Source organism: Vulpes lagopus, chromosome 21 (assembly GCF_018345385.1).
Source record: "Vulpes lagopus strain Blue_001 chromosome 21, ASM1834538v1, whole genome shotgun sequence".
Taxonomy (NCBI): domain Eukaryota; kingdom Metazoa; phylum Chordata; class Mammalia; order Carnivora; family Canidae; genus Vulpes; species Vulpes lagopus.
In genome coordinates this window covers 12,502,335-12,646,513 of record NC_054844.1, presented here as the reverse complement: position 1 = coordinate 12,646,513, position 144,179 = coordinate 12,502,335, and the positions used below count along the sequence as shown (strand labels likewise).

General features: G+C 41.2%; 1 protein-coding gene and 1 long non-coding RNA gene across 3 annotated transcripts; one reads left to right on the top strand and one right to left on the bottom strand.

Annotated features, from left to right (window-relative positions):
• Window positions 1-39,104: 39,104 nt before the first annotated feature.
• EMP1 (epithelial membrane protein 1) lies at window positions 39,105-59,807 on the bottom strand. The gene is made up of 5 exons (XM_041736777.1): window positions 59,620-59,807; window positions 45,332-45,445; window positions 43,064-43,160; window positions 42,812-42,952; window positions 39,105-42,052 (listed from the first exon to the last, which is right to left on the bottom strand). The coding sequence occupies exons 2-5, from the start codon at window positions 45,407-45,409 to the stop codon at window positions 41,886-41,888; spliced, it is 483 nt and encodes a 160-aa protein (XP_041592711.1). The 5' UTR covers window positions 45,410-45,445; window positions 59,620-59,807; the 3' UTR covers window positions 39,105-41,885.
• A 1,158-nt stretch (window positions 59,808-60,965) lies between these two features.
• On the top strand, window positions 60,966-104,801 carry LOC121480164. Of its 2 annotated transcripts, XR_005984898.1 has the most exons (5): window positions 60,966-61,028; window positions 64,028-64,211; window positions 102,081-102,147; window positions 102,409-102,509; window positions 104,656-104,801. It is a non-coding gene; the product is annotated as an uncharacterized LOC121480164 (long non-coding RNA). The 2 variants fall into 2 exon arrangements; XR_005984897.1 differs by lacking the exon at window positions 60,966-61,028 and having other exon boundaries at window positions 63,866-64,211.
• The last annotated feature ends 39,378 nt before the right edge of the window (window positions 104,802-144,179 follow it).

Genomic DNA, 144,179 nt, shown 5'->3' with positions numbered 1-144,179 from the left:
AGTAAGAAAATACCAATTTAACTGACTTAAACAATATGGAAATGTATTTCATAAGAAGTCTTGAAGTAGGCCAGCTTCAGAGTTAGTCAATTCATCCTCAAAAACCCAGCTTCTTTCCATCTCTCCCCTCTGCCATCCTCTGGGGATAGCTTTATTCTCAGAAATAGGTTTTCCACAAGGTTACAATGGTGGCTGCTGTATTTCCAGGTGTCATTGTCAGACACATTGTCTCTCTTCTGTAGAAGAAAGAGTCAGAAAAAAAAAAGTCAGTCTTTTCCCACACATCACTTTTTTAAGAGGAAGAAAAAACAATTTCCAGAAGTCATTTCATATCTAATTGTCCAGAACTAGTTCATATGCCTAATCACAATCAATCACAGGCAAAGGGACTGGTACCACCATGATGGACTCTGACTATTCAGCATTAACAGAGAGATTTGGGGAGAGGCAGAAACCTGAACAAAATCTGAGCCCCAAAAGCAGAAAAGAGCTGGAGGTAACTATGCAGTTGGTAATTGTGGTAAAGACAACTATTTGATATCCAGTACTCATTTCCCCTTCTTCTGTAACAGCATAAACCCTACTTTTTGACTGGGCAGTTTGCTACCCAGAATAAAGACTACATTTGTCAGCTTTCCATTTTCACCGCTGTGCATGGTCATGTCATTAAACTCTGGTCACTGAGGGATAAGCAGAAGGGCTGTATGGAACTTTTGAATCGTTGCTTAAATGGAGCTAACTCAGCTTGGAGACCTGCCAGCTATATTCTGCTTTCCTCCTTCTTCCAGCCTGCAGCCCAAATATGATGGCTGGAGCTCCATCAGCCATCTTGGCTCCTAAGTCCACCTAAAGGATGGAAACCACATCCTAGAATATAGTAAAGCAGAAAGACAAAAGGAGCAAAGGTGACTGGTGACTCCAGAGCCATCGTATCTGCCTTCAACAATCTATCTCCATACGTATGTGAGAGAATAAATTTGTGTATGCTTAAGCCTTTATTTGTCTGGTCTGTTGCTTACCACCAGTACAATTCTTAACTGATACAGAAACCAGCAATGAATGCTACACTACAGGAGTTAAATTATGTAGGTTAACTGAATTTACTTTCTCAGTCTGGGAATGCATGAAAAAAACATAAGCAGAGAGAAATTTTGGAATCAGACTGATCTGAGTGCAAATTCTGGCTTTATCACTTACACCTGTGTGACCACTGGTGCGTGATTTCACTTCTTTGAGCTTAATTCCATCATCTGTTAAAATGAAGCTTCTTATTCTTACTGATCATGAGAGTTAAATAAGAAAATGTTTCCAAAACACTTTGTGTTGTAATTGCATATAACAGATGCCCAGTAAGTGGTCCTCAATGTTTTAGAAGACAATCATACACTTATAAGGACTTAGAAATCACAAAACCCAAACTCTCATCTTTATAGAAGAAACTGAGCACCATAGAGGTGAAATCAGATTCCCAAAGGATCTTGTTGGAAGGCACAGTTATCATGTTATTCACAAAGGATACTTTCATCATTCTGTGCCCTGCATGGCATCTACATTGCCCACAGCTCTGGCGCTCCAGGACTTCTCTTCTGGACATACTGCCCAGCCCCTGATGAAGGACAGATGCTCAGCCCTGAGCATCAGCCACCGAGATGGTGTTCTTTTCCTGCACTGATATCATCAGTCACATCATGTGGTACTACTTTAATTGCTGTCCTATTTTTGGAAAAATAGATGGCTAAACATAAGCCATTTTTTTCTTAGCATTTTTTTGGTTACTGAAGCAAAGTACTCAGTAAATAAGGACTGATTTGCATGACATTTTGCATGAATAGCGATGTTGAATGAACAAGGTAACAGACTTTGAACTTTTGTAGGCATTCTATTCAATTTTAAAATGATTTTTTTTGTTAATTCCCAGTAGATTTCCACTGACATTAAAATCAACCACAATTTTGGGAGGCCTCTGGTGGCTACAATGGGAAAATACAAAAGCAATTATTAGCCTGTATGCGTTTGTTTAGCTAGGTGAGGTATGCCTTTATTTATGCACATTTGGCGATGCAGATTTTCCAGGCATGGGGACCCTGGTTCTACTCTGAACCCCAGGTAGCATCAGAATTTTAGGCATTATCAGGGTCTTGCTGGGAGCCAAAGAGGACTCATGCTGTGCTTTCCCAGGTCAGAACAGGTCAAAATAATGCCCACAGAAATTCAAAGGCAAGAAAACACTGGAAAGGAGAAATAACCACCAATCTTACATTCTAGAGGTAGCACTGTATTCCAATTTTGGCTTGTATACTAAATAGATAGCAAGTTTCCCCACTAAAATAACTAAATAAAAGACTTTTGGTGTCTTTTCCACCAAACACAATGAGAATGGCCCATCACACAAGAAACTTGCCCAGTGTGACTATTTGTTCACATAACTCACCCCAGTGTATAATTGTAGAGCATGGCAGTGATGAATGACTAGGAGAGAACAAATAAAATATAATAATAATTCTACTCTAGATTTAAATAGTGCTTTTTCTTCCCAGAGGTTTGAGGGTTTTCCTATATATTAGAAGGTAAGAGTGGGTATTATTATCCTCATTTGTGGATAAGGAAATGGAAATGTAAGCTGTTTGTCCAGAGACTTAGAATAAAGCCTATTCAAGATGAATAATAACCTTTGACATTATCTCTGCCATCTCTTCATTTTTCAGATGAAGAAACTGAAGTCAGGCTGGCAATGTGATTTTTCCAAGACTGTGTCATTAATGGCCAAATAACACACCTAACCCTTCATGGGGCCAGAAGCAACCATTAAGTCTCCTGACAAAGGAAATAAATACCAGTAAATACTTGTTCCACTTTCAAGTCCAGCTTTTCCAGGAACATAGCACCAAAACAGACTTCCCATCTAGCAGACCAAGGGCTGAGTCTCCCTGGAGGGGGTGGTGGGTGAGGGTGAGGGGAGGATTACTTCACAACAAGACGAAGTGTCACAATAATAACTAGAAAGATCTCACAGGAGTAAACTTTCCCAACATTTACATACAGCAACTCCCTCTCCATATTGTGACAACATGCAAATTTCCTACCTAACTCTGTCTTTCCACCATTAGCATGGTCACTCACATCCCACAATAAGAAGATGAGATGCTGCCGAGTATGGAAAGAACCTCAGTGGGTTATCTGCCTTCAAGGATTCTCTTCTCTGCAGGTGTCACCCCTTTCCCAGGCTTTGATGCACCATGATATGTAGTCCAGACCCCCAGCCCATGGAAAGTCCCATCAGGTTCTGCATTCCCCTGTGGATGATGTTCTGGGCATGCCTGTGCAGCACAAAGCTGCTATGGTTGGGCTTTACCCTGGGGCTCTTGGGCTACAAGAGGCCAGGGTAGCCACTGTCAAGGATGAGAGGTCCGAGACCACAGAAGAATGTGCAGTCTGCTACAAGAGAAAAAGGAGCTGTCACGGTGCCTTCTCTCTGGGGAGCTGTGTCAGAACCGTAGACAAAGGTTTGAGCAGAGGCTGCAGCCACACAGAGCCTGTGCTATCCTTGCCTCTCCTCCTCCTGTCAGATGACCTCACCATCTTCCTCCACATCCCCTGGCTGCTGAAGATTCTGGCTGCCCCGGGCCTCTGCCTGTGGTCTGTGGTAAGTTCTGTACACTCCTACTGTTAAGACAGGTGGAAAACACTTGACCTTCTCCCCAGGCCCATCATCCCTGCCCTACCACCCCCACCTCACAACCTCCTTATGTGGCCAAAGCCCATTTCCCTTGCTTACAAGAGAAAGGAGGGTTGCTCTTAAGATTACACACCAGGCCCTTTTCTCTCAGATATAAATGTTCCTCCCAAGGTCCTGCATTTCACATCAGGAATAGATCCTACTTAGCAGAAATGGAGATGATAGTTTCAATTCTAAATCACAGGATGTTCTAAGATACAAGGGCATGTATGACATCACCACTAATTCAGATATTACATAAATATTTACCACACAAAGCCACTATCCAGAGGAACAGAAGAGGGAGGATGAGGTACACCGAGTTACCTGAACTCCTTTCCCATGTGAGCTGATACTCCGATTTTGTGCCTGTGCTCCCCATGTAAGCTTTCCCAAAAGGGTATTTTGTCACACTTCTTAGGACATGTAGCTCTTATGGGGTGTCCTTGACCTCTGAACTTCAGTGACATGTGCAACCATTGTGCATATTTCTGCCCCACCCCTGTCCCACCTACTGGTTCCCACCCGGCAGCCAGCCACAGCAGCATTGGCATAAACATCCCAATGCTCAGTTTTGCATTTCTTAGCAGCTTTGCATGTAAGCGGACAGCTATCCAGACCTCTGCTTTTCCTTCCTCTCCCTCCTGCTGTCCACATTTGGGCCATTTCGCTGCTTATTAGCACTTCAGATGGAGGACATGAAGGAGTAAATGTGAAAATCTGATTACTCTATTTTGCTGTTTTCTGGAAGCAGTGGCGAAACATGGGTTGCAAAAGAAGGCAAAGCCATTAGCTACTGAAATCTGTAGATCTCAATTAACCTTATTTCCTCACAGATCACTGAGAATTGACAATAAAGTTATTTTCTCTTCAACTTTCTTCAGGAAAAAAATATTTTATTTCTGATGCCAGCTTTATGGGCATGGATCAGGACCCATCAATAATCCATAGCTTCGGGTGAACTCCAGGAACCCAAAGCTTGGTGAGTGAGACCACAGACAGAAGACAACATGAAGGCTCCTGGGGTCATAGGGAAGTGGGGCCCAACTCACCCTCCCTTCACTCTGTACGCCCACATGTGCAGCCTTGATGGCATCGGCCTACTGGCTCCAGCCCACTCTTCCTACACAGACTTCACCCCTACCCCTGCACCCACTTAGACTGGCATCTCACTGCCCTGAACCTCATCTCGCCCTCTCCTGCTTTCATCCTTGTCTGAAAGTCCTTTCCCAAATCCAAGTCTTTAAGGTCTGGCTCAAGTCCAAGAGCACCACAAAGACTTCAAGACAATGCCAGTCATCACTGCTTTGAACCCCTACCACAACCCCATCTTGTCATCCGGGCACGTACTGTGGGCAGATGCCATCGCCTGTACAAAGCTCAGATGGGTACCAAGGGTAAGGGTGGCCCAGCCAGCTGCAAACCCAGGCCCTGTCATTTCCTCAAGTTAAGTCTGCCTCTGTGTCCTTTTCTGCAAAATGAGCCTGGAAATAGAATCTACCTCCTAGATTTATTTTGAAACCTAAATGAGAGAAGACTTTAAAGCAGTTGGCACAGGGCCAGGCAGGAAGTAGGTTCTGGGTGCGTGGCACGTATGAGCATTGTTAGCAATGTCCCCACCACCCCAGTCACAGCATGATGCATGGTGGGCCACTATGTGGGACCTGCTCTGGGCCACCACAGATGTTATGGTCTGCCAGGAGAGTCTGAAGGTGGTGTGGCTTGTACCTCGGTGCCTAGGACTTCTAATCAACCCTCTCTTGGATGTTTGCTCTTCTTTCTCCCCACAAGATGCAGACTCGTGTTCATGACTCAGGAGCCGCTTCCAGGCGGATTGCACAATTAGCACTCCGAGATCCACCACCACACTGTTACTGGTGAAGCTCAGAACCTGCTCCCTCTTCCCTCAGACTGACTTCCTCTCAGGAGGAGCCTCAATTCTCATGCAAGCAGGTTACCCAGAGACCTCGGAATTTTAGATATCCCCAGACCTGTCAATGTCTTTAGACTTGAGGTGGGCATCTCCTCCCACTTCAGTTACAATTAGAAATAAATTACACACCCTTCCAAACTGACAGTTCACAGCTCTGGAACCAGTAGAAAAACGACCACCTGCCACAGCTCAGACCTTCCTCCACACCTGCCCCCTCTACCTCTTGTTCGTCCAGCAGGGGCTCCCTGCTGCTGCCCAGATTGCCCTGGGGGGCTACCACCCTTCCTTCCCTCCCAGGCCAGCTTCAGTAACAGCTCCACCTTCTGGAAGCAGACTCATCTGCATCTTCTCCTTGGGGTGGGGGGCAGGAGGCGGCCCAGGGTGACTGGCCCTTACCTCCCGCTAACACTGCATTAACAGGACAGCTCCGCTGCAGTTCTGCAGTAAATATTTTCCTTTCAAAAAGTGAGGAGACACACACTGTAAGAGAAGAATGAAGGGCCAAATGTAAACAAGACCTATAAATTAGGGAAAATAAATTCAGTTTTAGACAGTCTTTTACCTTAAAAATGTGAAGTGTTAAAGTGATGACTGCACATTTACATTTCTTTTTTCTTTTCTTTTTTTTTTTCTTTTAAGCAACCTTTCATGGGAAAGTGTCAGCTTTAAAATTTGGTATAATGGCCTATCTCTTTGGCTTGGTATAAACATAATTATTGGTCTAGAGACCCTTTCTGAGTAAGAGACAAAAAGACATAAACCCCTCTAGTGAAGTCTAGAGGTAGGTTTGGGCTGCTTCTTTCCTAATAGAGGACCTTGTGGTAGAAAAAATAACCTATGGGGTGCCTAGGTGGCACAGTTAAGCATCTGACTCTTGGTTTAGACTCAGGTCATGATCTTGGGGCTCATGGTATAGAGCCCCAGCTCAGACTCCATGCTCAGCTTGGAGTCTGCTTCAGATTGTCTTTCCCTCTGCCCCCCGCCCCTTCTCTCTCTCTCTCTCTCTCTCTCTCTCTCTCTCTCTCTCTCTCCCTCTCTCTCTCTAGAGTAGATAAATAAAACTGGAAGGAAGGAAGGAAGGAAGGAAGGAAGGAAAGAAGGAAGGAAGGAAGGAAAAGAAAGAAGAGGAAAGAAAGAAAGAAAGAGAAGAAAGAAAGAAGAAAGAAAGAAAGAAGAAAGAAAGAAAGAAAGAAAGAAAGAAAGAAAGAAAGAAAGAAAGAAGAGAAAGAAAGAGAAAAAAAAGAAGAAAGAGAAAAGGAAAGAATGAACATCTTATGGACAATGGATCTCAATTCTCACTAGATCTCAGGGGAAAACGGCAGAATGATATCCTAGCTAACCTAATTGTAAGCCTACTATTCCTATATAAGAGTAAATCACCTTAAAGGAAGGGAAGTTCTGTCTTTTGGAAAGGGAGGTTTCTTTTTTTGTTTTTTTTTTTTAACATTAAATTCAGTTAGCCAACATATAGTACATCATTTGTTTCAGATGTAGAGTTCAGTAATTCATCAGTTGCATATTACAGTGTTCATCACATCATACGCCCTCCTTAATGCGCATCATCCAATTACCCCATCCCCCCCACCCACCTCCCCTCCAGCAGCCCTCAGTTTGTTCCCTATAGTTAAGAGTCTCTCATTGTTTGTCTCCCTCTCTGGATGTCTTCCCATTCAGTTTTCCCTCCCTTCAGAGGGAAGGATCCTTTGCACTGTTTCTTATATTCCACATATGAGTGAAACCATATAATTGTCTTTCTCTGATTAACTTATTTCACTCAGCATAATACACTCTAGTTCCATCCACATAAATGTAAATGGTAAATATTCATCCTTTCTGATGGCTGAGTAGTATTCCTCTCTCTCTCTCACACACACACACATATGTGTGTGTGTATACATATACACACACATATAGATACATACACCTTCTTTAGCCATTCATCTGTCGATGGATATCTCAGCTCTTTCCATAGTTTGGCTATTGTGGGCACTGCTGCTGTAAACATTGGGGTGCACGTGCCCTTTTGGATCATTACATTTGTATCTTTTGAGTATATACTTAGTAGTGCAATTGCTGGGTGGTAGGGTAGCTCTATTTCTACTTTGTGAGGAACCTCACAAAGTAGATATACCAGCTTGAATTCCCATCAACAGTGTAAGAGACTTCCCCTTTCTCCACATCCTCACCTACATTTGTTGTTTCCTGACTTGTCAATTTTAGCCATTCTACAGGTGTGAGGTGGTTATCTCATTATGGTTTTGATTTGCATTTCCCTGATGCCAAGAGATATGGAGCATTTTTTCATATGTCTGTTGGCCATGTGTACGTCTTCTTTGGAGAAATGTTTGTTCATGTCTTCTGCCCATTTCTTGACTGGATTATTTATTTTTTGGGTGTTGAGATTGCTAAGTTCTTTATAGATCTTGGATAGTAGCCCTTTATCTCATATGTCATTTGCAAATATCTTGTCCCATTAACGCAGGTTGTCTTTTAGTTTTGTTGACTGTTTCCTTTGCTGTGCAGAAGCTTTTCATATTGATGAAGTCCCAACAGTTCATTTTTGGTTTTGTTTCCCTTGTCTTTGGAAATGTGTTTAGCAAGAAGTTGCTGCAGCCAACTTGGCTGAAGAGATTGTTGCCTGTGTTCTCCTCTAGGATTTTGATGGAGTCCTGTCTCACATTTAGGTTGTTCATCCATTTTGAGTTTATCTTTGTGTGTGGTGTAAGAGAATGGTCCAGTTTCATTTTTCTGCATGTGGCTGTCCAATTTTCCCAATACCATTTGTTGGAGAAACTGTCCTTTTTCCATTGGACAGTCTTACCTTCCTTGTGGAAGATTAGTTGCCCATAAAGTTGAGGGTCCATTTCTGAGTTCTCTATTCTGTTCCATTGATCTATGTGCCTGTTTTTGTACCATGCTGTTTTGATGATTACAGCTTTGTAATATAGCTTGAAGTCCAAAATTGTGATGCCACCAGCTTTGGTTTTCTTTTTCAACATTACTTTAGCTATTCAGGGTCTAGAATAGCTAGAGGAATTTTAGGATTATTTATTCCAGCTCTGTGAAAAATGTCAGTGATATTTGGGTAGGGATTGCATTGAATGTGTAGATTGCTCTAGGTAGCATAGACATTTTCACAATATTTATTCTTCCAATCCATGAGCATGGAATGTTTTTCCATTTCTTTGTGTCTTCCTCAATTTCTTTCATAAGTGTTCTGTAGTTTTTAGAGTCTCTTTGGTTATGTTTACTCCTAAGTATCTCATAGTTTTGGTGCAATTGTAAATGGGATCATTTCCTTAATTTCCTTATTTTCTCTTTCTTCTGTCTCATTATTAGTGTATACAAATGAAACTGATTTTTGTACATTGATTTTTGTATCCTGCCACTTTGCTGAATTCCTGTATGAGTTCTAGCAATTTTGGGGTAGAGTCTTTCAGGTTCTCCATATATGGTATCATGCTGTCTGTGAAGAGTGAGAGTTTGACTTCTTTGCCAACTTGAATGTTTTTTATTTCTTTTTGTTGTCTGCTGAGGCTAGGACTTCTAGTACTATGTTGAACAGCAGTGGTAAGAGTGAGCATCCCTGTCATGCTGAACTTCGGAGAAAAGCTCTAAGTTTTTCCCTATTGAGATGATATTCACTGCGGGGTTTTCATAAATGGCTTTTATGATATTGAGGTATGTCCCTCTATCCCCTACACTGTGGAGAGTTTTAATTTTAAAAAATGTTGTATTTTGTCAATTGCTTTTTCTGCATCAATTGACAGAATCATATGGTTCTTGTCCTTTCTTTTATTAATGTGATCTATCACATTGATTGATTTGTGAATGTTGAACCTCTCTTGCAACCCAGAAATAAATTCCACTTGATCATGGTGAATAATCCTTTTAATGTACTGTTGGATCCTATTGGCTAGTGTCTTGGTGGGAATTTTTGCATCCATGTTCATCAGGGATATTGGTCTGTAATTCTCCTTTTTGGTGGGATCTTTATCTGGTTTTGGGATCAAGGTAATGCTGGCCTCATAGAATGGGTTTGGAAGTTTTCCTTCTATTCTATTTTTCTGAAACAGCTTCAGAAGAATAGGTGTTACTTCTTTAAATGTTCAGTGGAATTCCCCTGTGAAGCCATCCGGCCTTGGACTCTTGTTTGTTGGGAGATTTTTGATTACTGCTTCAATTTTGGAAAGGAGGATTTCTAATTGCAGTTTTCTTGTTAGTGATGTTGAATTTATTATTTGTGAGTCCTACTTTGTATTTAAGCAATTATATTATTGGTGATTTTAAGTCATCAAAATAAATAATAGCAACTAACAGATTACTGAACACTTACTAAAACATATTATTATAAAATCCATATATAAGTTAGCTTGTTTAATTCTTACAACAATTCAACATGGTAGTACTATCATTAGCCCCATTTTGGAAACTGGGAGACAAACAGAATTAATTACCCAAAGTCATACACACCCAGGATTTGAACCCAGCAGTTCAGCTCCAGAGCTATGAGTTTAAGCATTACTACATTCTGCCTTTTAGTAGATCAGCAGCTCCAAAGTCACCACCAGGGAACTTTCCAGAAAAAAATTTTAAAAAGCAGTCATTTTAACTCCATAGCTCTTCCTCAACCTCTACTTTTTTATTCACTCATCCATGTATCCATCTGGAATCTTTATCCTAATCCTAAACATATTAGTTAAGAAATAAAAATATAGAGAAACAGAGACAGAGTGCTAGAGATGAGAGAAAGAGACAGAAAGACAGAGAGAGGGAATGTGAGGCAAGAAGCAGAAGACAGACAGCAGATGAGGAGATGTTGACCCAAGGGTTTTTTTTTTAAGATTTATTTATTTATTTTAGTAAGGAGGGGCAGGGGGAAGAGAGAGAGAACAAAGAACAAAATGGTACACACAGCCATCATCTCTGTTTTTTCATATGGAACAATCTCTTACACAATCTACATTCTCCCTTTTGGTCAAAAAATGAAAGAAGACAGAAAGGAAGCCTAGAACATCAAGAGACAGCAAAACTATCTTTAGAACTCATTAACATGGGGATGCCTGGGTGGCTCAGTGGTTGAGTGGGACACCTTTGGCTCAGGGTGTGATCCCAGGCTCCTGGGATCAAGTCCTGCATCGGGCTCCCTGCTTCTCCCTCTGCCTATGTCTCTGCCTCTGTGTGTGTGTGTGTGTGTGTGTGTGTGTGTGTCTCATGGATAAATGAACAAAATCTTTTTAAAAAGTCATTAACATGTTCTTAGTTACTTTCACCAGTTAATGCACCATATATTAGATATTACTTCAAACCTAGATAAGGAAGAGAGAAGGAGGATCAATTTTTACTAAGTACATACTATATGCCAGGCACTTAATTTTTCTAACATTGTGTTGTAGGCATTATTATTGTTGTTCTTATATGATTGATTTAAAAAAATACAACTTTTTGGAACTATACAAATCATGGCCAAGTTTTGACAATTAGCAAAGGACTGTCCACATGAGTTAGAGGCAAATTATCTGAAGCTCTAAACCTGGTTCTTCCCTCTGCTTCATCCTGCCCTGAGAAAAGCAGGAAGGGCTTATCATTGTATGCATCTCTAATGACCTCGGCAAATCTTCCCAGGGTCTGTCAAAATGTAGATGGGTATGTGTGTACATGTGTTCTTGGGACAAGGTGGCCAAGTTATATTGCATCTCTGATGCAACAAATATTCAGAAAATAAGCCCATCATTTGGAGACTAAATAACTTAATGCTGCTATTATTTCTGGCTTCTGAATCCTTCCACTAATTCATCACCTTATGCCACAAATTTCACTGAACAACTCTATGCTAGGCATTGAATAGGGCTTAGCATATCATCTTGTAATATCATCTCCAAAAGACCCCACCATCCCTGCCCTCAGAAAGCTCAATATCTAACAGAGACCACAGACATGTGATCAAATTATTATAATACTGTGGAATGTAGTTTGGAATATAAGAATGTGCTGAAGTTCAGTGGCAGAACAGAGAAAGAGAAGATATTTAGGCTGAACCTTAAAAAGTTAGGGGAAGATCCCAGGCAAACTGTGTGATGGTTAATTTTATGAGTTACTTGTCTGGGCCTTGGTGCCTAGATATGGGGTCAAACGTTATTCTGGATGTTTCTGTGAGGATATATTAAATGAGATGAACATTTAAATCAGTGGATTTTTTTAATTAATTAATTTATTTATGATAGTCACAGAGAGAGAGAGAGGCAGAGAGAGAAGCAGGCTCCATGCACCGGGAGCCCGATGTGGGATTCGATCCCAGGTCTCCAGGATCCTGCCCTGGGCCAAAGGCAGGTGCTAAACCGCTGCGCCACCCAGGGATCCCCTAAATCAGTGGATTTTGAGTAAAGCAGATTGCCCTCTATAATGTGGGTAGGCCTCATCTAATGAAGTGAAGGCCTCAGTAGAACAAAAGATTGATCTTTCCCAAGCAAGAGAAAATTCAGCAAGCAGATGGCCTTCAGACTTACACTGCAGGAGTCACTCTTCACCCTGCACATCTTGGACTTGTCCACCTTCTCCCACCATCATGTGAGCCAATTCCTTAATATAAATTATTCTCTTTCTCTCTCTCTCTGAGATATATATATATATATATATATATATATATATATATATTTATTTATATATATTTATTTATATACACACACGTATATACATGCACACGTATATTTAAAATATATATTTATATTCAATATATAAACATGTATTTCTATTTAACTACATGTTTATATTTCTATCTTTTTTTTTTTTTTAATTTTTTATTTATTTATGATAGTCACAGAGAGAGAGAGAGGCAGAGATACAGGCGGAGGGAGAAGCAGGCTCCATGCACCGGGAGCCTGATGTGGGATTCGATCCTGGGTCTCCAGGATCGCGCCCTGGGCCAAAGGCAGGCGCCAAACCGCTGCGCCACCCAGGGATCCCATATTTCTATCTTTATATATGTATTTGTTTTTTTGAGTCCTGTTTTCTCTGGAGAACCCTGACTAATGCACACTATGAGTGAGGACAATCAAGGCAGAGAAAACAGGTGCAAAGCCACAAACACAAATATGCATAGCAACTCTGAACAACTACAAGTAGTTCAGTCAGTTTATTCAATCCTGATCTGGAGCCCAGTCCTATTGACTCGCCTGATTACCCTATCCTTTCTCTCATAAGCCAAATTCCAGGAATCTGTTCTTTTTAGTCTGTTGGACCACCCCAGCACCTCTGAAAATGTATAAATTGCTTACACTTCCCTAAAATAATGAGTCTTGAGGATCAGTTGTAAGATTTATCAGTTGGGACAAGCCCAAGTTTTATCTACCACCTTGACAGAAGTACGTACAACTGCTACTGTCAGGAAACAAGGTATGCTCTGGACATCATATTCCTTTTACCACAATTTTAACATCAGTACCCTTTGGGAAAATCTACATCAGTAAAGATTTTCCAGAAAATAAAACCAACGGGATATGTGCAGTTTGAGTCCAAAGGCAAGATTCCTTTTTACCTACAACCAAGAGACTCCTAGAGACAGCTGAGATGAGTCATGATCTTATCTTGTCAACTTCTCTGAGCCATACTGTCTCTTTAAAGCTATCTGAATGCTGTACTTGTGCCATGAGTGAGATTCAAGAATTTCATGAAACCCTTGAAAACACAATTTGTAAAATTGTGGATGCATGTACAAATATCTGGGGGAAAGATTTACAGCTTTCTTCACTTCTTCAAGACCACAACTTACCCCATCCAAAAAAATTAATAATATGTGCTTTCACAAGTAAAAGATTATTTTAATATAAAAGGATAGACCAGGCCTACAACTTTATGACCCAGGTAACTTGACATATATGGTTCAATGAATGACCTTCCAGAAATAGTAACTGTGAAAATTGATTCCTAAGTTCTTATGGTTTCCTTCATCTTTGTTAGATTGTGTCTCTTCTCAACATATTTGGTCAAATGAACATAGTCTTTTCTCCATGCTAAGGCAGCATCAAAGACTGGGCATTAGGAGACTTGGACTCAATCTGGTCTTGGCTCTGATACTCACCTGCTGTGTGATTTGATGACACATTCCTCTGCCCTGAGCCTCGTTATATCTTGAGGGTTGGATTGAATGATATCTAAGGTCCTGTCTGACTCTCATGGTATTGTCATCAGTGACTCTGAATTACTGTCATCTGCCTGTTGGTGACATTGCTTCAGGCTCCTCTTCAATGCTCTGGACAGGTGACACCAGCTTAGGCCTTCCTTCTACCTGCCCCTCTAATAGAGTTAAACAGCCATGCAGATTAGCAAAGGCTATGCAAATTAGTTTGGCTGGGAAAGAAATGCAACTCTGCGAAAGGAAGAATTTTAATATAATTTAAAATTATGAGCCACAAAACTTATACCATGATTCTTCAGGCTGTGAAAACCGACTGCTATTGAGAAGGCATCACTGAGTGATTAGGAGTAGAGAAAGACCAGTGGCAATTTTGCAGGAGACTTTGAAAAGTGTTCTGATTATTATTTTTATCTCATATGATTCATTAAGGCTGTTCAAAATAGTCTTCCACAAGAGGTGAACTGTAATCATTTTTATTAGCTGTGCCACTTCTCATACACTAGCTATATTTCACACATCAGGAAATCAGTTCTTGCAATGAAAGACAGTTTGATGCAATGAAAAAAATATTAGATTGGGAGTTCTAAGACCTGAGTCATGATCCCAGTTCATCCATTAACTTGCTACATATACAACTCTGGGTACAATTATCAGAATGAAATCATTAGCTTTCTGCCCTACTTAACTAGGAATTCCTTGGGGTCAGAGACCTTATCTTACTCCATGTCTGGTTGTTTCTCAACATCCATTCCCACCCCTCCCCCATGCCTACTGTGCAACACCTAGGGTTTGAGGTCGAATAGACCCCACTCCTAGAAGTCAGGGCAGGTCTTGATTGATTGGAACCATTGGCATGAAGTCAATCAGCACATATTAATCTCTTGGCCATGAGGGTGGGCACAGGATCCAAAGTGGATAAAAAAATTTTTTAAGTAAAAAATTAAAACAAAAAAGAGCTTGTGGGTGCCTCCTTCTCTTTAGCCCTAGAGAAGGAATTAGGTCCTGTTGCCACTGGGAGTCATGTCTTAATTCATTCTTCCCTCCAGCCTGGTTTTACTGGTGGTCTATGCTCTAAGCACAGTTAAGGATACCAACTCTTCACTCTCACAATTTAGTGAGAGATAGCAAATTTTATCTTATTTTTTTGGTTTTTTTTTTTGAGATAGCAAATTTTAAAAGCATAGAAATGTAATGTACATTGTCAAGTGACAAGGTCTAAGAAGAAAAAAATAAGAAAACAGAAAGTTATGGTGTGTGATACTTTAGATGGCAAAATAACTTAAGGGAGATGCAACCAAAGAGAGTTGTTTAGAGGAAGGTGAGATTGACCCCAGGTAAGGAAATCTAGGAAGGCTTCCCAATGGAAGTGGCATTTGGAAGAGTTCAGAGAGCAAAGAGAAAAAAGAGATTGAATATGCAAACCACTTTGGAAATAAGCCCATTTCTTTCTCTTTTTTTTAAGATTTTATTTATCTTAAAGCATGAGTTGGGGGAGGAGCAGAGGAAGAAGCAGGCTCCCTGTTGAGCAGGGAGCCCAACTCAGGGCTCCATCCCAGGACACCGGGATCATGACCTGAGCTGAAGACAGCTCAGCCACCCAGGCACCCCAAAATAAGGTCATTTCTTAATGACTGATTAGGTTTGGGAGTTAAAAGAGAAATATGAATCAAAGAGCATTTAAAAGCAGTATTATTTTTTTTAAGTAGGCTCCATGCCCAGTGTGGAGCCCATCATAGGGGCTTGATCTCACCACCCTGAGATCAAGACCTGAGCCAAGGCCAAGAGTTGAACACTTAACTGACTGAGCCACCTAGGTGCCCCTAAAAGCAGTATTTTTAAAAATGCAATTTATATCTCCTTAGTGGGTCATGACTCCAATTTAATGGGTCACAGCCAGATTTTTTTTTAATGGCATGGGGTATATCAGAATAAAACAGAGTGCATCACACATGGTAAGGTAAGTTCCATTTTGTTAAACTTTCAGTTACATGTGTATATGTATGTCTGCATGTGTACATTTAGCAGTTGAGATGTAAATGCAGCTCTTACAGTGGATCATGGTAAAAAAAAAAAAAAACTGAATACATTGAGAAGTTTTAAATCTACATCAATATAAGACTATAGAATCATTAAAGAAAGAGAGATTAACAAATACCACTAGTTCTAACTATGAAGATTTTGAGTTTGAGTTTAAGATTTCAGCTGAGTATCTAACATGAAGGCAGTTTAAAAAGTATAGACAGGGAAATGTCAATGCTAAGGACAGGAATTTGGGATTCATCTGCAGAGAAATTACACTTGAAACTACAGCAATGAATAAGGTCACTAGAAGAGAACGTGTAAAAAACAGGGAAAAACTGTCAAGGAGAAAGAGAAAGCCTTAGGCTCTAACCTTTGGGGAAAGAGTTGGGAAGAAAAGAATGTGAGATACAGAATGTGAGAGAAAGAATCAGGCTCAGGGAAAATCAGGAGATGAAGGACCAGAAGGTCCAACAGAGAACAGAATTTCAATCATGTCAAATGTTCTAAAGAGTTGAGGAAGACCCAGATTAAGAAAAGCCACTGGATGTAGCAACTTGGAGCACACTAACAGTTTTCAAGAAAACTATTCTGCAGAGGGATGAAAATACCAGCCAGGGTGATTAGAGCATAAAGGCGGTGTGTTTTGCAGTGAGGAAAAGTGTATGGAATGAATATGTGATCTTTGGTTTCCATTTCCAACTTCATCACGTTATTTCCAAGGGACACTTCTCAGAGTCATTGCTGCCAACTTTATCTCTTCACTTATCCAGTTTCTGCATCATTTCTTGAAATATCTCAGATTTTTCCTCCAGGTGATGATCATTGATAACATCAAACATGCTTCATGGGCTCTAAACAAGCCCATCTTAGTCAAAGGATACGTATTTAATATTTTCAATGCCAATGAATGAATCCTGAGCCTCAGGATGGGCTCCCACTTCCCACAGCCCTTTCCTCATTCTGGCAATGCCAGCAGGATTCATCGTTAGGAAGACACTGTTGTTTTGTTGGAGGGAATTCTTGAATGGGATTTGTGGTTACACAGATGCAAGGCTCAGTGTTCAATCCTGGAGAAGGGATTCAGCTCTTGAAGACCTAAGGCTTATATATACTATAAGGGAAAGTATTGTCCTGCATGAGAGCAGAGACTGTTGTGCTGTTTACTGATCTGGGGCTCCTCAGGACTCAGAAATTAGACTGTGATCCAGGATGTGGGGGACCTAGGAGATGAGAGATGAATGTGAGTTAAGGAAGAGTGTGCCTCCAGCAGGAGGGCAGCACAGGCTGAGGACAGAGCAGGAAACCCCATCAGAGGCTCTGTGACAGCATCTACAGCAGCAGCAATATCTCCCAGCCAGTTCACACTGTTCTTCCCCAAGCTGTAATTTTCTTATAACCTAGAGTCTTTGGTAAAATTTCTAAACTCTTACAACCTCTTACTGGAAATAACTAACATCAAGGGCTTACTTACCATGTGCCTGGTGCACTTCTGGGCACCCCACCTTTCTTTCATTAACTCATTGATTCTCACAGCTACTGTGTGAAGGAATTACTATTGTCACCACCACTTCACAGATGAAGAAACTGAGATACAGATGGGTTAAGTAACTTGTTTAAGGCCATAAGAGTCAGCTCGTAAGAGTCAGGGCCTGAATTGGGACTCCTGAAGTCTGACCACAGAGCTCATAATCTTAACCACCACTACTAGTCTCTATATCTTTATGTGTGTTGATGTCAGCTCAGGAAATGAAGGAAGGCTCTGTGATGACCTTTTGGTGTAGACCGGAGGTGTTATAGTACCACAGAGAGGTGAATGAGCCCAGCAGAGTTAATCTAGGATAAGTTTGGCACCAAGAGTTTGGCAAACACATTTGGAGAATATAAGCAATTCTTGGGAATGCCAACAGCCCTCCGGAAGGACCCTGGAGTTCCTGCAGAACCATGCAGCAGGAACAGTCACTAGAGAAATGTGCACATGGAAAGGATGAGTTCCACCTCCATGAAATGTGACGATGCACGGACAGAGCCTTTCATAATGCTTGGACACTCAGTAACTGAGTGATACATATGTTAAGTCTTGCTGCCAGTTCCTAGTGCTCTAATATCCCTTGAAAGTCAATCCAGATGTTCATTCTATTACCGCGATTCAGCTCATAGTCATTGTCTGTTATTTGCAGGTCAGCAAGTCAACTCTGTGGCATGACTTCCCCCTTTTCCGTCTATGTTACTTCTAAGGCATATTTCCAGCCTCCCAAGGTGCTTTCCATACTGAAAAATAATTGTACTTATCCACAGATAAATAGACTAGAATGAAATCAATTTTCCCCATTAATAAAAAAGATTTATGTGAGTATTATTTTTGATCAAAGTAACTGAAACCCGGTGGAGGAATACGAAGTTTATATGAGCAGTTTGTAGTCAATTCACCAGAGAGGAAAGTGTATTAGACTAAAATAAATATTTGTTAGAACAATATGTGGTGATTTCGTGTCTTTGGAGGAGGAATGCCAATGAGAAACTTAGGTGTGGAAAGACAAGATAACTGCCTTCCCCCCAACCCAAAAACAAAATAAGCTGCTTATCAGGCATGGTGAGTCTATGGTATGTGGTCAGCCTTATTAGCATATCTTAATTGAGAATTAGACTGTCATTGGCAGAACACACTGTTAGGGAAAAACTGGGAGACAATAATTTGTTTAAATTCCAAAGGCACATCTTGTTTCCTACCTGTTTCTTGAAGTGGTTTACCTTTGCCTTTTCCTTTTGTTTTCCTTTTTTTTATATATAATAACTTTATTTTTTATTGGTGTTCAATTTACCAACATACAGAATAACACCCAGTGCTCATTCCGGCAAGTGCCCCCCTCAGTGCCTGTCACCCATTCACCCCCAGCCCCCGCCCTCCTCCCCTTCCACCACTCCTAGTTCGTTTCCCAGAGTGAGGAGTCTTTATGTTCTGTTTCCTGTTCTTCGTTTCATCTTTCTTCTATCCACAGCCACGCTCTCAACTTCCCCACAAACTCTCCTAATCCCTTCTTTTCCCCAGTTCTATTTGTAATGTATCTCTGCAATCACCCAACGTTAGTACTTGGTTTATACCCCCCTCTTTGTTTTATATTGCTTTTCTTTTATCTCTTCCTACCATTCCTGGTTCTTGTTCACATTTCTCTTTGTCTTTCCCACTTTTCCCTCTGTTCTGTCTCCCTCTTTTCCTCTCCACTTCTCTATAACTCATTCACACAAGCTCCATCTCACATAGAAATTAACTTATAATAAAAAATTTCTTTGCTGGTTACAAATTCTGTTCATGTGGCTTTCGCCCAGGGATTTAGGATTGCATTAAGATTGGATGCATCTCACAGTCTGTGCTCTAAGCTGCAAACGCTTTCTTGACCCTCTCCCACTTCACACAACTGGTGGAATAGCATTATCCGTTATCTCCTTCGAACAGGGTTGAGAGGAATATACTGCTGAATATACATTTGGCCAAGACTGCATCTATATTATGGAAGACATTGTTTGCTTTCAGGACGGAGGACACTTGTGCCTGCATTCCCAGCTTCATCTGTAAATTTGTTTGCATCGTTCTGCAGTTGCTTACCTCATGGCAGCAAGTACCCTGGTAGGCAGCCTCTCCCCTAAACCTGAATTTGGCTCATATATAGCTTAGATGTGTGTACGGCCCAGTTATTCCAGGACCTGTAGTAGTATTGGTCGGTGGTGTGTTTGAAAAACACCTTCAAATAAACCAAAGAACCATACATCATGCAACTGGCTGTTTATCTCATGGACTTGATCTGGTTGTGAGAGGGCTATAGTAAGATATGAACTATTTTCCAGGGAACATACACAATGCTGTGGATGCAGACTTTGGCTTTATTCTTATGGGTGGTTGTCTAAACTGCAGAGCCATACAGAGGGGCATATGCTTGCAAGAACCTGGGACTGTTGGATTAATTGTTCTACAAACTGGCATAGGCATGAAAGTTTTGACCCATGATGGGCCTTCAGGAGCACTTTCTTCTCATGGTGGGTCTAAGAATGTCAAGTTCTAGCTAGTGTCCTTAAGAAATCTCTGAACCCCTCAGTGCCCGTCACCCATTCCCCCCACCCCCACTGGGTGTTATTCTGTATGTTGGTAAATTGAACACCAATAAAAATTAATTTATTTAAAAAAAATAAAATAAAATAAACTTAAAAAAAAAAAGAAATCTCTGAACTTTGGCCCCAGGATGTCTTTGAAGATCTCTGACAAATCACTGCCAAATGATTGTTCTGAATAGTCAAGGACAAGCTCCATTTAATTGGTCTTTAGAGTACTTAAGATCCAAGACTGGCCTAGGATTATTCAAAAAGCTCCAGAGAATGTGGAAACCTGCTCCAGACCCACCAGACTCCAATTACCCTAAAAATCATACTCAGCCATCTAGTTTACTTGCTATAAGCCATAGAGCTAAATATTTGTAGCATGTCTTGTCTATTAAACCACATGATACAAGTGGTTGTATGAGGTATAGTTGGTGCCTTTAAAAAAAAAAGTGTATTATTTCATCCAGAAATAGACAGAAACCCAGAGGTAGCAAAAGACAATGCATTCTAGAATGCTGGTCTCAGGGTTAGTTCTCTGAACAGGAAGACAGGTCCCAAGTATGTAACTTCAAATTTAACTTTTTCTAAGACACTTTATTGTGTCTATTAATGATCTTTTGTCTCAGTTTTCTCATCTGAAATTTGGAAATAACTGATTTCTAATATTACCAACAAGTTAGATGTCTTGCAAACACTGAGTCACACCCATGAAATTGAACATTTTCCAGAAAAATATCAAGTGACTCAAAAAAAAAAGACAAATTTATGTATCTAGTTTCTGGATCTCTAAAACTGTGTTGTGTCCATTAGATATTACTAAGTCCTTTGTCTCAAAATTAGTTAAGAGATTATATCATAGCATCACCCCTGTTCATCTCAACTACAGATAACATATAGTTACCTTGGGATACAAACCAAAGAAATATAAAACTCAGTTAAATTTTGGGAAAGGCACAGTGTTGCAGGAATATAATTTCCCATACATTTGTGATGAATATTCATTAATATCAGCTTTTACACTTTGCCTTTTATGTTGACATATCAAAGTAAAAGAGACATTATCCCAAGATCCTCAGCTTCATCTTCTCAATATAAAGAAAGATTCAGGAATGATTGTGTACATCATTCACCTAGGGAAGCTCAGTTCACAGAACTGCAGTGGAGACACCACTTCCAGTTTTAGAGTAACTATGCATCTGAGATTTCCCAAGGCAGTTACAATTTCAAAAATTCTGTCCCAACATCACCATATGTGGTCTTTTACTTCTCAGACCAGTCTAAATAGGTTCCAGGAAACATAGACTCCAGCCTGAGCCTTGATATTCATTTACTCATTCAGCAACTATTATTGACCTACCATGTATATGACACTGTTAAAGTAGATCAAACACCATCCCTACATAAAGAAACTTACAAACCTGACAAAGGCAAGTCTTTAAAAAATCAAACCAATGATAACACCTGCATAAATGTCATGGCAGAAACATGAACAATGGTTTGTAGGAGTGATGGATCTCAAGAGGGTTATGAGAGCAGGAGGCAGTTCATGGAAGTCAGATCCTTGAGCTGGCTTTGAGAAGCATGGAATTAAATTGGCAGGGAAAAGTGAGGGGACAGCATTTCAGCTGGGGATAACAGCATGAAGGTCAACATGGCATTGGTGAAGCGGAAGGATATTTATGAGAAGGAGTCAAGATGCATAAACAAAAGCAGGTGAAGGTGAAGGAGGCAGGGGAATAGTAGAGAGACTGACCCTTCAGAGTCAAGTTGAATGCAGACTTTGAAGTGTCGAGGATGCCAGGCTGAGGAGATGGGACTTTATTCTTCATATAATATAGAGCCATTCAATGTTTATGAGCAGAGAAAGATGGTCTGAGAAAATCTGAACTTTAGGAAAATGATGGTCTACTTGAAAAAGGAGAATATGTGGAAGGGAAGTCAATTAGAGCTGGTTTCTCAGATGAAAGGATGCAATGATCCAGACAAGATGCTAGATCCTGAACTGAGGCAGGCAGTGAGATCAAAGAGGTGGATGTGTTTTTTACAGTGAGTATATATGGAGACCATAGTTTCTGTGGCTCTGACTTTCATCTGAACTAGGGGTTCTTGAAACTGCTTGAGAATGACTCATAAATAGGTCTCTCCTTCATGAGCATCCTCCTGATTGCCACAATGTGTCATATCTGATATAGCCACCAGGGGACACACTTACACTAACAACTATGGAAGACATCAGAAAAGAACCAGGCCAGGTAGGGCCTGCACCAGAAATTAGAGCAGAACAGGAATGGGAAGAGGTGGGGGATAGTAAAGTAGTCCAGAGGGATTAGGGCCTGGAGTTCTTACCGTTTTAGCAAATTTGAGATGAATTTGCAATATGAGCAAGAGAAAATGGAAAGTAATATTTATTAGGATACCTAATACATACCAGGAATGTGGGGTTGGGTCATTGTCTCTTGTTTCAAATCTATACATGATTTGTACACGATGACTATGCATAGGCTCATTTATAGCCAACAAAACGAAGTCTAAGAAGTTCATTCACTGAGATATTTCTTGAGCAATTATTATATGCCAAGTACTCTTCAAAGCAGTTTGGGATACAATGAGTGAACATGACAACTCTACTTTTGTGAAGCACATGTTAACATGAGAGATGGGGGAAGGATTAAAAAACAAGTGAACAAAGAAATGTATGAGACAATTCAGGTTGTGATAAATGCTATTAAGATAAGAGCATGCAGGTATCATAAAGTATAACAGGGAAGATGAGGTGGGAAGACTTGTTTAAACTGGTTGATCAATGAAAGCCTCTCCAAATAGCTGCCACTGAGTTGAAATCTGAGTGATGAGAATGAACCAATCAAGTGAAAGGCTGTGGAAAGAAGATTCCAGGTAGACAGAACAGCAGTAGCAAGAGCCTCAAGAGGGGACTAGTTCTGACATTCTCTTAGGATAGAAAGGCCTGATTTGGCTGGTTGCAGTGAACAAGGAAGGATTGGTAAAAATGAATTGGAGAGGTAGGTGGAGCCAGATCCCAAAGGCTACTACCAAGAATTTCTATTTTATTTTAACTTTTAAGGAATTACTCAAACCTGGGTCCAGACCTATACCTCACATTTGCAGAGCCCAGGATAAGAGTTTAAAGGGAAGCCTCAATACATATTTCTCTTCCCATTCTGCTCCATCCTGCACCACAAAGAAGTTCACACTCATATGTATGGACACCGTAGCCCTTAGGTCCAAGCTCTGTCCTCCCTCCTACCCTAAACAACCATTCCTTGCTCACCCTTCAAGCCAAGGAAGCCAAGTAGTGCACCCTTGGGAAGAACCTCAAAAGGGTGCTTGTATATCTTTAGGCAGGAAATCCTAGTACCCAAAGTGTGGTCTAGGAGGGGCCTGAGCTCCAGGAAAGAATGTTTCCTTGGTCCCTTGGACTCTCTCCAGAGCAGAAGCCTCTTGAGTTTCAGGGCCCAGGATAGACACCTTGGTTATTCAGGTCTAAAAGGATACTGTCCACGTCCATCTGATTTCAGGTTCCTGCCTCTTTCCACAAAGCATGTTTGTTCCAGTTAGTGGGATCTCCTCAGGGACTTGGGTTCACCAAATCTAAGATGTCTGGATATCCCACAAGCACAGGGAGTTAAATGGTTATAGGTTGGATATTCTGGGCCAACACCTAGGTCATTATAAGCTCCAGGCTTAAACTGAAAGCGGGCCAAAGGGATCCCTGGGTGGCGCAGCGGTTTGGCACCTGCCTTTGGCCCAGGGCGCGATCCTGGAGACCTGGGATCGAATCCCACCTCGGACTCCCGGTGCGTGGAGCCTGCTTCTCCCTCTGCCTGTGTCTCTGCCTCTCTCTCTCTCTGTGTGACTATCATAAATAAATAAAAAATTAAAAAAAAAAAAGAAAGCGGGCCAAAGAAAATTCACATAGGAACACAGAACATATCCACCCCAAAAGTGCTGAAAGCTTTCAGTTTTACAGGCTTTTCAAACTCCCAGGCATGTCCCTTTTATATCCCACACTGTGCACCTACAGGCATCCATACAACTTAATACTTTCAGGAATCATTTTCCTAAAAGGGACCTACCTAATAGGGGTTTCCTCCAAATTATCAGTTCCACCACTTCTACCTGTAGAACCTCACCCTAAGACAGATATTCACCATGCTGTTAAGGATTTTTATCATCCATATCCACTATTACAATCCTAATATCTCCATAAAAAGACATATGAAAGTTCACATCCACTAATGCCTTGTGGGCAACTGATTGACCACATGAGGATGTCAAGAACCTTCCAGTTATCAGCAGGGAGGGGACATTGGTCATTGATAGGAAAAAAAAAAGGTGGGCTCTCAGGACAAACCCTATTCACTAAATTTGTCTGGAGCAGAATATTCTCTGAGAAATGGAGACAAGAGTCTAGCTTGACATAGTGGAGAAAGAATAGGTGAGGGAAAGTATATTAGTTGCCTATGGCTACATAACAAACCATCCCAAACCTAGTGGCCTAGATAGCAATAAACACTATCTCACATATTTTCTGTGGGTCAGGGATCTGGAAGGAGCTAGGCTGAGTGGTTCTGGCTGTGGTCTTAGAGGTTGTAAGCAAGATCTTGTCCAGGGCTGCTATCACCTGAAGGCTCAACCAGGGCTGAGAGTCTGCTTCTCCCTCACACAGCTGGCAAGATGATGCTGGTTGTCAGTGGGAGGTTTCTGGCACCTTATAGAGTTTTCCACTGGGGTTGTTTGAGGGGCCTTGGACATGACAGCTGGCTCTTCCCAGACTGGCTGATCAAGGAGGGAGCCAGACAGAAGCTGCTATGTCCTTTAGCACCTGGCTTCAGAAGTCACTCTGACATTTCTGTAATATCCTACTGCTTACATAGGTCAGCCCAGTGTGGAGTGGGAGGAAACAAACTGGGTGTGATCATCAGGAGGCAAGAATCAGAGGGGGTGATTGGAGCTGGTTTTCCCATAGGAAGTAAGAGCATGTATCAAATCTGTGTAATCTTACTATGTTATTTCCTTTTATTCTCCCAAAAACTGTAGGAAATGGTTATCGTTATTCCCTATAAGAAAGGCTAAACTCAAAGAGCTTAAAAATTGTCCCAAACTCCTGGCTACCAAGTAGCAAAGCTAAGAGTCACACACAGGTGTGACTAACTCCAAAATCATAATCTGTTTAACTCTACTGTGCTTTCTTTCTGGGTAGAAGATCAGGGGGCACAGCTTATTAGGTAGGAGTTCAGGTTCAGTAGAAAAAAGTTAAGTGAGACAGGCCCCCCCCCGCCCCAGGATTCTGGCGCTAGTTGTCAATACTTGGGCAAGCTAATTAACCTTTTTGTACCTCAGTTTTCTTTTCTGTAACATGGGACTAATCCAGTACCTATTTAGTAGGGTTATTTTAAGGATGAAATGGATTGATAGTCACAACACTTTTAGAATGATGTCTGGCACATAGTATGTGCCATATGAGTGATCCTTTTAAATAATAAAATCAATAAATCAATAATTAATGGTACTCACAGCCCTCCATATTTTAATCCTGCCTGAGTTATCCTCTAATTTGAGTTATGCAGGGAAATTGTTTTTATTATTTGTCCACATCAACTTTTATTTGAAAGTTCCAAGAAGCTGGAGCTGTCGAGGTTGCTGACCATGACAACCAGCAATCACTGTAAATATTGTCGTGGATGCTAGAATGATTGGATGGCATGTTTCTCTCCTGTCTCCATCATGAGCCTTCAGAGAAGTGCTGTCTCTTCATTTCTGTTCCCTGTGCCTTGCACAGCACCCAGCTCACAAATAAAAAAAAGACACACTTATGCGATATTAATAATGCTATTTTTGATGATGACATAATGGCTTCTAGAATCACCAAGAGGAAACTTGGTGGGGCTGCTACACCACATCTGAGTGAACCCTCCTTTCACTGTAGGAGTGCTATTTTAAACTTTGGGCGGGTAGATGACTAGTTATTTCCAAAGGATGGTTGAGAACACAGTGGCCATGACCCTTCAGAATTGGGGGAGGAGGGGAGGAATGTGCATGATGAGGAAAACCGTGTATCATTTTCTGGCTTTGTCCTTAACCATTGTCCTTCCTGATTCCAGTTTATTCGCATTGCCTTCTTTCAGGTCAAAAACAAAACAAAACAAAGAAAAAATTTTTTGAACGTGCCATCCAAAGCACACTATTTTTTTATGACATCAGAAAGCCTGCTAAGGCACTGAAAGCCTTGGGAATCTGGCAATATACCTAAAATAATAACTCTAATAAAACCACATTTTTACTTAATATCATTTGAAACAAAATGCCATTTTTACAAAATGAAAGGAACTACCACAGGATATTGGAATGATCTTCTGAGACTTTCATGCGATTTTTAATTGGTTTGGCTATTTCCTAATTCACTAATAAAAAGGATTATAAGAACATGGCTGTGTTATATCTGTCTTTTATTTCCAAGTAAACTAAGTATGTTTTATCATAAAATTGGAAGAGAAAATTAGTGGTTATCATTTCCCCACCTCTCAAAAAAAAACTCTATTTCTAAGAAGTGACCTGAATCTAACCCATTCTGTACATGGGATTTAATAGCATCAAAAGTATGTCTAACAGGGCATGAGTAGGGTTAGTGATGTTTTGGCATAAGAACCTTGGTGTCCCCAGTGACTCACAGTGGGAAATCTGCCAATTTTCAATACCTGATTTCTCTCACAAGGCAGCCTTCCTTTCTGCTGAAGCTGTGGGAGACCTACAAATTAGAAGGCTAAGTCTTTCTCTGACATCTAGTGTCAAAGAGTGAAATAACAGATTGGAAACCAGCCATTCATTAGGGTAAGGACATCAATCTTATTTGTTAACTAGATTGACAAGCAGCACTGATCAAGGGTTGATTTTTTTTTTTATCTCAAAGCCCTAAAAGGCCCATCAGTAAGCACCTGGCAGGCTTTGCCAACTCACGGTAGCCCCAAGATAGAAGGAGCAAAGAGGTACCCAGAAGATAGAAATACATTATTTTTCTTATTGCAAAATGTGCCTTATTGATCCAAGACTGATATATAACATCCTCTGGGCTTTATTTATTTTCAGGTTGAAAAAATCAGAAATCATTGCTTATATCTTGATAAACTGTCTTCTTACTCCAGATCCTTTTATTCTGGGTCCTCTCCAAACCACACTCTACCTTCACATGACCTTTTTACTCTTGAATTTCTCTGGCATATGGGATTTACACAGAATGCACAATATAGGTCAACAGATGCCAATGCAAAAAAAAAAAAAGGGTGGGAGTAGCTTCTGACTTCTGTTTTTTAACACTTGCTAGCTAACACCAAGACATAATGATACACTATATTTTTCAGCAGAGAGGTCATTGGGCTCTCACATTTAGGCATTCATGAGCAATAATTATTTGTTTGAGAAGGTATCATCTTTGCTCTGAAAAAGTATTTGCCAGTACCATATTCTCAAAAATGCTTCAGGATGAGTGCTTCTGTACTTCAGTGACTGTAAAGAAATTTGAATCAGCTGGGAAAGTAGACACACAGCCAGTTGAGGGAGCAGAGAAAGGGGTACCTTCCTAAGAACCAGAACCATCAAAGTCAAGTGAAGGATAAGAGCCTGTGAATAGTTAATCCATGCCCTCCTCCAAGTAGCCCACTGAACTCCTCCCAGAATTGTAGAAATTCTATTGTACATTTCCTTAGATTATATGAAACTTCTACAATAACCAATAACAGACTTCAATAATATTCCCTGCCAAGAAATTTCCCTGAAGGTATACCCCATATCCCTGGTGTTTTAATGTAAGTCCATTTCTCCTTCACTTTAAGCTAAGATCGTTTATTTATTCTCTTATTTAACTTATTCACTGCATGTTTACTCAGTGTCCACTATAAGCCAGGCAATGTGTCAGATCTGGGAAAATAATGGAGGAAAAAGTTATGGAACACGCCTTCAAGCCTTGACTTACAGTCAAGGTACTTATAGTCAAAGGTAGTACTCTTGGTGTTAATTGATCATGTCTCAGTAATATTTATGATCTGGCCTTAAGTCAGAGCTCCTCTGACATCATTTCATTTCTCTGCCTTACAACACTGAGGTCTGTAAGGCTCTCCTGGTTGCTTGCTCTCTCACTCTCTCTCTCACACACACACACACACACATACACACACACTCTTTCTCAAAATAATCATCATCAAGTCTGGCAGGAAGCTTCCCTTCCTTCTGAGCTCTGCTCAAAGGTTGGTCAGGTAAGCCTGCAGTCCACAGACTCACAGGATATGGGGGCAAAAAGAGCTACCGCCTCCCTCTGCAGTTGCAGCGCCTCTGGGGCACAGTGGTAGCTATATTCCATCTGTGATCTTGACTCTAGAGACCCCATCTGAGCTTGTCCAAGAAAGCACCTGATAGCTACCCCAGGTAAACAGCAATAAAAACCCCAAATACCCGTGTGACAGGCTGCAAGACATCTCTTCCAATGGGTCGCATACATTTCTTTGGCCTATCAGGCTCATGGGCAACTATAAAATAATGAATTTCCTGACAGCAGCTTTATAAGCTCAGATTTCAAGAAGCTACTCTACTCTTCTTTTTAAAGGGAGAGAGGGATTATAAATAAGGAAAAGATAGGAAAATCAATAAGCACTAAAACTCAACAACTGTCACAAAAAAAAAAAACAGCAAAAACATCTTTGGAGACTGATTTTTTTTTTATTATGTTTCAGGGATGAAATTTCAAGTTGGTATATGTAAATGTGTGACTTGGCGGAACATGGTAAATTTGTATAAAATACAGTGAAAATTGTTGCTGACCTCATTGGAAGAGATGGCTTTTTAAAAATCCGCCTTATTTTTGTATTTAAAATTTAGTGACTCCAGAATGGAGTCTTAAGCCTGAGCCAAGTGGCACCAAGAAAGATGCTGCCCTTGAAACTTAGTATTCGGAAATTTTTAAGGGTTTTTTTTAATAGCACAATTAATTATTTTAATTTTATTTTAATCCATTTTTGTGATCCAAAAGCTTTACTTTAACAAAGCAGCTCTGCTAGTCATCACTAGAAAAGCTGGAGAAATTAGACAGTAGAGAATAAAAGTCAAATATTAATAGGTCGAATTACCTACCACCTTTTTAATTGACCTCATATATATCACCATATGTTTAGGGTATATAAGGCAAAGATAGAAATTTAGACCTGCAAGGAAAGAATTTATAAACAACTGAAGTTCAAACAGTGTGATTTGAAAAACATCTGTCCCTCTCATCCATCCTCTCATCCTCTCATAATTTACTACCAAGTAACAGCAAGTATTGATTTCTGCCCTTCAACTTTCTGATCTGCCATTTATCACTGTTTACCTCCCAAAGACTCGCTGTCAGAATTCCACTGTTCATTAGGTTTTTCTCACAACAACACATAAACAACTACAGAAAAAAACAAAGATTTGAATTAGCTTCATTAGTGCATCATAATGCCTTCTTCAGCCAATTAACATTGAGGGTCAACCTAGAGCCCAATTTTTTTTTTTCTCCTGGGTCAAATAGTTTATTTTAAAGAGAAACTCCTACTTGGTTATGGTGAATAATCTTCTTAATGTACTGTTGTACCCTATTGGCTAGTAGTATCTTGTTGAGAATTTTTGTATCCATGTTCATCAGGGATATTGGTCTATAATTCTCCTTTTTGGTGGGGTTTTTGTCTGGTTTTGGAATTAAGGTGATGCTGGCCTCATAGAACGAGTTTGGAAGTACTCCATCTCTTTCTATCTTTCCAAACAGCTTTAGTAGAATAGGTATGGTTTCTTCTTTAAACATTTGATAGAATTCCCCTGGGAAGCCATCTGGCCCTGGACTCTTGTGTCTTGGGAGGTTTTTGATGACTGCTTCAATTTCCAATTTCCTCCCTGGTTATTGGCCTGTTCAGGTTTTCTATTTCCTCCAGTTCCAGTTTGGGTAGTTTGTGGTTTTCCAGAAATGCGTCCGTTTCTTCTAGATTGCCTAATTTATTGGCGTACAGCTGTTCATAATATGTTTTTAAAATTGTTTGTATTTCCTTGGTGTTGGTAGTGATCTCTCCTTTCTCATTCATTTATGTATACAATGGAATATTACTCGGCCATTAGAAATGACAAATACCCACCATTTGCTTTGACGTGGATGGAACTGGAGGGTATTATGCTGAGTGAAGTAAGTCAATCGAAGAAGGACAAAAATTATATGGTCTCATTCATTTGGGGAATATAAAAAATAGTGAAAGGGAATAAAGGGGAAAGGAGAAAAAATAAGTGGGAAATATCAGAAAGGGAGACAGAACATGAAAGACTCTTAACTCTGGGAAAAGAACTAGGGGTGGTGGAAGGAGAGGAGGGCGGGGGGTGGGGGTGAATGGGTGACGGGCACTGAGGGGGGCACTTGATGGGATGAGCACTGGGTGTTATTCTGTATGTTGACAAATTGAACACCAATAAAAAATAAATTTATTAAAAATAAATAAATAAATAAATAAAAATAAAGAGAAGCTCCTAGGGATCCCTGGGTGGCTCAGCGGTTTGGCGCCTGCCTTCCGCCCAGGGCGTGGTCCCGGAGTCCTGGGATCGAGATGTGGGCTCCTAGCATGGAGCCTGCTTCTCCCTCTGCCTGTGTCTCTGCCTCTCTCTGCCTCTCTCTCTGTCTCTGTCTCTGTCTCTCTCTCTGTCTCTGTGTGTGTTTGTCATAAATAAATAAATAAATAAAATCTTTAAAGAAAAATTAAATAAAGAAAACCTCCTAGTAGAAACTGTTCCCTTATAACTAGTTCCATCTGTATATATTTATTTTTGTTCAAGTTTACCAGTATTATAAGATCTTCAAGGCTGTCTGTGAAGAGCTTGTTTGAGAAGACAACTAAATTGTATCTATTAAATTAGTAGCAAAATTCCCCCCATTCCTTCACTAGAAGCATTCCAAAGATGTCCCAGTGTGCTCAAGGGGTCAAGATCTATTATTGTTTATAAGTTAAGTCTATTCCTCATGAAACTCATGAAGCAAACTATTTAGTAGAGCCATGGTTCTGCAAAAAATCTTTGAGAAATCATCTGGTAAAACCTCAAGCCCTCAGAAAGTGAAATGTCTAAAGTGAGACTAGCAGATGGATTTTTTTTTTGGATTTTTTTTATGTAAATGTTTCAAAGGACTGGTAGAGGCTTCTTGGAATTGTGAGTTGAGGATTTTTGAGGGTTGACCCAAACTGCAGAAAAGACTGTTGTGATTAGTTATTAATGTCTGTCAAGGGTACAGGAAAGGGTAAAATTTGACTCTGACCTAAATTATCTAAAAGAGGGAATTTTTTTCTTAGGTTTGTTCACAATCTTCCTTTATCATACATTCTAGTGTCCTATCTCTCCATTAGCCATCCCCTTAAAACACCTTTCATAATCATGTCCTACCTTTGTCTTCCATTCATGAGACATCAAAAACCTTTACATCTTTCATCCTGGAACATATTTTTCCAACCCTTTAATCATCTTTGTTGCTTGTTTCTACAGTTACTCCAATTTCTTCACATCCCTTTGAACAGTGGTGACCAGCCCTGAGTCGTTCTCTAATTCAGACTATAATCTGACTAATTCAGAACATGAAGAAATTATTGCCCTTCATTTTCGTATTTCTTCATCCTTCCTAGAATCACAAGGGCTTTGTCATAATCATCTGACTATGTCCATGCCAGGTTGCTGTTACCTGTGTCCAGACATCATTGCAGATCTCTCATTTATGAGAGTGAAGTTCAGAGGTTTACTATCAAAATAGCTTGCCCAAAAGAAGTCGCTATTTGGGGGGGGGGGGGGTAAGAAAGTTTGGTAAAAGTAAAAGATGTCTTTAAAAAATAACCATTTTTAAAACAAAAGCAGATGTTAAAAATATTCAAAAGGAAAATTTTGTAAAAGACAACATTTTTGAAAATCAAATTTAAGCAAATCACATTTTAACAAGAAGTTTCATGGGATACCAAATTAAAACTCCAGGTGTGACCCAACCCCATGTCCTGTCCTCTTGTCATCCTCCCATGCCCATCCCACGCCATGCCTTGTTCTCCACAGGGCTACAGGATCTGCATCAGAACTAATATAAAAAGAAAATATGATGCTAATTTGAGGAAGCTAAACTTGGCAATAAAACAATTTAAAAGTAAAATTTTAAATGAGAAAACAGCTGAATTAAAACAAATGTAAGGGTCAATTCCAAGTGAGTTGACACAGGAGATGAATGTGTCCAGAAAAGTTTAACTCTCTAGAGTTCAAACATGAGAAATATGCAGCCTCTTAAGGATTTCTATTTGGAGTGCTTCAAGGACCTCCAGGACCACTCTGGAACAGGACCCTTCAAGATTATCCTAGAACATTTTAGACTTGGAGAGGAGAGCTACCTTGGTGTCCAGCTGGCTCCTTACACTTAGCATGTCTGGATCTGAGTTCATCCTCTTCCCCCTCAAATTAATTCTTCCTCCAGCTTCCCTATTTCATTAACAACATGGCCAGTTTCCCACCATCCAGTCTTATAAATCAGAATACTCTCTGATACCTTCTCTTCAAATTCTTGCTGAATCATGTGGCATATGTTAGGTCTTTTGTATTCATCCCTTCCAGTCCCATTCCAACCACTTTGTCCAGTTACTTCCATTTTACTTCTTTCCTCAAGAACCGCAACAGCCTCCCAGCCCTCTACCTGCCTTCCTTTTCTTCCCCTAGAATCCACTCTATAATCTGCCAAATTATATCATGTCCTCCTCAAAAACATTAAATGACTCCCCCATCATCCCACCAAGTCAGTTTAAAACTCCTAATTCAGAGAGTCAGGGCATACTGTAGACCCTAATCTACTTCTCCAAACGTATCACTGGACCAGGCTAGCTTTTCCATCCCTGTACTTTTTTTTTCTGGCTCATCCTTCTAAACTAGCTTCCCTTTTCCTCCCATATGTATCCAAAATCAAAATTGTATCCACCCCTCGAGTTCATCTCAGATGTTCCTGAAATACATATGACCATGGAGCACAGCTGGATAAGGACCAGATCAGGTTGCTATAAGGCAGAGGCCACTCTTGCCCAGATCTAAGGGGTGTCCCACTTAGGAAATCCATGGATGGCTCCAGGGGAATTCGTGAGTATACTAAATTTTATGAAAGAAATTATATATACATATGTAATGTATATATTTACATTTTTGCAGAGATAGCTTTATCAAATTTAATGACCCTAAGAGACAGAAACACCTACTTAGAGTTGTCTTACCTTCTTCCTTCTCAGTATCAGCAACACTCTGCCTACATTGGAGCCCCTTGTCTAATCGCCTTCTAGTCAGTGAGCACCACAGAGATGGACTCTGTCACCCATCGTGATATCCCCAGCACCTTCCCTGGCACTTCTCACACAATTATATTGAACTTCTGTTAATTGCCAGGCATAATTCTAAATGCTGAAAGAAAGAATATGAAAGATGAGTTCCCTGACCCAGTGGAGCTCATTCAAGTGATGGTGATAGAACATGCACATGGGTATTTTGTAAGCATTGACGAAAGGCATCCAATAGGGTTTGGGATAGTCGGAGTACCTTTGCAGAAATTAGGAATGTGCTAAATCTTGAGGAATCAGAAGAGGGTAGCCAAATACCAGAGGAAGGAAAGATCTTCAGAGAAAAGAAGTAGTATGTGAGTAACACTTCCAAAAGCATGGTGTGAGTAGTATTTCTCTATTCAAGGATAGCATGGCATGGGGAGAAAAGATTGCAATAGACAGGTTAGGACTCTGAATTTTATCATGAACTTTTTTTTATCATTTTATTTTATCATATTATTTTATCATGAATTTTATCATGAAAGGCCCAATGAAGGATTAAAAACAGAGGAAGGGCATGATCATATTTGCATTTTAGGACAATAATTTTTGCAACAGATTAGAAAAGGAATTATAGCAATGGATTTTTAAGAGACTATTCAGCTATTTTTTTTAATGCTATTAAAAGTCAAAACTGGTATACTGCAAAGGGGATGGAAAGGTAGAGGAAAGTCTAGAAATATTTAGGAGTTAGAATCAACAAGATACAGTTACTAATTAGATGTGAAGAATGAGGTAGGAGGAATCGTGAATGATACTTGGGTTTCTGGCCTGTGCATCCAAGTGATAGGCGGTTATTTTCTGAGACTGGGAATACAAAAGGAAGGGGCAGGGCCAAATGGGTTCAGTTGAATTTGTAGTTTTTATGGGCCTGGATCCAGAAAATTGGTCTGAGTCAAGATGCAAATTTTAGATTCATTACAAGATAAGTGGTGATTAATTATATGAGTTTTAATTAAGTCATCGTGCAGAATACAGAGATAAATGACTAGAGGGTCAAGAAAAGAAGAAGGAGCAGGATGAGGAGAGGAAGAAGATACAGATTAAGAGTATTTACTGTGCTATGAAATCTAAAGATACTGTAGGAGAGCAGCAAATGGTGAGAGTAGAAGTAGCTTGGCTTGAATGGGGCCATGAAATAATGAGTAAGAGGTGAAATGATAGGCCACTGCCCTTAGAGACCAGGTGAGGGGGCCTTCACTAGGCCTGTGCCTTCAAGGCTCAGCTCTGACTCTCCTCCTACCACACCTGTCCATTGACTAAAAGTCCTTGGGCTTGGGGCCAAGGAGCAGACCTACTGTAGCCCACACTGTCCTTCAAGATTCTATTCTGATTATCTAGGACCCCAAATTCCCTGCCAAGGTCCTCATGCTCACTTTTAGGCCTCCTTCCCCTGGGCCTAGTCCAGTTTATTCAGAGGTCAAAACATGTCACAGGTGTGCACACTCCCAGAGTGAAATGGCTAAGGAGCAATCATTTGCAGGATGGGGAAGGAATGAGGACTAGTCATAGGTATGTGGGCTGGGGTTCTCATATTTATGCACTGTTGGTCTCTCATGATGAGGGATGGAGCCAGAAGTGAACAGCCAGGAAAGCAAGCTATGAGGTGGAGGCCTAGGACCAACTCTCCCCTACAAAACCATGCCCTAGCCCAGAACTCCAAGGACCCTGAGAATACTAAATTTGTTTTGTTTTTTTTTGTTTTTTTTTTTTTTTTTTTCTGAGAATACTAAATTTGATCCTGACTTTCTGCATATGCTTATCAAGGTGGAACAATAGGACACATTTATTTAGCAGTTCTCTAACTTGATATATAACTTTTAAATATTTAGACATGTAGTGCACAGCCCTCCATTTGTACTCTTGCCTAAGACCCCATAAATGCCAAGTTGGGGTCCAGTAGAGACATAGACAATAAGCCACACTTCCAATGAGCATGCCTGTGAGGAGACAGCGAGACATAAATTATTAGGATAGAAAAAAGTTGTTTTGTTTTGTTTTACTTACGGTGGGATAAACTCACATTTATTTAACCCACAAAAGAAAATTTCCAGTAAAGAGAGAAGTTGGAGATACAGGGAGAAAGGAAGCATCTATAAAGCATTCCCAAGGAAATAAAAGAGTATGAAATTCACAAAATGGTGGTGATGGGCATTCACCACAGAAAGAAGGAGGAGAATTCCTTCCTTCAAGTCAGGAAGAGCAACTCTTGGAATGGGTATGTTCGGGGAAAGGTCATGGGAATGGGTAGGTGAAATGAACTTAAGTTGAACCTTTAAGAGTTGTCTGCATTTACCTTTTATCTGTCCTTCCAGACAAGTATTAAATACAATGAGAAGTAAGGAATGTAAATTACTCCAAAGAAAGAAATTAGCAGTCAGTGCAAGTATGCCATATTGAAGTGAATGAGTTGGTAATTTGGCTTATGGAAAGAAATCTGGATTTAAATATTACTGCCAGAAAGATTTTAACTTTTTAAAAACAAGATGACTAAATGTCAGATTAATTAGTATAATCTACTTCCCTCATAAATCCAGTACTATAATTCTCAAACTTGATTTTGCAATGTCTAGTTACCTCAAGAGCAATTGCAAAATTGTACCTAAATACTCAAAACAGGTTGGATCTTGATTCACCTTAAAACTTATAAATATATCTTCCCTATGTCAGCATTTTGTAAGAGGGAGGAGAAGTTGTTAAATCAAACTAAAATAGTAAGATTTCATAATGCCCAAAGGCATGTTGACTACTATACTAAGGAGTTAGAATCATTCCAAAGGTCTGGATAGACTGGATTGAAGCCATTGATATGATAACACAAGTGTGAAAATTAAGATTGATTTTGAGCCATGAGACCAAGACAGTGGAGCAAGCCGTTCCAGCTTAACACCCAATTTTAAAAACTATATGCTGTGTATGTTTTATAGCCAGACAGAGTCATACTAAACTCCATGTTCTCCTACTCTCAGTGGCAAACTCTGAACATGGCTAAGGTAAAGGGAACAGGCTGCCTTGTCTTCTGAATATGGACCCATATCTATTCTCCATTCCACTCTCCATCAGATATACTCCTGGGTTTAGAAGGATAACAGAGGATTCTAGGTTTCAGAATATAAACTAACTCAGTCCCATTGAAAATAATAATAGTTCAAAAATTATTAAACTTATTTCCAGCCTAGGTTTCAAAAGTCTTTTAGCTCGTATCATAAGCAAACTAATTCTGAATTGTCTCTATGGAAAAATACGCTCTGAGTTTAACCAACAACCGACTTAGGAAAACAGCTTTTGGAACCTGACCCATTCCTATATTGGGAAGGGCTTAACACTTTGGTCTTGCTTCCCCACCCCCCACTGCTTGTTCAGTTTATCTCTTAATATAATAAAGTCCCTCATTTGTCATATGAAGACAGTCATTCTTGATTTGAGACTCACTCTATAGCCCTTGTTGATCATCATGAGTTAACCAGAAGATTATGAACCTCCCATAAACATTGGCCGTCCTACATGGGAATTCTGGCCCTCCCAGCCCTGGACTGGCTCCCTGGCAGTGATAGAGAAGCATCCATTAACAGCCATCCGGAGAAGTTGGAGAGAGTAGGTGGAGACTAGAGGCCACTGGAATGTTTCCCACCTGCAGTTATTCAGATGGAAGACAATGAGAGCCTAGACCAAAAGAATGGCCTTTGGGGCAGGGAGATTTGGGTAGGTAAGAGATGCAGCAGAGGTAAAATCCATAAGGGTTGTCAGCTAATTTCTCATGGGGTGGGATAAGGGCCATGAGGAAGAGATGAAGACCTGAAAATCTTCCATCCTCCCCTAAGTGGCAGTGTCTCCATCTCCTCTGTGCTCCCAGAGGATCTCCTTCCATTTTCTTTAGGTATGAGTCTTATCCCCAGGCTAGACTGTAAATGAGATGAAGACAGAAAACATGTCTGCTTGATTTTTCATTCCCTGGCCTCTAGGTACAGCACCTAGCACCCAGTGGTTTATCAATACAAGTGTTTTTTTTTTTTTAAGATTTTATTCATTTATTCATGAGAGACAAAGAGAAAGAGAGAGAGGCAGAGACACAGGCAGAGAGAGAAGCAGGCTCCATGTAGGGAGCCCGATGTGGGACTCGATCTCAGGTCTCCAAGATCATACCCTCAGCGAAAGGCAGGGGCTAAATCGCTGAGCCACCCAGGGTTCCCCTATCAATACAAGTTCTAATGTTCGCCCTCCTGCCCCATGAGGAGGCCCCACATGTTTCTCTTTCAGAAACAGGACTAGGTGAACTCCCAAACACTCCTTTCCTTGGACTCCACATGATCAGCGTACATCCTTCCCTACCTGCTCTATATTCAAGAACTGCATGCGCTCTTGGACTGCAAATACCTCTTTAAAATGAATCAATCCTCTTCAGAATCTACTCCAAAATTTCCAATAAGCTTTTCTCTTTTCATCCTGCTTCCCACACCACTCTACCTCATTCCTCTCTATTCCCCAAAATCTAGCCTTCTTTTAAGCTCAGGTATATATTTTTTTTTGCTAGGGAATTTTATCTGTATTTTGGTATATCCTGACTATATCTTGGTAAACATAGGAGAGAGAGCTTCTCTTTTTGTTTAAGTGTGGAGTCCTGCACAATATCCCCTTAGTTTTCATATGCCTTCCTTCAGGGCCCTACTGAAATATTCTTGTGTGCTTTAAAGCCAGTAGGGTTTTGCACTGGGACTGTAATGGCTGAGTCCAATGCAGAATGTAGCTTCCTATTAACCATTTGGCACCTCATATTTATCACTTATATAAATAAACAAGTTGTCATTTGCCTGCACATCTCATTCTTACATAGTAATGGAGAGCTCTGTAGCTCATCTTCCCTATATTCATGATTTTGAGCCAGTTTCACTTAAGAATATTTTCTTAACCACCTTAATTCAATTTGACCCTAAGACATTGAATCTAACAAGTATTTATTAAGCTGCTCTATAAAAGGGACTATGACAACTTCCTGTCTTTTTATAGGATATCCAAGATCATCTTTGAGCCAAGTATCACCTGTAAACATAAAGATTTCCACTGTTTAAGCTTCCTTTAAATTCTTTCTGAAAATGTTTGGTAAGCTGGTGCCTTATTCTTAATTAGAATGTTTCCTCCACGATGATTAATTTTATGTGTCATATTGGCTGGGCCATGGTGCCCAGACATGTGGCCAAACATTCTGCTGGATGTTTCTGTAAGGGTGTTTTGGATGAGATTAACATTTAAATCAGTGGACTTTGAGTAAAGCAGATTGCCCTCTATAATGTGTGTGGGTTCAATCAGTTGAATAGAACAAAAGACTGACCACCCCTTCCCTCCAAACAAGGGAGAATTCCATCAGTAGACAGTCTTTGGACCTCTTACCTGGGTCTCCAGCCCGCCAGCCCTATCCTACCTGCAGATTTTGAAACTGCTTGCCTCCATAACCATGTGAGCCAATTTTTAAAAATAAATTTCCTTCTATGTATAATTTATACATCCTATTGGTCCTATTTCCACAGAGAATCCTGGAGTAAGACACTGCCATTCACCATTTAGATCTTCGAGATGGAAGATTTCATCTTGGCAGAAGAGAAACTTTGAGTAGTTTTGAGAGCTTATTGGAGATTCTGATTAAAGATCTACAGAAGGAAAGGAAGAAAGGATGCTCTGGAGGTTTGATCCATGACTCGGCAAATGACAAGGAGAAATGAATCCCAGGGAGAACTAAGGGAGAGAAGTAGCCTCTTATGATAGTATCCCAGAAGAGGGCTAAGAAATTACATAGGTCTCTGAGAGGGTATCAATAATCAATGCAATTTGATTAACTGACTTTAAAATATGTTAGAGTTTTATTTTCAGGTCCCATTGTGTATTTTTTGTGTAATTACTCTGTGCAGTTATATTGTCCGAAACCACAGGGGACTGACAAAGCACCAAATCCACATTAAAACCATTTGTATGATCGTGGTGTTTACATGATGCTAGGGTACACAGTATCCACTCTGCTTTTCCACCGTTAATTCCAGTCCTATTGCTCGCAGAAAGTAGTAAAGCTTTCCTTTTCTCATTGCCCCATACAGATATGCCCAATTTATGCAATGAATTGGTTTCTGCAAAGCTAATGTGATGTATACCTTTGTGAATTGCTTTGTATTTTGAAGACACATTAGAGGTGTTGACTATTTCAAAGAAATTTTACAAGTATCTCATTTCTTAATGTCATAAGTCATTCTGATTCAAGACCATAACATCTTCCTGGTGTATTAGCTTATGAAGTTCTATTTTTTGCTTTAGAGGTTTAATTAAAGTAAGCTAAAACTATACCTAATAACATTCATTCGCTTGAAAGAGTTATTGTAGAAATGCCTAATGTATTACCAGAAAGTAGTTTAATGTCTCAAATAAATGCCAAGTTGTTCAAATCACACTGATTTGACAACTTCATTAGGTATAAATGTCATTATTATCCCTACTGTCCTGCATTTTTTAGGAAGAAAACATTCACACAGGGAAGGGAATCAGAATCTATTTTTATATCCCTAGAGTTATAAACATTTGTATCAAAATATTTACAATTATAGTATATGAAATATCAATCTATTAAAGAAAAAGCCAAATACAGTACTAGAACAACCCACCAATGTAATGCAAATTACATGAGACATAAATGTCACAGAAATAAAGTAAAAGACAAGGGAATACATGGTTCATTCCAGTCATAGCTTGACTTTTCAACACAATGTGAGTATCTCTTTTGGGTATATCTGATATGTAAGTATACTTCTGAACATAAAACAGCCTTCTATAATCATGTGATAATTAAATCATAATTAAAAAGTTCATCATCCTACAGTTTTTGCTTGCCATCTCTCTACCCCCAGCCCAGGTAATCTGGTGGCCTACCCTCAATATTCCCTTAACCAGAATGAACATAGAGCAATATACTTAGTCATAGTCCTGTTACATAAATACCAGAAATCATGGCATAACAACTCCCCAAAAAGGAAAGGTATGCAAGAAATGGGATAAGGAGAGCTAGGAGGAAAGTAGGCAAGATGTCTCAGATTCTCCCTGGGGTAGATCTTCTCAGGTAATAAAGGAAATGTCTTCCCAAACCAACCCCTTTAGACAGAATCTGAGATGGCTTGAAATAGCTGCTCCAGGCCAGAGCAATGCCTGCTCAACCAGGAATAGCATACTGCTACTAAATCCTATATAGAAATGCTCCTATGGAAACAGCCCAATTACCAACTGACTGGACACCATAAGAGTTTTTGCTTTTTACTTTTTCTCTTAAAGAAGATATCTGCCCGTCACCTATATCTTTATTTATCTTGTGGGAAATTTCTGATTCTCCTGGGAATGCAGGCACTCTGTTCTAATCATGACAGGAATCTAGTACACTTAATACTTGACAATTATATAGCACCTTTCACCAAAGGATCAATTTGGTTTTGGTTTGTGTGTGTTTTCTTATGCTTCCAAAATTGCCCTGCCTCACCTGTGAAATGGGATAGGCAGGGCCCCTGAAAGGCAACAGCTCTAGCCCATGTCAAAGTGAGAACTGCCACTGAGCCTAGGAGTCCTAATCCCCAATGTGGATAATTAACAAAAATGTACTCAAGAGTTATCATTAGAGGGAGAGTTATAAATCATCTTACAAGAAACCATGTCCATTCTCTCTCCCCGTATGTTCTTAAAAGAAACACTGACTACGTGGACAGGGGGTCCTAAAAACATAACCGTACTGTAGCACTGTCACAAGATTGACCCTTGGTCCTGTTTTCACCAATGAATTGGTCACTAGTGGCTTTACCAAAATGCCAGAAGAGTTGCTTTAGTTTTAAGCAAGAAGCCTAGCAAAGTCCATAGCAAGAGGTCTCCGTGAGGGGCAGCTGTGGGAGGTCTGGTCTGGGTTCTGACCATCCCCCAGGCCCTCCACTGTGAAAAGTTCTTTCTTGGCTTCACTAACCCACTAATTTGGCCTTAGGACTATATCTCTTTCTCCCATTTCGTCACAAATACCACTGAGTTCCACAGAGTTAAATATCAGTTCTAAAGAGGGATAATGGCTCACTAGTCAAAGCCCTTGTATAGGTCCTTCAGACTGGAATGTCATGTTTTGCTTTGGGTCAGAAAGGCGGGATGGCTTCCAGGCAGGCTTAGCATATTCAACACAAAAACAGTATCTGCTCTTGCTGGAACTTGTACCGCTATTTTAACTTGATGCAATGGGTCTGAGGACCACAATGCAAGACCCAGAAATCAGCCTTAGGAGTGGAATCAGTGGTGTGGCAGCCGATGGGGCCCCAGGCAGTGTGTGTAACTGAGAACAGCTGGAGGCCAAGTCTGGTGGCTGGAGAGAGGCTCTCCTGCTGCATCAAGGGAGCAGCAGACTACTAGCCAACTACTTTCTCCCAAGGGCAGGGGCTCGACAGTAGAGAACCTCCTCAAGAATGGTTTGAATTTCAGCCTCTCCCACCCTACTTCCCCTCCCCGCCCCCCCTCCCCACTCTTGGATTTTCCTGCATAGTATCTTCCACTTCCCGCCCAGATCCAATGGCTTCTTTCTCCCCACCCCCCAGATCCCTGTGAATTTGTTCAGCCTTATTTCTTTCTCAGGACTAGATAGAGAACGCCAATGATGAAGCTAAAGCAGAAGCAGATCCAGGTCAGGATGAAGGAGTAGCCGTGGTGACTGCTCGAGTACTGAGTTCCATAACCATTGGCATAATGATGAGTATAGATGGATACCCCGACCATAATGCACAGCCCTGCAAGAGGAAAAAAAAATCATTTGGTTTGTTTGGGCTTTTATTTTTTTTACATTAAAACCAAGAAAACAAATTGTATAACTTTTAAAAGATCCTGTTTTCCTCACTAGCAAAATGGGAAATTTCACTGGGAAAATAAAATCTGGCCATTGAGCCCCAAACCATAGTCTTGTTGATATGCCTTGAACCAACCTCGATAGTTGTATTGATAAACTAGAGGTGTTTGGGTTCTCACATCTGCACTGGTTTGTGTAGCTAAAAGTGTAGAGTAAAAAACACAGACCCTCCTGTCCCTCAACCAGCTTTTCCTTCTGGACCCCAGCATATGTAGGCAGGCCGCCCAGAATGCAAAAGAACACAGCCTTTCACCAAATGGCGTGTGTTTGGGAAGAATGGCAGAAGAATGAGAACAGCACTGCTGGCAAGCCCTGTCGCAGTGGCTTTGTCTCTCTCAGGACTCCCATCCTCCTGCCCTCGAGTGTCTTGAATACAACCACTAGCAACGGATGTGGCCCAGCCACTTGGTAGCTACCAGGGAGCCCTAGGTTTAAACATGGCCATCTGTTTAAAGCAGGTGACAGTACTTATTCCAAACACTGGCAGGGGGTCTCAAAAAGAGAACAATCAGAGGAGAAAATTGTCCAAAGTAGCTTCACTGAGCCATGTGGTCATCTGTCCAAATGGCCAGAAACACCCATGGTAAGACCTACATAAAAGCTTTTCCTGCCTACACCAGAGCCTGCCCCTTAGGATACTCACAGCACACCAGCATGGTGGCCCCAGATAGGAAGAAGCGGTTTCCTTTCTCCATGGTGAAGAGCTGGAACACAAAGACCACGAGGGAGATGACGGAGAAGATGATGGAGAGGATCATGAAGGCCTGCACTGCCTTGAGGGCGTCTGGGGATACAGGATGAGAACAGCGTTATTAGACGGATCCGTCCCCGGCAGGCTGCCTGCTTCCCCAATCACACGAATTGTCGGTACTGAATACGGTCCTTCCATACATACCTTCACTGGCATAGGACAGGACATCATCACAGCCACTCTCAGTGCAGTTTTTCCAAAGACCTACCGATGCTTTTGGAGAATCTGAAACCACCCAGACCTGCAACCAAAAGGAAACAAGCAGTTGTTCAAAAGCTGACCCTCTACTTCTGAAGAAAAAGAAATGGCATTATCAGATTGGTGTCAGGATCAAATCTTAAGCAATACCCTGTAGTGAGCCACAAATACGGCTGAGCCCCCCATCTCTTGGCGGAAATGAGATCCGGCTAAAACTGAAGTCACGTAAGTCCCAAGAGAAAAGATGCAGGATTGTGTGGCCAAAGAAAAATCACTTAGCTGGGATCCCTGGGTGGCTCAGCGGTTTAGCACCTGCCTTTGGCCCAGGGTATGATCCTGGAGACCTGGGATCGAGTCCCACATCAGGCTCCCTGAATGGAGCCTGCTTCTTCCTCTGCCTGTGTCTCTGGCTCTCTCTCTCTCTCTCATAAGTAAATAAAATCATTTTTAAAAAATCACTTAGCATCTCTGGGTTTCACATCCCTGTTACTTAGGAAAAAAATGAAATAATTCAATCATAGTGGCTTAAAATTCTGAGTTCTAAGTAAAAGAAACACTAGATGAGGTGATTGGTTTTAAGTATGCACAACCATACACTCTATGAAGACCATTTCAGGGGCACCTGGGTGGCTCAATAGTTGAATGCCTGCCTTTGGCTCAGGTCATGATCCTGGGGTCCTGGGATCGAGTCCTGCATTGGGCTCCCAGAGGGAACCTGCTTCTCCCTCTGCCTATGTCTCTGCCTCTCTGTATGTGTGTCTCTAATGAATAAATAAATAAATAAAATATTAAAAAAAAAAAAGACCATTTCATGTAAGGGACTATGGGTGTTATAAAAAAAAAAATGCTCATCTGGAGTGTCAAGAAGCCACTTCCATCTAAACAGAGGGAGGTGGGGGCCCCTGAAAGTAGAAGAGTAATCGAGATGTAATTCCCAAGGCTCACTGTGGTACCACTGTCCCTTCCCCCCCAGCCCAAGAAAAGCAATTATTCTCCTGGGAAACACACACCTGCCTTGTCCGCACAGAGCACCTGTTAGAATGAGCATTGCTGGAAAGACAGGGCCAAGGATGTGTGATCACCTGCCCTCAATTCAGTAAACAACTGTATGCCAAGCCCTATATAGGGGCTGAAAATTCAGTATTCAGCACTCTAGCATCCACTAGGACAGTCTGAAGTCATTTCTCAGTCTTGCTATCCTGAAAGACTTGGGGGCTGGTGCACAGAAAGGCTAACCTGAGGTCCGGAGGAGGCCTCATGGGCAAAGATTCTTAAATTAGCCTTGCTCATGACCCACATCCACCAACGTTAGCAAAACTCTCCTATCTGAACTTCAAAACCCATCAGTCCTTTAGTTGTAACATGGACCTGAACAGATCCTAGAGCCACCGTTTCCCCATCTAGTGATTGTTGGCCTTGATTTTTGCCTGCAAGGAGCTGTCTTGTTTCTTTGAGAAAAGCACAACAAAGGCAAATTTGATGCTATAAACTACCACTAGAGGTCAGAGTAGCTCAAGGTTCAGAGAGAAAAAGCTACTACTGCCTTCATATTGTTTCTTTCTTTCTTTCTTTCTTTCTTTCTTTCTTTCTTTCTTTTTCTTTTTCTTTTTTTTCTTTTTGAACTCAAGCTAATTCCTTGGAACCAGGTTAATCTTTCAAAATTCCACCCTCATATGCTACTCACTGCTCAGAATTTGAATGGGTCAGTGTGGCAACCAAAGCTTCTCATCATCTCTCTCCCATCTATCCTTCTAATCAAGGTTCCCAGAAGAAGGAAAGGAAGTTCTGCTCCTGCCACATAGGTGTCCCCATTCTGCCCTGAACAAAGCCTCTCCCTTTCCCCAGGGGACCTTGGCCAGCACTCCTGCCCAGAATGCATCCCTGTGCTCCTTCCAGGATTCATCTTCTGCTAAGAGACCCCTCCCATCTGCCCATCCTCCAAGCTCTACCTCCCGAGAAGGTTCTGCGGGAGACTGAAGAAGCCTCATTGCCTTCTGCAGCCTCTCGACGCCTACAGCCCTGGCAAGGTCACTCGCCAAAGACATTGGCTTTTATCCTCCTGCTATTTGTTTGAAGTGCAAGTGTGTTTATTTTTTTCCACAACTAAACTGTATATTCATGAGGGGTAGGGATTGTGTAGCACTTGGTAGCACTTTGTGTAAATATTCAAATAACTTCTGGGTGAATGAATGAACAAAAGAACATGTTACTCACATTGGCAATGGTGGAGACAAATAACATGATGACAGTGGCGATGTGGACCACAAAGATACCAGCCAGTAGTACCAACATCGTGGCTTTTTGATGCCTCAAAGAGCAATGAGAGTTCTGAAAAGAAGAGAAGATAAAGGAGGCAAAAAAAAAAGGTTACTGTCAGATTCAATCAGACAATTCAGCTTTCCCACACATGTGGACTGTCCACTAAAATCAGGAGTTGCAATAAAAACCATGTCACAATTTCATTATAAATTCCTGAAAACATCTTGTTAACCTAGTTTCCTAAATGCCTATTCATCTATTTATATATATCTAAATATAAACATAATTCTGCTTCTCAAGTATTTATATACTCATCTCTCTAATACAGTCTGTTTGGGGAAAAATTTTGTAAAAACACATGTAATCACTGTTACTGTTTTATTTTGTTTGTGTTTTAAAAACCAAAATAAGACTTGATTTTCAGAAGGCCTTTTCACAGCTGTAATTTCCAGGTTTCTGTGCTACAATGTCATATAAATCCCCATTTTCCACTAGGGAAGTGTCCGTGGCTCTACCAAACTGCACATCCAGCGATATTAATAGATGTGGATGCCTTCTGGAGAATAGCAGCTATTACTCAGTGCCCATAGACTGAATAGGCTACTAATTTGATCCCAGGTGATATAAAAAATGTGAGAGCCACAACTTCTGTTATTTATAATGCTGTTTGGTATTCAGCAATTATAACAACCTAATTATGGCATAATGGTCTGATTACCTACTGCTTAAACATTTCAGATTTGTATTACTGCACCTGAGCCTTTTGGCTGGATGTGCCTCATGGTGGGGACTCTGCTATTGGTCTAGGGCAACTGTTCGGCCATAATCTCAGCAGAGGAGAAGAAGGGAGCCCACTGATCATTAAGAAAGTATGAAGGATGCACATGGGAGTGCCTATTCCGACTTATGTCAACAGCAGAGGGAGTGCTTCTTCATGCCCAAGATAGTTAGAGTTACGGTGCAATGCAGTCTCAAGGGACTTCAAAAGGAAAGAGCTGGAGGTTATTCACACCGGGGTGGATGTGTGGATGTCCCCACCTAGGGAGGAGGCTGGACACATCCTGCAATTGTCCCGCTTCTCCCTCTCACTCCACCTAATTTAATTGAAGCTTTGAGCATGTTTGAGCCACTTTCCTACTGTCCCGGGTATCTAGTGGCAAGACTAATGCTATCATCCCAACATTTCGAGTGCCTTTATCTCCTCTCACTTTCCTCATCAGGTACTCAAAATTAAGAATGCTCTTTCAAAAAAAAAAAAAATCTAGAATGTCCTAACGTACACGAAGGGATCCTGCTCTTTACAGGCCAAGAATTAGAGTCAGACTTTGGCTTCCACCATCTATCCCAACCTGTACCAACAGCCCCTGCCTTCCTTTCCAGTCCTAGTATTTCCCTCCAACCCAGGCTACTTTGTAGGAATTTGTCCAATGTCACTGTGAATGACAAAAATCATGAAGTTTATCCTGCCACCTCAGGGGAGAGCTTGGAGCTTTCATGCCTGCTATTAATAATCTCCCTGCGCATTCAAATATTCAAATTCATTTTTGTTTTCTGCAGATTTGTGCGTACCTCCACAATTTTCTGCTTGACTTTAATGTACAGTGAAAAGAGGTTTTGAATTAAACAGTTTTAGTTAGAATCATCTAGTCATTTTCTTCCATTTTCAGTATCCTCCTATATAAAGTAGGGGCTGCAGTGCTGATCATACAGGGAAATACAAGGGTTATGGACCATGTTCATGAAACTATCACAGTGTCTGCCACATGGTACTAATGGGGCTGCTTTGCTTGTGGTTATTAGTATTACCATTATTAGTCTGTGAAACTGAGAGTAGCTGTTGTCAACATAACAAGTCAGTTAGTCACCAGGCTACCCCTTGTAAATACAGGTAATAGGATACCTGCTACATACTTCACCAGGCAGTATGTATAAACCATTTTGGTCCTCTTAGAAGTTGCCGTTATGTCTAATCCCTGCCCCATGAGTGGGGACACCACTAAGAATACACCCTTGAGAATCAGGAGAAATCTCACTCTTCTCAGTCCTATCCTGACCATCCTCCCTACACCCCCAAAATTCACAACATCACTGGATCCTGATCTTGCCCTTCATGGGGAAAGAAAGAGGCTGACTCTAGGGAATTACAAATATTACATAACAATTTATATGTTTGATCTTCCTTGGTCCCTATAAATGTCTTTTTTATTCCTTTGGCTTCTAACTGACAAACATCCTCCTCCTAATAGAGGGAAGTGATGGAGAGGCCAAGAACAGAATACAATACACCAAGTGAGTCCTCTTAAATGAGGGAGAAGAAATGCTGTGAGTTTTCTGCCTTACATGCTTTTGGGAATCCAGCAGCACTTTCTGTCTCCTTGGTTTGCTATGTAATCCTCTGATTGCTTTCATTCCTGCTCACCCTTTCTATTGGGATGACTTGATTGTTATTGCATTCCACACACCCTTTTCTTACTGCAGCTCACTTGAGCCCATCCACTGCACTCCCAGGCTCTGGATCTCACTCCTGATCTAGAGGGTAATGGCCTTACGAAAGAGAGGTTCGGTTCGATAGTGCCCTGCTGTGGAGTGTCCCCTGTTACCCAGGGCCTGGCACTTCCCCACGTGTGTTGCATGTGCTCTGCTGCTTTGTCCTGGCCACTTTATCCTTCAGGCCAGTTGTCTGAGGAGGCTCTCTTCGCCTGACATGAGAACTGTTTGATCCCTGGGCTGAATGTGGCACATTTTAATTAAGTGTGCTCTGGTCTGCTTATGAAATGAGACCGTTGCCACTGCTCAAGAACCAAGGCTGAATCTCACTCCTGATCTAAACCGAAGCCCCACCTGATCATTATTCCCCTGCCTGCTGCCGGCTGGAGGAGTGGGTGGGAGAATCAAGCAAAGAAGTAACTCTCTTTCATCTTAGGTTCCTGTGATTGTGTCACATCTATCTACCAAGGAAAGGAGAAAATGTCTTGGATTAGCTGGAGCTCTTAATACAGAGCACATAATTCCCTCTGCTTTTGGCTGCTGCATCCAGCCAGAAGTAGGGGCTATTTAGCTGGAGCTAGTGCATAATGTATGTAGCTTCTCCATCTTTTCACTGCCCCCAATTTGTCAGGTTTTATTAATATCATCCATTGTCAGCTTAGAGGTGCTTCCATTGTTTTTAGTGACCCTCCCCAACACCTTTGGAAACAGAATGAACAGTCTTCTTAAATTTCTGACCTAGATTATTATTCTTAGTTAGCCAGACCCTATACTAAAGAGTCCCCAGCAGATTGAAACTCTCAGCGAGAGGTGGGGTACAAGGGCAAGTTTTTGAGATCTTTATAGATAACCATGAGAACTACCTAATAGGTGAATGTCTAGAGATCTATTGAATAGCAGAACATAATAGGGATAAAATAAGGCCTCAGGCTCTTGAAACTTCCACCCACCCACTACTTGCAGCATAACTTACAGGGAGACTCATTCCCTACCCTGGTCTGTATCTTGCATCATACAAAAGCACTGAAAAGAGACCGTTTCTGCACATTCATATCATTGGAAGTATTGACTGCTACAACTTTCTTTCTTGGCAATTTGTTTCACTAAAACAGTAATTAGCTCCTTCCTCACACCTCTCTAAAATGCTTTGGATGGCACTCTCCAGTGGAAAGCATACCCTTAGTCACAGCTGGGCAACTCAAACCAGGAAGTACAAAATAACAGTATTGCAATCCTGAATACTTTGGTGCAATGCCTGCCCCTCAAAGCATTTGGTGCACTGGGCAGTCCCAGTTTGTCAGTTGGTTATTGGGAATTCCCATAACGTCATTTATGGTACTTCAGCTCTCAGACTCCAGCCCACAGAGCTAGTCCATTCACAGGGTTCTTGAAGAATAGGACATCCACTGATTATTCTATGTGAGGTGCCAGGAACACATTTCTCCACCCATCACTGTAAGCAGAATAGGACTTCTTGGGAGAGGAGTGCTCAGGGATATCATTGGACTGCGTGAGAAACAGAAAAGTAGAGGAGGCATGAATGTTGACTCTAGGGAGAAATGGAGTATTAAGAGAAAAGGAAGTTAGAGACTTAGAGCCACACCTCAGCTTTCTGATATCCCTTTTCTGTTGTTCTTTCTTCCAAATGCACAGGCCAGCCAGTTAGTTCCCTTTCCACCACCACCATTTTTTATTCCTGCTCATATTTCTCCTTTTTTTTTCGAATTGCCCAGCCCACAGAGGACAAGCAGTCTCTTTATGCTCCTAGTCCCAATGCAAACCTCAAAATCGCCGACCATTCTAGATTTGGATTCAGTTCTTTCCCCAAAGAAAATCATTATAGTTAGTGGAAATGACCTTGAGAATTACAATTGCTGGTGATTGGAGGTGTAAATGACTAAATAATATGGGGGGGGGGGGAATAATTGTCATCTCCACTTGTCTCCATTCACTTAAAACTTAAAACCTTCCTACTCCCCTAAAATATGAAAGAATCAAAGAAACGTAGTTCTGAGACTGCCTTGCACTTCCTCTTTGCCTTTTTTTTTTAATGGTACTCTGACCATGAGAAATCAATCAAGACCCTGTGAACACCTTTCCTTTTCTGGTGAGTACCGAATACTGCAGACCTTGAGAATAATGGACTTCTAAAGACACAGTAGGGGAGTTTAGATGTTCATAATTTAGCTCCATAGTTGTTAAGCTAGGATCAGATAACTTCTTCCTGCCACAGAATATGTGTGTTTACTGAACAGCCACTACCAGAGTCTGGGGGATGCATATCTTTAAGAGTGGTTTAGGTCACAATAATTGGGAACAATACAACAGAATAAAACAATCAAAAACCCACTTCTCCAGCAAAGGAAGTAGTGGAAATCCTGGGCTTGAATCGCTGAAGAAGTAGCCTGAACCTGAGGGTAAAACATAATAGAAAATGGAGGTGGAGGGTGGGAAGGGCAGGGAGGTGGAGGGTGGGAAGGGCAGAGGGGGAGTCTCACAGAGCTCAAATGTTCATGATTCATTTGAGAGTTGGTAAGATTCTCCCAAAGGCACAGTGGAAGCATCCTCTACCAGATGGTGCAAGAGAGCCTTCTGAGAGCATGTGAATCAGCTGGCTAGATAGAAGACAGTTTAGTCATTTTCCTGACCGCCTTGGATAACCCAATCTTCTCTGATGAGAAGAGAGCAGTAATAGTCAGCTGCCAAATTCCCCGTCTCTCCTTCCGCTCAACCCAATTTTATTGCCCAAAGCACAGTCAAGTCATGAGTTCTTCCTTTATTATTTATCCCTCATCTATTCCTTAATTCCTGCTCACATTGTCCTTGCCCAATTCAGATCCTAACCTAGCCCAAGCATCAGCCTCTCGCAGGATCCTCCTTCTGAGCTCCTCCTTCTCTGACATATCTTCCACGCCACTGCATTATCTGAACTTGTCACTCCTCTGCTCAAAATCCTCCAAACATTTCACCACCCCCTCCACCAGTCACTAGGCAAGAGGCTCTAAACACCTTACTCTAGCCCTGGGAATGCTGATAATGTGGTTTCCAAAGTTTCCAAAGACAGCCCTGCTGTCAAGTGTCCTTCCTCCAGGAGCTATCAAAATTTTTTCAAGGAAACTCAAATCCTGCCTCCTCTAGGAAGCCTTCCCAGATACATAGGTCAGAAGTAGTCATTTTCCCCACTATCCTATTACTAAAACCACTAGTGGCAGCCTGCCTGGTAACAGAATTACTTTTGGAAATATTTGGCTTACCAACCCCTAAGATTCTAAGTTTCTGAAGAGAGAGTCTTATCTATGACAGGTACCAAGTAAACATCCATTCGGTGAGCAAATAAATGTTATTAAGAAGGCAATTTTGTCTTACATACATGAACTTTAGTCCTTAAAATTTTTAGAAATTACGTATACATTACTATTGTTATTTATACATTAATTTAGAATTACTACTAGAAATTATATATTACCACTTACATTATTTCTGTAGAAATTATTTATACATTACTACTATTGCATCTTATTAAATGCAAACTCTGTGTTACATATTCCTATATAAATGCCTTTGTAAACATATGAATATTTCCTGAGTAACTTTGACATTTTAATATGCAAGGGTGTATATATATATATACAATATATATATTGTATATACTGTGTATATATATAGTATATATATATATATTGCCTTTTATTTAAGAGGAAATAAGTAGATGCAAAGAAAATACCTTAAATTTCTAAAAACTAATTTGTCAGCAGATTTAACTTTTCTATCTCTTTAAGTTATAGAATCATTGGACTGAGAACAGGGGCCTTAAAATTCCTTCCCAATATATGAATCTCAACTACAAACCTACACCACAGATCTATCTAAGTTATGATTAAATTCCTCCAATAACAGGGCGCTCACTACTTGCTAAGACCCTCCCACCAGAAAGTCCTTCTGACGATGAATCAGAATTTGCTCTTGGCAAATAATACTCTTGATCTTAGTTCTGCCCTTAATCTAAAGCTGCCTCTTCACACCTTTCCTAGAATGGTCACCTTCTCAGCAGAACTTTCAGGTTACCAGAGAATTACCCAAAGGACATCACCTTAGATCCCCAAATCTCAATCACATCATAACACGGTCTTGATTTTATTCAACCGTTAGATTTTATTCAACTCTCTCTTCTCATTGATTTATATTTTCCCGATTACGAAATCTCCATCTCTTTCTGGAAAACTGTAAATTTTGAAAAAAGTTGTCTCACACCATCTGACCAAAGACATGGTGCTTCCTTCAAGGCACGAGAAAAGATGAGAGACAAAGCTGCCCCTGATCACATGCGCTCCATGAGTCAGCCCCTATCTCTGTGCCATCTCCCTAGCGTGACACCCAGCAGCTGCCACTTCTCCTTAAGGACACCATGTAGAGTGGCAGCACCAACGCCTTTCTATGGTCTCAACCTCAGTATCATTTTGCTTTGGTCAGTTTGTTTTTCATGTGTCTGTGTCCCATCGAGGATCATTTGGGTTGGCAAAGTGGATGTCCATTAAACACAAAAGCAGAAAAGGAAACACTCTCTTTTGGGAGCAGTCAGAGAGGATGTATCTGGAAGAGGAAAAGGCTGGGATTAAAAGCAGGTTGAGTGGATGAGACCTTGGATGAGCTTTTCTGGCCATTGTTATTGTTATTTTTTGTCGGGCGTACTTTCCATTCTAAATATTGTTTTTACATAGGGGTAGGAGAAGGGGATGTTAATTTCTCCGTGGGAAACAGGGGGAGAGAAAGGATCCCAAAGGAGCATTTCCTCCTGCCTCTGGATATCTGATGTTTGGTATGGAAGGAAAGAATTTCAGGTTGTACCTCACCATATCCACGTCATCCTGGGGCCTGATGTTTTTACGTACAGGGCAGTTTTTATGAGCAGGAGAGATATCAGGCATCAAGCCACAAAAGTAACTACATTTTTCCAGGGAAAACAACTATTTTTTCATGGCCTTGGGAGAAGGGAGTTCCATCTCCCAAATGTGGTCTATCAATAATAAATGGAGGTATTATAGAAAGAGTAGTGTGTATCTGCTACTGGTATAAACTAGCACAGACTCTCGCATAGTTAGGGATGAAGAACCAGGGGATGGGGAGTGTAGGAACAAGCTTGCTATTAAAAAAAGAAAAAGGGAAGGAAGGAAGGAAGGAAGGAAGGAAGGAAGGAAGGAAGGAAGAGAAGCACCTATTAGAAAATCAAAATCTCAAAAAAAATTCTGCCTCTGAGTTACTGCTGACTCTGGGAAAATCTCATACCTCTGGCTGGTGGCTCTTACAGAGATAAGAGTACATAGTAGTAAAGAGCATGGGTGCCAGGTTCAAATCCTGCACCACCATTTTTTTTTCATTTCAGTGCTGTTGAGGTATAATTGACATATTAAAATTGTAAGATATTTAAAGTATACATTGAGGGGATTTGTTGACTCCAACACTTCTTAACTGCCATCTATAGACCTCAGAGGGCTAGTGTGAGGATTCGTGACTGATGAGCAAAGGCTATATGGTTGTTGCTTTTTCTTTGATTTCCTTTAAAATGAGAGGCTCCAGGCCAGCAAAATGGGCTTTTAGCTCCTCTGGCAGAATCTGAGGTCCAACACTTATGCTAAAGGCAAACAAGTGGAATGAACCTTGTTTTTGCAAATGCTCCCAAGGAGAATAACCGTTCTCTCTCTCTCTCTCTCTCTCTCTCTCTCTCTCTCTCTCTCATTTCCCCCTTGTCCTCCTTCCTGTCCAAGGAGGGGGTGGATCTGGCAACATCTGCGAAGGCTCAGGCCAGACCTGGGCCTCATGCCTCTGCCAGCCCACGCCCCCAGACCGCAGCTGGCCAGGCCACTGGGTGGTGTCCCCCGAGGGTGAGGACAGAAGCTGCAGTTGTCCTCTGCTTCTGACACCAGAGGAGTGTTCTGGCCACCAGGACGTCTTCAAGGGAGAGATTGCCAAGACAAAAACCAGGGTTTGGGAGGAAAATCAAGGTGTGTCCCAGGCCTGGCGGCGCTTGGGTGGGTCGACAGTAGGTGGCGACAACATGCTGCACCCAGCAAAGCCGCGGCCCGGCAGCCTGTGGAGCTGGGCGGAGGCAGCCTGCTACCAGAGGCTCTGGGTGGGTGACAGGGGCTCCTGCTCTTGAGGGCACTTGGTTATTTAGGGATTTAGAGGCATCGAGGCTATTTAGTCTGATCCCTGAACAAAGGAGGGAATGGACCTTCCCTGGAGCTGAACCAGAATCAGAACCCAAGCCTACAATCTCCCATCTTCCATGCCGGGCCTCTTCCACTCCAGCATGATTTTCTCTCCCGGATTGGCCTCAGGATTCTGCAGACATTCTAGAACCTCTACCAGAGCTACCCTTCACTCTCTTCCTCCCACCAGCTCCTAGTCAATCAGAGGGTCAACACAGCCCCTCAAAAAGGTGCCAAGGACAGCTGCTTCTTTCTGTCATACAGCTGAGGAGGCCCGCCAGCAGAGCCAGCTTGCCTGGCCACCAAAAAGCCCAAACCAGATCCCCACAGTGCAAGTTCTGAGATGTGCTTCCGGCATTCTGTCCTGGCCCCGCCCTCAGCACCAGGGTCCCTTCCCCACCAAAGCCATATCCCACAGAGGGAAGATGGAACGCAATCGCCAGCCCAACTCACTGTTCCAGGGTAGCAAACCTCTCTCCAGTTCCCAATCATCAGCCCCCTAGGGAGGGACGTTTGATTATTTGAAAGAAGTCAAAGGATCAAGGACTTCATTTTGCTCCTAGCTCTGATCTGACTCTTCTGAAAGGAGGGAAGCATCAAGGGAGATCACTGCTCTGTTGGCATAAATATCCAATGGAAATTCATATGACACAGAGCATGTATTGACCAATATTTTTTCCTTGGGCAACAAAGATTCTTTTAAAGGGGACGAGGAAAAGAATATTTGGCACTAGGGACTGTTCTGAAACACTGGGTGGTGGTGGGGGTCCCCAGACAAGAAGGGAAGGAAATAAGTGGAAATAAGTTGGTTAAGCTTCCACTTCTTGATCTCAGCTCAGGGCTTGATCTCAGGATGGTGAGTTCAAGCCCCATGTTAGGTTCTACACTGGGCGTGGAGTCTACTTAAAAAACGGAGGCAGGAGGAATAAGAGTGGAATCCTCCTCATACTTCTCCTTTACTCTTTGGCTTTCTCCCTGTCTTTCACTTTCCACTTCACTCTTTCTCCCTCTTCTAAGGCTTTCCAGGGGCACCTCTTCTCTCCCTCCACATCTGGGCCTAAGGAAACCCAAGCATTTGCACTTGATCCCTCTCTCCTCCCCTCCTATTCGTTCTCATCCACACCTTTACTGCCGCACCCTCCTGCTGCAGGGTCTCCCTCTCAGAGAAGAGGGTGGAGCTCCTTTCCCAGGACCAGCTCAGTTTCTCTCTGAACCTGGTTTGGTCATCGGTGAATCTCTTGTTGTTGTCCGTATCTTAACAGGCTTATATAAAGTGCCTCTTCTCATCAGAGCTGGCACCCTGGATGTTTTATTAACCAAACCTCTTCCTTGTCTTCCAAGAGCTGGGTGAAATGCTCATTGCTATCTGATGATAAGGCCTAAGGAATCTCAGAGTGGATGAGCAGAGGAGGCTGCCTGGGCCCTCAGTCCTCTGGAAAATGCCCTGCAATGCAACAGGATGCCTCATTTAACTTTTCTACCAATTCCTATGGATTAAACTATTAGCATGAACCGAGGGATTTCTCAAAACGCAATGATAAAATCCCGGAACACTGGAATCTCAAAGTCATGAGGGGCCTTGGAGACCATCCAGTTCAGTGCCTTCAATCAAGAAGACAAGGGATTTGCCCATGCTCCTAAGGCAGAGTCAGGACAAGACCACAAACTTGCCTTGTGCCCTTTCCATCTCCCTATTCAGCCATCTTGCGTTTGCCCTGAGATTCTTGCCACCACTTTCAACCTATGCCTATGTTCTCAATTTTAATGACCCCACTGGAGGGAGAATTCATGAAACAGACTCAGGAAATACAAAAGCTGCCACATCCACATAAAACCCAGCACCAAGAGCAAAGGAGTCCATTTTAGTTCTAGGAAAATGCCTATAACCAGAAAAGGGAAGAAAACGCTGACCCAAATATTTTTAAAAAGGAAGAGAGAGAAACAGCGATCTCTACAAAGGTTTGTACTTTTATCTTTATGCTTATGTCAGTGGATGCCCCAGTTAAATTAAAAGAAATTATTTTACCCATTCAGGACACTGGGAACTGAAGTATTACAAAGAGTGGTCTCCAGACATATGTGTTTGGGGGCTGGGGAATTGTGAATTCAAGTAAACTTCTAATCAGAATAATATTTGGGTTCCTTTGATTACTGACCAGAAGTCCAGGATCATCTAAGCAAAACTAGGAAGAGTACTGGAAAAGAGAAATTTATGATCAGAAAATCCACACTAGCTAAAGATCAAGGACTGACCCATTTTGCAGGCCAGCAATCAGTCTGGGGTTACAATGGTTTGTCGGCTTGTTCTTGTAGTTATCATGACATGGGCCCCATGGTAAAATGGTAAAAATGTGAAGGTGTGAGCTACAGGAACTATAAACCAAGTTATAGGATCACCCCAACAGGGCCAAGTTAGAAGCCTGCGTCTCTGGTATTGGACTGATTTAACCATGACCTCGTGGGTAGCAAACTGGGTGTGTCCCTCTGAGTGTGCACATCCAAGAGTCCCAAATGTCTCCAAGCTTTTGTGTTAGGCAGCCATGTACATACATGTGGTAAGTGAAAGACAAAGCCATATTCATGTGTGTAGAAAATGAAATACCTCAGAATCAAATCATGTGTGTATGGCTGACACATGTATAGTTTCAAAGCTTTAAAAACACTTCCTGCTATTTCTAAGTCTTAGGTAATAGTAATAAAATTAATAATAATACTGACCCATCAAGTTTTACCATTAAATATTGTTAAGTGTTTAGAGGATAAAGGGCACTGGGTAGAGAAACTACAAATACAGAATGGATCATTTCTGCAGGCCCAGGACTGCAGAAGTATGAACAAAGTATAGAAGTTACAGAGATGCCACTTGTGCTGAATTTAAGAAATTCTAGTAATTAGAGCTATCTAGCAATGTGGTGCCAGGGCAGGGGTGGGGGGGCACAGAGGCACACTCTGAGGTAGGGAGCTCCCCTATTCTGGATATTTTAAGGGAATGTAAAGTGGCCATCTGTCCAAGGAGGGGTAAAAAATAGGATTTCTGCATGTGGTAGGAGAATGAATAAATCGTTCTTCAAATTGAGAATCCTTCCCGAACTGAGAATTTGATGCACGAAATTCAAGATAGAACATAACTAAACTTGCCTTGTGTCCTTCCTGTGGCCATTTTTCAGATATACTCCCCACCAGGCTCTGAGGAGTCTATAGAAAAACATTTTGCTTCATCTGTAAGCCTTCTAGGTCTCTGCTCTCTCTCCACTGATCCCAGTGCATCTGGCATCAACTGAGGCCCCAAGAGCCCCCAGACCCAGCCAAGAGGGTCTGCATTCCAGGGTCTTTATAGAGCCTACTCAAGGCCCCTTGGAGTCTAGAATGCTCTTTCTCCCCCCAGGACCTGGATGGGCCTAAGCTGGTCTCCGGAGGGAAGCAGGAAGAGTTGAGAAAGTCACAGTAAGTCTTTCTGGTCAGTGGAAGGGATGCTTTTCCTTTCCTCAGAGATGTGCCCTGTACTCCTGGGAGGCAGCCAGCATCTGTTTGGGATGTGGTCTGCTCCGGGTTGGCCCCTGATGGCCCTCTGCCAACTCCCAGGACAGTGTAGTGCCCTCAAACAATGTGAAATCTGGGGGGTCCTCTGACCAGGACGCCAGACCGGATGTCCTGCAGCCCTCCAGACAGCACTCCACCCCCGCCCCATTCTTCTGAGTCTGTGGTGGATGGAATTCAATCCGCCTCTGAGGGTGGGAGGCAGCAGGGGGAAAACAGAACCCTCACATTTCAGTGTTTTCAAAGACTTACAGCTGAAATCCAGAAAAACTCCTGCAGCTAAGGAGCTCCCTCACTCTTTCTCTGAGGCAGCAAGGAAAGCAGGAATTCAAAATTGCCCTCAGACTCCAGGAAATAACATACAGCGTATTTCCTCACTTAGGGAGCTACAGTGTAATGTGAAATGTTGCACACACACACAAAAAAAAAACAAAAAAAATGCGATTCAGGATGGTCTATATCCCCAGATTTGTCAGTATTTTCTGCCTGTTGACTGGTTCAATATTGCTTATAGTTTTAACTTGCACAGAACTACAAGAAGGTCCGTACTAGATTCATAGAATACCACTACTATCAACTTAATAATGGCTTCCCTTCATCCACATCCATGTAATCTGGAAATAATAAACATTTTAAGCAAATGTGGGAGTTCCCTGCATCTTGAAAAGTTTCCCTTGCACTTAGTTAATCATCCCCTCGAGGGCAGTTTTACGAGGCGCCTTGTCTGTACAATGTACACAGGCTGATTACATTCAAATCTTCTCTTCTAACGAACGGCATTTCTAAAGGAAAAGCCTAATTTTGTCAGACAAGCTGAATCCTGTCATTCCCCTCGTCTTGTTTATGTAGGGAAAAATAAAGCCAGTATCTATGTTGAAATGGGCCACACCTCAACCAAAATGCTAATGTAAAACAAAAGCAAATAGAAATCATTCTTTTTCCTTTCCCTCCAGATTCACTTTATGGTTAGCCCGAGTGTTTGCATTTGCACAACCACATGTTGGAAAAGTGAGAAGATGAATAGTCCAAAACAATCACCGCCTTCCATGCGGAAAAATTCCGCATCCACCTAAAAAATTATCTTATTGTTTCTAATATGTCATCTTTTCACTCAGCACTAAAATTCAGCTGTTTCTGGGGGTGGAAGCACAAAGCCATTCAATATTTATTTTATTTTATTTTTTTATTTTTTATGGGAGCAGATGAAGTTCCCCAACCCCACCTTCTCTTCCAAATCCAGTTTCCCTCCTGCCTGTCCACATCCTCTATCTGGCAAGGAAGGAGAGAGAAGGAGCTCTGGAATCCACATCAGGCTGATTTGCACCAAATGAAACTCTCCCGCATTTTATTTGAAAAACACTAGTTGATACTCACTTCCCCACCTCTCTGTTTTCTTTAAACAAACCAACCCCCTCCTTCCATCCTGAGGGGAGGAAAAAAAAAAAAAAAAGATCTAAATTTTAAGCAGAAGTGAATGAACAAGCTGAAAGAGTAGTAAAAAACTGTAAAAACAACAGCAAAAGTAAACTGAAAAGCACTTATCTCTCCACCACCATCCAAAAAAGACCAGCAAACAACCAACAAGAGAAACAACTCCAGTCCTGAAGCAATCTGAATCAAAACGGACAACCTGGAACACATCTGGCAAGTCAGGATGCCCTTTCAAAGGTATGTAGTGTTTCCTCCATAAAGACTATCATACCCTGGTGGGTTCCAAAGTCCCTGCTCCCGAGCAGAACCCGGTCACTGCAAAGCATAACCGCAGCCCAGTCCTGCTGAATTGCACGAGTCTCCCAACCCCTGTCAAAAGGCATTTGTCTGAACCTCATAGAAAAAGTCTGTCTGGGTATCCACTTTTAGCCAGAAGTTTCAAGAGTCCAATTCAGAGAATCGTAGAAAAAATAGCAAAAGAAAAAAAGAAAAAGCAAAGCTTAGATAACTAGGTCAGAAGGACAGCGGAGAAGGAAAGCGAAACTTTGCTGAGCTTCCCCGCAGCTTTGAAAGCTTTCCTACCTGAGGATCCAAGGGACTGATGTGCCCTGAGTGGCCGGAGCTGGTGGCTGCCTGGTCCGCTCTTCTGGAGGTATGTGACCGCAGTGAGGGGAGGGACGTGCCTCCCGAGGTTATAAGTTTCCAGCGCTGGTGTGCTGGGGTGTGTGATGGGTGGTTTCTTTTCACTCTGTTTTAAAGGAGTTTCTATGAATCAGTCTGACTTAAAAAAAAAAAAAAAAAAAAAAAGATTTGTTGGTAAAGCTACGCCCTGCTAGGTTGGCAGTTGGTCAAGAGAGGCTGGGAGTGAGCCATCAATTCAAAGAGCCTGTTTAGGCTCTCTCTGACTCACACACATAGACCACAGTGGAAAAAGGAGTGACACTGCTTCAAATGAGTAATAGGAGTCACACAAATAGATCTGTTTACCGAAGCCCATTCCTCCTCACCAAAAAGGAGACTTGGTTACCATGGGCATAGGCAAAACAGAAGTTATCTGTCCAAATGTTCACTTGGGGAGGGGGAGAGAGAGAGGGGGACAGGGCCCTGCCCATTGAAATCCTAGCTAATCATCAAAGGAAATCCTCATTCCTCCTCTCCCATCTAATGCATCGGTGGCTGTCCACTGTCAGGAATGATCAGATTTACTTCTGATTTTCTTCCCCACCTAATCCTGGTGCCCTGTCCTATGGGCAGTTGTAAGACAAGGCCTGGGAACCAGTCCAGAAGAGGACAAGCCGAGATCCTTCATAGCCCTGCCTCTGAATGATGGAGCTTCGGTAAAACAGCACACTGGTCTTTAATTATACTCTGTGAGTGAATGCCCATGTGGACTCCTCACATCCTGGAGCAAGTGCTCTAGTTGAGAACTTTGATCTCTGGTCTCCTCGTAATAATCATCTGGACCTTGCTCCATACTTGGGCTCCACCGGGAGGGGCCCTGGGAGTCACCTAATCCTACAGCCGAGGCATTCCCAGGAGACAAGAGCTCAGGTGCCTGAGTTCAAGCCCTGCTCTCCACTCACTAGCTGTGTGGCTGCGGGCAAATCGACCTCCCCAGGCCTGTGTCCTTGTGCATCAAATGGGGGCAGAACATACCTATCTCACAGAGCTGTGGTTAGAAATACATAGAGAGAGCTTATAATAATGCTCAGCACCTAGAAGGGCTCAATAAATGTTAACTATGATGATTTTACTGAAGGAGAAACTTAGGCCCAGAGAGGGGATATGACATATCCAAGGAGACACCGTGAATTAGCAGAGCCAGCTTGGATCCAAGTTGGCCACATCCAGGCAACTCTATTTCTGTTCTCTGCTGCATTGTGACAACCTATTTTAATTCAAATATTCTTTTTACAGTTACGCGTTTATTCAACCAATACATCTGCACAATGCCACGCATGAGGCACTGTTCAGTGCATTAGGTCCCAGAGGTAAGCGCACGATCCCCGTCCTCCTGGAACTTCTATTCCATAAAAGAATAGGGGATGGACTGTGGCTATTTACCAAAATTTTGATAAAATTAGATGGCAAAATTACAGGTGAATTTCAGTTTCTTCTGGGTCACATATCTGTATTTTCCAAATCTTTTGCAATGAGCCTACATTTCTTCAGTTTTTAGGGAAAATATTTTAAAGAGGAAAGAAGAGAATATTTTCTGAAGTGTGTGCTGGAGAAAACACCACACACACACACACACACCGATTTGCTCCTGTATCTTCCCAAGTCCCTGAGAACTGAAGTCTGTCCCTGAACTGAAGGCTGAGACAGTGTAGGTTTTTCATTAAAAACTGGTGATGTGAGGGGGATCCCTGGGTGGCTCAGCAGTTTAGCACCTGCCTTTGGCCCAGGGCGCCATCCTGTAGTCCCAGGATCCAGTCCCACATTGGGCTCCCAACATGGAACCTGCTTCTCCCTCCTCCTGTGTCTCTGCCTCTCTCTCTCTCCCTCTCTCTCTCTATCATAAATAAATAAATAAACAAACAAACCAACGAATAAATAAATAAATCTTAAAAAAAAAACTGGTGATGTGAAAAAAATATATAAAATATCAATCAATCAATCAATCTGGTGATGTGGGACGCCTAGGTGGCTTAGCAGTTGAGAGTTTGCCTTTGGCCCAGGGCGTGATCCTGGAGTCCCAGGATCGAGTCTCACATTGGGCTTCCCACATGGAACCTGCTTCTCCCTCTGCCTGTGTCTCTGCCTCTCTCTGTGTGTCTCTCATGAATAATTAAATAAAAACTTTAAAAAGAAAAAAACTGGTGATGTGACACAAGATTGCATCAGTTTCTCATATCTTTCATCCCCTCCCCCTCCCCCATCACTCATTTGATAATAAACGTGCCTGTTTGAGAAAAGCCACTCCCAGGAGTGGGTTAAGAGGCCCTGTGATCTCTGAGCAGCCTAACCCTCCGGGAGGGGAGGATGGTGAGGCCCAAGAATCCTCTCGGGTTGTCACGGCAGAATGACCAGCACATCCTCTTGGAGCTGTAACCTGCCAGGCCTTCACCTCCAAGGCCCTTGGCCAGTTTCAAACTCTGCCCACCCCTCCACCCCCCCCCACCTCCCCCCCCACCCCCCCCACCCCCGGGGTCCCCTTCCCTCCCCGCAGCATATGAGGCAGATTGGTCTGGGGACAGGGGAGTAGAGTGCTGGGATGCTGAGGAGTATGTGGTCTGGTTGTATTTTTTATAGAGAAATCTGGAGCCAGGAAACATTGGAGAGGAAGCACTCTCTCCCTTGCTTCCCTCTCAGGTTAACAAAGGAGAAAGGCAGAAACTTCTCTTAAGGTATTTTGGTAGAGGAGTCATTTGGACCTTCTGGATGCCCACACTGGGTTTGAAAAGGGAGGACAGTGTCCTAGAGACAGGGGTTCTACTTTTCCTCTCCCACACTGCCTGGCAGCAGGGTGACCAAGTGAGCTGCCCTCCTGTATTTCAACTGTAAAGTGAGCCTGTCCTAGCCTTCCAAATGGGCCTAATGAATCTCACCTGCCTGTACACTTTTGCAGATGTTTAGTGTTTGGAGAGAAAAATCTTAAATGCTTTAAGCTCTTAAAACACACACACACACACACACACACACACACACACACAGTGGTTTCATATAAAGCTAAGTTGTGTAAATATTGTTAAAAGATAAATGCCAGGCCAGGATCTCTAAAGGTTCATGATTAACCCTTGAAATCTCACTGAATTTAGTTTATAAAACAAAGTTATCAAGTCGGGGAAGGAAATCAGATCTGTTCTGGCTGAAGCTCCAGCTTACTATGCCTCTGGATGTGATTAACATGTTAAGTCTGATTCTTTCCACAGCCATGAGCTTAAGACTGTGGATAGAAAGAGGTCAGGAGTCTAAAAACACCTGGGGCCGGAGAATGCAACTCTCTGCTATCTGCACAGATGTTTTTCAAACACTTTGGGGTAATCTGCCTTTCTGCTCTGTGCCCCTCATCTGGAGGGTAGGTTAGATACTTTCATTTTCTGCACAGGTAAAGAACTGGCCAAAGTTTCATTTGACCTCAGTAAAGTGATATATTCTTGGGAAGGAATGTCCCCTCTTGCCCAGTGCCACTGCATTACCCTCAAGTACAAGAATCTCTTTCCCTCCTTCTGAAGCAATGAGAATCAACTTTGGGCACAATGCCATTTGGGGCAGATTTTCAAGTCTGAACTGGCGTAAATACTTTTAATGAATGTATGAATCAAGGGCTTTTAATGACGAGATACAAGGAGAGATCTCCAAAGATAGGTCTGGCCCCTTATGGCTCCCAGAAAAGAAAACTGCTAAAAACTTAAACATGTTTTCACTCAAACGCACTTAGCCAAAAGGAATCCCAGCAACGTACCCCAAAGCCATTTTACATGCGGGGGATGTCAGTGTTAATATTAGCAAACACTGCTTGAGAGGTAACTAAGTCAAGAGAAAGATATATAGTGTCTTCCAAAATCAAATGAGTGTTTGTTCTTTGCTACTCCTACTTGAAACTTGAGAATTTACCAGAAATTTCTTCTCTTTTTCCTTCCTGCCACACTTCTGCCTTTAGTTCTCCTTCAGAGAGAACTTTCTTCCCGCCTGGATTGTTTCCTTTCTCAGATCCTTCTCAGTGACATGTAATTCTGATATAATCCCACAAAATGGAAAGGTTCTAAAACCCTCTTAGGTTCCCCCTTTCTTGTTTCAGTGAGCTTGTCCCGAAACTGCTTTTGAAAGATAAAATTCATGAAACTCCAAGAGTGTTCCAAGAATGTGGGCCCTCGGCCTGGCACTTCCAGCCAAGTGGAAAATCTCGCCAACCCAGCGGTGTGATGCTGTAGAAGAGGAAGGGCTGTTGAAGACATCTGAACTTGGCAGGGGAAAGGAGCCAACCCTGCCACCTTGGACAGTTACCAGATTGCTACTAATTACTGTCTTTAAATTCTATGGGCAGCTGGGATGTGTATGGATGTTGGAAATGACTGAAAGAACAGAACTCCTGAGCCGTATCCATATCCCTGCAGCTTCAAAGCCAGAGAAGACTAACTAGCAAACAAATAAGTGGTGATCAAAACAGAAAGTGGAAAGTTCTTTCTCCAGCTGATGGCAATAGCAGTACCAGAAGGTGAATATTAAAGGTATGTTGCCTTCTTCACTTTGCCCCTCATGTTACTGAATGCATTATTACTACTGCTTAACAGACCATTTCAGGTAAAGCACTGGATATTTGTAAGTAATTAAAGAGTGACTATCCCACCCTTTGCGTCCAGTAGTGGGAGTATGTCCAGTAAGTAGAGGCTGGCTACATAGCAGTTATTCCATTAAAACCTAGTACGTTTAATTAATGAAGTGTCAGATCCCCAAATCAAAGAATCTCCTGTCCTCCTTCAAGGCTTTCCCCTCCAGTTCAGATGCTAATCAGAGCACCCCAAGGCTAAGCTTCCACAGATGTGAGAAAGCAGTTAGCACATAGCTTTACATTTGCCTGAGGAAAATTGCCAGGGAAGGGGGCACAAGGCAAGACAGCCCAGCGTAGGGCTCTACTGGGACTGTGTGGTCAGCAGAGCATACAAGAATAGTGACACTCTAGAAATGATCTTGAGACCAAGTTAACACTTTCAAGGACATGAATTGTTTCTTGATGGAAGCAAACAAACGCTAAGTAAAGTGACTCCATTATTCAGCCTCACTGGAAAATGGAGTATCCTCTCCAGTTAAATTTTAGGATAATTGACTGAATATTTTCAAGTCTTACGGGACTAAACAGACATCTTTCAAATCCCTAAGACTCGCACACGTGTGTGCACATGTACACACACAAGATGGCTTTTGCCATTCTAAACACACGGATGCCAGGTCCACGCTACTCTTTGTGGGTGGTATGTAGGAAGGTCTCTCAAGGCCCTGGAACCCGGCAGAGCCTGTGGCCGTGGGATTCACAACCGTTCTTCCCTAGCAGGCTTGGTAAATGCTGACAAATACGCAAAGCTCCTTTTCCAACCCTATATTGAGTTTTCAGCCTTCATTAGCTCACGATGCCTTCAGGCAAATTACAGTGTTATCCAATGCGACTAATTCACTTTCATTTTGCTTGTTATATTTTTGCTTTAGTTATACTTACATGTGGCTACACTCAAGCATCTTCTTTAGTAAAAGTTAGGGATTTCTGATCACTGCCACCTGTTTGTTCAGGGTGGTCACATCCACAGAGTCTCAAATCAACCACTCTGTTCTTCCTAATTTTTACTCTTAAACAGAGACGTTTTATTAATGTTGTAGGGATATCTTAATGTACCTTTGTACTAACAATTTCTATTTGAAGGTCCAAGGCATCATGTGCTCCATGATGTCCTTCCTTCTAGATTGTGTGTTAAGTAGCACTTGCCGATTGCTGAGGGGAAAGCAACTATAAATGAACCAGATATGGTTCCCTGCAAACCTTTGGACTTCACTCCCACCATCCTGAAAACCTCTGAAACTGCAAACAGATATCTGTGATAAAACGGAGAATGTCCTTTTACTGTTTGGTTTCAGATTATAAAAAATAATACATGATCTTTGGACGAAATTCCTGCAGCGCATGAAAATGTAAGAACATTAATATTATCCAAAACCTCACCTCTGAGATAATTATTGTAAACATTCTTTCAATAAACATTCTTTCATATATACACATATATAAAAGTTTACCCCAGATGGCATACATGCTGCATTGACATGTGCTATCATCACACAAAAGAAAGTCACAAGGGTCCCTCTAGCTCCTCCCCACAGCTTTCCATGTCAATAATAAAGATCTACTTCATTATTTGTAATGGCTACAGACTACTCCATCATGTGCATCTACCATAATGGATATGTGTGTTGCTTTGATTTTTTTGTCACCATAAACAATACCATGGTGAAACTCTTGCTATATTACATATCTGTACACATAATGCATATTTGCCATCTTTTTGAATATTGTGTCCCTCATTCATTGCACTGGCACATAGTACTGATTTTACACTCAATTGTGTACATCGAAGAAAACTTACTTAAGTTCTCTGGATCCTATTCCTCATGATTTTTAGGGTCTCTTCTAGTGTCAACATTTTTTGGTCACTTTGCCAGTTTTAAAAACTTATGCAAAACATGTATAAATGGATGCCAACCAGCTGTCTCTGACCTCTTCCCTCTCTTTTTTTCTTGAGATAAAAACAGTAATTGACAATTCGTATTGTTGTTCTTCTGATCTTTCATCTGAGAACATGGAGCCAAATAGGACTGCCTAACTCTACAGATATAGAGTTGGGTGATTGCCAGGAATTTGAGATTTAAAAGATTCTTTAGTTCTGGCTAAATCTCCATGGGCTGCTCCATTAGTGTTCTCAACTCGACACACCCATTTCCCAAAATTCCAGGCTCATGGCATCATTTCACCCTCATTGTATGTCTTAATCCCATGGCTCAGGATATGACCCTTGTCAGCTCCACAGGCTAGAGTCACACAGAACTCAGAGGGGCAGCAGGAGGTGCATTAGTGATCCATCCCTAATGAACTCCTGGTCCCATGGGATTCTCTCAGCAAACTAGGTGCACTGAAACAAACAAGTCTGTGGTGGTAAAGCTTTTGCCAAGGAATTTCCAATCTTAGCTCAGAAGCAATAAAATGCAAGCTCCGTGCTAGCTAGTAGAAAGCGACAGCTGTACAGATTCCTCAGCCCAGTGCTGACTGTCTGATAGATGCAACAGGGGCTGGCTCACTAGGCATTGGCTGTTGGATGTCTTCAGCCTGTTGAAGGAGAGCTCTTGGCACAATTCTGAGGATTAGGCCTTCATAGTATAAACTTCAGAAGGGAGGCTTGCTAAAAATAATAAGAACAGAGGGGCATCTGGGTGGATTGGTTGATTAGTGTCCAACTCTTGATTTCAGCTCAGATCATGATCTCAGGGTCATGAGATGGAACCCTACATCGGGCTCCATGCTCAGTTCAGAGGCTGCTTGAGCTTCTCTCTCTCTCTCCCTCTCCCTTTGCCCTTCCCTCCTACTTGGGTATGTGCTCTCACTTGCTCTCTCTCAAATAAATAAAATTTTATTTTTTTATTTTTTTATTTTTAGAATGTGTTTTTTTTTTTTTAATTTTTATTTATCTATGATAGTCACAGAGAGAGAGGCAGAGACACAGGCAGAGAGAGAAGCAGGCTCCATGCACCGGGAGCCCGACGTGGGATTCGATCCCGGGTCTCCAGGATCGCGCCCTGGGCCAAAGGCAGGCGCCAAACCACTGCGCCACCCAGGGATCCCAAATAAAATTTTAAAATAATAATAACAAAAAATAATAACGGTAAAGACTTACATTCACATGGCACCTTATGAGCATACATTCCTTGTATTTTAACCTCTTTTTTTTTAGGGCAAAATTTAGGTTCAGAGAGGCCTAATTGTTTGGTCAAAGCCACAGAACTATTGAAGAACAGCACCTAGTTTTCTTAGGTTTTGGGTTTTGGGGTTTTTTTTAACTCTTTGATTTCTGTAAGTTTCTTCTTTCCTCTATATTACTTACCTTTCTGTAGTTCATGGAAGCTATAAGAGTTCTGCTGAAGATCCAGAATGGTCCAAAAAAGGTGAAGATTTTCCAGATATGTGATGTGGTTTTGAACTACTGCACTTGGGTGCTATCCAAATTGGAGCTTCCTAGACGTTAATGGAGCAGCTTATGACTTTAAGAGACCCCTTCATCCATGTTCTCTGAGTGCAGAATTCACTGAACCCAAATGACCCCTGCAATGGCTTCTAAGTTCCTCATCCCAGGGTTATCTTTCATTCCCATAAAGCTGGTGAGAACTAACCTCCCTAGGGAAGCTTCCCTGAGTATCTTGCCCCACCAAATTCAGTGAACCATCACAAGCTCGGATTCCAGATACCCTTTGACCATACCCAGAGACTTTCCCCCAGAAAGGATTCTTACTTGAGGACAAAGAATTTAAGGTTATAAGGGCTTTACGACAGAAGGTGTATATCTGGTTAGATTATTGACAAAATTTAAAGTCAAAACATCTTCTAAAAAGAGGACAAAAATTGTTTTCAGGGCATATAGAGGAGCTTCCATCTATGGAATTCCATCTATGGGATCCCAACACATCTAGTTGGGACAGCGGAGCTCCAATTGCCAGTGTAAGGAGATGTTATGCTGTCGACAACCCATGCTAAGAGGATAAAGAGGCTCACCTGATGGAGAACACAACCCCGCTTGTGTGAAGGCTGCAGGAAATATTCTTCTGGCTGGGAGGGGGCCACTCATCTGTGAATATCCCTAAAGAGCAATACAGAAATCAATTATTGCTAAATACTGAGGCTGCATGAGAGTAGGAGTCCATACTTATTCATAGATGCATCACAAGCAGCTAGAATAGTTCCTGGTGCCTGATAACGATTTATTGAATGAATGAAGCAAAACCTTGCCTAGGCTTGAAAAAAGAATATGGGATACTCTCAGGAAGAAGGTGAAGTGACTAAAAACATCTCTTAATTAACCCACCAGACAGTAATAATAATAAAGTAATAATACCTGAAAGAAAACAAATCATTCACCACAATAGCAATGAGTAAGCTAAAAATAAACAATCAAACAAAAAAAAAAAAAAAAAGAAAACAAGCCCAGGTTAATTTTACAAACATTGCAACGCCTCAGGTGAACAGCTAATGGGAAGGGACCTGGGGAAGACTCCCAACCATGTACAAACTTATGCTGACCATTTTAGTAGAGGACAAAGGGAAAACAGGAGTACAAGAAAGAAATGTGACATATGAGTGAGCAAGCCATCTGGACTTTTAACTATCACAAAATGAAAAGCATCACGGAGTGTACCTGTTCACAGCAACAGCGGGGTTGAAGATAAAGGTTCAGGTCAACAAATCCAAAATCAGATCTATGATCTCTCTCACACATGCAGTGCTCCTGTATTCCTTATCAGCAGAGGCTTCCCTGACCCCCTGCTTCGTAAGCCTGGGAGGCGTGCCCCCCCATACCCTCAAGTCTCTCTGTGCCTGCCTTCCAACAGACCTCCTCACTAAGTTCTGAGCTCCTTCACACCAAGGCACTGTGTCTTATTCCTTGCTGTATTTCAGCTTCTAACACAGTATCTTGCATATATAGTAAGTAGTTAATAAGTAATTGTCCAGAAATTAAACAAAATTAATGGCTCCATCATCTACCCACTCAACCAAGACTTCTCCCTCTCTTACCCTCCATGTCCAAGGTCACCAAGTCCTAGTTAACCGACTTAAAATGTGTTTCAGGCCTGACCCCTCCTCTTTGCTTGGGTCTTCTTTTGCCTAGACTCTTACAGAGTCCTCCTGACATTGGTCTCCTTGCCTCTGAGCACTCTCCATTCCAACCCATCCTCCATAGCACAGGTGGCAAACTAGTAGCCCACATACATAATTTGTTTAGCCCTGAAAATCTTCTAAAAATAATATGAATTAGTTTCCTACATTTGAAAATCAGGACTTTTCAAATAAAATTTTGGTTTTACAATTTCTTTAAAAATCACAGTGACTAGAAACAAAGGCACTTGATTCCCATAGGGCTGCAATGAGCTAGAGGGAGCTGGAGGCACGGAGCCTGCACCCTCCAGCAGGGACATCCCCCTCCTTCCTCCTTGGCCTGCTTCCTTTGGCTTATGGGCCTGTAGGCATGGATGCTTGTGGTACCTCCTCTGTCCTGTCCAGGAACTATCTGTAGAAACACAGAGCTCATCAAATCGAATCACATGACTACAATCTAACTTTGCTGGCAAAATAAAATCATGGTGTACATTCCATACCTATCACACACAGGCTCCATCCACCTTTCAAGCCCAGGCCTTCATTTTTCTCAGCCTGCACCTTGAGTGTGCTGGGCACTTTCCCCATCTCTGAGGCTTTGCTCAAGCTCTGTTCTCTAGCTTGAGTGCCTGGCCGTGTGCTGTAGTGGTCAAAAGAACATGCTGGAATCAGACTGCTTAGGTGCAAATCCTCTCTAAGCCTTCCTTGTCTGTAATATGGAGATAAGACTAGTTGATGCTTCATGAGGTTACGGGGAGGAACAAATAAGTAATATTTGTAAAATTCTTAACACAGGGCCTGGCACATAGCAAGAGCTTAACAGGTGATCCCTGTGTTGTTGTCACTGTTGTCCTGCCCTTCTGTCCCTGAAGCAATGCTGTTCCACCTCCATAGCCAGTTCAGATGTCACCTTCTCAGTGAAGCCTTCCTCATCCTTCCACCCCACCCTAAACAGAGTGAGTAATGAGAATTTTGCACATAATTCTAGGATGGCACTGGCCACATCCTCTCACCTTTAGCTGTACTGTGTCCAGCCCCTGTGTGCACCACTCACTCCCTAAGGGCTGGGCTGGACATTTTTTAGCATCCAGTGCCCAGACAAGAGATGTGCAGCATTTCTGGAATGAGTCGGATTGGACGTGAAGATAGAAATAGCCAGAGGGTTGTGGCGCCCGGGTGGTTCAGGCAGTTAAACATCTGCCTTCAGCTCAGGCCATGATCTGGGGTCCTGGAATCAAGCCAAGTCAGGTTCCCCACTGAGTGGGGAACCTGCTTCCCCTTCTCCCCACCCCGTGCTTATGCGCTTTCTTGCTATCTTTCTCTCACTTTTTCTCTCAAATAAATAAATAAAGTCTTAAAAAAAATAGAAACAGCCAGAGGGTCCGTTTTTTTCCCAGAGTTCTATACACCAAAGATTGTCATGTGATGCCATTTGTCACCTGAAGGCAGTCAATAAAGGACAATAAAAAGGAAAAGGGAAAAAAAAAGAAAAAAAAAAAAGAAAAAGGAAAAGGGTACATTCAGAGGACCAAGAGCAAACCACAACACTTAATTGTGTGACTTTTGTTTCTCTGACCCTCAGTTTTCTGACCTGTGCAATGGAGATATTAATGTCTTTCTCACCTCACTGGAAGATACAAGGATGTAATGAGGGTAGCCTAGGTACAAACATTTGCAAACTACAAAATCTTTATTCCAGTACCTGACACAACCAGCAACGCTTACTTAACTGACAAGAATTGGAGAGTACAAAAATGAGCTTTCTAAAGGACTTGGATTATAACACACAGTTATAAAGTGTGCATGTGAGTAGGAAAGGAAAGAATTACACATAGATACACACACACACACACACACACACACACACACGCCACAAAAAACACCAAAAGTCTATGATGGGACTTCACCAAGAACACCAGGGTTAGGGACGCCTGGGTAGGGCTCAGCAGTTGAATGTCTGCCTTCGTTCGGCTTGGTGGAATCCTGGAGTCCTGGGATCGAGTCCCACGTCAGGCTCCCTGCATGGAGCCTGCTTCTCCCTCTGCCTGTGTCTCTGCCTCTCTCTCTCTCTCTCTCTCTCTCTCTCTCATGAATAAATAAGTAAAATTTTAAAAAAATAAAAGAACACCAGGTTTAGATTGAATACCAGCTTTGTCACTCTGGGCAAGTTCTTAACCTCTTTGAACCACAATATCTTCACTCAAAAATGAGGATAACTAAACGCATCCCAGAAGGCTGAGAGGGAGATGGGATGACATGACATACATGGAAACCTTGAACGGTATTGGCCACAGAGTCTCTCAGGAATGTCCATAGACTCCGTTAGTGATACTCAATCAACATTAGATATAAGAAAGTTAGAAATACCCATTTGAATTTAAGTATGATACTAATAACATTAGAATGAAAGCATAATATGTATTTTCTTATTTGAGATGGAGAGTAACTGAGGGTTTTAAAACCCTTTATTCAAAGCCCTTGCAGCCCTGCTCCCTGACCACTCACTGAGCCAAAATCAAGAGTCAGATGTTCAACTGACTGAGTCACCAAGCACCTCTCATCTCCTATCCTTAGGAACTTACTGTTACAGAGAGTGAAGTCAAAACTTAAGTGATGGTAGATGTGAGGCTCTTTAGCATTGTGTTCAAGCACACAGACACTGGTGTTAGACGGAGGCTAAGCTTCAATTTTGGCCATATTACTTACTAACTGTGAGGCCTAGGCATATTGTGCAACCTCTCTTAGGCTCTGTGTCCTTCTCTACAAAACAAATATAATTAGGGTACAGGTTTCATAAAGTTTTTATGGCAATAAGACAAGATGATGCAGGTAAAACACAGTGCCTAGCATATAATAAGTGTTCAATAAATGTTTAAAAAAGTAAATTAAGGGTTAAGAAGTCCTAGTTACTGCCTTTTGATCAAAGAATCAGCAAGGGTTTGAATGGCTGTCTATTGGACCTTGGGATGCAAAGAGAGGCCCAGGTCACCAGCATGATAGAAAGAAACTCTAGATGGTATGTGAAAGGTCAGTGTAGAAGGCCACAGAAATATTTGTCCTCTATGCTGAGAGCCAGGCCTGAGCTCAGAGATGAGCATGCCCAGTGGCAAAGCATCTTAAACACTCCAAAAGCTGAATGTGGTATTTAGGTCCTGGTCTTCTTATCACCCAGACTGCTAGCCTCTATCACACATCATGGACTTTTAATTTGCCCTGAATCACTCAGCTTCCTTGGCCCCACGCTTTTTCCCCCAACCTTCCAAGTGCCTCCTGGCCTTCTTGACTCACTTAAGTTTTGACTTCCTCAGGTCATATTCAGGCCAGTTTTAAATGCCTGAAACTCTCATAGTGTCATAGTTTCATTAGGTTTTTATCACATGGCTTTTGAGCACTCACATGGGTGAGCAGTCAAGATCAGTAAAAAAAAAAAGGAAGAGATAGTCCATAAAGAGGGCAAAAGTCTCAGAGCCAACTCTCCCAAGGTCCAGTTCTAAGTGACACTCCCAGGGAAGGACTGGTGGGTAATCTGCAATTCATGATGCTAGTAAGCAGGTACCTTCTGTAGGAAGGAAGGCTTCCAGGAGCTCCTGGCCCCTTGGTTGATGTCTGCTTTAGTCCTACACCACCCTCTCTGCCTCTTCCCAACTCCCCTGTCCCAGCAGCAGCCCTCAGGCCCTTGATACGCTCTTGTAGGCACAGGTCAGAGGATGAGATCCAACCACACTCCCACCTCATGACAGGGACACATCACTTAACCTCTCCGTGTCCCCCATTTAGTCATCTACCACAGGCAGAGAGCTCCACAGTTAAATCTGAGCTTCACTGCTATTGGTACCCCTTGGACTTATGACAAGATCCCACAGCAACCACAGGGTGCCCATCATTTTATTTCACAGCATTATGTGATATCCTGATAATGATAATAATGGGTATGACCTTCTGAATGCTTTATATGTACCTCATGACAGCCCTGTTTAAAAAAAAAAAAATGTAGTGTTCCCAATTTAGAGATAAGGAAACTGAGGCTCAGGGAATTACGTAGCCTATCCAGTCACAAGATTAGGAAGTAGCCAGGCAAGGCTTGAACCCCTGGCTCCTAGCTGAGGGCAGAGCACCTGCTCTTCCACCCCCGCCACCTCTCTAGAGAACACTGCTAGAGCAAGGAACACTCCCGCATCCGCGCTGCCTGCAAGTTCCAGACCCTTGGACATTCCTGGTAAATGTCTCGATGCTGATATGTCTGCCTAAAGGGGATGTTAGGCAGTAGGACTGGTTTTCTTTAAAGTGTGTAACATACAGGACCCAGCTCAGAGAACACGTTCACAGCAGTGTACCGATTACCGAATTCCAGTATACCAATTTTGTCCCTTTCATCCCTTCTTCTAATTAGATCAAGCTTTTTCAACTTTCCAAGGTTTAGATTTGACTTCACCCCCTGCATTAATTTCCTCTGGCTACTCATTGACTATCCCCTCCGCTAAGTACTTAAGTCAGCTTGGACCATGCAACCCTAGTACTTGCATCTTTCATGTTTTTACTCAAATGTCACTTTCTTAGTAAGAATTCTTCTGGTCACCTGTTCTAAAATTGTAACCCTTCCCGACACTTTCTACCCTGCTTTGCTGTTTTCCTAAGCTATCTCCTTATTGTTCCACATACTAGGTACTCTACTTATTTCTCCAGTAGAGCACAAGCCCCCTGAGAGCAGGCATTGGTTTTCTTTATAGCTGCATTCCCAGAGCAGTGTCTGGTAGGTGCCCAGTATTTACTGATTGAAAGAGTGACATGTTTTGTTTCCAGTTACTTCCACTGAATTCGTTGTTCTCATTTATTAACTACAAAGTCCTCAAAGATACTAAACAGATCCTATGTATCTTCCGTATCCCCACACATGTCTGGAGGTGCCAGGAACATAGAAGTTATTTTAAAATCCACTTGCCTGATTGAGTAGCAAAATATGCAAAATTGAGGGCCATAAGCCCAATACTGAGGGATGTGGATTTTTTTTGTCACTGTGAATTTACTTCTGTTTGGAGAATTTTAATTTACATGGCAGGGCTAGAGTTGGAGTGCTTCATGGTAAAAATTGATTTCTTCTTCATTCCTTCAGATTAACTGCTGGTGACCCTTTGTACCTTCCCAAATTAGTTTTCTCTTCTCCTCATCCTGGAGGACAACTGGGTTCTTTCTGTACCTGTCACTCTGACAGCTACCTCTGCTAGGAATGGAATTCAGCATGTTGTACAAATTTTTGTGCCTGCCAGGTCTGGGTGAGGATACACATTCCCCAGGCCACAGCAGGGGTGACTGGCTCAGAAGGCAGACAGGTTTTACCCCTGCCCTGCCTTCCCAAGCCAGAATGGGCATGAGCTGCCTGCACTGTGCCCAGGTTGTACCCGGAGAGACCATGGATTTCCACGGCTGTCCCACCCGCAGTGTGTATGTGTGTGCACATGCCTTCGCACGTGTGGGCCCGAGCACGTGTGTGCCCAGCCAGCTCTGCCTGATTCTCTGCCCTCCTGAGATGAGGCTAGCTCCTCTAGGAGCACCAGGGTGTTGAAATCTGTGGGAGGGACCAGCTTTGACCCTAAAAGAATTCTCAAGGTGCAGAGTCAGAGGATTAGCTGCATCTGCTACCACCCAAATCAGGCCACAAGTTGCAGTGGTTAGACAATGAAATCATCTTTTTCTTCTGGTTTTGGTGGCTACTATTTTTAACTCTGTTCAATGGCCAGGAAGAACCTGAGGGGAAGGTAGCCAGAGCAGCAAAGACCAGTTTCCTGGCTGAGAAGTCACACAGCCCAGGGAGAGTTTCCTGTTTGCTGGAGGAGAGGTGTGTGTGTGTGTGTGTGTGTGTGTGTGTGTGTGTGTGTGTGTGTTGAGGGGGGGCATTATTCTCTTACAGTTTTTAAGGTTTTGCAACATTTTAAGAAAGAGAAATAAGAAATCTTTGCCTTTGCCCAGGCTCAGCCTTCATAGCAATTATTTTTTCTGTTAAGGAAGGAGGGTGTTGATGAGCAGCAGAGAGCAGAAGAATGAGGGAGAGCAGAATGGGGGGGAAAAGTCAGCTTTGGTGGAACAGGATGTACTTAAAATTCTCCCTGTCTGTTATCCATCCACAAACTGGCCTCTCCATGGGTGTGGGAGGCCACTGCAACTTCATACATATTTATAGTATCTGACAGATTTGCAGAGCCCAGTTCTAACAATGTATTTTAAATGAAGCTAGATGAAACGTATTCTAGTCCCTGGGAAAGTTCTTAAAGTTTTTTTGTTTGTTTTTTTGGATGTAATATGGTGCAGAGAGATGGTGCTGGCTGAAGTGTGATAATCACAGTGTGTGAAGCTGACGTGAGTCTGGGTGGGAGCTGGGTGACCCAGACTAGCATGGGCCACCCTGGAAGAGCGCCAGTCCCTCAAACTAGCCTGACTATTCCCAGATCTCAGAGCCCCCAGAAGCAGAGTGTAGCTGCAGGATCCCACCAGGTTTCTATCTACCATGCTTTCCAAACCCGATTCTCTCTACCCGTATTAGCCCCAGGTGCAAAGTACCTCTTTTGTCCCCACAAAGGTCTCTGAGGATCAGGGCTTCTCGGGGGTCAAGTTTTCTGGAATCAGAATGTGACATCATGAGCCCAAACCCAATATGTCTGAAGCTCAAAATATATTTATGTCATTTTCTAAGTTAAATCCAGGCCTAACTGAACTTCGCTGGCCCACATTTTTCTCTGCATGAACAGCTTCTTTACTAGGCCTTTGGTTTCATTTGCAAAGGAAGAATATTGAACTCAGGGCTATTCCAATTCAAAAATTCCAAGATTCAATGGAAGAGAAGGAAAAATAAAATAAGAAGAAAACAGAGAGGGAGGCAAACCATAAGAGACTCTTTACTCTAGGAAGCAAAGTGAGGGTTGCTAGAGGGGAAGGGGGTTGAGGGATGGGGTAACTGGGTGACAGGCATTAAGGAGGACACTGGATGGAATGATCACTGGGTCTTAGAGGCAACTGATGAATCAGAATCACTAAATTCTACCCCTGAAACTAATAATACACTATATATTACCCAAATTGAATTTAAATGAAAAATTTTAAAAATTAAAAAATAAAAAATAAATACATTCAACAGCACTCCTCCAATACCAAAGCTTCTTTTCTGTTTGTTTGGCTGTGTCCTGTTAATCATTCCTCTGCGTTACTTCCTGTTTTGTGGTCTTTTTTCTCTATTCCAAAAGTATCAACACTAATTCATCTTTTAAGCTTCTCAGTGCTAGATTGTTAGGTCTGTCTTCCTAGGAATTTCTTTGGTTTCTGTGTTTTTTTATGTTAATTGATACCACCTAAACTCCTCAGAATAACCAGCTTCAAAGACCATTTCATATCCAATTCAGGACATGTAGATGGCTCCTTACTTTCCCACCCTCCCCTACACCCACCTCAACCCCCTCATCCTCCACTACCGTACAACATGGCCCTATGGCTCTAGCCGGGTTCATTTCTTTTTTCTTCTTTTCTTTTTTTTTTTAGAGAGAGAGGCAGAGACACAGGCACAGGAAGAAGCAGGCTCCACGCAGGGAGCCCGATGTGGAACTTGATCCCAGGTCTCCAGGACCAGACCCTGGGCTGAAGGCAGCGCTAAACCGCTGAGCCACCCAGGCGTCCCTATCTGGGTTTATTTCTTATCCAGCCCTCCATTCCTTGAAGAGTCTTACTCCTTTGTCTTCACAATAACATTCCCAAACTGTTTCCCCTTCTCTCTGAACCAGTCTTTGTCCATCCTTCCTTCAAGCCTTGGCCTGGCTCCACTGCTGGGAGCCTGATGCTCATTCCTTTGATGTTCCCTTCATGCTCTTTTCTTTGCCATTTTGATCAAATACCCCTGTCACGCTCCAATGGCTTCATGTTTATTCAGTGACCCCCTCTCTCAGGAAAAGTATATTGTACCTCCCCTTTCTTCTGTACCAGTTAAATGTTGCCATGTCACAGCTCCTGCTTCCTCTCCTTGGTGTCCAACTCAGTATGCTGCATATAGATGTTCAATATCATTGTTGGAGGATTGGCTATAATTAAGGAAACCTAACTGACCTTGAATTTGCAACTGATTCAACAGCAACTAGACTTGCTCTATTCCACTAACTACATGTGTCCATGGCAGGAAAGGTACATGTCAAAGGCTAGGAATACAGAGGAGGCTCATGGGCTGAACCCGGGGCTTGGCTACACAGACAGATTGAAGGAGGCTGAGCTCCCAACGTGTTTTGCTTGTTCTGCAGCTAGTGACCTCTCCTGGGTTTTATTCTCATCTCTGCAAATTAGGGGTAAGATGACTAAGCCAAGAAATCCTATGATGAAAGGCTCTCCACAGGGGTATCATTGTATTTCTGTAAATATGATAGTCTCTGTAGAATCAACCCATAAGGCCATTTATATATAATGATAAGGATTCCAAGATGTTTGCTCATATTTCCTGTGCAAACATCACATATAACCTAAGGAACAAGAGGCTTTTGTCTCCCTCCTCTAATAGCACATCCATTATTGGCAAAAAAAAAAAAAAAACAAAAGACCAAGAGGGGATCCTGGGAAGGGTATGGCCTTCTTTCCTTTATTGCCACTCAATAAAGGATGAAAAACACTTTCCCAAAAGTTTGAATGCTCACAAATTACACCCTTTCCTCTGCAGTCTTTCTGGATTTAATAGTCTTCTTGAAGCCACAGGAAAAGTCTTCTGTGCATCCTCCAGAAATACCATCTCCCATGAGAAGACTGCAGAGTTATACTGTGACTTTTAGCTTTAGTGCTTCTGTCAGAGGACTTGTTTGATCCCCCAGAATTGTCTGCAGGGCTCCAGAAACAGGGCAAATGTGTGGAGTCTCATCACCAAAAAATAAAATAGCCCTACTGCTTCAAATGCTCTAGGAAGGAGTCAGAAGGGGATAAGTCTACACTTGACCACACTTCTACTCTATGCTGACATGGGCTTGTCCCCTGGTGGCCAAGAGAGGTTGTTCTTGAAGGTATCAAGGTATGCATAAGAATATAAACTTGAGGGAAATGGCTTATATTTTCTTCTAATAGGAACACTATCTTGTTACAAGTTCTAGAATGAAAGTCTGCACTTTACAACGTTTGATGATAAAATGAGTCTTCCATCCTGCTGTATCTCATCCAGATACCTCCAGCTCTGTGCTCCATCACCAGGGCCTACCAGCTAAAGTTCTGCATTTCCACAACCAGGGTCATGAACCTGGAAGGAATCTCTGCAAGCAGGTTCAGCTACAGAATTAAATCAATTCACCAAATGAAACAGGTGGTGGCAGGTTCACGCACTTTCAGCAAAAGTCATTCTGAGGGAAACTTATTAGTAACCTGAAATCTTCCTTTCAAGGTTGAGGGGCTGATTTCCAACCTTTCAGGCTACAACAGTGTATTCTCCTTTTCACCTCATTATACCACCTATGAAGCATGCAGGCATTGTTGTTTTTAAATAAAATGAATGAAAATAAATTTGATCTGGGAATTTTAGAATTTTTTAAAATCACAGAGGGCCTCCTGGGGTAACCTGAACCAGACTAGATGTCCACGAAGAAGAGGCTCTGGAGTTGGATGAACCAGATTTATCTGATTTCCAGCTGCAGGGCTTTGGGTGAAGCATTCAGCTTCCCTGAGCCTCAGTCTCCTCATCTATAAAATGGGGATGATGCTACCTAACTGATTGAGTTGTTAGTAACAATAAATATGATAAATATAATTGCTTAGAACCCAGGCATAAAATAAATGGTAGATTTAATCTAAAATATGAACATTAGAGGAATAGGTGTCACAACATGCAGGAGAAGACTCATAGATGGAGAAAAGTTCATTGCTAAAACATTTTCTCTAGCTTAGGTCACCAAAGGATTAAATTAACACATGCAAGAGGGTAGAGCTAAGCATAACAGACAGGTGAAAAGAAAGGTGGAGAACAAATCAACAGAAAGGAACATTCCACAAGAAATTACACCTTTGGAATCCAAAGACAGGGGCTGGGTTTTTGAGCTTTAGTCACTGCTGAGAAGCAATGAGCTGGGGAGTGCATGGTGCAGTCCTCTCAGGCAGGAAGTCCCTGCGTCAGGGGCCTGAGCTGTGACAGGAGAAAGGCCATTTCCACCCTCTCTGGAAAGCCCTCCTGGCACCAGGGAAGGAAGTGAACCCAAACACCATGTCTCCTGCCATAGATGTGTGACTCCAGACTGGGAGGCATGGGAAAAGCCTAGAAATACAAGAAGGAAAATCTCTGTAATCCTGATGCCTGAGCAGAATGCAATGATTGAAGTCCTCCTGTGCAGCATTTTGGAGCAAGATAGGCTAATTGCAACACAGGGCTCTCTGGAACCTTTTCAAAATAACAATGAATATGACCAACTTACAAGAACAAAATAATATACCTTTGCCACCACAAATGTCAGACAGAAATCTAATTCAGAGGTGTGAAACACACCAAGTTTGTAGTTAAAAGCCAGAATAGGGAACACCTGGGTGGTTCAGTGGTTGAGCATCTGCCTTTGGCTTGGGGCATGATTCCGGGATCAGGTCCCACATCAGGCCCCTTGTGGGGAGCCTGCTTCTCCATCTGGTTATGTCTCTGCTTTTCTCTCTCTCTCTGTCTCTCATGAATAAATAAATAAATAATCCTTAAAAAAAAAAAAAAAAAGCCAGAGCGAAGTATTTACATTTTCCAGAGCACATAATTGAACTAAACCATTTACTTATTCATCTAAACTTTAAACCATTTCCAAGTGGGCTTAAGTATAAAAATTTAAAGATATGCACCCTAGTGAGCCAGGACAGAATCAATTTCATAAAACTGAGTCACGTACTCATTGGAATATCAAAATATGCCTAAAATCAAACCATAGCTTGAGAATTCAAATCTGATTAGATCAAAACAAAAAGAAAGAATTCACAATTAGCCAATAGTGATGATGCTAATGATGCTGTTAATGAAACTACTGTACTTCCTGATACTTGATTCCCAGAGTAATGACATGTATCTATGTATCCAGGGTGCACTGATCCGGGGTTTGCCCTTCAACGATCTCAGTACCTTCCAATTAGATCATTTACCTCTGATTGGTGTGACCTTTGAGAAATGTGTTGGGCTACAGATCACAGGAGATTAGGTCCCACAAAGGAAAACAGACGATAGCTAATTAACTTTTCAACTAAGCAATTATTAATGATATTGTTAGCATACTGGCCAGAGATAATATTGGGACGCATGCATGCACGTGCATGTGCGTGCAAGTATGTGTGTGTGTGTGTGATCAATATGTAGACACTGTTGCATATGCACGTGTTTTAGTAATATAAGTAATTAGTAACTTGAATTTTGAATTTACTCATTTTGTTGGAATGTGTTCTTTAGATCTTGGGAACCTCTAGAGGGAAATAAAAATGTGAACCTCCCCCTCCCTCCTCCTAGAGAGGAAACCAGCACAAAGTGAGTTATTTGTGTTGTGGAAAAACATAGGCAGAAGTAGGAATCAAAATCATACTTCAGAGTGGCCCAGAAATGGAGACTCAGGACAGTGCACGGAAGAAAAACAAAGTAGGGACATGTGGGAAGGTGGGGAGACATACCCCTGGAGCAGCAGTTCACAGATCTGCCCGGAGAAGGCACAGATGCCAACCAACAGAGGGAAAGAAAGGAGTTTTATGCCATGCAGCCAGGCGTTTGACAATGGCTCAGATTCTTGGAGATGTGACAAGCCATGATGACGTGGCTGCAAGACCTCAGTTTTCTGTGGTTTCAGATGTACTCATCTGAGAAACCTGGGACCTCCTCACCACTGTGAAGGAACAACCCAGGAGATCCCCAAAAGAAGGAGCTGCTGATTCAGAACCAGAGCAGGAGAGGCTCGGTAGCTCCTGGCTTCTCCGCCTTCCGCATTCTGGCCTCACCTCTGTTCTCCCCAAAGACCCAGAGCCGGTCCTGCCTGCTTGGCCGCCTGGGCTGGGAAACCTCGAAGGGGCCCAATCAGATTCACTCAGGTCTATCCCCAACCCAAACACCTTTAGAGTTTGCTGTCCAGCAGCACATTCTGAGGTGTGGCCTCCATGCGCTGCGCAGATTTAAAAGGTCAGCCCACGTGGGAACAATTCCTTCGAATTAGTCTGGCACCACGTTGAAGAGTTTAACTTGGATTCCATCTCTCTCATTTCGTTTCTCTTCCCCTTGTCCTACTTTCCCCTGTGGCTGAGAGCGCTTTTTCCATTTCATTTTGCAGACATGTGAGGCATCTCAGCCCCCCTCCCCCACCCCGTCTTCCACACATCTGGAAGAGCAATGTGCACATCTGGAGACCATTCGCATCTGGACAGATTTTTTTTTTGTGGGGGGGGGACATTCTTTTCTTTGAAACTCAATCCATGTAACCTCTTGTTCAAAAGGGCCTCTGAACTACTGGAATCATTTGCAGAGGCTCAGGAAAAAGTCCTCAGTTTTGTCCCTACATGGTGGAATTTATGACTCAAACCAAACCCAACATTGTTTCTGATTGCCTTTTTTTTCTATAGTAATTACTTTTCTGAGCTTCACATTGAAAAGGAGTGGAAGTTCTAGCCTAGGTCTATAGAAAAGGAAGGTGGAAAGTGAGATGTTCAGTAATCACAAGGATGAGTCCAGTTCCTAGCTCTATGATTCTGAATATGATAGTCATTTCCTCACCAATAAAATGGAGATTTATTGCCGAAAGTAAGATCAATGAATATGCTTTGTTATCCCATAAAACTGTTTGAGGATAAGGTGAGATAATATAGTGAACATGCCTGGTCTCACACCCTGGGTAACATAAGGATTGATGGAGAAAAGGGAAAACACAAAGCTATTGCTCTACGGTGCACCACTGAGCACAGAAAGGCAGAAGTCTCTGGAACATGAATCCTGATGTCAGCCACACCTGTCATTCTAACTAAGTTGACAGTAGAGTATTTAATCAATGGTTCTCAGTGTGCATATAAATTACCTGGCCATTCTGACAAAATGCAGATTCTGGTTCAGCAGGTCTGAGGTGGGACAGAGGTTTGCATTTCTAACAATCCCAGTAGATTAGGATTAGGACAGTGTAGATGCCTACACTGTCCCCAGACATGGTGGGTACTAGGAAAGTAGATCCCCAACCCAAAAATTCAGCAAATGAATCTGCCATTTCTGCAGTGCCCCGTCTAAACCCCCAGCACGGTCAGTGGGAAGAGAGGTGTAGAAAGAAATGCAATTCACATTCCTGAAATGCACAAAGACCTATTCAGCTTAACTTTGACCCTCTCCTGCCCCAAGGGCCTTTGGGCGTGAAGGGAAAACTAACTGCCCTACTTCACCCCATTCCCTGCCTTCGAGTATTTCCTCTCCTGAGTCAGGTTCAGGCCAAGTGGAGAATGCCACAGCTATGGATGGTTGCCTTTGACCTTCAGCGTGGTGCTCACTTCCCAGCCAGGCTGCTCCAGGAGGGAGAAAGACCAATGCTGTTTCCAAGGGGCACTGGCTACCAGCCTCTCTTGCCTCCCTGCCTCCCCCGCCCCCAACTGTGTTGCCCGGCAACCAGAGGGCAGGAGGACCAGAGGAATGGGAGTCGCTCAGAAGGCAGGAGGGAGGACATAATGGAACAGGAGAGACAGGGCTGAAGCCATCTGAGAGCTGTGGTCACACAGACACGCACACCCAGCAAGGAGGAATGTTGTTAGAAGCCTCAGAGGGAGGGTCCAGTGGGTGTGAACCTAGGAAGCAGGAGACCAGAAGTTTACAAACATTCATTTTTTCCATTTTATTATTTTAAAGATACTAATAAAAGAGGGAGGAGGGGAGAAAGAAAAAATCCTACTTCTTAGAGGAGTTGGCAAAGCAGGAGGAAAAAACTGAAAAACTGCTTATAAAAACCAAGGGAACCATTAAAGGGTGTGGAGGGGAGTGAAAAGAAGTTGGTAAAAATCCTGTACTGAAAACTAAAACATGTCTTGAAAAGTGGCCAAGAAATGGTTTATACTAAGGTTTTACAAAGCTAAAATAAGATGCTGCCTGGGGAGGGGGGGTGTGGAGGGGGGGCTCCTAGTGGCTCCTGAATGAGAAGAGGTGGGGCGATTGCAACTGGCCCACCAGCGGCCACCCCTGTGCCCCTGGGCAGGGTCCACCCCAGGGCGGCAGTGAACGTGGCACCAAGATTTTCTCTTCTAGTCCCAGGTATGGAGCTTCCATTTCCTCACAAAAAAGCCTCAAACGCCTTCCTTCAGGCCCTCAAAAGTCTCTTAAGATTGTTGTGACAGTCTCTGCTCTGCGCCTGCCTTCCTGGAGTCTCCACATTTCATATCCTACGGACAGGATGTCACCCTAAGGAAGAGCCTTCTAAAACACAGATGGAGCCGTGGCTCAAAACTTCTCATGGTTCCCGCCCCCTTGCCAACAAAGGAAATTCCAAACTTCTTAGCATGGTATTCAATGCTTTCCACAGCCTTGCCCTCGTCTACTTTTCCAGAGTCATCTCCAGCTTCTCCTGTCAAGCCCAGCTACCCTGCAGTGTGGCGCACTCTAAGGCACACCAGTGTCCACCAAACCCTGAGCTCTTGGCTCCTTCGGTCCACTGCCCTATCTCCTCATCTGGCTCATCTCCCAAACGAGCCCTATTTCACCTTTTAAAAATACAAAGAAATAAAAATGTAAACTTTCAAAAGTAAAACGTGCGCATTTTTAAAAGAGCAGAAGATTTCAAATGCAATGAAACAATCTCTCACCTTCTTTCTCAACCAAATCACCTCTTTTAAATTTTCTTTCCTGGTGGTTCCCTTCTCTAGAAACTATTTCTTGCTTTATTTCTTATTTCATCAATTTTACATAGGCTTCCCTTTTTTCTTTTTCTTTCTTTTTTCTTTTCTTTTCTTTTCTTTTTTTTTTTTTCCTTCTGACTCTAATAAATGAGTGTTTGGCACACATAGAACATATCTTTATTTTTATTTTGCCAGTGGAAACTTTTAATCACTTTAATATCAGTGGCGAGAAGAAGCAAAATATGATATAAGAGTAAGGGTTCAGGGTAGGAAGTCATTCTAGCTGGGTCCAAATTGCTAACTAACGGCTTACTATCGGTGTGATCTTGGCCAATTGACTTAACCTTTCTGTGCTTATGATGTCTTCATAAGTGGCAAAGGATACATATTAGTGTTTCCTTCATGGTAAAATATATACTGATCTCTCCCTAGGCCTTCAGCAAGACTGTCATCTGCATTTCCTTCACAGCTACTCAAGGCTGGAGGGGCTGCTACTTCAGAACCCAAGTCCCCCTTCTTGGCTGGTTTTACTCCCTTGTCTTGCAGAAGTACATTCTCCAGTGACTTCCTTAGAGTGATGTGTAGCGTTAAGACTTTCCACATCTCCTCTGTCTGAAAATATATTTTCTTTGGCCTTCAAAATTCACAGTGATTTTTGCTGAATATAGACTTCTAGTTGAAAGTTATTTTCTTCATAATTTGAAGCACTGCTTTATTATCTTCTAACACCGAGCATTGGTCTTACAAGTCTTGGATGCCTACTTATTTGTGGATTGTTGTTCATTTTTCTTCATTTCTCTCTCTCTGGAAATGTTTATGATCTCTCTTTCATTATTAGTGTTCTGAATTTTTATGTTGCATCATGATGGGTACTAAGGAAATACTTCTTAACTTTTGCATCCTTCGACTCTGGGAGATTCTCTTAATGCTTCTTTAATAATTCCTTCCTACATATTTTTCTTTGCAGCTCTTCTCTCAGTGGATTTTGAGCTCCTGGATTATTCTAAATGTTACTTTTTGTTGATAATGGTCATATTATACTCCTTTTCTTTCTTCTCTATTTTATCCCCTATCTTTTTAGTTGGTATTTCACAGCATATTTTTCTTATTTAATTGATGTGATGTCTTCATGAATATCTCTGCGGATACAAGTTCATTTCTTTCAACCGCCTTATTTACCTTGAATCATCTCTTGTTTTTTTATGGGATCATTTCTCTATTTCGCAATGTTTCCTTTTCATGTACCACAATTCCCTCAAATCCCATTGACGGGATTAGCAAGTCTGACAGCCAACTCAGTGTACCCCAGCAGGCATTGGTTGAGTATTGGGCTCCATTTCAAGATGAGTAGAAGTGGCATTAGCTCCCAAGCTAACAACAAGTTGTTCAATTTTGTTAGAGAGAAACGATCCTTCCCCATGACCATAGGATGGAGAAATCTGGAGTTTCTCTCAGCCCAAATCTCCCTCTTGCTCACCATCAAATCTAGAGATTTTGAGACCTGAGCCTTTCCAGGAATGTGCAAGAACAGTTGCTCTTGACAAATGCCTGTACTATGTATATTCTTTACTGCATCTTCCTCTGTCTACCTCACTTCATCAGTTCCCGGTCCTCCTCCTACTTCCTACAATCCATACATCACACAATTGCTTATCTTCCGATGACCTCTCCGCAATCTCTTCATTGCTGGTAGGTTTTTGTTGTTGTTGTTGTTGTTGTTGTTGTTGTTGTTTTCTTTTTTCTGGTAGTTTATACCAGTTTTTGTTCCTTTGCTGTCATGTCATGAGGGCTCAGAAGGTTAAATTAATAATAAATGTGTGTTTCAAGAAACCAAAAATAAAAATGACAATTCTAAAAGTTTCCAGAGAGAAGGTGAAGATCTGAAAAGGAACAAGAATTCTCAATATCAACAATACATGCTGGCCAAAAGAATAGTTTTTCCACAGTGTTGAAAGACAAGAACCATCAACCTAGAATTTTAACACTGATTAAACTATTTTTAAAATTTGGGGCAACTTAATGATATCTCAGGCATATGTAAAAGGTCTTTTAACATTCTCTTGCAAGAAGTACTCTAATAAGAAGAGGAATAAATGTGAGAAAATACTATGAGACTCACGTTAATTAATAATAAATTAACAAGCACAATAAATGTCATTTTTTTCCTAAAAAAAGGAACAATAAAATGTTAAGACACAGAGAAGTAGAATTGAAAAGACTCACAGAGTGTTATATAACATAGATAAATGGGACCATCCACACCTAGACACAGTGAATTTATAAAGTATCAAAATTGGAAAGGAATTAATTAAAAGTTTTCATAGATAAGTAGACATTATAGAAATTAAATTATCAATCACTTTATAAGGCTAATAAGTATAACCTTGATTCCAAAACAGGACAGGAACACAAAACAAAGTCACAGTATCCATACATGGATAATTACATGTCTAACATATATAGGAAACTCTTACAAATCAGCATGAAAAAAGATTGGAAGCCCAAAAGAAAAATGAGCAAAACATGTAATAATACACAATTCAGGGAATGGATTCCAAGTATGAGATAAGATATGTATTTCTAGGAAGGCCTGGAAATCAGAGAAATACAAACTTTAAAACAGTGATATACTACTTCATATACATCCAAGATACAAAGATTAGTAATACCAAGTGATGGAGAAGACTCAGGGAAGTAGATGTATGCATGCATTTCTGGGGCATCCTTAAACTGGCACAGCCATTCTGGAAAGCAACTGGGGAGTATTTAGTGAAATTAAGTGAGCATGTACCTTATGTCCAACAATCCCCCCATGCTGGGTATATGCTCAGGGAAGCTCTTGCAGAGATCCATAGGAGCATGCGTAGAAGTGTACTTGTCCTATCATTAGAGAATCTCGTGTGTGTTGGAGGTTGATGGTTGGCGAGATTGGGAATGAGAGAGGGGAAGAAGGGAACTGGGGATGAAGATCAGGGATGAACAGGAAAAACAAATAATGAAATAAAGCCAGAATGCCATACAAACTAAAGAATGTGTTCCACTCAGCTCTCTGTTATCTGAGGCTCCATGAACCAAAACCCACAATGCCTCAGCATCCTTCTACCCTCTGGTATCCTATCCTGAGTCAAGGCACTCATGGTAGGAAAATCAATGAGCAGCAGCTGCCAGACTGCATCACTTGCTTTGACCAAAGAGGTGAGCTATGGAGTGGATGTCACCTTTCCTGTCCTTGACCCTCCAGCAATCTCCTTCATCTCCATTCATCTGGCTTCATGGAAAGAAAGAGAAGTCCTCACCTTCTGTAAATAAACCCCTCCCTGGCCCTCATTGATCTCTAGGCTTAGTGTTTCCCACCCAAATCTCATTTCCTTCAACAGAATCCTTTAGAGTGGATTGCTCAATCCCACAGTGAATGCCCACTTCACCCGGGGTCACATTGGAGCCGTGCCAACATTTGTCCCTGTACTCACCAGGGTGGCCCTGCAGCTATCTCAAGGGTCTCTGGCCCTTGTGCAAAAGAACTAAGGAAGCAGATGAAGGCAAAATCTGTGCTTTCTGGGGGAAATGATTCCCAAAGCTTACTTCTGCACCCTCCTAGGTAATAAATTACGCACCTAGATAAAGAAACCCCACCTCCCACAGATAAGGATCGGAGTGGACTTATTGAAATGACACAGTAATCCAGGCAAGGCAGTACAAAGGTAAACTCAAAGAGCCAGTAAAGTTATAAGAGGCAGATTTTCTTTTTAATGAGCACATGACTGGCCCATTTTTTCTGCCACACATGCCTGCACCAGATTTCTCTTTTAGGATCAAATCCTCAGTTTTTCTATTTTCCCTAGATTTCTATGCCATGGGTCTTGCCTCACTTCATTCCTCAGCTCAGATGCACACACTAGACCGTCTTCCCCATCTTCCACCCACCTGGAGCGGGGACCCTCAATCTTGGACTTCTCCAGACTTTACCAGACCTCAAAATGGCCCCAAATCCTTTCCAACGTCCTTGTCCTCAGCTATCAAATAGATGATCAGTGAGCAGCACCCATGAAGCTTACCCTGTGGGCCAAGCAGCGTACTGAGGCCTTAAGGAGAAAAACTATAGAAACAGAAGTCATAGATGTCATAGATATGCCCTGCCCTTATGGAATATGACTTAGTGTCTGTGGGTCACCTGTTAAGTGAAAGCCATTATCCTCAGCACTTTTTTATACAGTCCTTAATTTATCATCACCATGACCCCAAAAGCGAAAGCCTCATTTTCTCAGTTTTCCAGATGAGTAAACTGAGTTTCTCAGAGGTTGAGCCTTTTAAGCAGCAGCTGGCCAGTGTCAGGTCCAGGACTTCTACCTCCAAGCCCAGGCATTTTTCACATCATAGTTGCATTAAAGAGAATCAAACCTAATTGGGAGTACAGAGCACTGTGCCTTGAAATCAACTCAAAGTATTTTCAAAATAGACTGTTAGTGAGAACTGATGGGTGATAAACTCTGAGCTTGAGTGATCTGGTGTCTTCTGTGGAAAGGAAGGGTTCAAAAGAGAAAGATTGTCCTTTGCCCATTGACTTATTTCACTCAGCATAATACCCTCCAGTTCCATCCACATTGAAGCAAATAGTGGGTATTTGTTTGTCGTTTCTAAAGGACAAACATTATATGGTCTCATTTATTTGAGGATTATGAAAATTAGTGAAAGGGAATAAAGGGAAAGGAGAGAAAATGAGTGAAAATATCAATGAGGGTGACAAAACATGAGAGACACCTAACTCTGGGAAATGAACAAAGGGTAGTGGAAAGGGAGGTGGGCGGGGGGTTGGGGTGACTGGGTGATGGGCACTGAGGGGGACATTTGGCGGGATGAGCACTGGGTGTTATGCTGTATGTTGGCAAATTGAACTCCAATAAAAAATATAAATAAAATAAAATAAAAACAAAAGAGAAAGATTCCTCACACGAGGAGACCTTTGAAATCACATGTGAAAGAATAGAGGGCTCAGGGCACTTGGCTGGCTCAGCAGTTGAGCACCTGTCTTTGGCTCAGATCATGATCCTGGAGACCCGGGATCGAGTCCCACATCGGGCTCCCTGCATGGAGCATGTTTCTCCCTCTGTCTGTGTCTCTGCCTCTCTCTCTGTGTCTCTCATGAATAAATAAATAAAATCTTTAAAAAAAAAAAAAAGAAAGAAAGAAAGGAAGAACAGAGGGCTCTAGATTGGCAGGGAAGAGAAAATAAAGCAGGAATAAGCATCTTCCCTTATGGTTACTTAGACATTCCTCCTGTCTCGGAATGAATTTTCCACTCTGTCTCCCAGAGTAAGAGGAATCATGCTGAAACGTGGCAGGGTAGATTCAGGTTAAATAGACTGAAAAAAAAAAAAAATCTCTGGTGATGAGGTGGTTAAATACCAAACTCTTTCACTAAAGGAAGTGGTGAAACGTAGATTCTTTTTTTTTTTTTTTTCTTTCCCTTGGATGATTTTGGCTTGCTCCCGCTGGAGACGCAGGCTCTAGAAACATCACCTGAAAACAGCAATCCTGCTGCTCCAGGATTACCTTATTATGCTCACATAAAGAAGGTTCAGGACAACCTGTGTAACAACAGCAGTTACTCAACCCCAGACCCTCCCAGAGAGCTACTACTGGGAAGGCTTTTCTCACCTTTTCTCCCTGGTTCCCATACTCCGACAAGCATGAACCAGAAAGGGCCTGAGTCACTGGGTCACGTGACAGAAAGTGCACACGGGGCCTCTCCACACTTGGCACAGCCTCGTGAAACCAAAATCACCGGTGCCCTGGGAGCTGAGGAGCACCAGCCAGGTACAGGTCTGCTGTCGGGAAACAACCCAAAGCAGCCATCCAGCCACTCCAGCTTTAGAGGAAACTCATAAATGGAAATGATTGATTCTAGGGCCCAGCAGCCTGGCTGAAGGACCAGTTCAGTGGGCCACTTAAGGCCTGTTGTCCACACTTGGGGTCTGTGGGAGGCTGCAGGGCCAGGCGTGCTGACAGGAGGCCCCAGCACCACACACTGTTTTCCACAGCAGGAGATGCTCAAAGTGGCTCCTTCCCGGCTCTCTGGCTGCTGCCCAGGTATGTGTTAGTCAGGCCATCAGACAGTTGATTAGTTAATTGGTCGGTTAATTAGTTAGTTCTACAAATAGCATAAGGGCACAGCCCACCACCTAGAAAATGAGTTTCACGGGCTCATTAATGATTTCACTGCCCGTAAGGGAAATCAGAAAACAGCCTTGAACAGGAAGACCTCATGAAGAAACTTTTCTCCTCCTACTGTCATGATTTCCATTTTTCTAAGAACCATAGACTCAGAAACTGTTCCAGTTAGTCAGATCTTAGGAATCACCTAGCGTAAGCCCATTGTTTTCCAGGAAAGGAAGCCCAAGCCCAGAGAGATGAAGTGACTTGCCCAGGGTCACACATCTGGTCCGTGCCCTTCACCTGGGAGCAGACCAGCACACATCCAAGGTGAAGGAGGAGGAAGCAGGCCATTTCCCTCTTGTATTTCAAGTAATAGGGTTTGCCTAATATTGACAGGTATAGTTTTCAATGTTTCTGCCTCCCGTCCATGTCCCAACCACCACCATGGTCACCAAACACACATAAATTGCCTGCTCTACTGCTTCTAAGAACTCACTAAGCCTTTTATTTCCATGAGAAGATCTTAAATTTATAGGTGCCATTCGTTCCCTCTAGCAGAAATGGGAATGGCTTCCTGACCTACAGAAGGGGGTGGCTATCCTTGGCAAATTCAGGCTGAGTGATAAATGCCACCCAGAGTCTCCATCCACCCCTTTTTTCTTTCCCATTGTTGCCTCCCAATTTCCAGAACCCACCTCCTCACCACTAAAGTGAATCAATCAGGTGTAGACATGTGGGTGGTTGAAAAGAATTAGGAGTTTCAAATCAAAAGACTTCCCTACATGTTAGCTGCGTGACTTTACTCAAGACATTTAACAACTGGCATCTTCAGATTGAGGGCAATAATGCCATGGCACCATGAGAATGAAATGAGATCATATTTTGGGAAAACCCTTCTCAGATTGTTGAGAGGAAATGCAAGAGATTTTCATTACTGCCTCTGAGCTGCTTGATCATGCATTAGAGTTCACAGCTGAGAGGAAGGGTGTTGGCAGCTGGGCTGGGCCACAGACAGGGCTGGACATTGGAACTGTGGTCTCTTCCACCTGCGTGCACAGGAAAGAGCCCCTTCCCACAGTCCTCAGAGGGGGCTTGGCAGAGGCCGGTCATATCTGGAGCCAGATGTGAGCACAATCCCAGAATGCACTGATTGCTGCTGTGTGTAGGTCCCTCTAGGTGCTTTTTTCTCCCGCCCTGCCCTAATTTGAGTTCTCATGGGTTCTGGAGCATTTTAAAGAGGCCATGTTACTACTGGCCTAGACAACAGGCAGTTTGCTCTAGGGCAACAACTCATTTTTTTTCTTAGTCTGAGTTTATGGAAGTAGAGAATATTGGGGATGTGAACACGTACTTCCTATGTCCTTTGAGCACTCAGTTCACCCCCTGACTCCAATATCTTCAGCAGTCTTGACAAGAAATAATAATCTCTTCTCCAGCTGAGAGTGATATCCTCCATCTCAAGACTTTGCTCCTTTCAGAAAGAGTGTCCTCTTTTACTAAAGTCAACCACACCACCTATTTGGTCACTTCTCCCCAAATGCTCCCCTTATCCCCAATAAGCATGGCTGACCCCATTCAGCAGCCCCTTCAATTTCTCCTCTCTACACACATTTTCTCCTCTACTTATGAGCATGTTCAGATTTCTGATAATTTGACAAATGTTCTTTGATGTTTCTTACTCAATTTACAATCTTTTTTCATTTTCTTTCCATTGCTACATTTCTTAAATCAGTGATCTATAAAAGCAGTCCTTTCTTTTCCTAAAATCAGTATTTTGCCTTACCTTGTGCTCTATGAAAACTTGACTCCTAAAGGTCACCAGGGTGTTATCTAAAGATCAATGGTTAATTTTCAGTCCTCATTCTTCCTCTGTAGTATGGATGTCCCACTCAGTGGGATTTACTTCTCCCATGACTTTGATGGCCATGCACAACCTCACATCCCCATCTCTCTGCCTGGTTCCATGTCCCCTTTGTCAAGACCTTTTCCTTTTACTGGCTCCTTAATATAGTCATTTGTTAGGATCTAGTTCCCAGGGCCTCTGCTATTCTGTTTATTCTCTTCTCCTTGTTAATTTCATCTACTCTTTTAGATGATTGTTAGTTTCATTCTGAAAATATGTCCAAAATCTTAATTTCCATATACCTGAAATTGCCAGTTGAATGTTGTCTTCCTTAGGATGCTTATAGTGATTTGATATATCTGAAATTAATTTTATCATCTTTTTGGATTCTGTGCTTCCATTAATAACACAACTTCCCTCTTAATTCATCATTGAAGTGCTGAACTTTAGAACTATTCCTAATTCCTCTACCTTTCTCATCCCCATTTTTAGTCAATTACCAAGTCAAGTCAGTTTTTTTTCTAAATAATTTTGCAATCTCCTTTTCTTCTTATCCATTTCATTCATACTGACTTCACCTTCCCTAATTCAGAAAATTCATTTTTTTATTTATTCATTTAACACACATGCATTAAGTGCCTATTCTGTGCCAGGCTCTGTGCAGGGAACCAGGCAAGCAGAAACAAACACAGACTGCCCTTGTTCCAGCAATGGAATTTACAGTCTGGTAAGAGAGACAGATATTGCTCAAGAAAACATTAATGAATATATGACTGTAAATTGAAATGAGTATTCTGAAAGAGAAGAACGCAATTAAGGTTTGAGACACGAAGTATGAGTAGAAGTTGATTAGAAAAATGAATGTAACATGCTGAGAGAAGGAAGAGAGTTGCTCAGTGATGAAATAATTTATTCATGCTATTTGATCAAAAGGAACATAGTAGGTTCAAGAAACTGAAAGAGGCCAGTGAGGCTTCTGCTAAAAAGGCAAGGGGGAAAATGAGACTAGGAAAGGAGGGGAAAAAACCATATCAGCCCCGGTCAATCAGGTAAGTTAATTGCTTGGACTCCATCTTAAAATTGATGAGGAGCAAATGAAGAGTCTTCACTATTACTCACTTTGACTATAGCAAAGGCCTCCTACCTAAGTCTGACTTTCCTACTCCAATCTGTGCTGCAAGTCATCACAAGAGTTTTCATGAGATAAAACTCCAACCTATCTAGATTTATTTCCCAAGACCAGCTTGCACAACTTGTACATCACAGGCCACTGCGACCCTTTGATATCTGGGCTATTTGGTGCTTTTTGACTCTGTGCCTTTGCTTACCTCCACATGTGCTTCAATTGCCATCTACTGCTCCTCTCTACTTTATGGCTACCTACCACTGAACAGACTATTTAAATCCATTATTTTCTGGAACCATAAATATCCCAACTAAAAATGGCTCTCCATGCACTCAACAACCACTATACTTACCACTTACACATTGCAAGAGCTTGAGTTTTAGAGCTAGAAAGTTTTGGGTTGAATCCTGGTTTGGAGTAAATTTATTTAATTCTGGAAGTTTCAGATACCTAATCTATAAAATGGATAAAGCCATTGTATTTACAGGATTATTGGGAGAATTAAATCAGAACACATTTCTAAAGTATCTAAAAGGGTACCCGGCACATAGAAAACATGGATACTTGTTAATCACCTAGTCTCTTTTCATCTTACTTTCCTAAAGCAATGGTAAGCTTTCTAAAGAAAAGGATTGTCTGTTATTTATCTTTGCATTTTTACATTTAACATAGCACCTGACCTATAATAGGTATCCAATCAATAATGGTAAATGGGGCAGCCCATGTGGCTCAGTGGTTTAGCGCTGCTTTGGGTCCAGGGGCATGATCCTGGAGACCTGGAATCGAGTCTCAAGTCGGGCTCCCTGCATGGAGCCTGCTTCCCCTCTGCCTATGTCTCTGCCTCTGTGTGTGTGTGTGTGTGTCTCTCATGAATAAATAAAATCTTTTAAAAAAATAATGGTAGATGATTGAAGAATTGTTTAATAAAATAAATTCAACATCAGAAAATCTTTTTTTTCATCAGAAAATCTTTTAATTAACAAACCACAAAATCAGATTAAAGGGAGGAAAAATCTGATCATTTTAAGAAATACAAAACAATCAGCCAAAATTTAATTTGGCCATGAAAAAAATCTTAACAAAGAATAAAATACAATGTGTTCATCCAAAAAGTCTCTTCATCGAGATCTTATACATAATATATTTGATGGTAAATCTTAAAAGCAATTACTTTAAAGTCAAGAATAAGACAAGAGTGCTTGTTATAGCATTTCCATTCAGTACTAGAAATTCTAATCAAGGAAACAAGACAAGATTAGAAATAAGTATACAAAATAAAAAGGAATTTACAAAACTGTCACTACTGATGGAGGATATGATTATCTATAGAAAATCCATATAGAAAATGAATATCAATAAAATTAACACAAGCATCCTGAAATATCCTTCTTTAAAATTGACATATAAAAGTAAATAGACTATACACATACAATAAAACAGTATTCAGCTGTAAAATGGAATGAAGTACTGATAGATGCTGCTTCATGGAGCTACCATAAAACATTATGCTAAATGAAAGACAGTCACAAAGGACAACCTATTATATGGCTCCAGTCAAATGAAAATTCAGAATAAAAAATCTATAGAGACAGAGAGTAGATTAATGCCCTTTTGGGGCTTGTGGAGTGGGGAGAAATGGAAGGATAAGTAAATAGCTTAAACATACCAGGTTTCTTCTTGCGGTAATGAAAATGATAGAAAATTATGGTGACAGTTGCACATATTTTGAATATCCCAAAAACCATTGAATTCTGTACTTTCAATGGATGAACTGCATGGCATGTGAATTACATCTCAGTAAAGGCATCAAAAAGTTGAGAGATATCTATTCATAATAAATGATGAGAAAACGTAATGGAAGAAATTTCATTCACAAAATCAATGAAATCTGTAAGGTGCGTAGAATACTAACAAATATTGTGTAAAATCTTTATTGAGAGAATTTCAATATTAAAATGCATAAGAAAAAGAGGGCACTGGGTGGCTCAGCAGTTGAGCGTCTGCCTTTGGTTTGGGTCATGATCCTGGGGTCCTGGGATGGAGTCCCACATCTGGCTCTCCACGGGAAGCCTGCTTCTTCCTCTCCTATGTCTCTGCCTCTCTCTCTCTATTTCTCATGAGTAAATAAATAAAATCTTTTAAAATAAATAAATAAATAAATAAATAAATAAATAAATAAAATGCTTAAGAAAAGACCTGAATAAGTGGAGAAATAAAACATGTCCATGAATGGAATATTCAAACTGCAAAACATCAAGTCTCTCTAAATAAATCCATAAAAGGAATATGATCCCACTCAGATACTATTTGATCTTAATATTCACATGGAAGGGAAAGGAGCTAAAAATAGCCAAGATACTCCTGAAGTGGACAGAGCGAGAAACAAGATTTACCCTACCAGAGATCAAGACTTCCTATAAAGTGGAATCATTGACAAGAGTATATTCGTAAGGGATGGGCAAATAAGCCAATGCAACCAAATAGACAGCTCAGAAACAGATTTTAAAACTTGGTGCATGAGAGCACGGATTTTTTTTTAAAGGTTTTATTTATTCATGTGAGACATAGAGAGAGAGGCAGAGACATAGGCAGAGGGAGAAGCAGGCTCCCTGCAGGGAGCCGGATGCAGGATCACAACCTGAGCCAAAGGCAGATTCTTTTTTTTTCTTTTTCAAAGAGCTAGAGAAAACAATCAGATAATTTTTATTTTTTTATTTTTTAATAATAAATTTATTTTTTATTGGTGTTCAATTTGCCAACATACAGAATAACACCCAGTGCTCATCCCGTCAAGTGCCCCCCTCAGTGCCTGTCACCCATTCACCCCCACCCCCTGCCCTCCTCCCCTTCCACCACCCCTAGTTCGTTTCCCCGAGTTAGGAGTTTTTATGTTCTGTCTCCCTTTCTGATATTTCCTACCCACTTCTTCTCCCATCCCTTCTATTCCCTTTCAATATTATTTATATTCCCCAAATGAATGAGAACATATAATGTTTGTCCTTCTCTGATTGACTCATTTCACTCAGCATAATACCCTCTAGTTCCATCCACGTTGAAGCAAATGGTGGGTATTTGTCGTTTCTAATGGCTGAGTAATATTCCATTGTATACATAGACCACATCTTCTTTATCCATTCATCTGTCGATGGACACCGAGGCTCCTTCCACAGTTTGGCTATTGTGGACATTGCTGCTAGAAACATTGGGGTGCAGGTGTCCCAGCGTTTCATTGCATCTGTATCTTTGGGGTAAATCCCCAGCAGTGCAATTGCTGGGTCGTAGGGCAGGTCTATTTTTAACTCTTTGAGGAACCTCCACACAGTTTTCCAGAGTGGCTGCACCATTTCACATTCCCACCAACAGTGTAAGAGGGTTCCCTTTTCTCCGCATCCTCTCCAACATTTTTGGTTTCCTGCCTTGTTAATTTTCCCCATTCTCACTGGTGTGAGGTGGTATCTCATTGTGGTTTTGATTTGTATTTCCCTGATGGCAAGTGATGCAGAGCATTTTCTCATGTGCGTGTTGGTCATGTCTATGTCTTCCTCTGGGAGATTTCTCTTCATGTCTTTTGCCCATTTCATGATTGGATTGTTTGTTTCTATGGTGTTGAGTTTAATTCTTAACCACTGTGCCACCCAGGCATCCAAGAGTAGGGATCTTAAAAAAAAATCTGTGGAGATTTTTTTGAAAGATGGGTTATTTAATAAATAATCCTGATATAATGAATTACCTACAAAATTTTATCTTCCCCACCCCACCAAACACAGAAATAAATTCCAAATGACTTAAATACAAATTGGAAAAGAAAATTTTACAAAGATAAGGAGAAAATTGGGAGAATGTCTTCATGATCTCAGGGTAGAGATTTCCTTAAACAAGCAAAAAAGCATTAACTTTATATGAAAAAAAAATGGATTGATTTGATTAAATGGATTTTTCTAAAATTCTGCAGTATTACAAATATAAAAACAAAGTGAAAAGATAAATCACAAACCGAGCAAACCGAGAGACTATATTTTCAATGCATATAATCAACAAAAGGTTAATGTCTAAAAAATATGAAATGCTTATTTAATTCAATAAAGAATAACCCAATAGAAAATGGTCAAAAGATACAAATAATAAATATATAGGAGAAACCCAAATGGCCAATATACTTATGAAATGATGCTCAACCTCATTAGAATCAGGAAAATGGAAGTTTTTTTAAGAAAATTAAGACTTGTCGGGACGGCTGGGTGGCTCAGTGGTTGAGCATCTGCCTTTGGCACAGGGTACGATCCTGGGATCTGAGATCTGCCTAGGGCTCTCTGTGGGGAGCCTGTTTCTTCCTCTGTCCATGTCTCTGGCTCTTTTTCTGTGTCTCTCATGAATAAATAAATGAAATCTTTAAAACAAAAAATTAAAGTTTTTCAGTACCAAATCTTCTCAAAAATGCAGAAAAATAAGACCTTTCATAAACTGCTGGTAAGAATGTAAATTGGTGCAACCCACTATGGATTAAAATATGGAAATACATAGTAGAGTTAAGGATATGCAGTCTTCAGGACAGAAATTCTCCTTCTAGGTATATACACTTTAGAAAAACTATAGCACAAGTGCATAGGAAAGCTTGTTTTTAAATTTTTTGCATTAACTATAATAGCAAAACAAAAACAAAACAAAACTTGAACAGAAGAGTGAATAGTTACAATTACATATCTACAGCAGTTAAAGAGGATTGCCATGGATTAATCCAAAAAATTACCTTGGATCAAAATAAAAGAAAGAAAAACCACCTCCTAAGTGACATACAGTATGACACCATTTATATACATTTTTAAAACATGAAAAACAATACTCTGTGTAATTTATGGTCACATAAATGTGTAGTAAATACAAAAACATACATAGAAATGGCAATCAGGGGTGCCTGGGTGGTTCAGCTGGTTAAGCATTCTGACACTTGATTTCATCTCAGGCCATGATCTCTTGAGTTGTGAGATTGAGCCCTGAGGTGGGCTCCATGCTCAGCAGAGAGTTTGCTTAAAGGTTCATGTTTTCTCTCTCTCTCCTCAAGTAAATAAATAAATCTTTAAAAAGAAAAAAGAGGGACACTTCGGTATGGACAAAAAATAAAATTAAAAAAAAAAAAAAAAGAAATGACCATCAGAAGCATAAAAATGGTGTGCCTCGGTGGCCCAGTTGTTTAAGTGTCTGCCTTTGGCTCGGGGCCTGATCTTAGTGTCCTGAGATCCAGTCCCGCCAGGTTCTCTGCTCAGTAAGGAGTCTGTTTCTCTTTCATTCTCTCCCCATCGCCCCCCAAATAAATAAATTTAAAAGAAAAAAATTTTAAAGAAGCATAAAAAAGAGCTTCTTGAGGTGAGGGTAGGGGTTGAGGCAAGCCAAGAGTGGCAAGTAGGGGTGAAGTTCCACAGGGAATCCAATTATTTTCTTACTGTTTTGCCAAATATGACAAAATTTAACATTTTAAAACTGGTGGTGAGTATAAAGAATTCTTATAAATATTCTCCATTTCTATATGTTGAAATATTTAATAAGAAGAAGAAGTAAAAGCTGAGGTTGTTACAAATATACCAAACAATAGGTTAATATCTTTAATATAAAAAACCTCTTGCAAGTAAATGAAGTCAAAAGCATCCACAATAGATATATGAAATAATAACATGAACAGAAAATTTACATAAAATAAAGTATTATTAATAAACATTTAAAAAACCATTATCAAATAAATTCAAATTAAGAGTAATTGATGTTATTTTCACATATTAGCTTAATATGTGAAAAAATATTTTTCTTAATGTTGGCAAAGGTGATTCCATGTACACTCATATGACGCTGGTAAGCTATAAATTACTATCAATAAGCTAAAAAAAACCTATTTGGCAGTTTGCATAAAAAGTCCATATTTTTTTATCTGGTAATTACACCTCCAGATATCTACCAGAAACAAAAGCAGGAATGTAATGAAGATTTGTGTTCAGAGATGTTATTTATTGTACTGTTCGTAATAGTAGCCAAAAAAGGAAGAAAAAAAAACACAACATAAATATCCAAAATAAGAGAATGCTTCAATAACTTATAAATTATGGTTTACTTATAACATAGACTATTATGTAGTCTTTCACCTCTGATGACACTTATCAATCATTCTCAAAAATACTGAGGAATGACTGTGATGCAATATTAAGTGATATGTAGGGCATAGACCTGTGTTACAGTGCTGCCCCCACAACATAAATATACACAGGGGTCCTCATTATCTATATATTCATTATCTAAGTCTCTGTAGTTGAAAGATTTAATGAAATAAGGAGAGGGCACCTGGAGAGCTGCACAAATCACTAGCAAATAAAAATCTTGAAAGTTCAATCAATAAAAAAAAAAAATCAAAGAGAAAATTAGCAAGAATGATGACAAGATGGACCAAGCAAAAGAAAATAATCTATTAAAGTATTATGAGAGGCCATTCAGGACACTGACCAGCTCTTCAAACATCTTTGCACAGTTGGTCCTCTTTATAATTGTGCTATGAAATAATCAAATGTAGAGTGAAAGATGTAGTATTAAGCTATCTTTCATTTTCTTTAGAAAAATCATCCCATACTCTTCCCCCATCATTTTATTTATTGACATTTTTTTCTAAGATTTAGTATATAATTGCAAGTAGAACCTAATTTTTTTTTAAGATTTTATTTATTCATGAGAGACAAAAAGAGAGAGAACAGGCTCCCCACAAGGAGCCCAATGTGGGACTCTATCCGGGACCCCAGGATCATATCCTGAGCCAAGGCCAGACACAACCACTGAGCCACCCAGATGTTTTGAAACTAAACTTTATTTTAAAGGTTTATAATAACATTATTTGTACAATTTTTATTGTATCCTCAAGATAAAAATCACAATCTACTTATGAAATTTGATTCTCATTTCAATTGATTAACCAGTTGATTCTAGGTTAACAAAGACTTCCTAATTGCTGTATATAGAAAATAAAGAATAGAACAGCACTGTCCAATAGAAATATAATGTCACCCATTTGTATAATTATGTGAAAGTAATTCTAATGGCATACTGTACTTACAATTATCCAAAATATAACAATTTCAACATGTAATCAATATAAAAATTAATGGGATTTTTTTTTTTTTACTAAATCTTCAAAATCCAGTGTATTTGACACAGCACATCGCGATTTGAACTAGCCATATTTCAAGTATTATATAACTCAGGTCTAGAAGAAAATGTACCAAAAAGGCTTTCAAAAATGTTTATAAAATGGTCTCGCATAAATGGAGGGATTAAATTAAATTTAATTTTAATTTTCATAATTTAAAACTTTTAAAGCTTTGGCATTTAAGTATCCCATATTTTAACCGTTTTAGTTTATGAAGGGTAATATTTTTCTATATCTGTCATTCATGGCTTAAATACTTAAATAATTTTTTTCCTGTTTCTCTTTATATCTTTTGCTAGTTGCATTTCATTTCCTGCTTTAGCTCTTCTGGTTTTCTCAGCAAATTATTTCAATTTTTGACCATTCTTTTCACTGGTTGCCTGGTGAACTTCCACTTCTGAGATCATTTTAAAGCAACCCTTGACCCTGCCAAGTTAATTTCTTTCTCCCCTTCCCTGCTTTCTCATGGATCAAAATCTTTTTTCTTATGTTATTAAAGCCATATTGTTTTATTATGAAACAAGCAGTTCTCTTAGACCTCTTTGTCTTTTAAAAAAAAAAAAAAAAAAAAAACCCTGCCCAGGGGACCCTTTAAGCTAGTGGAAACCAGTTCATTGATTATCATTCTTTTTTCTCCTACTGGTTTCCTTCCTTCTGTCCTTCAGAATCATACATTTATAATATATAAATGTACAGTTACTTTCAACCAGGTTGATAAATTTAAATTTTCAAACAGTTATTCCCTGAACATAAGTATCATATCAAGAATTGTGTTTTCAATCCAGTGATTTGATTTCTCTAACACTTGCCATAAGGGGCTATTTGTCCTACATAAGCCTGAGAATTCATTCACTTTATGCCATTTTCATGCTGTCTCCTTTCAAAGAAGATATATGCAGAAATTTTTCCAATACTATTGCATTCTGCATTGCAAACTTTGGGTAGGTTGTTCAAAAAAAACTGTGGAGCTTGCTCAAGAGATTATGTATCATTTTCTTAGGGGCTAATTGCTAAATCTCACTTTTTTGGTGTCCTTCAAATCCCTGAACTGGAGTTTTAAGAAAGAAAAGAACTGAGAAAAGAATTATCAATTTATGTATGTTCTAAATAATTTTGAAATCTTCCCTGGATATCAGGCAGCTGGCACTCATTACTGTAAGAAAATACATGCTCAGGAACTAGAAGAGTTTGTTTAAACAATAGCATTGAACTGAAGGAAAAAAAAAAAAACAGTAATAGTTGGGGGAAGAGGGAGTGTATCCAGGTGGTAGCTTATGGAATACTAACAGTTTACCAAAGTGATCCAGTCAAAATCACAGATGCTGAAATCCAACTCCCTGAACATCTGCTCAGAAACCCTGACAGGCCACCCACAGAAAACAAGAGGATTTTTTTTTCTCCTTCCAAAGGTGGAAGTGATGGATTGTGGATAATAACTTCTTAGGACAGGAAGTCGAAAAATAAAATGGAACAAAATGGGGTGGGATGAATTAATGATCATTTATATGTGAGATGCATTGTGAGTAAAAGTGGTGAAATGTACAAATGGAATGAGGTTATTTGGGGAGGCTCATGATCTGTTTATATTCTGCTCTCTTCTGTATAGGCCTTGAAGAGACTAGAAGACAGTCTGAAAACGTTAACATTCCATATAGGTGAATGCATGGGAGGAGGTAAGAAAACAAAAAAGAAAGAGGTGGAGGGAACAAAAAGGAGGGATAGAGGGAGGAATTGCAGTTAAGTGTATTTCATTTGTAGAATAGGTTTCCTGGAGGGGGAAAAAAACAAACCCAAATATTGGTTACCATGTGATTAAATTAAAAGACATCTATTGAGTATTTGCTCAGTGCTAAGAAGTATCCCAAGATGAGTGGGGTCATTAGATCTCTTCATAAGACATATATGTCCTCCCTCTCATCACCACATGCCTGCAGAAGATGGTCCAGTTCTTACCTCAACACAAAGCGGGAATCCACACCAGAATGGAGCCCAGTGCCAGGCCCTTTCTGAGGCCAATCTGGAGGAACCTCTAAAGGTAAGAAGGATTCTAGAATTTATCTAGGCCTTTAAAGGCTGACCTTAATCTTGAGTTATTGTAAGCTCATTAATGAGTCCTTCCCAGGTCCTTGGTCCTTCCCTGGTCCTTCCCAGAACTCACTGTCTTCTCATTAATTTCTAAATGGGCTAGATAAGAACTCCTGCGAATGATCCAAATCAGAACTGGATGTTTAGGGAGAATGTATAAAGCATTATTTTTGTCTCAGTGAGTTTCTTATATCAGGCCACTCTCTTCCCCAAGAAAGAGCAGAGGAGTTATCTGTTAAGGGAAACTCTACTGTCTGGGGCTGAAGAAAGGAGCCATAGGGTCAGAAGAAAATCCAGAGAATCTGGCTACAGGTACCAGTTGCTAGCTGTGTGCTACTAAACAAATTGCTCAACTTTTCATGTGTTCATTTTTTCACCTTTCAAACAATGGTAACATTACCTATGTCACAGTGTCACATGGATGATTAAAGTGAGATAAGACACCCAAACATTCTGGTAATATCTAACACAGATGTTAATTGATATTTATAAAATTATGAGAGAGGTACCTGGAAGGTGGGAGTATAGATTTCTAAGCAAGTTAGGGGAGTAAACCAGAGAGACTAGACCTCTAAGAAAGTCTCTGGAGATAAAGGATGACACTCAGAAAGTTGGAAGGATACATCCAATCCAGTGATGGAAACTACCTAAATAATCAGATTCTGCTCTTAACTTATGAACTTGGGATCATATTTTTATAATCCTATTGAGCCTACATGCTGCCTGTGATAGAAGGACAACTGAAGGACACGGGAAGACAGCCTGAAATCCACTGCTATCAAGGGTTTTAGAGACAAGGAGTGTTGTGTTCCGGAAGCCGTAAACATGGGAGGGACAGAGCTGGCCGCTTACAGCCATCTGGCTACAGTCCTACCACACCCTCTTCTCCATCCTGTCTGAAACCGCACCCCTGGGGCCCGCCTGAAGCTGGACCAGATTCCATATAAATTGGGGGGCAGAACGCCTTTCTTAGACAACCTCTCAGAGAAACCCTGTTTCTTCTTGGGTCCCAGTCCTGGGTTTCTTTTCTCCTTCTCTTCGTTAATTTTGCAATTTACTTTGTTGTATCTTTTAACCACACAATAAAGCCATGAGGAGACAAATGCTGAATTAACAAGCAGGGCTGCACAATTGAGCTATGCTAGTGGGTGTGAAGTAGCATCACACTGTGGTTTTGATTTGCATTTTCCTGATGACTAATGATGTTGAGCATCTTTTCATGTGTTTAATAGCCATTTGTACATTTTCTTTGGAGAATTGTCTGTTCAAGCAGTCTGCCAATTTTTTAATTCGGTTATTTGTTTTTGCAATACTGAGTTGGAAGAGGTCTTTATATATTCTAGATATTATAGGTCTAGATAGATAAGAGGTCTTTATATACTCTCAATCTAGATATCTAGACTCTAGATACAGGATTTGCAAATTCTTTTCAATTCTGTGTGTTGTCTTTTCACTTTTTTAATATTGTTTTTTGAAGCACAAAACATTTTAATTTTGATGAAGTCCCACTTATCTATATCTTCTTTTGTGGCTTGTGCTTTTGGAGTCATAAATAAGATTCTGTTGCCAAATTCAAGATCAGGAAGACTTACTCCAATGTTTTCTTCTAAGAGTTTTATAGTTTTACCTCTTACACTTAAGTCTTTGATCTATTTTGAGTCAATTTTTGTATATGGTGTGAGATAGGGGTCCAACTGCATTCTTTTGCCTGTGGTTATCCAGTTGTCTCAGTACCATTTGTTATAAAGATGATTCTTTCCCCCAGTGAAGGGTCTTGGCACTCTTGTCAAAAATCAGTTAACGTGGATTTATTTCTGGACATTCAGTTCTATCCCATTGATCTACATGTCTATCATTATGCCAGTACCACACTCTCTTAATTACTGTTGCTTTATAATAAGTTTTCAATTTAAGAAATATCAGTCCTCTGACTTTGTTCCTTTTTTTTTCAGGACTATTTATTTATTCTGGGAGTATGAATTTAGAATCAGCTTATCTAAGAAGCAAGCTGGAATTCTGATGGGAATTATATTGAATCTATAGACAAATCTAGGGAATATTGCCATCTTAACAATATTATGTTTTCTGATCCTTAGGAAACCTGAGTGGCTCAGTTGGTTACGTGTCTGCCTTTGGCTCAGGTCATGATCCCCAGGGTGCTGGGATTGAACCCATTGAATGGCTTCCCGCCCAGTGGGGAGTCTGCTTATCCTTCTCCCTCTATCCCTCCCCATGCACGTGTGCTTTCTCTTGCTCTCTCTCTCTCTACCAAATAAATAAAATCTGTTTTTAAAAAGTTGTTTGATCCATGAACATGGAATGACTTCTATTTACTTACAGCTTATTTATTTCAACAATGTTTTGTAGTTTTCAGAGTATAAATTTTGCACCTCTTTTGTTGAATTTATTCCCAAGTATTTCATTCTTTTTGATACTACTATAAATAGAATTGATTTCATTTTCAGAGTGTTCATTGCACATATATTCTGCAAACTAGCTGAACTTATTTATTAGTTATAATCATTTTTGTGAATTCCTTAGGGGTTATTTTGAGAATTCCTTAGGGATTATTTATATATAAGATCATGTCATCTAAAAATACTTTTACTTCTTCCTTTCCAATCTGGATGACTTTTTATTTCTTTTTGTTGCCAAATTGCACTTGCTAGATCCTCTAATACAATGTGATAGCAGCATCCATGTCTTCTTGCTGATGTTTAGGAGAAAGTACCTACCTAGCCTTCCAACATTAAGTATGATGTTAACTGTAAGTTTTTCATAGATGCCCTTCATATAGTTAAGGAAGTTCCCTTCTATTCCTAATTTGTTAGTGTTTTATCATGAAAGGGAATTAGATTTGCCAAATGCTTCTTCTAAATCTAGAGAAATGCTCATGTGGCTTCTTTTTATTCTGGTGTATTACATTAATTACACTGATTGACCTACCAACATTTTGAGCTCACAAGAGATTCTGAGCACAAACCAACCAACTAATCTGCTCCTGAATTCCTGAGCAACAGAAACTATGTAAGATAATAAATACTTATTGGCTTGTAAGCTACAAAATTTTAGGATAATTTGTTATGCAGGAATAGATAACTAATACAGTATTTTTATCTCTGTTTTATAGATGAAGAAATTGAGGTTTGAAGTATTTACCTGCTTCATAACCCCACCCTGGGTTAAAGAGTTAGAAGTGGAAGTGATTTGAACCAGGTCTTCTGCCTCAAATAGGTTTTCCTCCACAAATTTCTACTATATTTGATGATTCAGTCCAAGTTAACTGCAAATTGTTGTCTCTGGTTGGTAAGCCCATCTCATATGGTTGGGCCAGTAGTTCACTGCATAGGGGCAATGGCTGAAGGGGCAGATGAGGACTGGTATTTAGCCTGAACTTTTCCTACCAAGCTGTGGGCCCCAGCTCAGGGCTGCATCTGCCCAGAGGAAATGGCCCCCTTTCAAATGTGTCCAGAGGCACAGTCTGATTGCCAAGTCACATATGCCCAGAGGGCTGATAGCCCCATAGAGATATTTTTCTAATTTGCACAGAGGCACTATAGGCACAATTAGGTTTACTCCAATAAAATTATATAACTGGAAAAAGTCTCCTATTTCCATGTTTACTAGTTTTACATGCCAATTAGGCAATATCAGTCTATGGAACTATTCCCAGACAGTTTTAAGTCTGTGACAAGATCTATTCTTGCCACCCTCTCCTACCTCCCACCCTCCAACACCTCTTCCTTGCTTTGGGGAAGGAGAAGAGCAAGAGAAAGACTTCCTAGTATTTGAATGTCTCCCACGTGCCACTACATGACTGGTCACCTTTCATACTCAATATCATTTAAAGCTGATAATTCTGAGAAGAAGATATTATCCTCAATTTATAGATAAGGAAACCCACTGAGAGAGGTCAAATAATATATCTGAGTCACACAGATGGTAAATGGCAAAAAAAGTTAAAAAGTTAGCCTGAAGTTAAAACTCAGGCTCATCTGACTCCAGAATCTATGTTCTACCCACCACAACTTTCCAACAAATCTAAAGAAGCTATCCTGCCAGGAACATCTGCATTCTCACAGATAACAAATAACATTCTGAACGAATTGCATTTAAGACCCTAAGACATGAGATTATTGTAGGCATTAGGAAGTACCAACACTCTTCAACATACAACATAAGTCACCACAATCTGCACAGTATAATCAGACAATCCACTGAAGTCCACATCCTGGATCTCAGAGGTTGGTGTACTTTTTAACTCTGAGGCCAAAAAGGTCTACTAATACCGGAAGGCAGATGTTCATTTATTTCTTCCAGCAATATTTTTTGAGTGTTTACTAGGTACCACTAGAATGTGGCAGGGAAAGAAGATACAGCAGTAACCAAGGTAGGTATGTTCCCTGATCTGGTGGAGCTTAGAAGATAATGGGGATCCTTATGCTACCCCTTCTCATTTTTACACACACATACACTCCACATCATACACACAGCTGAATAGGAAAGAAACTATACACTTGGGTGCCTGGGTGTCTCATTCAGCTAAGTGTCTGCCTTTGGCTCAGATCATGATCCTGGAGTCCTGGGATCCAGCCCCCATCAGAATTCCTGCTTAGTGGGGAGTCTGCTTCTCCCTCTCCCTCTGCCCCTCACCCAACTTATGCTCGCTTTTCACTCTCTCTCTCTCTCTTTCAAATAAATAAAATCTTTTTTAAAAAAAAAAGAAAAAATAGAGAAAGAAAGAAAGAAAGAAAGAAAGAAAGAAAGAAAGAAAGAACAAAACCATACACTTAACTGTCATAACTCTTACAGTGGAAAGCTCAATTGACTAGGGCAGAGATGGTGGTTTAAAAATAAGCAATAGCTGAGAAAGCAGGGGTGATGCTTCCAAGAAATCTTCCTCTTATCTTCTCAAGGGAACAATAACAGCACGCACACAGATGCCTCTAAGCAGCCATTCATGGGGCCAGAGGAAGAGGCTCAGACAACCCTCCCCCTGACCTGAGGGTGAAGAGAGGGGCATGGCAGAGAAGGAGCACTTCTCAGAGAAGGAGGAGAAATGACCTTTAGGAAAAGTTGGCTTTAGAGTCAGGAATGTCAGCTTATTATTCCTATGATTTGACCAGAGAATCTCGGAAGGTGGCAGAGTTTGAGTTCATTTCAGAACAACATGTAGGAAGAATTAACTGGCCACCCAAAACCTTATCTGAACCTAAAATGTCTGCAAAATTGGGCAACAACATTCAAAGAAACAGCCTTTTCCTTGCAAGCTTTTAGTGCCAAGAGTCCTTCTGGTCCAGTTGTAACTGAGTGAATATAGAAGCCAAGAAAATTAAATGGAATTTTTGGAACTTGATTCTGGGTGTGCTGCAAGCTGAAGACAGACATATTTGGGTTTATGAAAGTGGGGTGTAGGCTTATTTGTTTTAGGGTCCTTCCCATCCTCCAGAACCTTGGCCAATGTCACAGAGTCAGGCTGGCTTCCAGGCTCCTTGCAAAGACCAAAGTTCAAGGTGATCAATCCAAAAACTTCTCCATTTACAACATATTATATAGAGAGCATTTGCTGACAACACCCTTGTAATATGTTCAAAAACTCCATATACCAGAAAAACTGGTTAGAAAAATGGAATTTGATACCATATCAAAGAAAAAGATGCATAGGTACTGATAAGATAGCAATGTAGGCTGTCTCAAGGGCCCCTGCACAAAGCAGAAAAAAGGACAGTGTGCAGGGATCCAGGCCATGCCTCTCCCAGCTAGAACAGCTCCCTTTCCCTCCTCATAAACTGGAACTCTGGAAAGCATTTAATCTAGGGGAATAAGGTCCAAATAGAGGAGACAGACAGGTAGACAGATAAAATATATAAAACATGAATGAATGCTGATATACAATAAATGCTGCATTCAGAGTTAGGAGGCTGTCCTAGCCCAGGCCACCACTGAGTCCCTATATGGTCTTAAGCAAGATCATAACTTGTAAGTCTTAGGGTTGTTTCAACTGATAAACTCTCAATTTGGTCTAACAATTCTCTAGGGACCATCAGCCCCAACAAAAATTGACTCTGATTGTAAGGAAGCTCTAGACAAAGCTTCCAGGTGCCTTAATGACCAGAGCTTAAACCCTACCTTGGTCTCCTCCTCTTGAGAAGATGGAGTTTCACATGGAGATAAACCTGAGAACTCTTGTCATCTCTATTCTTAGAAGACCCTTATAACTGAGCACAGAACACAATTTAGAGATGAAATTAGTGCTTCATACCGTAGTGCCCTGGGCCATAATAATAATCTAGCACTCATAGTAATAAAAGTTTACTGTTATTGAGGATTCACATGGGTCAGACCTGGGGCCCAGCATTTTATAGATGTTGACTTCTTTAATCCCCACAACTTAGAACTATTATTTTTCCTGGGGTGCCTGGGTGGCTCAGTCAGTTAAGCAACCAACTCTTGATTTCAGCTCAGGTCATGGTCTCAGGGTCACGGGATAGAGCCCCATGTCAGGCTCCACACTCTACTGGGAGTCTGCTTGAGGTTCTTTCCCTCTCCCTCTCCCTCTATCACTTCCCCTTGTGCATTCTCTCTCTCTCTCTCTCTCTCTCTCTCTCTCTCTCTCAAATAAATAAATCTTTCAAAAAAAACTATTATCATTCCCATTTTACAGATGAGGAAACTAAGTCTCAACAAGGTTAGGTGATTTATCCCACACATTGCTGCTCAAATAGCAGAAGCAGACTTCAATGCCAGGCAGTCTAGCGTCAGTGTTCCTGACCGGTGTAAAAGCAATGACATACATGGTCTAGCAGATACGTAGGTACTCAATAAAATCCAGGGGGATGCCTCAGAGATACTTCAGAACAGATTTGCCAAAGAAACAGAGGCCCAAGGGACAGAGGAGAAAGATAGACTGAAAAGTCGTTCTCAAAATAAAATATGAAGTCAGGCCAGTGACCACTGGCAGAATGAGGACTAGATAAACAGGGAGGCCCCTACAGACAGGGTGAGGGAGGCATGTTGGTGAGAGGAAATTGCTAGAAACTCATGCCAAGTGTCCAAGAGCCTGTCTCCATTGCTTAATGGTTCTGGGACTGTTTGAATGGGTCTTGTACACTGCATTCCTGGTTTAGGTCTGAAAAAGGGTCAGTCCTGGGTCAAATGAGCTGAGAGGGCTCTGCCTCCACCCACTGCAGTACATTTCCTCTGTATTTGTGTTGATTTCTTCAGAAAGGGGTGAAAAGGAAGGGATATAAGCTATCATTTACTACATGCCCCCTATAACATTGAACTAAATCTCCCAGCTATTCCCCTTTCCCATTGCCCTGCAGCATTCACCATCTAGTCCAGGATTTCCAGAATCCCAGTCTTTCTCTCTGCTCCCCAGTCTACAATTGAGCTTAAAAAATCCTTCACAGCTTACTTCTTTTGAGAAACTTTCACATCACAATTCTTACTGTCCCAGGCAACAATGAAGCATCACCATCCCTCAAAAAGGGTATGGAAAGGCTAGTCTGCAGGACAGAGAGAGGGGGGCAGTTGTGATCAAGTGCCACTCCCAGGACAGAAGCCAACAAGGAGCAGATGACAGGCACAAGTCCTACCACACATGAAGGACTCAGGTCATACCTGTTGGAAGGAAGGGAAGGAGGCAGAGAACGAGGAAAAGAAGACAGAAAAGATGCTTCAATTGAGAGTTATAGTTGATTTGAAGATTTGGAGACCTCCAGATCCTACTCAGGACCTGCCAACAGCCAGTGAATTTTTATTTTATAAAATTAATCAGATAACACACTTCTATTGATGAATTTGATGGCTGCTTCGTACATAAATTATGTTCATCTCAGCCTGTCTCTCACTAAAGTACAAGCTGCTAAAGCCTAATGTGTTAAAAACATTATCTATTTCTATTTGCTTCTCCTTTCTCCACACTGTTCTTGGGAGACTGAGCTCTGCCCTTGCATCAGTGACTTCCAGTGGGTTCTCCAATGAGAAGTACAGATGGAAAAATGGAGGATGGGAAAAGAGCATCTCTGGGGAATTAATTCCTAGCTGCTAGGCCATGTTTGGGCAGTGGCTGTGTTCTTCTACCAAGCACCAAAACTCCTGGTGAATAAATGGCCCTTCCCCAAAAGCCGTAGCCCTCTCCAAGGCTGATAGCCACTTTTTCCCGTGATACCTTCAGACTGAGAGGTGACATGGGTCTTCCACCATGTTCATGTTCATCCTGTACATTGTACCATCCCTTCCTGGTTCTCTAAACCATATCCCACAGCTTTGTAAGTTGTCCTTTCATTAAACCTCCATTCACATTTGTATTCCTTATGGATCAGTCACTCAGTATGGAGTTGACACTGTGCTAGGCACACACCAATTTGGTACTGGAAATGAGCTCTATTTCACCTCTTCCTCCTTCCTGCTAGTGCCAGGGAACCCCAGCCCCAGCCCTACAGGGGTAACTCCTACCTAATTCTTTTCCCTTTAATAAAATTTTATTGTAGATGATGAATATATCTCTGGGTTTAGGCTTAGAAATCTCTCTTACAATGTAAATACGACTTCTGGGAGGAGCACATTCTTATCTTGATCATTATGGAAGTGAATAACCTTCTCTGACTTATTGGGGAAAGTGGATAAATATAACATGTTTTGAGAGTCTGATTTATTAGCCATTATTTAAGCGTTATCACCTACACAACTCCCTAAAGACATAGTACAGCAAATGTTGCTTGATGGGGACAAAGGAAGGAAAAGATTGTTCATTGCACGCTAAGGAGGATGCTGAGGGTGGGTGACTAGAGGAATGTGAGGACACGGAGGACAAGTAAAGGGGATTATGTCCAAAGATACGGAAGGACCCTAAAAAGAAACTGGATTCTTTCACATATTTGTACAGGGCTGGGCTGGCCCCACCTATTTCCTTCCTCCTTCTCTCCACCCATTACTGCTCTACTTGAACTGCTGCTTCCTCCTTCTCCTCCTCCTCTTTCCCTCCTGTGTCCTTGGGCTCCACTTATGTATTGCCTAGGTTGCAGATGAAATTCACGTTCACAATTGGCAGAAAGATCCCAGGTACCTCTGGTGTACCATTTAAACAGATGAGGGCCTGAGGAAAGGTAGGGAATCTGAGAGAATGTTTCCATATGGGCCCCGACATTTGTGGCTCTGCCTACAATGGGTATTATGTGGATGAAACACCCATAGGCAGGATTCATCCATCCAGGAGGCCGAGGACATCCATTCACCCATATTGGTGTTCTCAAGATACCTGGGGGACTGGTGAATTGGCAAGCACGGAGATGTCTCCCTTCTTCAGCATTTAAATAATGCCAGTGCTGATCACACCACACAAGGATAGGAGTTAATAACTCTCTAGAAGGGTCCCGACAGCTACATGATTCTCTGAGATACAGACTTTTTGGTTATCAAGGAAAGGAAAGGGGCAAGGGCATGTCAACTCTGATCACATGTACAGTTCTGGGCTCTTGCTCATGGGATTTATGGCAGAGGCTGCTATTGCCTACTGCAGTATCTTTTTACCTCATCAACTGGAGAAATGACATTTCCCAGCCTCTGCTAGGTTCTGGCCAATGTGTGATTAGCAGAGGCAATACATAGCAGCTTCCAGGAAATCTCTTTATAAGACAGCTGTCAGGTGCTATTTTTCCCCTTCTTAATTGTCCCTCCCTTCTTTCTGCTGTTTAGAGTGTGGATGTGATGGCTAGAGCTTGTGTAACCACCCAAGACCATGAGATGGGAGCCACATACAGAGGATACCAGAATATTAAAACCAAAGTCTGAGTCCTTGACTGTGCATGACTGTACCAATCCTAGACTGCTTACTTCTAGACATCTTATATTTGAAAGGAAAATAAATTTCTATCTTGTTTATAACACTGTAATTTTGGTTTGTTATATGTCACCTTATCTGATCCTAATTGACAAAGCATCTCTCCAGGCTTTAGGTATAACACCAAAGCCATCTTGAATAAATTCTAGTCCAGAAATTCCATTGTCATTTCCTTAATTTCTCTGGAGGTGTCTAAATATGGAACTCACTTTCCCTTTCTTTTGAGGGAAATGAAGAAGACAATATTCCCATGGTCCCTGAAGATGCCCATCTCATGAATGACAAAGCAGAAAGTGAAATATAGCATCTGGGTTCCCATCCAGGCCAAATTCTGGTTCCCTGGTTTGCCAAGAGCAGCTATCCCACAGTCGAACTATGAAATAGACACAGGAAACCCACTACATTTAGGGCCACAATCAAAATCAGTAATGATGCGTGTCTCCAGATGACTTGGTGATCCTTGGATAAAAAGAGGCGTAGGAAATAGAAACTCATCCTTGTCCTCAGCTAGAAAACAGCACTCCGTGAGTCAGATCCGGCGCAACAGAACTGAGGCACAGAATGGTGCATCAAGCCACTTCAGGAAGTAGTGAACAGTAGGAGGAAGTGGCAAGTGATGAGAAGGGAGGGTGGAGAAGGTGGACTGCCAGAGAGTGGACACAATGTTTCCAATCACTCTTTCTTCCAGCTGTGCCAGCCACATGGTGTGTTTTGGTCCCTTCGTGATCTTGTGATGAGCCTCTTTTCTCATCACTCTTCACCTTCTCCACTATCATCAGGCCTGCCCCAAACATAAATTCTAGATCATTCCCTAAAGAAATTATGCTCTCCTATAGCTACAGGCCTCTGTTCATGCTCTTCTGTGTGTTTATAAAGCCTTAACCTTCTACCACTTGGAATGATACCTCCTCAATAAAGCCTTCTTAGATTTCCTCAGACCAAGTTAGAACATTTCCCCCTTGCTTTCAGAGCACTTTATACAGTCATATGAACTTCCATTTTAGGGATAACCAAGGGGCTGTATCATATGTACATTTGACTTGCATGGATTTAACTACACATGCTCAGTAAACAGAAAGAGGGAAAAGAAGGAGAAAAGAGAAAGACATATTTTTATTCCTAACACTCTACAAAATATAGCTTCATAAAATTTTTAAAACAATTTTTAGGGGTGCCTAAGTGGCTTAGTCAGTTAAGCATCTGCCTTCAGCTCAGGTCATGATCCCAGTGTCCTGGGATTGAATCCCACATCTGGGTCCCTGCTCAGCAGAGAGCCTGCCTTTCCCCCCCCCCCCCCCCCCCTGCTGTTCCCCCTGCTTGTGTACTCGCACACTGGAGCTCTCTTTCTCCTTCTGTCAAATAAATAAATAAAATCTTTTTTAAAAATTGCTTTTAAGGAAGTACTCACTAAAATTGAAAAAAAATGAAGGAAGTTTCTTAGACTTGATTTTAGGGATTTTTGTGGGGGCGATTTTCTTGACTATTTGTTATTTCACTTTATATGCTGACTTTGGACTAAATCTCTGAATGAAATGTGACTCCTCTGCATAGCATCACGTGGTGACTTCTCTAATTGTCCCAGACAGACTGTTCCACGCTATGTGCTTCTGAAAGACAGCAACTCATATCATTCATTTTGGATTTTCTGAGCCTAGCACAGTGTCTAGTAGACAGTTAGTGCCCAATAAACATTTGTTGAAAGAAAAGTTGAATGGCTCTAGCATTTCCCATTGGCTACTACTTAAATTGAGTCTGAGGGAAACCGTCTCACTCCACTCACCTCTACAACACCCTTTCCAAACTCTCACTGAGCCCACCTTTGAAGGGACCTAAACAAGAGCTATTCACTTTGCAAAGCAACACACTTCCCTGCTTTGTTAGAAAATGTCTAACAAAGTCCAATTATTAAGAAACTAGGACAGTCGGGAGTGCTCATTGTGGCACCGTGAGTGACAGGGAACTTAATGAATTCTGCACTGCCACTACCACCAATAAATTTAGCTATAGGAATCAGAAGCCTTTCATTATTGAACTCATAACACTGGCTTTCTGCTTATTAGCATTGAGAAATTGAAGGTCCACTTCACTTTCAACTATGATCCTGAGAACTGTCTCTACTGTCTCAGTTATCCGGAGGCCAGCCTTCAGGAATGCTCAGAGTGGCTGTGAACCTGGAAGTAATGATGGAGCAAAACAACGAAAAACTTTTCAGTGGATAAATCAACTTTTGAACACCCATCATAATAGATCAGAGAGACAGGGACCTGAAGATGACAGCAGATGCCTGCTTGGCTGAGTCAGGAAGAAAATGAGCTGCAGCAGCTGCTGCTGCAGAGGACACATCTTTAGTTAGGAGATATATCTTTGGTAAGGAGAGGAAGAAATCATGGCTCTGTACAATCTCTAGCCCAGCCTAATAAATTTATAGAACATGCATCAGATACCAGGTAGTAGCTAGATAACTTTGAGTCCAAGTTTTAAAGAAGCCAGCCTCTGTCAGGGGAGGCTGATTCCTAGAAAATAACTGTGGACATTGTATCGATTTTATGAGAGTGTAAAGCAAAGATTCAATGTCAAAGAACCTGAATGGGGCAAGGAATAAAGAGACAAGAAGGGTGGTTGGGTAATTTCTCAAGCAGAGAAAACACTGGTGCTTTTTGGTTTTTTGTTTTGTTTGTTTGTTTGTTTGTTTGTTTGTTTGTTTGTTTTGAGACATACACACTCTAAAATTGACTCAGAGGGGGTAGAGTCAAGTTGCCATATTTTTTTTAAGGTTTTATTTATTTATTCATGAGAGACACACAGAGAGAGAGACAGAGAGAGAGACAGAGAGAGAGAGAGAGAAGCAGGCTCCATGCAGGGAGCTGGACATGGGACTCGATCCCGGGACTCCGGGGTCACGCCCTGGGCTGAAGGCAGTGCTCAACCGCTGAGCCACCCGGGTTGCCCCACTGATGCTTTTTGATGGCAACTCAGAAGAGAAGATCAAGATGTCAGGGGAGCAATTTGAGAAATGGTAGAGGTGAGCTCAGGTGGAAACTAGATAGAAAAATGTAAGAATAAGAAGCACAGCATGGAAACTTACTCTTGGAGATAAGGGTCCTTTTGTTGGCAAATGCAGAAAGTTTTAAAGAACTAGAGCCCAGAGGAAAAAGAGGTAGAAGATCCAAATAGTATAGAACTCCAGAGAAAGGGTATGGACACCCAAACAGGAAGAAAGATGACCCAAAAAACCTGGCCCTGACCATTTTGTGACTACAAGTGGGAAAAAAGAGCATCTGCCTCAGGAGATATTAATAGAAGAACTGTTGGTGAGAGAAAGAAAGCTGGGGTGACTGGCCAAAAACTAGGTTAGCCAGAAAAGAAAACTGGAAGTGAGAGAGAAGCAAGAAGGTAGGTAGTGGTGTAGAAGTAGATTAAGAAGGAGATAAGGCAAAGGGAAAGTGGACATTTACTAAATGAAGTTATAAGTTTCACAGTGATGGTCAAGCCATTGGTGAGTTTGGAAGAAAATGCAATGTTGCCAAGGGGTAGATGCTTATTCTTATAAAACAATTATCCATGGAGAGCAACTATAACCCTCCGCATGACACCTGCGTTAGTGGTCTCACGGACAACAGATGGATGGACCTTGGGATCCTACTTGACATGGCTCTTCATAGGTTGTCCAGTCCAGTGGTACTCAAGAAACCTGCACTAGAATATAATCACGAATAGCTTCCTTCATCTAGAACAGAAGTTGCTAAATTACAACCCCTCCCCCCACCCTCAAGCCACATCTCCCCCCACTGAACATTTCACACCTGTGACAATCTTTGTCAAAAGACAGAGGAGAAAGGGAAGGAAGGAAGGAAGGAAGGAAGGAAGGAAGGAAGGAAGGAAGGAAGGAAGGAAGGAAGGAAGAAAGGAAGGAAGGAAGGAAGGAAGGAAGGAAGGAAGGAAGGAAGGAAGGAAGGAAGGAAGGAAGGAAGGAAGGGGAGGGAAAGAAAAGTTGTGTTGGAACACAGCCATACCCTTTCGTGTTTTCTATGGCTGTTCTGGCACTACTAAACAGCAACATTGAGTAATTGTGATAGAGACTGCCCTGCAAAGCCTAGCATATTTCCTTTCCGGCCCTCTGCAGAAAAAATTTGTCAACCTTTGATCTAGAGGTCATCTTCAAGAATGTTAACAGAACCTAACACTGTGCTTTGTGACACCATTGTTTTAAGCTTTGGTGCAAGTTCCTCACTGATGATGGGCTAGTAGTCATCTGTGGACTGACTTCTGTGGACTCTTTGAGTAGTGCTGTCCACAGAGCAGTAGGGAAAGTAGGGACTCCTTACCTGTGAGTTCAGAGTTTGGGCTCTAAGGAGGCAGAGCCATCATTCTACCTCCCTAAATGCAGCCACCCAACAATGCAGAGACCTAGAACATACTGACATCCTAGACACCATATTTAAAAGATGGGGGATATTCAGAAACCTCAAAACAGAAGCTCTGCCTAGAGGTTATTTTGATGAGAGAAGCACTTATGTGTATTTATGCTTGTTTGTCTTCCTTATAATTAGACTGCTCACTGCTCACGGTAAAACTTGCCTAAACATAAACTTCTGAGTGTACACTTCATTACTAAGGGTAAGCCACCAAACTCTTTACTAAGACAACAGTAAATATTTATTTTTATTCTCTGGAAACTTTTGTGAAGTAATGAGCAATAATAATGTGGGGATGATTTGCCCAATTTCTCCCAATTTTAGCATCTGATTAATTTCCTTGAATCTGATTGTATGAGAAATTCTAAGCAGGGTAGAGAACTGTTTCCTTTGTTTCTTGGGGTGTGTGTGTGTGTGTGTGTGTGTGTGTGTGTGTGTGTTTTAAATCAGGGATGGCAAGTAGTTTCAGAAAAATAGAGTTTATTATAATGGTAAGAGAGTAGCAAAGAGGGTAGCAACGAATGAATGAACCTAAGTTCATTCATTCGTTCAACATTGCTGAGCCTCATGCCAGGAGCTGCTCCAGGTATTAAGGGTACAATGATGAGAAATACACAGAGAAGAGGTGGAAGTCAAAGTAAATTGGATAAGGAGAGGCCTCATCTGTGGATTGATGCTGGCTCTCATTCTGATTCCATATCACTTGTTTAATTCAATCATCTTTGGGGCCAGTTCTCTGACACTGAGATGACCCTGTCTGAACATGGTCACATTCTGACCCGATCCCTCTGCTGGGTCAGACTCATCTCACAGCCCTGACACCCTTGGTATACTTGACTCATTACCTCGACCAGGCTACAGGTGACTGTGGATGCCCAGAGGAGCTCTCCCTCAGTCACGCCTCCTCCAGCCTTTCCAGAAAAGCCCTCAAGGATTTCTGCAACCAGCCCTTCCAGTTGGGCAGAAATTTCCTGCCTTGGCAGTCAAAAAGACTTGGCAATCAAGAGGCATTTTGTTTTGTTTTATTTTAAATGCACAGTACATCCCCAGGCAGCCCCGCCCTCTGTTCTAATTCCATTAAATCTATTCCTTTTGGAGCTTTATTTTTCTCCATTAGAAAGTGGGACTGGAAGTGAGGTAGGGAGACAGGTTGGCAAAATGACTGTCCTCTAGAAACATGAACCTTGAGGGCCCCTTGCACCTCTGTTTTACCTCTTTACTTTCTCCTCCCTCAAATCTGTCACCTCCACTCATCATCAAACACCCGAGTTTGTGCCCAGTGTCCTCACCCCAAGGAGTAGCAGGCTGCCTTAATTGAGCTGAAATATATAATGTCACAGGAGCTGGCAATAATTAAAGGGTAAAGCAGACATCTGTGTCTTCAGAAAATAACACATATGCATACTTCTCTTAATATAAAACTAATAACAATGTCATGCTAATATAATTAAGGCTTCATTTATTAAGTCCAATGGGGAATGAACTGTTCTACATAATTGATCCTCCCAGATTCCTGGAGCCTAAAATTTGGGGAATCAAATCATTTAAACATTTTTCGTTGTTATGGAAATCTTTCTAAATACGTTGTGTTATTCACTATTTTCCTAAATTAAACTAACCCAACGTATTTTATTACCCTCTGGAAGGACAGAACCTTTTCTAGCATTACATACCCAGTATCTGGTGGAGTACTCAGGCTCTCGATACGTATTTGTAGAACAAATACATAACCTCCAATATCAGACTTTCTTGTCCGAAACAAATGAACTCTTGGGCTTTGGAATTACAGAGAGCTCTTTGGCCTCATCTCAGATTGTTTTTTGCATTTTTATTCGTACTTTTATAATTCCCCTGTCTCCTCCTTTACTGTAAAGTTGCCAACTTCTTCTCTCGGTTTCTAAATTTCCTCCCTGCCCAATTAATGCACTGACTGTAATCTGCTCTAAATCAGAATTAAGCTTATTAGGTCATGCCTGAAATAAAAGTAAGTAAAAAAGGCAAAGTAGCTTCTATGAATTTTTGATGCCCATACTGGCCACACAAAGGCTTTTTTTGCTTTCTTCTGGTTTCTCAGCTGTGCTTCAGATGGCTGCTCCTGCTAAATGAGTAATTCCCAGATAAGTCAAGTATTACCATGAAAGCTACAACAGAAACTCATAATAAATGAGTCTTACTTGGGTTAGAACCTCTCACCATATGTCATCCAGGAAAAGATTGCCGCTGATCATAGGATCTCACATCTAAATTAACTGGTTCCTCCACACTTGTGAGGTAAAGCCAACAGAGCTCACATTCCGGAAAAGGGTGAAGGATGGGGAGCCCCTGACTATAATATTTCTCAAAATTCACAAGTAAACCACTCCCAGGATATGCCAAATGGAACTCCCATTTGGTGGTGCTTTGGGTCTAACAGGCTTTCTCTCTGGGTCCCAAAGACTCCAAATTTATTGCATAAGCAATCCAGTAGGAATGAGAATTTCTCAGTTTCCTTGGAGTGGAAAGAATCTCTACTTTGTGCTAAACAGCTCTCTGAAAACACAAAGCAAACGGGTGAAAAACCTGATTTCAAGTTTACCAAGAAATCATTTGGCCTTCAATAATACATTCTGTCACTCACAAAGAGCGCAATAAAGATAGCAATGAACTGGCTCAAAATAGTTAGGGAGGAAGTGAGGAAATGAGATTAGCATTGAACCATTGGATCCCACCCTTGGTGTGCCTCTCATACCATCTTGGCTCCAAAGCAAACTGGTTAAGACTTAAGTTTTCTTCCCCTTCCACAGGCCGGTCTAGGGCCAGAGAGTTCTTTGTTGGTTGGAGTAAGTAAGGGAACCAGGAGGCAGAACTCAGACCTCACCCTTGAGTCAGCAGGGGCCACACCAGGTGACCTCGGGCAGGCTGGCTGAGCCCTTTTGAATTCTAACTCTCAGTCTGTAACAGCAGTGATGATTGTACCCCTCTGGTCCCAGCATGCTGTGAGACTTGGTTAATTGGTGCTTGAAAAAGCTTGTATCTTTGGATGAAAGCATTTACAAGTTTTGAGCTCTGTTCTTAAGCTGAGTCTTTGTTCAGTTGGATTTTCTTGACTATGGCAACGGAGCTTCTATAATTTCCCTTTGGAGAAACTAATTCCTTAACCCTAAGAGTGTGGTGGTGAATAGATGCCTTTATAAACCTCTTATGGTTCTCTCTGACTCATTTTTTTTTTTTTTGTCTCATACATGATCAACACAGACTGCTTCAACTCTAAGAAAAATTCTTTGAAAAGTTTTCATTTTAAAAGTATATGGTATAAACTAGATTTTTTTTACATCAAATTGTGGACTAAGAGCAGTAGTAAATGTCGCTTGCTTAAAAAAATTAATTTTGAATTTTTAGAAAATATTATATTTTTCAAGGTGAAAATGCCACCTTCTGATATCACCTTTTCTCTTAACAGCTGTATTGAGATATAATGACATGCAATAAAATACACTGTTTAAATTGTATGATTTGAAAAGTTTTCATATATATATATATATGTATATATATATGTATATATATGTATATACATCCATGAAACCATCACCGTAATCAAGATAATGAACATACCCATTACCCCCAAGCATTTGCCTGGATTTTTTCACTTGGTAAAATTATTTTCAGATTTATTCCATACTGTTGAGTGTATCAGAGTTCACTCCTTTTTATTGCTAAATAGTATTCCATTGTATGGATATATCACATTTATTTATCTTCTCACTGTTTTTTTTTTTTTAAGATTTCATTTATCTGAGAGAGAGAGGGATAGAGAGAGAGAGCACAAGTGGGGAAGAGAGAGAGAAGCAGACTCCCCACCAAGCAGGGAGCCCAATACAGGGCTCAATCCCAGGACCCTGGGATCATGACCTGAGCTGAAGGTACAACGGACTGAGCCACCCAGGTGCCCCCTATCTTTTCTCTTGTTGATGGACATTTGAGTTGCTTCAATTTGGGGATATTACAAATAAAGTTACTATGGATTTCCATGTACAAGTGTTTGCATGGGTATAACCTCTCATTTCTGTTGGATAAATACCAAGAAGTGAAATGGCTAGGTCTTATGGTATAATATTATCTTCTGAGTAGATCCTGAACAAATAGATAATGGGTTAGGAGAAAAGCAGGATATATATGAACCCTTACATACAGTTCTCTTGATGCCTACAATGGTTTATCATGGAACAAAAAAAAAATTATACTTTCTTCTAAGTTATTGTAATAATTGAAAGAATTTGCTTTTGTTTTACACAATGTAATTAACAAAATGCTTGTGCATATATTACTGTCATATAGCCTTACAAGTAATTTCTTCTCTTTCTCTGATTCACTCCAGTTGATTGTCTCCCTACATAACAGTAACACATTCCAAGACTGAATGAAGTATTCCAGATATGTTCTTAAAAGAACTACATATCCAAATTGCTTTTGCTCCCTTGTTTCTCAAATGGCAACACTTACCCCAAGTCATACTCCCTTGCCAAAGGCTGGCTTGTCCCTACTGCAAAAGTGAGTCAGCAAGGTGCAAACCAGATCCTCCACTTGTCTGCTCTCAACTGCTGCCTTCTCTCTCATTCCATTCATTACAGACTCATCAATCACTAATGCTGCAGCTCGTATATTACAAACTTCTTATCTTGACTCCAACTTTTTCACAGATGTCCCGGCTAAGATGATCCAAAAACTGCTCTTTACGTAATTCCCAAGCCCTGAATCATCTTACCATATTGTTTTGGTTAGAAAATAATATTGGGGTGATACTATTGAAAACCAACATTTGACTTAACACTTTCTTTTATGCCAAAAATAACTTCATTCGGTGGTTGCAGAAAAATCGCAGCAAGACCTTTAGAATCTTCACTACAAATGTCATCCTATCTCTCTCTATCCCCTTCTCCCCTGCCTACTTAGTCTTACTGCCTTTTCTCTCTTTGCTCTCCCAGTTTCTTCCAAGATTTGAAGGAAACTGTCAGTCAAAGATTATAGGAGATAATTCTAAAAAGAGTGTTTAGCTTTGGGACAACTGATTTTCTGAATGCAAAAGTTAGGTTTTAGGCTCCACACACACACAAAAATGTCATTTAATATGGATTTACAATTAAAAATAGAACTATCAAAGCACTAAAAAAATATGGAACTTTTAAAGTAATATTAGGTGGGAGAAGTCTTCCTAAGCAAGACATAAAACCTAGAATGCATAAAGAAAATTAATGATGTAATGGCTATGTAAATTTTCTATTTCCATATGTGAAAGCTATCATAACAAAGTTAAAGAGTAAGAGGCTGACTGGGAGAAAATACTGGCAATACATATATATAGAGAGAGAGAAAGATGACTAATCTTAATATATAAAAACTCCCTATATTGAATCATACTCTTAAGATGTGTGCACTTTGCAGTATGTAAATTTTACCTCAAAAAATAATAAAGACTATAAATAAACATTAAATCCTGTTGTTGGTAAGCAACTGAAATATTTAGTGTACTGATATCTGCAATTCACTTCAAAATGCACAAAAATAAGGTGGATTGATGAATGAATAAAGGAACAAATGGATGAAAAGATATATGATAAAGTAAATATAGAAAAATGTTATCAGTATAGATAATAGGTATATGGATGTTTAAACTACACAGTTCCTTTTTTTAAATTTGCTTATTTGAGAGAGAGAGAGCAAGGGGGAAAGAGAGAGGGAGAGGGGAGAGGATCTCAAGCAGACTGCAGTGATTGTAGAGCCCAACTAGTGGTTTGATCTCATGACCCTGAGGTCATGACCCTGAAATCATGACCTGTGCCAAAACCAAGAGTCAGATGTCCAACTGACTACACCACCTAGGCACCCCTAAACTCCACAACTCTCAACTTCTCTGTGCTTGAACATTTTCATAATAAAATGTTGGAGGAAGACTCCTAAAACGAATTTTAAAATACATATAACTCTCAAGAACAGTAAACAAAATTAACAATTTGAAATTTTTAAATGTATAAAAGAGGATTTTTAATTTCATTTGGAATAAGAAAAAATTTCTAAAGCTTGATAACATACAACAAAAATACACTCACAGAAAAAATATATGTGTAAAGATATTTATTGCTTTTTTGTTTAAAATAGAAAATAGAAAAGATAAGAAAGGAATGGAAAAAAAAACAACCCAAACACCCCTCCTTGAGGAAATGGTTAAGTAAATGACAGAACCTTTTCAGCGGTGACACAATATGAGGTAGTGCTGACTATACTGACATAGAAGATATCCAAGGTCTGTTGTTCACAGAAAAAATAGACATTACAAAATACATGGCATAAAATTACCATTTACATAAAAATAATAATAGAACTATGTTGTATACAAATGTACAGAAAAAGTGCCTAAAAGCATACATATTCAACCCGTGACTCAGAATAGAGTGAAATTGGAGGGAAGAAGAAAAGACAGAAGACATTTCCACTTCTAGTCTATAGACTTCTACATTACTTGGAGTGTTTACAATAAGCCTGCAATCCTTGATCACATTTTATTTTCCTTAAATTGATCCGAAATGCTATTAATGACTAAAATCTAAATATCCCTAAAATGCCCTGTGAAAATTGCAAAATTCAGTCAGGAATTCACATGTTTTTCCGTCCTAACATCAAAAGCCTTAAGTCTTGCAGACAAAACATCTGGTGATCTTTTACAGGATTTTTCTCTACTTTTCATCTGAATGTCTCAGCATTTATGCCTATGAGTGAAACAGTCACAAGCCTATAAATCATGTGAAAGTTCTTTCTTCTCCCAACTGGATTCCCCTGGGGCTTCACCCAACTCTGGATGCAGTCTGCTCCCAATAGAAGCCCCATTGACAGAAAAGTGTTCTTAAACATAATGGAACACATTCTGAGCTAAATACCAAAGACTAGATGGGTCAGACAGAGGAGAGTTTTACAAAAACACTGCAAGCCAAAGGAAAGAGAAGCACATTTGAGAAGTGAGAAAAGCAGAAGGAAGGTGGAGGTGGGGGGTGCGGTGGGGAGAGAGAGTAAGTAGAGTTTTGATGTTAATGTTTGCAGCATTCTGACCCGTGAAAGAATTCAGAGGGAATTTTGCCACCTAGGCACGCACATATACATGCACAAGGAGCTCTGTTCAGGAAATCAGAAGAGACTTTCTGGAGGCAGACAGAATGGTAAATCATTCCTTCAGAGTGAGAGTTCTAGCTTTACAGATATGCAGACATGGATAGAGGAGCGGGAAATGTTGAGTTGGGATACATTCTGAAAGATCGCATGCCTCCGAGGAACAGGTTTCCTGCCCACAGAACACCTCAGAGCATTTTACAAACATTCCTGTTGTGAGTGGGAAGGGCATTCAGTTTCTTGCCCAATTGCAGCTACTCTGGTGGGGACTGGATGGCTTGCATCTGGAATCTGGGAAAAATACCTGTACTCAGATGAAGACAGAATGTAGCCTAGACCAAAATGTTGTTCACAGAATGTGTTTCTCACTACTGCTGCTAAAGGAATACTCCCCACCCCACCCCGTGCTTCTGAGAGGGACAAGGGTGCCCTGTGCATGTATGTCCTCATCTGGCACCTCATTTAGTTCACACACACATATTGGGTGCTTCATTCGTGCCAGACACTCTGCTTTGCTCTGGAAATGCAAAAATGAGTCATAGGACCCTCTCCCTAAGAATCCCACAGTCTGCTGTGTAAATATTTACGAGGATGGATGTTTGTAAAAGGCACAGCGACAGCGCAAAGTCAATCTAGACCAACTGCTGGGTAGGAGAAGAGATAGGCCCAGTGTCACAGAAGATGACCTCTGAGCTGTGCTTTAAAAATGAGTAGGAGCTCAAGAAAATGAGAAGATAAACCCAAGCCTGGGAGAAAATATTTGCAAAAGACATCTGATAAAAGACTCTTAACCAAAATATACAAAGAACTCTTAAAACTCAATATTCAGTAAATAAACAACCCGATTTTTAAAAGGGCCAAAAGACCTGATCAGACACCTCACCAAAGAAGATAGACAGATGGCAAATGAGCATATGAAAAGGTGTTCAACATCATATGCCATTAGGTGACTGAAAATTAAAACAATGAAATACCACTATACACCAATTAGAATGACCCAAATCCAGAACCCTGACAACACCAAATGCTGGGAAGGATATGGAGCCACAGAAATGCAAAATGGTACCATTGTTTACTGCTGGTGGGAATGCAAAATGGTACCACTACTCAGGATGGCAGTTTGACAGTTCCTTATAAAATTCAACATGCTCTTACCAAATAATCCAGCAATCGCACTCCTTGGCATTTACCCAGGGAAGTTGGAAATGGATGTCCACACAGAAACCTGCACATAGATGTGTATGGCAGCTTTATTCATAATTGCCCAAACCTGAAAGCAACCAAGATGCCCTTCAGTAGGTGAGTGGACAAACTCTGGTTCATCCAAACAATGGAATATTATTTATTGTTAAAAAGAAATGAGCTATCGGGATGCCTGGGTGGCTCTGTTGGTTAAGTGTCTGCCTTCAGCTCAGGTCATGATCCCAGGGTCCTGGGATGGAGTCCCGTGTTGGGCTCTCTGCTCAGTGGGGAGCCTGTTTCTCCCTTTGCCTCTACCTGCTGCTGCTCCCCCTGCTTGTGCCCGTGGTCTCTCTGTCTCTCTGTGAAATAAATAAAATCTTTAAAAAGAGAGAGAGAGAGAAAGAAAGACATGAGCTATCAAGCCATGAAAAGACATGGAGGAAATTTAAATGCATATTGCTATGTGAAAAAAAATCTGAAAATGCTACATACTGTATGATTCCATTATGACATTCTGAAAAAGATAAAACTATAGAGATAGTAAAAAGATCAATGGTTGCCAGGGGTTGGTGGGAGGAAAGGATGACTAGGCAAAGCACAGAGGATTTTAAGGCAGTAAAACTATACTATATGATTCTACAAAAGTGGATACATGTCATCATACATTTCTCAAAATTCATAGAATGTACAACACCAAGAATGAACCCTAATGTAACCATGGATTTTGAGAGATAATGATGTATCAATGTTGGCTCATCAATTGTAATACCTGTACCACTCTGGTGCAGGATGCTGATAGTAGAAGAGGCAAAAAAGGAGAGGTAGGAAGTAAATGAGAACTCTTGGTGCTTTCCACTCAATTTTACTGTGAATCTAAAAGTGCTCTAAAAAATAAAGTTTATTTAAAAGAGAAAAAAAAGAATGAATAAGAGGCATAGCACCAGCTACCACACTCGCCAATATGGGTTCCCCCTGTAGGTAAGAGACACAGGCAAAGTCAAGCCCTCTGGATTACAAACAAAGCACTTGTGTGAATAAATAAAAAATATATTTTAAAAAGTTGTAATTGGTTTTGATTAGTTCATCCACCTTAGGTCAACCTTCAGGTGACTAAGGTTGGAGAGAGACAGATTATGAACGTAAAGCACCAAGTACCGAAAACAGTATATTGTAAATTCCCAATACATGGTGGCTGTTATTATCATCCTCCCTCGCTGCATCATTATCATCATTATTAACAGCATTCCAGGGAAAGGGAGCAACATGTTTAAGGCACAGAGATTAAAAACAAAACAAAACAAAACAAAAACCATGAAGCCATTGAGTCTGTAGAGAGTATCTCTGGAACACAGAAATCAAGGTAGAAGCAGTGAGGAGACAAGCCAGGTCTTGCAGAGCCATAATTATTCCCAAAGAATTTTGGGTGTTATCCTGTAGATAAACAGAGATAGTCTTAAGCAAGGGAGTACATGAGATCAGATGTGCCTTTCTGAAAGATTGGGAATGGGAGTCCATTGAGGCTGCTGCCATTGTCCAAGAAAGGAATTTATTGCATGTTGTTCTGGAACAAGTAGCAGAAATAAGAGATGGAGATGGAGATTAAGCTGGTAGGATTGATAGACTTTGGTGACTACCTCAATGTCAGAAGGAGAAGAAGAGAGAAAAGTCTAGGATGGCATTTGGGTTTTTGGTTTTAGTAAATGAAATTGGCAGGGACATTAAGGGGAGGCACAAGTTGAGACGGGGTGGTAAGCTAAGGAGAAAAGAGCAAAGTATATATGAGTTCTCTGTCCATAAGTATGTCCCAGATGGTCATGGGCATCTTGATACCACCAATGACCAACATAAGTGCAGGAGGCACTAAATATGGCCCTGCCACTCTGCTTAGTGGCACCCACATTATCTCATTTGATCCTTCCAACAATCTTATGAAATACATAGTGCTGTTACCTTTGTTTTATGGATGAGGAAACCAAGGCTTACAATCTTGCTCAAAGGCTCACAGTAAGCAGTGGAGCAGAGATTTAAATCCATGTCTCTCTGACAGCAAAGCTCATGTCCTCTACACCAAAATATTCTATGATCTCACTGAAATGCCACCACCTCCAGCCCTTTCTCCTCGTGGCCTAGGACATGTGGCCTTGTCCTCCTAGCACAGCCAGTCCCCACCAGGATGCATAGCTTCATGAGAGAGCCCACCTCTCTCAGCTGGGGACTCTTGGCAGGCCACAGACTGCACAGCTATACATGGTGGCCCTATATCCCATTTCCTAAGCATGCTTCCCTTGTTCTCATCCTGAGGCAGGACTGGGACAATCTGAAGACACCATAAACTCACAAAGGGATTTCAGCTGCTAGAGGAGGGTCATATTCTACTTTGGCTAAATGGAACTTCCCAGAGAAATTGTCTTTTTCTCTATGTGCCACTATCTCCCTTGTGTGCATTGCCCTGAAACTAAATAAGCCATCATGATGAGGTGGAGTTTTCACTTAAAAAAAAAAAGTACAAATAGGGATAAAAATTGTAACAAGAGGAAATAAAAGATGGATGTATATTTGGTACATTTGTCATGAAAACCTTCAGGACTCTGAAGTTTGCTTTCCTTAGCAATGTGGAGCAATGGCAATTGCTACAGTTAATTAATGACTCTGACTTTTAGCATAGTAGTTTCCAAATGCTAGTCCTCAGGCCAAATGACTCCATAATGAAGTGTCACTAGAAGGTAAAATGAGAAAAATAAGGGCACTGCAAAATGCTCGTGTGTATGCAGGTGTCTTACATAAATATGTACATATCAGTATAATTTTTCTAATATCTTTCTTGGGAAAAATTCTCCTTTATTCTGAGACCAGTATTGTCCCATTTTTAGAGCATGTTTTACATTCTAAACAGCACCTCCAAAATTCTGGCACAATAATTGCAGCTAGCAAGCCTTATTTAATCATTTAACTAACATACATTAAGCATCTGGTCTCTGTCCAGCTCTGGGAATGTCCCAGAGAATAAGTGCCACTAACTGCAGCTCTTAAAGAAATCTCTGGGAGGAAAGACAGATATTGAAGAGGTCAGCAGAGCACAAGGAACACCATGAAAGAGAAGCACAAGGCATTATAGGAGCATATGACTGGCAGCCTTGCCTCACTGGGGAGATCTGGGAAGATTTCCCTGAGAAAGTGGCATTTAAACTAAGTAGGAATGGGTAGGATGGGTAGGAATAAGCTGAATGAAAAAAAAAAAGGAATAAGCTGAATGAAGTGGTCCAAAGTGGCAGCAAAGAGTGAGGCAGTTTTGAGGAACAGAAAGAAGGTGGTGAGGCTCAAGTGCTAGGAGGCTGGCTATGTCACAGGAACACTTTACTGTTTACATCTAGACGGTCTGTGGCTAAAAAGGAAAGTTCCCCCAGCATAGGGCAAGCCTGAATAAAACCCAGAGTCTGTGCCTCCCAAGGATGCTCCCGACTGCTTGCAGCAAAGTCACCAACTAATGAATGTCTGACTGCATAGTATCAAGTACTGTTTGATAAATAAGTGTTCCATGAGTAAGATTCTGTTACTAGCTGAGAAGGCTGGGCAAATGGGTTACTTTGCTGACCACTCTGTGCTTCATTCTTTTTTCTCACGTCTAAAATTAGAGAGTTAGATGAAGATTTATAGTCTATTCCAGGGCAAACATTCCATAATGATAAATATATAACAGCTACCATTTGTTGAGCATTTAAAAATTGAAGTCACAGTGCTAGATGTCATATCTTTATTATCAACAATCCTCATCACAGCCCCATGAGGTACATGTTATTACCATGATTTTATAGATGAGGAAATCTGAGACATAGACCAAAGTTCCAAGGTCATGCTCCAGTATATAGCAGATCCAGGATTCAAACCCAGTTTTATCTGATCCCAAAACCCATGTTCTATCAGTTTGTGCACACTCCCATGAAGCCTTGTGATTTTCTGTGATTCAGGTGGTTGTTCTATTGGTATTCTTCAGCCAGAGTCTCTTCTGGGCCACTCTTCCTCCCATTCTAATCACACTGGCCTTGGGGCTGATACACTATACTCATCCCCCTGCAGCACTCCGCTTAGGACGTTTATCCTTGTTCTTCCCAAAACAAACTCCTTCTCTTACTGGAATGAAATCAAGTAAGCAACTGGACATGACGCAGAAACAAAACACAATGAATGAATGGCACATACAAGCACACAGGAGTAGATGTTATAGGAGAAAGTATCTGAAGTTCAACTGGGCCTATGGAGGGAGTGACAGATCAATGTCTTGGTGGGCAGATCAGCACCAAGAAGTTCCCGCAAGTGTGACAACTGGATCATGTATGGTGAAATAGAAGATACAAAGGTCTGGGCATGATGCTGGCCAAGAGTGACTCAGAATACAGCAAAGAAATTTCTGGGACAGTGGAACTCAGTGGAGGACCAAGGCAGGCACTTCAGCCCTGAGGAACAAGACAAGAAATATCACAAGAATGGAGCCCAAGACTGGGGCTTGGCCCATGGGACAAAGACAGAACCCAATCACTTATGATGGATGCCTCATATGAGCCAGAACAGCAAACAAAATAAGGCCTGGTCCCAGGTGTTGGGACAAATTTGAGTTTGATGCCTTAAACAGGGGACCAGTGAGATCATTATATTTATCCGGCTACTTTGCTCCTAACCATAGCCCTGATGTTAACTAGGTGAGCAACCTTGAGCAAGCTAGAAGACAACTCTCCATGAGTCTCTCATAAGTTCACATGTCTTATGAGAGAGGCACTGACTAGTCTGTTCCAGATTTATCTTTTCAAGGTAATTTGTATATTGAATATATTTGGAAGATAGAGTCTCCCTTTGGAACAAAATTCAAGAAGGCTTACTGCCCATTATAAAAGATTTGGGTCTCCTAAGCTCAAGATTCCTCTTCTCTAGTGAAACCCACTTCATGTGTAGGTATCATCTGGACCACTTTGCATATTTACTCAATAATTTATATTCCTTCCACTACCTCTTTCAGAGAGATGGTACAGGGATTATAAAAAGAGTTCACTGTAAATGCCAATGTGCTCCATTACTAATCATTGTTATTAACAATACAAACTCTACAACGTCCTCAATTCCCTACATATTTGTCTCCATTTTGATCTTCTCAAATAGGTATCAGGACAGAGGTTAGTCATATAATTTATACATACTGTCAAAAATGTTTATGCTTACCTCTTGACTGTTATTTTTAGCTCCCTGACTTGATTATTAGTGTTTGATGACAGGGATCATATCTCCCACCTCTTCTGGATCGGGCATCTATACTTATGGTAAAGATGACCAGAAAACACTTGTAAATTGATTGAGTCTCATATGCCACTGTTCTACATACCTATTACCATGAGAGGCTTAAGAAAAGTCAAGAGGAAAGAATGTTAATTGCTTTTCATCAGTTTTACTGTCTCTGTGACATGGGCTTTATAGCCTGAAGAGAGGACAAGCTGATAAGAACTCTTCATGGGATGGCCAGCCCATTGGACTTATCTAAAAGGCTGATTTAGCAATTAATATGTTCATAAGATATTTGCATCAAGTGTGTTATTAAACACAGACTTAACTATGTATACATACAAAGCAAATTGCAATAATTCATACAAGTTTTTTTCCAGCAACTTGTCATGTGGAACAAATCGTCTGCCCACCCACAGGAAATAGTCAAATCTTTGCCCTGCTCCTGGGATCTCTGGGCCACAAAGCATGGCCTCTATTTCAAAAAGATGTTAATGAAATTAAATTCTGAGCTATTATGTCTAGCAAGCAATAACTCTTCTGAGCACAAGCAAAACTAAAGCAATAAGAACCAAAATCAAGTCAATACTACAAATAGTTGTTATGCTGTTGCCATCATTATACACATTTGTGGTATCATGCAGTTTATTTTCTCCAAGATTGTTATCATACAGGGTGGTAGAGGTACCTTGGTCATGGCCTCCTAGTCCAGTGGTTACATATCTCAGACACATGGTTAGTAAAGAATTGAGAAGGCTCTCTCAATTAGTTATGCTAAATACACTAAGTTGTTTCTACAGAGTCCCCAGTACAAATCCAAACTGCTACTGTCATTGGATATGATAGTCCACAAAGTAATATGAATCTATCACTTCACAAACGTGCAAGTGAGGATTGGCACTCTCAAAAAGCGCCCACATGTGCAAGTCTATCAATGTTAGAATCTGACATTTCAGTATTTTCATCTCCTATGAGTAAAGAGAATAGCAGAGGCCCTACAAAGAGAATCTTCTGTCCTTTTCTGTTCTGGTCTGAAGTACTCATGACCCACCATGTTCTTTACTTGGATTTTCAAAAAACAAAACAGGGCTTTCAGGTAACATTACAACCCCATATATTAAGTGAAATCACGTTTGTAATGTTTTTGATTCAACAGAAGCATTCACTGAATGTCCATTCACTTCTTTTTCCCTTCTCCCTAAACGAACCGGAAATTAAAGCTAAGAATGTGCCACCAAACCCAAGAAGTCAGAGACAGTGAGACACCACAGCTGGCTTGGTCCAGTGCCACCTCCAAACTGGCCAGCCATGCATAGGGGGAAGGGCAAGAGGAAAACCCAAGCCATCTGCTGCCACTGGAGATGAAAACACTTGCCTCTAAAAGCTTGCACTGTGATGAGATCCATGCAGATAGGCTCAGGTTATTTCCAGCAGATGACACACCTGAGAGTGTTTGCATGGGACATCAGAAACAGATTTTGCCATCACTTTCGCTCACCAGTACGTGAAGGATTGTTATGCCACCCAGCTAGACTTCGAGCCAGCCTTTTGCCCTTCATGATTGTGCATGTGACAAACCCCCATATTCCTTGCTGCCAGGTCACTCCCATGCCAACCACACTGTCCAGAGAAGGCACCAGAGCAGACCTCCAGCACATCCGTGATCAATGAACACCACGGTGTTAATTAAAAATCAGGAACGATAGGACTGGTTGCACAAACCAACATATGATTGTTATTTGTTTCCGCCCAAGAGGTGAAATTCTAACCTTGGGCAAGTCAAAATACTCTCTCTATAAATTAACTACAATTATACCAGGCAGCAGATATCAGATATGTCAAGGAGAAATAGCTTTGTGATCTGAAGATGAAAGGTCCGATTCTCTTTACCCTGTGTGATTTATTCTATTATTCACAAGAATCCTTTGTTATTGCATTTTTCCTCTTTTGCCCTGTGCCTTCTACTTGCCCTCTCTGAGGACACAGAGCTCAAGGGGATGTTCAGAGCCTTGTCTCCAGTTTGCTGGAGGGAAAAACATTGCGGGAACTCAGGGTGAAGTCTGAATTTAATTCACTGAAATTTAGAGATTACTTGGAATAACTCACCTCTCAAAACCAAACTTTCAGATAACAAGCAATTTTATGCAGTGCTGTATCCGAATCACTTGTTGTACCTGCCACACAAATGTTAATGTTTTAATGAGTGCTTTTGCTTCTTCTAGTCAAGGGCCTTGGAATCCTTTAGGATGAAAGGTCCCGGGATCCTGAAAGGGATTAATGACAGGCTTTGGGTGTCATTATCCTCCCACAGAGACACCTACAATCTCGAGGGCAGAAGGTGAGTTTTCAGCCTGAAGCACTCAGTTGACATGCAGTTTTTGCTGCTTCAGAAAACCTCCCCAAGAGTGACCAACAGCATCAAGTGGGGGGCGGGGGGGAGGAGGGCTGAAGAGCAAAAACTCTCATAATAATAACAGCATGGGTGAGACTTACCACGTGGCTAAATGCTGTTCTCAGTACCTTCCATTTAATCCTGATGACAACAGTTTTATTTTACATTTTCCAGATGGGGAAGCTGGGGCAAGAGAGTGATTAAGTAGCTTGCTCAAATGTGAAGATCTTGTAAGTGATACAACAGAATTTGAATCCAAGTAGTCTAATTCTGGAAACTAAGCTCTTGCCAGAAAGAGAGACAAGGTGACATACGTAATCCTGTCCATTTCATAAAAGACCAACTCAGGTGGGAATAGAGCCCCCATACTCCTGCTCTCTGTACCTCTGGTCTCAATGTTGGTGAACACCAAGCCTATCCACAGTGCCCAAGAAAGTACGTAAAAGAAACCTCAAGAAAATAAGGGGGTATCTGCTGAGGCTTTGCTCCTCGAGTCTAAGAAGCTGCTGTGTAAGGATAGATGGAGAGATCTCATTGCTGGAGGCGGAAGGAGGACCACACTGAGCTAGCTCTGGGCAGACACTTTCAAATACAGACCATGTGGAACTCATTCAGAACAGGCAGGATGCTGAAAGAACAGGAGACTATACCAAATAAGGAATTGCTCAAGGAACTGGACATATTTAGCCTAGAGAACAGACTCAGAAAACAGAAGAGCTATCCTCAGATACCTGATCTGTTCTCCTGGGAAGAGGGATGAGACCTTGCCTGATGTTCCCAAGGGAAGAATTTACATAAGGGCAATGAAGCTTATTTTAGCTAATGCTCAGAGCTCTGCAAAGACAAACGCATTACCTAGTCCCAGCAAAGGTGTTTGAGTACAAGCTAGAAGACCACTGGCGTCCTTATTAATAACACATCCTCTCACTCTCAAGAATCCTGATTCGGGTCTAAATTACTGGGTCGCCAGAAAGAGGGAACACAGCCCCTGAGCTTCCAGATGACTTGTGTAGGTTTTAAAATATTTCCAAGCATGTTATTTTTAAATTTGCATAGACAAGATTTTTTTTTTTTTGAGATAGTAATCCTAGTAATGATTTGTAACTACAAGGATTACGCTTTGTATCTACTTTTCCATCATTTCCATTGTGGTGATTGAGCCTGTTCTTTCCCAGGACTGCCCCACTTTCCTGTCTGTGAGCTCCAACCAGCAAAGGAAATGAGCCCAGGAATGTCGCACTGAATGGAAAAGGCAGGAAAGTTCTGTTTGACTTGGAATTCCAGGGCCTGTGGCAGCAGGGTGGAGAAGTGACTGAGCTCTCTGAACAGGGTGTTCTGTGGGGCCCAGAAGACTTGGTGAAGGAATCTAAGTTCAAAATAAACAGAGGACTGGAAGGGTGGAAGGGACAGGCAGGGACCTGGCCCCGGGTCCCTATGTGCCTGGGGGAAATAGTGTTGGTTGGGGATGTGTTGTCCTTTGGTGTTGCACTGCTGCCTTATTTGTTTTGTGCTTTTCCTTTTTTAAAGAAAATACATCATGGGCACGGGGGGGGTGGGGGGGCTCAGTGGTTGAGCATCTGCCTTCAGCTCAGGGCGTGATCCTGGGGTCCTGAGATCAAGTCTTGCATCAGGCTCCCTATGGGGAGCCTGCTTCTCCCTCTGCCTGTCTCTGCCTCTGTGTGTGTGTGTGTGTGTGTGTGTCATGAATAAATAAAACCTTTAAAAAAAAAAGAAAGAAAATACAACACAATACATCTTTTTTAAAGAAAATGCATCACCATCAGCAAGCTAGGGACTAAAGTAATTATTTGAATTACAGTTTAGAGGGAGGGAGGGATTAAGAGGAAAAAAAGAGAGAAGGAGGAAGGGAAAGAGATCTCAGAAAAGAGAGTCATCTGAAAAAGAGAAGTAAATAAAGCCTCACGCAGTCTGGGTGCCAGGCAGATGCTGCCTCCATCCGAAGACCAAGGCAAAAAGCTCTCTCTCAAGTTCCTTCTGGTTTGTGACATGTTTATGATCACAAAGAGGAGCTTCTGTTCCGTGCAGTGTAGGAAAACAGAGAATCCTGGGCTGGGGTCACCTTGTCCCCTCTTTGGCTCCGGGGCTTAAACAAAATCGCCTCACCATTTTGAGCTTCAGGGTGCACAACTGTCCACATGAAACCTCTAGGGCACCATGGTTCCAAGGCCCCTTCTGGTTATTGCCCAGGGAATGTCCTCCAGGTAAAGAAAGGAGATGGAGAGAGGGGCAGGAAGGAAATTTACCCATGAGGGTGATGGGCTGGTGAAAAGGAATCAAGTCATGAGAAACATAAGCAGGGAAGCCCCTAGATGTTTCCTAAGACACTCCATGCCTACTGATCGCCAGGGGGGACAGGCAAAACCAACCTCAGATTGACCCCCGTCTTCTGGAAATCTCCTGGAGAAGCAAGGTGATGGTGACAACTGATAGTGCCCCTTCTCCTGAGGGGCCTGAAAAGGCACAGACAGGAGGCCTGTGTGGCATCAGCAGCTTATTTTATCATAAGCTAGTTCACACTTCAAACTCCATGGACCAGGTGTACAAGTGGGTCACCCTGCATGGTGAGTTAAATCAAAGAACCTAGAAGGAAAAATCTGGCAAAAACGTGTAATGAGAGGGGAAGCATCATGGTAGATATATTTTTGGGAGACCCTGAAGGCCCCCAGGAAGCCAGAACAGCTAGGGACTAGTCACCTTCCCACCTGGAAATTCTGTTCTGGTCCTCAACACATCCCAAACACAACCAGTTGCCACCTAGATGCCTGCCCATGGCCACATGGGCCCTGGACAAAACAGGGACGAGTCAGTGCACACACACGAGTGTTGGAGTGAGAGGAACATATCTGAGCACATCCCTGTCTGCTTCTGGAGAGCCAGGTCTGGGTCTGTGTTGTTTTGGAGCAATGGACAGCCCAGTTTGTGAGCAGAACTAGGACCACTTGGAGGGGAGAGTACATCCCCTGAATTGCTCTGTACAGCAGTGCCTCCTGAAAGCTGAGGAAGCATGTGATACTTTGAATATAGCTGTCATCTCTCGGCAAAGAGCCACCAATAAGGACCCACGCCCCTAGGTGAGTGACATCATAATAGTACCTGTGTGTCCCAAAGCCTGTGGATCAGGCTTTACAGTGTGCATAGCTTTTATGTGTGCTATCTCATCAGATGCTATAACAACCCTGGGAAGTAAATACAACTGATATCGTCACCCCTATTTTAAGAGTAAGAAAACTAAAGCTCAAAGGAACCTAATGACATAGCCAAGCTCCCACGGCTGGGGAGTGTCAGAGCTCACATAGACCTCCGTCTAAACTAACGAAAGGCAGTACTTGGAACAAGAAAGAAAGGACGCATAACCCATCCTCTTTGCTTTGCTTTGGAATTTACTTTAATTCGTGCCACTGTGGATGTAAGGCCCAAAAGAGAGAAGTATGTGTGCTTTCCTGGCAAATCATTAGCCTCTCCCTGAATACTACCCTCCCACCCCCGCCACACACACACACACACACACACACACACACACACTATCCACAACTCCCCAGAATCACACTGGGTGGAAAAGTTCATAACAATCCTTGCCACACTCGGGCACCAATTAGTACCTTATATATTGAACACCCACGCAATCCTCACCAAGCCCTGCAGGTCTTTATGGTCACAGAGAAAATGCTGTCTTTAGTTTCAAGGAATTTATAGTCTTAAGAGGAAATAGGAGAAAATGCATATCAAATTACTCATGGTATAAAATGCTTCACAAAATGCCAAGGTTAATGGGAGTACATGAAGTCTATGTAGAGGTGGACAATGTCTGGGGGCTGCGGGGGCGGGGGCGCATCATCAGGGCTTGGTCATACTTCTATGTCTACAACTAATGGTTTGAACCAGCATATTTGCCTTGCTCACTGTCATTAGAAAATAAAAACATACTTGCATATTTTCAAAGGCATATTTAGGTTTCACAGCCTTGCATTCACTATTACTTTAGCTAATATATGGCATACTTTCTTTTACCCTTTGAAATTCCTTTTATGTCAATTGGGACTATTAATAATAATAGCTTCCAATAATTAGATGTTGACTCTGTGCCAGGCAATGTTAAATGCTTTGTATTTGTTACCTCCTTTAATCCTTTCTAAGACCCTATGAGGGAGGTGTCATTAACTCTACTCTTCAGATATAGAAACTGAGGGCCAGAGAGATTTTGAATAAACCTGCTTAAAGTCATACACAACTTGTAAGGAAGAAATAGATTTGAACCAAGATCTGTCTAAATCCAAAGTTCCTAAGCTTAATTTTTTTTTCATTTTAGCTTGATGACAGTCTTATGATGCAAGAAAGAAGGTTTTACTCACCCTTAAGCATCCTGGGATGGAGTCCCACGTCAGACTCTCTGCTCAATGAGGAGTCTGTTTCTCCCTCTGCCTCTTACCCTGCTTATGCTTACTTTCATTCTCTCTCTCAAATAAAAAAAAAAATTGTTTTTAAGTTAACAAATTTAAAGATGAAGAAAGAGATTTGTCCAGAGTTTCAATGACTTATCTAAGAGTTTTGGCGCTAACCCTGCAACTCCATTTCACTTAGCAATCTAGCCCATTATTCTTCCATAGTACCAGCAACTTCTTGGATCAAGAGGGAAAACCAGAATATTATAAACAGTCTTGAGTACAAGCAGGAATGCAATCCATGCATGTTTAAATTATTTGCCACGTGAGTAACATCACATCCAAATGTTAAAAATTCTATCATTCACCCAGTAGAGAAGGCAGATGGTTTGGACTCTTCAAAGCCAAGCTGGAAATGACCTACATTAGAGAAAATTCCTATTGCTGGGCTCTCTCAAAGCCACACTGTGCCAGAGATGGTTGTAACCTTGAGCAGACATGCTTGAGCACTTACCACTCAAAACTAGCAGTTATTTTGGAGTCACTGGTGACTCAGACCCCAAACTCCCCTGGAATCCCTCCCTTGCAAGCCTGTCCACTCTCAGTTTGCTTCCATGGAGAGTCACCTTCTCTGAACTCCTGCCATGTTTTTCAGTCATCCTAGTAAGTTGGACAGAATTTGTGTCCGGGCCACGGTACTTCTACTTGCACAGAACTCCCCCTGAGAACTGTAGTCCTGCTGTAACTTATCAGAAGGTCAAGGGTCAGCAATCTGTATAGTCATCTCCTCAGGTTCCTTGTGGATAAAATAATGTTAATAAACCCACCTCACTGTTCATTGAGACAATGACAAAAAAGCCCATAGCACAGAACATTGTAAGTAGTCCATAGATACTAGGTAGGCAATATTATAGTGTATTACATCACATTATACTGTACTGCATTATGTTATTAATAATGACAGAATATTATATTATTATTATAACTCATGAGGAGTTTGAACATATTGAATTTAATCAAGGAGAATATGACTAATCGGTATATGCAACTAGATTTTTTTTCTTTAAAACATTGAATTGGATCCTTTCTCAGCCAAACAATGGATTAAGAAAGAAAAAGACAAGAGGCAGAATTATTCATATAGTTCGCTTGGATCATGTCGTGCCTGTGATGTCTGAATGGATCAGGGGAGGAAGGCAAGGTTGAGAACCACCTATCTTTATGTATCACAGGCAACAGAGGCTTGCAGGAAGAGGTGGTATCTTTTGGACCTTTGCTCCTTACTCACAGAACCCCACGTATTCAATGTCCCTCTTATAAATTAAAAGCAACAAGGCTCAGAGAAGATATGCCTTCCCACGAGTCTTGTGTATAAGGTGGGGGCGAGGATGAAAGTCAAAGTAATTTCCTTTTCTACCACTGCATTCATTTCCTGTGGCTGCCTTAAAACAGCAGAAATTTACTACCTTAGATTTCTGGAGGCCAAAAGTCTGAAAGCTGTTCCACTAAAGCTAAAAGCAAGGTGTCAGTAGGGCTGCATTCTTTCTGAGGGCTCAAGAGAGCATCCTTCTTGCCTCTTCCGGTTCCCAGTGGCTGCTGGATTCCTTGGCTTGTGGCCACATCATGCCAGTCTCCACCTCCACGGCCACATTGCCTTGTCCTCTTCTGTGTGTCTAGACTCCCCTCTGCCTCCTTCTTATAAGGATACATGTGATTACATTGAGGGTCCATCTTGATAGCTGGGATCATCTTCCCATCTCAAGGTCCTTAAATTCATCATTCCTGCAAAGTCCTTTTTTTTGGTATTGTTTTGGTTTGGTTTTGGCATATAAATTAACATTCACAGGCCCCAGAGATTAGGATGGGAGTATTTGGGGAGGTGTGGGTGGAGGAGTGTGTGTTGAGCCTACTACAAGGACTTTTTCTATTAAACTCTGCACCCAGTTCTGTTTACACCCCTGTCGCCAGATCCAAAAGGGAAGATCTTGGAGCTGTTGCTACCTAGGCTACTCTCTTTGACTTTGAAGAGGTTTTTCTCCAGATCTGCCCACAGAAGCTTCAGATACCAGAACAATCTGGTCTTATTCAACTCATTTCAAGTCAGCAAATGAGAACTGAGCAAGCATCTGTGTTTCAGGCACCGTGGGAGTTTCAGAGATGAGTAAGGTATATTCGCTGCCCCCATAAATAAACCAGGTGGAACTAGAGAAACAGTGGTTCCACTTTCCTTAATGAGCAATAACAGAATAAACAAAACATCAATAGAAATTAAGACTGAGAGTCACATCTGGACAAAAGCCCTGGTCACAAAAGGATCTAACACCAGCTCTGGATATATTCATATCTACTCCCAAAACATAGTTGAGAACTGTTTAGGGATCTCTAGACACTTTTAGTAATTATTTGGGGAGAAGGTAGGAATAGTTTAAATTTATGGGAAAATTGCACAAATAAGTATAATACAAAAAAGTCATTTACCCTTTTTCCAAATTTACCTATAATTACAATTTTACCTCATTTGCTTTATCATTTGCACACTTTCTTATTCTCTTATACTTAAATAAATTTTTCTAAACATCCCAATAACAAATTCCTTACATCATAATCTTTTGCTCCTACTTTATTGTAGGAGAATTTTTTTGTAAGAATGGGAATTTTTTTTTTACATAAGGGTAATGCAGCTATCAACTTTCATAAATTTGGCAACGATATAATACTTTAATCAACCATCAGATTTCCAATTATGCCTGTTGACTCCATAAAGTCCTTTATTTTAAGTTTTTCTTCCTCTAGGAAAGAATCCAGGCCAGGATCAGGTATTGACCTTCATTGTCATGCCTCTTTAATTTCCTTTATCTGGACTATTTCCCTAGCTTTTCTTTGCCTTTTGTGACATTGACATTTTTAAAGAATACAGTCCAAATTTTTTAATAGACTGCTACTCATTTTGGATCTGTTCAATGTTTTCTCATGCTTAGGCTCATCTCATACAGTCGCCACCCAAATCTTACATAAGCGATGCAATATTCTTCTCAGGGTCTCACCTCTAGAAATGCATGATATCCATCTGCCTGTTGTTGGTCAGGTCAATTTTAATCACCTGGCCAAAGGGTTATCCAATTTCTCTACTGTATAGTTACTTTTTCCCTTGCAATTAATGAGCAATGTGTAGGGAGGCACTTTACAACCATGAATATAGCCTATTTCTCATCAAAATTTTCCCCTATATTGAGCATGCATTAATGATTGGGTTTAAACCTGTTTTGTTTTGCTTTTGGCACATAAATTAACATTCACGGGCTCCATAATAATTGCAAAATGATGATTTTTTTCAATTCCACCATGCTCTCCGCATTTACTAGTCAGCTCCTTGCATTGTTCAGTAAGCAAGAGCCTTCCCTTGTTCCTTATTTGTATGTGTACCTATCCCTATCAGTATAGACTCATTGATTCCTGTTTTCTTCCAATGGTTTATCATTCAGTACTGTAGTTAATTGTTTTGGTGCTCAAATTGTACCAGATTTAACCAGTAGAGATCCCTTCAGGGTGGCTCCTATGCCCTTGTGAAATGCCCCTCATCATTTTTTTTTTCAAGCATTACTTTACTTTCTGGACTAATGTTCAAAGTTCATCTTGTAACTACCTTGTCCCATCTCTGGGATTGGCTATTTCTTTGAGGACCTTTTGATATTAGAGGCCAAGATTTGAGTGTTAGGTGCTCATTGCTAGTGGGTAGTCTTTACTTCTAGGCCCTTTCAAGTAGAAAAAACTAGAAAAAATATACATGTATTTCCACATATACATACAAGTGTAACACACACATACATATTATACACACATGCGCACAAATATGTACATATATATTCATATGTATTTGTATAGATATATGTGTGTATGTGCGTATATATCCACTGATGCCTCTAAGTCCAGTCTACACCAATAAGTTCCTTCTTGCCTTCTCCCATTCTACATTTTGATGTCACTTTCCCATTTGGGAATTCAGCTCCCAACAGCGTTAACACATGTCCATTTGCCCAGTGTCCCAGTATATCCAAAATGTTTCAAAACTGCCTGACACATGCACCACAAGATGAATTAAGTATATTTACTAAAAGGAGTTCAGGAGTGGTTGCAATTCTCCCCAACTCAACCTCATCCAAAACAGAAGGTAAGTAGCCAAACATTGTGCCATGAGTTACTTGGATTTGATATTTCTATTCCTTTTCCCCCTTCAGTGTGGTTGTAGTGTTTATATGAAATACAATTGCCTTCATTTGTTTCAGTTTGTTTTCCATCTTAGATTTTTCTTTCCTTCCCCATCTTGTTTTAATTTTATTTTTGAATGTGTATAACATTTATTAACATGCTTCCAAAAGTCAAAACTATACAAAAAACATTGTTCTCAGAGAAGTGTCACTCCCTCCTGAATCACTTCCATCCCCTCCCTCCAGTAAGTAATCAACTTCATTATTTTTTGGTTTATCTTTTCTGTGTTTCTTTGGTAACAATAAGCAAATATTTGCATGTTTTATTTGCCCTTCTTTCTTACATAAAAGATAGCATAGTATATATCCTCTCTTGTGCTTGCCATTGTCTCAGTTGATATTTCCTGGAAATTATTCTATACCAGTTCATGGAAATCTCCCTCATTTGGTGTTTTTTATTTTTATACAGCAGCACAGTACCCCATTGTATGTGCCATATTTAAGTCAAATACTCTACACTTGGAGATTCAGGTAGTTTCCAGTATTTCATGATGACAAAGAGCACTGCAGTGAATAACTTTGTACATATATATTTCCATATTGTTGGAGGCGCATCTTCAGGGTAAATTCCTAGAAGTAGGATTTCTGTGGTCAAGGGATAAATGCACACATAGTTTTGTTAACATTAGATATTGCCAATTCTGGGGCACCTGGGTGGCTCAGTGGTTCCAGCATCTGTCTTTGGCTCATGTCATGATCACGGGGTCCTGGGATCCACATCGGGCTCCCCACAGGGAGCCTATTTCTTAACCCTTTACCTATGTCTCTGCCTCTGTGTCGGTATGTGTATCTCTTATGAAATAAGTAATTTTTTTTAAATGTTGCCAATTTTCCTTGTGGCTGGTACCATTCTGTATTCACACCAACAATGAATGAAAGTGCCATTTCCCCAGAGCTTTATCAACAGAGTATATTGTCCAGCTTTTTAATTTTGCTAACTTGACAGAAAATGATATCTCATTGCTGTTCTATTTTTTAAAGATTTTATTTATTTATTTGAGCACAAGCAGAGTGGTGTAGGGGGAGTAGGGAAGGGCAGAGAGAGAGGGAGAAGCAGATTCCCCGATGAGCTCAATCCCCAAATCCTGGGATTATGACCTGAGCCAAAGACACTTAACTCACTGAACCACTCAGGTGCCCCCTCATTGCTGTTTTAACCTGCATTACTCTGACTATAGATGAAGTTGAACACCTTTTCATATATTTAGGGCCATTTATATGTCTCTTTTCATGAATCACCGCTTCCTTAATTTTGGCTCTTTTTCTATAGTAATTTTTATCTCTTTTCTCCCTTAATGTTTAAAAAGTTCTTTATATAGTAGAGTTAATAGCCTTTTATCTGTCATATGTATGGGTCATATTTTCTCCCAGTTTATGATTTGTTTTTTATTTTGCTTATGGTGATTTTTGCTATGGAGAAGGTTTTTGTTTGTTTGTCTATTGACATAGTCAAATTTATCTTTTCTTATCTAGTATCTGGATTTTTAGCCATCATCAGAAAGCCTCTATTGCCACCCAGATTATACTTTGCTCATGCTTTCTTCTAGCACTTTTATAATTTCATTTTCTACATCCACATCTACAGTCCATTTGGAGCTTATTCTTGTATATGGTGTAAAAAGTGGGTACAATTTAAATTTTTCTAAATAGTTATCCAGTCTGACCCAATGCCATTTGTTTAAAAAGACCATCTTTGCCCCAGGAATTATAGATACCACCTTTGTCATATCTTAGATGTCTCTACTTAGCTATGTTTATTTCTGGACTTCCGCAGTGCCACACTGTCTTCCCTATAGAGGCGTATAGCCTGCTTTACTCAGAGCTCCCTCTCTCCAGTATTTCCTAGCTAGTCTTGTGCATGTGTTTTCCGAAATGAACTTTCGTATCAGCTTGTCATGCTCTTTAAAACGGTTCATTGGTATTTGTATTATGGTCACGTTAAATTTGTAAATTAGAGAGAACTGACATCTGATCAAGTTGAAACATGCAAGCACAAGACATGTAAATTCCCTCTGTTCAAGTTAGTGATAGATAATTTCATTTATTTTTTTAAGATTATCTATTTATTTATTCATGAGAAACACAGGGAGAGGCAGAATCATAGGCAGAGGGTTGAAGAGGCTCCCTGTGGGGAACTCAATGTGGGACTCGATCCCAGGACCTGAGGATCATGCCCTGAGCCAAAGGCAGCGCTCAACCACTGAGCCACCCAGGTGTCCCTAGTGATAGATAGTTTTAGATCTGATGTCCTCTCTTAGACTTTTCCTTATGTATCTTAACTAGTAAGAAGCTCCCCGTCATGCAGCCAGACCATACACGCTATGCAAGATCAAAGGGAAGAAAAAGAGGTGAGAGCTAGAATAACAGGAGAAGACTCTGAACTGAATTGAAACTGGAATCATGTATCCTGAAGGTTGTATAGGATTTAGGTCAGGTGTCAAAGAAGGGTAAGGAATCCCAGTGAGGGACACCCAGGCAAAGCTCAGGGGTGCATCTGAGTGACATGTCTCACAGGACAGAAAGCCCCTAGCCAGCCTCTTAGCTGGAATACTGGAGAAGACACTACCCCTCTCTTCAAGCCTCAGAGTTATATGCCTCAGTGTAAATAGCTCCCAAATCCTCATTATGGGGGCACCTGGGTGGCTCAGCGGTTGAGCATCTGCCTTTGGCTCAGTTGGCGATCCCAGGGTTTGGGGATTGGGTCCCGCATTGTACTCCCCACA

Bases quoted from the DNA above. Each gene is read 5' to 3' on its own strand.
- EMP1 (XM_041736777.1), bottom strand. From the start codon at position 45,409: ATGTTGGTACTACTGGCTGGTATCTTTGTGGTCCACATCGCCACTGTC. The intron at 43,161-45,331 runs GTGAGTAACATG...TTTTGGTTGCAG, and splicing joins TTGTCTCCACCATTGCCAAT to GTCTGGGTGGTTTCAGATTC. The intron at 42,953-43,063 runs GTATGTATGGAA...CTGTATCCCCAG, and splicing joins CCTGTCCTATGCCAGTGAAG to ACGCCCTCAAGGCAGTGCAG.